At 38.5% G+C, this 144,179-nt stretch overlaps 5 protein-coding genes, 1 long non-coding RNA gene and 9 pseudogenes across 10 annotated transcripts; 2 read left to right on the forward strand and 13 right to left on the reverse strand.

The window, feature by feature from the left end:
* Positions 1-4,732: 4,732 nt before the first annotated feature.
* LOC147358689 (olfactory receptor 8U3-like) lies at positions 4,733-5,692 on the forward strand. Its single transcript, XM_086342113.1, has one exon. The coding sequence runs from the start codon at positions 4,733-4,735 to the stop codon at positions 5,690-5,692; it is 960 nt and encodes a 319-aa protein (XP_086198239.1).
* An 8,647-nt stretch (positions 5,693-14,339) lies between these two features.
* LOC147358690 (olfactory receptor 5AL1-like) lies at positions 14,340-15,327 on the reverse strand. The gene is given in 2 exon segments (XM_086338700.1): positions 14,340-15,101; positions 15,103-15,327. Coding segments are annotated over 2 exon segments (942 nt in total). The 5' UTR covers positions 15,283-15,327.
* Positions 15,328-22,573: 7,246 nt separating this feature from the next.
* On the reverse strand, positions 22,574-23,533 carry LOC147358691 (olfactory receptor 8K3-like; annotated as a pseudogene). Its single transcript, XR_015141700.1, has one exon. The product of XR_015141700.1 is annotated as an olfactory receptor 8K3-like (transcript).
* Positions 23,534-37,556: 14,023 nt separating this feature from the next.
* On the reverse strand, positions 37,557-38,531 carry LOC147358692 (olfactory receptor 8K3-like; annotated as a pseudogene).
* Positions 38,532-42,797: 4,266 nt separating this feature from the next.
* LOC147358693 (olfactory receptor 8K3-like) lies at positions 42,798-43,739 on the reverse strand (annotated as a pseudogene).
* Positions 43,740-51,752: 8,013 nt separating this feature from the next.
* On the reverse strand, positions 51,753-52,694 carry LOC147358694 (olfactory receptor 8K3-like). The gene has a single exon (XM_086338701.1). The coding sequence runs from the start codon at positions 52,692-52,694 to the stop codon at positions 51,753-51,755; it is 942 nt and encodes a 313-aa protein (XP_086194827.1).
* Positions 52,695-65,686: 12,992 nt separating this feature from the next.
* Positions 65,687-66,570, reverse strand: LOC147358695 (olfactory receptor 8K3-like; annotated as a pseudogene).
* A 3,550-nt stretch (positions 66,571-70,120) lies between these two features.
* Positions 70,121-71,344, reverse strand: LOC147358696 (olfactory receptor 8K3-like; annotated as a pseudogene). The gene has a single exon (XR_015141701.1). The product of XR_015141701.1 is annotated as an olfactory receptor 8K3-like (transcript).
* Positions 71,345-79,169: 7,825 nt separating this feature from the next.
* LOC147358697 (olfactory receptor 8K3-like) lies at positions 79,170-83,563 on the reverse strand (annotated as a pseudogene).
* A 4,684-nt stretch (positions 83,564-88,247) lies between these two features.
* On the reverse strand, positions 88,248-96,278 carry LOC147358698 (uncharacterized). 3 transcript variants are annotated; one of them, XR_015141703.1, is made up of 3 exons: positions 95,827-96,278; positions 88,941-89,391; positions 88,248-88,625 (listed from the first exon to the last, which is right to left on the reverse strand). It is a non-coding gene; the product is annotated as an uncharacterized LOC147358698 (long non-coding RNA). The 3 variants fall into 3 exon arrangements; XR_015141704.1 differs by adding an exon at positions 91,208-91,381 and having other exon boundaries at positions 88,248-89,391; XR_015141702.1 differs by adding an exon at positions 91,208-91,409 and having other exon boundaries at positions 88,248-89,391.
* A 58-nt stretch (positions 96,279-96,336) lies between these two features.
* On the reverse strand, positions 96,337-97,328 carry LOC147358699 (olfactory receptor 8K3-like). The gene has a single exon (XM_086342114.1). It carries the CDS (start codon positions 97,326-97,328, stop codon positions 96,378-96,380), a length of 951 nt encoding a protein of 316 aa, XP_086198240.1. The 3' UTR covers positions 96,337-96,377.
* Positions 97,329-110,864: 13,536 nt separating this feature from the next.
* LOC147358700 (olfactory receptor 8J2-like) lies at positions 110,865-111,812 on the reverse strand. Its single transcript, XM_086342115.1, has one exon. It carries the CDS (start codon positions 111,810-111,812, stop codon positions 110,865-110,867), a length of 948 nt encoding a protein of 315 aa, XP_086198241.1.
* Positions 111,813-127,505: 15,693 nt separating this feature from the next.
* Positions 127,506-128,458, reverse strand: LOC147358701 (olfactory receptor 8J2-like; annotated as a pseudogene).
* Positions 128,459-136,050: 7,592 nt separating this feature from the next.
* LOC147358702 (olfactory receptor 5T2-like) lies at positions 136,051-136,988 on the forward strand (annotated as a pseudogene).
* A 1,832-nt stretch (positions 136,989-138,820) lies between these two features.
* On the reverse strand, positions 138,821-142,306 carry LOC147358703 (olfactory receptor 8J2-like; annotated as a pseudogene).
* Positions 142,307-144,179: the final 1,873 nt, after the last annotated feature.

Raw genomic sequence — 144,179 nt, forward strand, 5'->3', positions numbered from 1 at the left:
TTCATTGAAACATAAAACATGTTTTACTTGACTTTACAATTGAGAAAGCTGAGAACTAAAAAAAATATGGACATTATCCACATTCCCATAATTTCCTTAGAATTTAAATGCTGGTCTTAACCTTTCACAAAACTTGAGTTCTTATTTAAATGAATGAAAGTGTATGGTCTTTTTACATTGTTGTCTTTAATACAGCCTTCTTTTGCTTCTGTGGAAATTGTCTGATAGGTATACTTGAAGTATATAGTTCCTTCAGGAATACAGATAATTATATTTCTTTCAAATCCCCAGTATAATTTGTTCAGCTCATCATACTTTGAGAGAAACAGAGAAGGAGATATTACATCTTTCAGATATCTCTAGAGGTTCAAATTTAGACTCAGAGGGATCTAGAAACTATTAAATGACCGGGAAAACTTCGGAATGAGTACATTCAGAGCCAGAATCATGGCTAAGCAGGTGAGTCACGTGAAGTTTGTAGAGTGAATAGTCAACCGTCCACCTGGAACTTAGCTTTCCACTAGAAACCTTTCTGCTTTATGAGCTGCTGTATTAAATGGAATTATAATACTTCTACCATCTTAACTGCATTTCTTACTTTCATATTCTGCATTTCAGTCCTTTCTACAGGATATCTATTTGTACTTCAAATACTTTTAGAAAAGTTTTTAGAAGTTTGATCTCCTGAAATTTGGCTCAACTACAGTTTTCATGTTTGACTTCTCTAAATATTAGGTTCATACCAGAGCAAAATGAACATATCTGCCAGTATTGTTACACAGTGAACAGCATGGCTTGATGGATTAGAAATATGGGCTCTGCAGTCAAACAAACCCAGTTACACCCATACTGTACCATCTACTCTCTGTGTTGCTATTGCTGTTTAGTTGCTAAGTGATTTCCAACCCTTTGCAACCCCATGGACTGTACCCTACCAAGCTCCTCTATGCATGGGATTTCCCAGGCAAGAATACAGGAGTGGGTTTCCATTTCCTTTTCTAGGGGATCTTCCCAACATAGGAATTGAACCTGCATCTCCTGCACTGGCAGGCATAGTCTTTACTTCTGAGCCACCAGGGAAGTCCCTACTCTGTAACCATAGCTCTAAGCCTGGGTTTTTTCCACTGCTACTCAGATATGATGGGATAGAAATTTCATCAGAGTGTGTTAGCAAGAAACTATGAAAAGTGAAAGTCGCTCAGTCATATCCAACTCTTTGGGACTCCATGGACTTCACAGTCCATGGAATTCTCCAGGCCAGAATCCTGGAGTGGGTAGCCCTTCCCCTCTTAACAGGATCGTTCCAAACCAGGGACTGAACCCAGGTCTCCCACATTGCTGGCAGATTCTTTACCAGTTGAGCCACAAAAAAGCCCAAGAATACTGGAGTGGGTAGCCTATCCCTTCTCTAGTGGATTATCTCAAGCCAGGGAATTGAACTGGGTTCTCCTGCATTGCAGGTAGACCAACTGAGCTGTGAGGGAAGCCCATACCACAGGTGAATTCATGTTTTGCACTATGCAGAGTATCTGTAAGGACAGTCATCAACTTCAACAGATAAATAATAATAGTATTAATAAATAAAATTTGAAATATGAAGAAGTTATACAGAGTAATGTCTTGAGGCTCCTTTTTTGTTAATATTTCATGGTTGCACTATGTGGGAAATAAAGACAGGATCAAAAATAAAATTCAAACAAGGCTAACATTGAATTTAGAGAAACTAGTCTTATTTTTCCAGAGCTGTTACAAATACAAGTAATTATTTTGAAGCATTCATCAAGAACTACTATACATGCTTCCACAAAACTTCGTTTACAACTGAAGGTAAGTACTTTGGATATTTTAAGCCCCTGAAATATACTGACACATGTTTATGGGAAAAGGTGTTTATCTACATATAGTATTGCCGGAGTCCAACTCCAGCAGCCAGGGATTCAACCTGAAAAGATGGATGGTGTTGGCAAATGAGACAGCCACTCAGTTTTCTTGGACTGCCTGTTTATTCCAAGTTTAAGATTCTCTTTTATACTTTTACAAAAACATTAGGCCAGAGGTTTGACATTTTCAGTTCCCCCTCTCCCAGATTTATTATCTCCATAAATCATTGTTGCTCTTCAGAGTTCCTGCTTCAGTGATTCTCTCGGAATCAGCGTTATCATCTATTATCTACCTCCTCTAACGTGTCCTATAGTTAACTTGTGACTACATTGTAACTCATGCTACATTCCTCAGTTTACTACTTATCTTCCTAAGTCCTGTTTGCCCCTAACATCCTGAGCTCACTATCTCTTAAAAAGGCTTCTAGCTATAGTGTCTCTAAAAATTCCTAACTTCTATAAGCTGTAGTTGGAGAAGGCAATGGCACCCCACTCCAGTACTCTTGCCTGGAAAATCCCATGGACAGAGGAACCTGGTAGGCTGCAGTCCATGGGGTCGCTAGGAGTTGGACACGACTGAGCAACTTCACTTTCACTTTTCACTTTCATGCATTGGACAAGGAAATGGCAACCCACTCCAATGTTCTTGTCTGGAAAATCCCAGAGACGGCAGAGCCTAGTGGGCTGCCACCTATGGGGTCGTGCAGAGTCGGACATGACTGAAGTGACTTAGCAGCAGCATAAGCTGTAGTAAAATATGCTAATTTTACAACATTCCTTAAATCTTAAGGCAATGGCACCCCACTCTAGTACTGTTGCCCAGAAAATCCCATGGATGAAGGAGCTTGGCAGGCTGCAGTCCATGGGGTCGCTAAGAGTCGGACACGACTGAGCAACTTCACTTTCACTTTCCACTTTCACGCATTGGAGAAGGAAATGGCAACCCACTCCAATGTTCTTGCCTGGAGAATCCCATGGACGGAGAAGCCTGGTGGGTTGCAGTCCATGGGGTCGCAGAGTTGGATACGACTGAAGCGACTTAGTAGTAGTAGTAGTAGTAGTAAGCCCTAAATTCAGTAAATTCCTTTGCCATAAACATTCTCCTCACAAATAGGCTTCAAATAGCAATCCCTCCCATGGCCTCAAGCTACAGCCTATGTGCTCATCCTGGAACACTCTTTTGTAAAAGTCCTTGAACAAATGTCAATGATTAACTTTATGAATTATTTTCTGAGCACAGCTGCAGAAGGCTTTGTGCCTTCTCATGCGCCTCTCAAGAACAATAAACACCTTAATATTCCTTTTCAGTCAACTCAGCTGAGGAGAGGAAAAGACAAGTCAGAATTACAAGGCCTAATTCCTTCCTCCTGGGGCCATGCCTGTGGAATGAGGAGAGGGGTCTGGGGCTGTGCCTCCATTTTGTCAGTAATGCCTAACGTGGCTCCTGATAGATAGAATAAACTATCTAACAGACTACTTAATATTATCTCTCAGAAACAAAGTACAAAATGTAGTAAATTTTTGAATTGGAAAATAATGGTAAGTCTCTTTAATTCCAATGCAAATAAAATGATATTTTCCCATAGATCTGATTAATTACCTTTTAACTTACATAGCTTCAAGTAATTATTTTATAAAAGTAATAAGACTCTGTGCGACCCCATAGATGGCAGCCCACCAGGGCCTGCCGTCCCTGGGATTCTCCAGGCAAGAACACTGGAATGGGTTGCCATTTCCTCCTCCAATGCATGAAAGTGAAAGTGAAGTCGCTCAGTCATGTCCGATTCTTAGCGACCCCATGGACTGCAGCCTACCAGGCTCCCCTGTCCACAGGATTTTCCAGGCAAGAGTACTGGAGTGGGTTGCCATTGCCTTCTCTGAAGTCATGCTAGATCATTTTTATATTTTAAAGCTTTGGGGACTTACACAAAATCGAAAAACAGGGAAATAAAAGTGTGCTTTCATGTATCTATTATGTATTTTTAACTCCACATGTATTACCTAATCCAAGCTCACTCTGCTTACTGCAAGGCAAGGCAAGCCAATTAACTGTGAGTTTAGCTGTTGAGGCAAGGAATATTGACTTTATGCAGAAAGCCAGCAGACAAAGAAGATAGCAGATTGATGTGTCAAAATAATCATCTAATCGGGGTCCAGATGACAGGTTCTTTTATAGAACAGAGATGAGGGGAGGGTGAAGAAGTAAATTAAAAAGGCCATTAGTTTTGCAGTTATCTCCTGGAATGGCAAGCCTTGGGCAGAGGATGTGATCATTTCTTCCCTCCTGTAGCCGTCCACAAGTGGACAGGGTCCTGAACAGATGCACTTTGATTTAACATTCAGGCAGAGGAGCAGGGTTTTCCGAAGTAGACCAATATGTATGAACAGTATTCTTTCAGTGAACAAATGCAACAGGAAACAAAGGTTAAAGGAAAGAAATATATCCAACACAGAGTAAGTTATTCCCTGTAACATATACATGGGCACCAAAACCTTGGTGGCACCAGAAACACTGGAATATTACTATTAATTGTCTCAAGTGCTTTCTTTCAGATACTGTTTAATTTTTCATCAGCATCTTCCCATATTTTCTACATCATAAAGCAAAGAAGCACCACTTCTTTGTAAAGCAAAGTAAGGCTTAAGAAGACTACTCTGAGAGTAGTAGATTCCTTTCCCTGGAGCAAGAACAGCATGTCATTGGAGAGCTGCAGCTACCTTTTGCCCACAAGGTGGAGTGACTCACGGATAGAAGATGCCAATGATCACCTCCCCAACACTGGCAGAGGCTGTAGAAGGTGTCGTTTTTATTCTTCAACTCACAACAAACTCTTCAAAATCCATCAGATTAAATGGCTAAAGTGAATCTTACTTTTGTCACTGAATTCATTCTCAAGGGAATTACAGAACGGCCAGAGCTTCAGGTCCCCTGCTTTGTGGTGTTCTTGGTCATTTATCTGGTCACGGTGCTGGGCAACCTGGGCTTGATTACCTTGATCAGAACTGATGCTCGACTGCACACGCCTATGTACTATTTCCTCAGTCACTTGGCCTTTGTTGATCTTTGCTACTCCTCTGCTATCACACCAAACATGATGGTGAACTTTGTCGTGGAGCACAATACTATTGCTTTCTATGCTTGTGTGATGCAACTGGGCTGTTTTCTCACCTTCATGATCACGGAGTGTTTCCTCTTAGCTTCCATGGCCTATGATCGCTATGTAGCCATCTGTAGTCCCCTGCATTATTCCACACTGATGTCAAAGAGAGTCTGCATTCGACTAGTGGCAGTTCCATATGTATACAGCTTTCTGGTTGCCCTGTTCCATACCATCATCACCTTCCGTCTAACCTACTGTGGCCCCAATGTCATTAACCATTTCTACTGTGATGACCTCCCTCTCTTGGCTCTGTCATGCTCAGACACACGCATGAAGGAAATTCTGATCTTTGCCTTTGCTGGTTTTGATATGATCTGTTCGTCTTCCACTGTCCTCACGTCCTACCTCTTCATCATCACCACCATCCTAAGGATCCGCTCTACCCAGGGGCAACTCAAGGCCATTTCTGCCTGTGGATCCCACATGGTGGCTGTTACTATTTTTTATGGCACGCTGATCTTTATGTACCTGCAACCCAAGTCAAACCACTCCCTGGACACAGACAAAATGGCATCTGTGTTTTACACTGTGGTGATCCCCATGTTGAACCCACTCATCTATAGTCTAAGAAATAAAGAGGTGAAGAATGCCTCCACGAAAGTCTTGGGAAAAGGTTGTGAAACTTTAAAGATATTAAAATTAAGAAAATAATAATAATAACATTACATTAAATACAAGAAGAAAAATAAGTCAGTCTTTCCCGTTTGACATTGCTTGTAATTTATTTACCAGTAAACTGAAAATGTGGTTATTACTTCAACAGACCCTGATAATTACTACAAGGACCCAGGTCAATTCTGGAAAGTCAATTTGATTCTGAGTCATGCTCAGACCCTAGTAGCATTTAAAGACCATGAAATCATCTTCAAAAACAAACACAAATACACTCCCAAACACATATATATGTATCCCAAACAAAGGTAGCAGCATCTTTTTCTTAGAACTCAGGACTCTAGAACCGAGACTGCATGAGTTTGAATTCTATCTTCTTCTTTTATTAGCTGTGAAACTCTGGACAATTGACCTGAAGTCTGCATGACTCTCTTCCAACTTTACAAAATAATGGGAGCCAGATGGTTGGTTTTGAAGATTAAACAGGTTAATGTTTATGAAAGGCTTAGAACTGTATCCTGTTATAGTAAGTGCTATGCCTGCTAAGTCACTTCAGTCACGTTCAACTCTCTGTGACTCCATGGACTACAGCCTGTCAGGCTCCTCTGTTCATGGGATTTATTGGGCAAGAATACTGGAGTGAATTGCCATGCCCTTCAGGGGATCTTCCTGACCCAGAAATCAAACCTGCATCTCATATGTCTCCTGGAGGCAGATTCTTTTCCACTAGGTCCACCTGGGAACCCCTAAGTTCTATGTGTTGTTATATAAATGCTTTTATGTGTAACTAAATATCAATCAGTTAAGTTCTCAAAAGTGTATCAGTCTTAAATAAGAAAGACAAAGCTTTTAGATTTCTACTACCTTCCAGGACTTTAATCACCTAGTTGCACTGAATCCTATATATCAAATCTACTGGAGTGTAAGGTTTCACTTCTAGGTCTCAATAATTTATAAATTGTCTAAGGTCACATAACTAATAATAGGAATATTCTAAGTTCAAACTCAAGTCTATTTGAAGTTTGTTTTCTTAACACTTTGTATGTTAAGAGTAAAGGGTATTATAGATTGCACTCTTAGTCTCCCAGTCATGTCCAGTTCTTTGCAACACTTCGGACTGTACCCTACCAGGCTTCTCAGTCCACTGGATTCTCCAGGGAAGAATTCTGGAGTGGGCTGCCATTTCCTACTCCAGGGGATCTTTCCAACTCAGGGCTTGAATTTGCCTCTCCTGTGTCTCCTGCACTGCAGGCAGAATCTTTACCACTAGAGTCACCTGGGAAGCCCTAATTATAGATCACTGTGTTATTGTTATTTAGTTTGCTAAGTTTTGTTAGATTCTTTGTGACCCCATGGACTGTAGCCTACCAGTTTCCTCTGTCCATGGGATTTCCCAGGCAAGAGTACTGGAGTGGGTTACCACTCCTTTCTCCCGGGGTTCTTCCTGACCCAGGGATCGAACTCAGGTCCCCAGCATTGGCAGGCAGATTCCCAGCTGGGAAACCTAATTATAGGTTATCTGTACTTAGAGGTGTCATTATCATATTTTTACATATAATTGGAAAACATGGTTTATAAGAAATTATATTTTAAAAATGAATAAATTCTCATATGTTCAAATAGAAATAATCTTAGCCTACAATGTCATTTATTCAATCACCCTTATAGGATCATGACATGAAATTTAAAAATTAGTTATTCTAAGTTCTTTTATTATTTTGACAGTTCATAAAAATTAATTAAATTACTGATTTAATATTATCATTTTACCATTTTGGAAGGTGACTTTGCTAGTTACAGTCATTATATAAAACACAGTTTGAAGTTTGTAATGTTGTTGTTGTTTAGTTGCTAAGTCATGTCTGACTTTTTGTGACCCTATGGATTCTAGCCCACCAGGCTCCTCTGTCCTTAGCATTTTCCAGGTTAGAATACTGGAGTGGGTTGCCCTCTCCTTCTCCAGGGGATCTTCCCAATCAGAGATCAAACCTGAGTCTCCTGCACTGGCAACTGAATTCTTCACCCCGAAGTGATAGGGAAGCCTTGAGGTATATTGTACAAGGGAATTATTTCCTCTTCTGCACGTAATTTGTAAGAAACCCATGTATGTTCCCATGAAATGTGTTTAGAATCTTGTGAGTTGAATGAATCCCCAGATTTTTAAATCAGGTTTGACAGAGAACATGGTGTTTCTAGTCACTGTACTACACCTTGTGAGTGCATATTTATCTGATGGATATTCACACATATTCTCACATATCACATACAAAACACAAAGAAGGAACACAGGAAGTTTCTCTTTCACAGGTAAAGAGGTTCAAACCTAAAGAATCTTAATGCTTCACTTGAAGAACTCTGCTCTTCTTATGTTTAACTTTACCTTTTTGCTCCCAATGATTATTTACAATAGCAATGTTGAAACACTAATTGGAGTTTCCATGTCCACACAATTTTAATCCCTTACTATTAGCAGTCATTTCTTAATGTAATCCTGACTTTTCTCAGGGAAATTCAAGAAGAAATTCACATGTAATCAATAGTTATGTTATTCAGCTTCTTCCTAAACAGACACATACAATTCTGTGTGGCCTTTAAAACTGTACTGTGAAACATCATTCCCTCAGCTAAAATATCAAAATCCACATTTTATGCAGTCTTAGGAGCAGCACTTCCCCAGGTTATTCCAGGCCTGCACTCACTCTAGCTGGAGTCAACCTGCCAAAATCACCAGCTGCAAGCAGTGGACACAAGAGATTCACCCACACAAAGATACTCCTTCAAGACAAGGAGAGGTAGATGTTTTGCCTAATTCATAGGAACAGAAATCAAAAGTCAAACATAATGAGGACACAAAGGAATGAGTTCCAGACAAAAGAGCAAAATAAAACCCCAGAACAAACCCTAATGAAATAGTCTTTAGATAAGTGTTTACCTGATACAGAGTTCAAAGAAAAGATCAAAGGAGGTTCACCAAACTCAGAAAATAAATGGAGAGATTCAGTGAGAAACATCAACAGAGACAGAAAATATAAGAAAGAACCAACACAACTGAATACAATAACTGAAATTTTTAAAGATACACACACACACACACACACACACACGAGAGGGAATCAATGTTAGAGAAAAATGATTTGGAAGATAGAATAGTGAAAATCACCCAATAAGAACAGCAACAAGAAGACAAAATTTATAAAAATGAAGAGAGTTTAAGGGACCTCTGTGTCTATATCAAGTATAATAATATTCACATTAAAGGGATCCCTGAGAGAGAAGATAGAGAGATAGGGGCAGGAAATGTATTTGAAGAAATAATGGTATAAAGGTATTTGTTTTCCATAGCTCCAGATATATTTCTAATGAGCAATCATGTTTAAAAACAACTGGACTATATGATGATCTCTTACTTTTACTTGGTTCGTTTCACTTTTTCTATTTCGTAACCAGTGCTCCCATTTCATTTAGTTTATGTTTTCCAATTTCTTCATCTCTTCTTTTTTTTTGGGGGGAGGATGTTCTTTCTTAAACCTTTATCAAAACTAATAGAAAATCTTTTGTATATACTTATATAAATAATATATGTATTTTAGAAAAATTATGAATTTTTGCCTAACTAAAAATTTATGACATTTGATTCTACTTATTTGATTTACTCTGAATAGAATCTTAAATTTCTAATTAAAAAATAAACATGTAATAAAGGTTTACTATGTAGCAGGGAACTATACTCAATATCTTGTAGTAACCTATAATGGAAATAATTTCAAAAATAATACATTAGTATATAAATTTTTTAAAAGGCAGAAAATTACTCTAACATGAGGAAGAAAACAGACCCTTTGGTGCAGAAAGTCAGCTCCTCTCAATTCTTTTCAGTTTCTTTTAATTTTTTTTATTTTAATATAAATTTATTTTAATTGGAGGTTAATTACTTTACAACATTGTATTGGTTTTGCCATACATCAACTTTTCAGTTTCTTGAGTGACAATTGAATTATTTTAAAAAGGACAGCACAGAGGATGGTATGGGGAGGGAGGTGGGAGGGGGGTTCAGGATGGGGAACACATGTATACCTGTGGCAGATTCATGTTGATGTATGGCAAAACCAATACAATGTTGTAAAGTAATTAACCTCCAATTAAAATAAATAAATTTATATTAAAAATAAGAAGGACAGCACACTTTATTTACAACTTATTTTTACGTGATATATTTAAACAAAGACCATCACTCACTTATACAATCTATTTACTAGCAACAAAGAAAAAGAAGAAAAATATCTGACATTTATTGAGTGCTTGCTATTGTTTAGCCTAATTTTGAATTTTATCAGCTCATTTAATCCTCTTACCAATGCTAAGAAATAAGTCATAGGCATTTAAGTTTAATGTGAAAATCAGGATTTACAAAATAAAGAAAGTGAGCTTTAACCCATTTTACATTTTTGAAAATGATAAATAGAAAATATATGAAGTTAAATTTTCTTGAATTATGATTTATTAATTTAACAAAAAATTGTTGTAGAAGTACTAGATTATCAAGAATATGTTTAGAATGTAAATATTCTGATGAGTTTAATTTTTGTTGCTTATGTATAAGTACTTCATATTCCCTCAATTATATTTTTTATTTACATACTAGTTCAGAGAAGCCCATGCTTTAATATAGTTTGCTTCATACTAACATTACAGTGTTATCTATGAAGAAAAACTATTAGTAATTATATATTTATAGACTGATATTTTTCCCTCAGACTTTCTTCTTGTCACTTAATTTGGTTTTTAGATAAATTAAGCATCAGTTCAGTTCAATTTAGTTCAGTCACCCAGTCATGTCCGACTCTTTGCAACCCCATGAATCGCAGCACACCAGGCCTCCCTGTCAATCACCAACTCCCAGAGTTCACTCAGACTCACGTCCATCAAGTCAGTGATGCCATTCAGTTATCTCATCCTCTGTCATCCCCTTCTCCTCCTGCCCCCAATCCCTCCCAGCATCAGAGTCTTTAAGCATAGGATGTTGATATTTTATTATATAAGTAATAATCCAGGCTGAGGACCATTAGAGTTCATTTCTCCTGAATATCTCAACTTACATGAAAAACTCCATGTAGTCCGAGGGACTCTTGAGAGTCTTCTCTGACGCCATAGTTAAAAATGTTTAAAATAGTCACTAAAAATCTGTTTTACCAAACTTAAACTCATTTTTTTCTAGTTGTTAGCTACATGCTTATTAAAGAACTACATAAACTGTTTTGGACTTTTTTTTATTTTTTAAATACCTGTCTCAGTAAAATGTTATAAAAATTAGCTGATACTATCCATTTAAAGAGTTTCATCCAGCACCAGACACACAGAAGATTTAACTGAGTTTATCTCTGTTTTTACTTTGAAAAGTGGAACTAAATAAATTAAATACAATCCTTACTAAACGCAAAAAATAGCTCAAATTTTGCTTCAAGAAAATATATGCTTATTTTAATAGCAGGAATGGAAGAACCAAAAAAAACTCCATAATCCCTCCCAGCATCAGGGTGTTTTCCAATGAGTCAGCTCTTTGCATAAGGTGGCCAAAGTGTTGGAGTTTCAGCTTCAGCATCAGTCCTTCCAATGAATACCCAGGACTGATCTCCTTTAGGATAGACTGGTTGGATCTCTTTGCAATCCAAGGGACTCTCAAGAGTCCTCTCCAACACCACAGTTCAAAAGCATCAATTCTTCAGTGTTCAGCTTTCTTCACAGTTCAACTCTCACATCCATACATGACCACTGGAAAAACCATAGTCTTGACTAGATGACCTTTGTTGGCAAAGCAATATCTCTGCTTTTTAATATATTATCTAGGTTGGTCATAACTTTCCTTCCAAGGAGTAAGCGTTTTCTAATTTCATAGCTTCAATCACCATCTGCAGTGATTTTGGAGCCACCAAAAATAAAGTCTGACTCTGTTTCCACTGTTTCCCCATCTATTTCCCATGAAGTGATGGGACCAGATGAACGGAATCCTCAGTTCAGTTCAGTCTCTCAGTCATGTCCAACTCTTTGTGACCCCATGAATCGCAGCATGCCAGGCCTCCCTGTCCATCACCATCTCCCGGAGTTCACTCAAACTCATGTCCATCTAGTCGATGATGCCATCCAGCCATCTCATCCTCTGTCATCCCCTTTTCCTCCTGCCCCAAATCCCTCCCAGCATCAGTCTTTTCCAATGAGTCATAAAAAGAATGAAACTATACTATTAACAGGAACAGGGATGGACCTAGAGACCATCCCTTCATTCACTCCAAAGTGAGTGAAGTAAGTCAGAAAGAGAAAGACAAATATATAATATCCCTTTATATGTGGAATCTACAAAAATGGTATAGATGAACTTCTTTGCAAAACAGAAATAGAATTACAGATATAGAAAAGAAACTTATGATTACCAAGGTAGGAAAGACAGATGAGTGAATTAGGAGATTGGGATTGACATATACACACTGTTCTGTATGAAATAGATAACTGAAGAGAACCCCCTGTATAGCACAGGGATCTCTACTCAGCGCTCTGTGGTGACCTAAATGGGAAGTGAATCTAAAAAAGAGTGGATACATGTATATTCGTAACTAATTCACTTTGCTGTATGGCAGGAAACTAATGCAGTATTGTAAAGCAATTATACCCCAACAAAATTAATAAAAGCAATTGTGATGAAATTTAGGGGCAGTGGGAGCTGGATGGGCTTCCCAGTTTGTGCTGGTGGTAAACAACCTGCTTGCCAAGGCAGGAGAAGCCAGGGCCCCTCTTCCATCCCTGGATCGGGAAGATCCCCTGGAGGAGAGCATGGCACCCCATTCCAGTGTTCTTGCCTGGAGAATCCCATGGGCAGAGGAATCTGGTGGGCTACAGTCCATGGGGTCACAAGGACATGACTGAAGGGACAGCATGCACACATGCGTGGGAGGTAGAATGGCCTTAGAATAGCTCAGTGGTGTGGGCGCTGCACGGCATCTCAGTGGTGTGGGCAGTGCACTTTCAGAGAATAATTAAGCCAAATGTTCAACATGAAACTCTTTGCACTTCTGAAATATAAAATTTCTCTGTCTTAAAGAGTTCATATTGCTGATTCCATTTATATAAAACTGTAGGAAATAAGCAGTCAGACGTGACCGAAGCAACTTAACATGCAGCATGCATGTGAGAATAGCAAAGCAATCAGTGACAGGAACCAGTTGGTGGTTGCCCAGGGTCAGTGGAGGAGGCACCTTGGGGTATGGGACAAACGTGTTCAGCATTTTCACTGTGATGATGTTTCAAAAATTATCAAATTGAACACTTTAAATATGTACACTTTAAAAAGTCATTTATATCAATTTGAAACAAAAATGAAAAGGAATGAAATTGTTTTAATAATGACAATACAATAACTTGTTAGGTTTTATATTTTCATTTTGTTGATTTTAAAATGAAGCATATCACTTTGTCAGCTCTTTTTAAAAAGGCTATATATTCAATAACACTGCTGAAAATAATGTTACTAATTAGATGTAATAGTTAATGCTTATGAAGTGCTTGGCATGTACTATGAACTATGTAAGCCTTTTATAGTCATAATCTTATTTAATCTTCACAATCAGTCCAGGACAAAGGAACTATTACTATTGTAGATGAAGAAACCAAGAAAAAGAGATGTGAAATATAATAATTTACCCAAGATAACAGCTATTACTTGGAAAACTAAAATTGTTGGCCAAACTGTGTGAAGGAAGAGTCCATGTTCCTAATCACAATTGATACAGAACAAGCAAGGAGGTATATGGCAGGAAAGAGCTCTAGTGAACTAAACTGACACAGTGTCAGGATCAGAGTCACCAAGGGCTCAATGTCAAGGTGGCTCTGTTGGTGCTACTCTTTGAGCTGAATGCAAGAGAAGTGTTAGGAAGGTTATTCAGCATGTTGGAAAAAAAAAAAATCTTGCTATTAATCTTTGCCTTATTTTCCAGATTATCTATGCAGCAAACTTGAAATATAAGTTATCAAATGTTGGTCTATCTTAGTATGACCCATATGACATAGAATTCAGATAAAGGCACTTTGCCCGATGTTCCATTTCTTTAATTATGAAGATGTCTTTTCAAACAGGTTGAGATATCTCTATCTCTGTTTCACTCTCTGTCTTTCCTTGTTTGTCTCTTTCTCCTTTTAAATTTAACACCTCAAAATTTACAAAATGCCTTTCACGTGTAAATCACCAAGAATGACAGAGTGGGTAAGACATATTGAGTAAATGTGAACACTGGAAGTGAGGAATTTGACCCTATCATTTATCAGCATTTTGACTCTACTTAAGCCACAAGGAGATCAGCCCTGGGATTTCTTTGGAAGGAATGACGCTGAAGCTGAAACTCCAGTACTTTGGCCACCTCATGCGAAGAGTTGACTCATTGGAAAAGACCTGATGCTGGGAGGGGTTGGGGGCAGGAGGAGAAGGGGACAACAGAGGATAAGACGGCTGGATGGCATCACCAACTCGATGGGCATGAGTTTGAGTAAACTCTGGGAGTTGGTGATGGACAGGGAGGCCTGGCGTGCTGCGATTCTTGGGGTCGCAAAGAGTCAGACACGACTGAGCAACTGAACTGAGCTGAACTGAACTGAAACCACAACTCAGAGTCCTCTGATTCCTCCCTGTCCTTGATTTTTTCAGTTATTTGATAGCCAAATGCAACTTTTCTATAATGCTCTTCAGTGCATTCTTCAGTTCCTGATTCCTCAAGCTGTAGATCAATGGGTTTAACATGGGAATCACTACCATATAGAATGCCAAAGCAAATTAATCTGTGTTCAGAGAATGGCTTGAATTGGGCAGGAGGTACATAAAAATGATTGTTGCATAAAATATGGTGATGGAGGTGAGATGGGAAACACAGGTAGAAAAGGCTTTTTGCCTTCCTTCAGCAGAACGGATCCTCAGAATGGCAAAGAGGATGAAGATATAAGAAATCATCACGATCAGTAGAGAGCAAAGGGTGTTAAACCCAGCAATGATTAACAGCATCAGCTCTTTGACATGAGTGTCAGAGCAAGCCAGAGCGACCAAGGGAACGTCCTCACAGTAGAAGTGGTTGACCCTATTGGAACCACAGAAAGACAAGAGGAATGTTGCGACTGTCTGCACAAGACCCACAACGAATCCATAAATATATGTGCTAGCAATGATCCGATTACAGAGTTTTTTAGGCATGAGGATGGCATAGAGTAAAGGGTTGCAAATGGCAACATACCTGTCATAGGCCATGACTGAGAGCAAATACTGTTCACAAACTACAAATGTGATGAAGCAGCACACCTGGATGACACATGCATAAAATGTTATACTTTTAACTTCACACAGGAAATTCACCAAGGTGTTTGGGGTGACAGACGAAGTAAAAGAAAAATCAATGAAAGCCAGGTGGCTGAGAAAAAAAATACATGGATGTGTGAAGCTGCGGGCTGATTTGTATTAGCACAATCAAACCAAGATTACCCAGGACACTAGCAAAATAGATTACTAGGAACACACCAAAGGGAGTGGCTTGAAGTTCCGGATTATCTGTGAGTCCCAAGAGGATAAACTCAGACACTGCAGAATAATTGCCTTTTGCCATGGTAGAGATTTAACTTTTGCTTTTAACAATAAAACCCCCTAGAGCACACAGTCTGAGTATTCTTGTCTCCCTTAGAGATAATCAAGCAGATGTTGGGAACTGATTCTGATCCACCCTGATCTTATGTTGGACTCATTCAAAGGAGACTCTCCATGCAAATTCTGGTTTCAGAATGAAGTGATTTGTTCTCTGTAGAAGCTCCAAAGTATGAAATTCTGTGGGGTTTGGAAAGATAGAAACATGGCATTTTATTTAAAATCTAACATAATTGAATACTCTATTTTTAATAAAAGAAAATAAAGACAGAGTTATTTGAGCACAAATAATTTTTTTAATTTTTTAAATACTTTAAACAAACATACTAATTCTTTGGAAATTGTTAATTAACAGAAAACAGTAAATTAAAAAAATAATTTCAGAAGGGGTAGTATGAAAGGCAATTTTACTGTGTATGATTATTTTTATTTTATTTTGTTCTCTTACTATGATTTCTAGTTTTCTTTCAATTACTATGTAATTTTTGGGAATTAAAGGGAGAAAAGCCCTTAGAAACATAGATAGTTTGCTTTTTCTGAAATATGCATGGGATGAATAAAAATACATTAAAATAATTCAGAAAACCTATTTATCAAGTGGCTCCTAACATTTAAATGCAAAATAGGAGAAGAAAAAATCAAGATAATTTTGTAGAACTAAAAACTGATTTCTGGTTTATTAAAAGAAACAGCTTTTAATGATATTCATTTGAGCAGATATGTTTGATTTTTAAAATTTTTCTACTACTTCATCTCAGATCATCTTTCCATCAACCCTATCAACTGGTGATAAGCTATCATCTTCATTTTCAGATATGGAAGCTGAGAGTGAGAGCTTAAACCCTCTTGCTGTTTAATTATTAGTGTGGGGTGAAGCAAAATATGGTTTCAGTGTGTTTGCCCTCTGATGCCCTCTTGCAACACACTAAGCCATGCCCGTGGGGCAACCCAAGACGGGCGGGTCATGGTGGAGAGATTTGACAGAATGTGGTCCACTGGAGAAGGGAATGGCAAACCACTTCAGTATTCTTACCTTGAGAACCCCATTAACAGTATGAAAAGGCAAAATTACAGGATACTGAAAGAGAAACTCCCCAGGTCAGTAGGTGCCCAATATGCTACTGGAGATCTGTGGAGAAATAACTCCAGAAAGAATGAAAGGATGGAACCAAAGCAAAAATAATATGCAGCTGTGGATGTGACTGGTGATAGAAGCAAGGTCCGATGCTGTAAAGAGCAATATTGCATAGGAACCTGGAATGTCAGGTCCATGAATCAAGGCAAATTAGAAGTGGTCAAACAAAAGATGCAAAGAGTGAATATCAACATTCTAGGAATCAGTGAACTGAAATGGACTGGAATGGGTGAATTTAACTCAGATGACCATTATATCTACTATTGCAGGCAGGAATCCTTCAGATAAATGGAGTAGCCATCATGGTCAACCAAAGAGTCCGAAATGCAGTACTTGGATGCAATCTCAAAAACGACAGAATGATCTCTGTTCGTTTCCAAGGCAAACCATTCAATATCACAGTAATCCAAGTCTATGCCCCAACCAGTAATGCTGAAGAAGCTGAACTTGAAAGGTTCTATGAAGATGTACAAGACCTTTGAGAACTAACACCCAAAAAAGATGTCCTCTTCATTATAGACGACTGGAATGCAAAAGTAGGAAGTCAAGAAACACCTGGAGTAACAGGCAAATTTGGCCTTGGAATACGGAATGAAGCAGGGCAAAGACTAAGAGAACTTTGCCAAGAAAATGCACTGGTCATAACAAACACCTTCTTCCAACAACACAAGAGAAGACTCTATACATGGACATCAGATGGTCAACACTGAAATCAGATTGATTATATTCTTTGCAGCCAAAGATCAAGAAGCTCTATACAGTCAGCAAAAACAAGACCAGGAGCTGACTGTGGCTCAGACCATGAACTCCTTATAGCCAAATTCAGACTGAAATTGAAGAAAGTAGGGAAAACCACTATATCATTCAGGTATGACCTAAATCAAATCCCTTATGATTATACAGTGGAAGTGAGAAATAGATTTAAGGGCCTAGATCTGATAGATAGAGTGCCTGATGAACTATGGAATGAGGTTCGTGACATTGTACAGGAGACAGGGATCAAGACCATCCCCATGGAAAAAAAAATGCAAAGAAGCAAAATGGCTGTCTGGGGAGGCCTTACAAATAGCTGTGAAAAGAAGAGAAGCAAAAAGCAAATGAGAAAAGGAAAGATATAAACATCTGAATGCAGAGTTCCAAAGAATAGCAAGAAGAGATAAGAAAGCCTTCCTCAGCAATCAGTGCAAAGAAATAGAGTAAAACAGCAGAATGGGGAAGACTAGAGATATCTTCAAGAAAATTAGAAATACCAAGGGAACATTTGATTCACAAATGGGCTCGATAAAGGACAGAAATGGTATGGACCTAACAGAAGCAGAAGATATTAAGAAGAGATGGCAAGAATACACAGAAGAACTGTACAAAAAAGATCTTCATGACCCAGATAATCACGATGGTTTGATCACTGACCTAGAGCCAGATATCCTGGAATGTGAAGTCAAGTGGACCTTAGAAACCATCACTATGAACAAAGCTAGTGGAGGTGATGGAATTCCAGTTGAGCTCTTTCAAATCCTGAAAGATGATGCTGTGAAAGTGCTGCACTCAATATGCCAGCAAATTTGGAAAACTCAGCAGTGGCCACAGGACTGGAAAATATCAGTTTTCATTCCAATCCCAAAGAAAGGCAATGCCAAAGAATGCTCAAACTACCGCACAATTGCACTCATCTCACACGCTAGTAAAGTAATGCTCAAAATTCTCCAAGCCATGCTTCAGCAATATGTGAACCGTGAACTTCCTGATGTTCAAGCTGGTTTTAGAAAAGACAGAGCAACCAGAGATCAAATTGCCAACATCCGTTGGGTCGTCAAAAAATTAAGAGAGTTCCAGAAAAATATCTATTTCTGCTTTATTGACGATGCCAAAGCCTTTGACTGTGTGGATCACAATAAACTGTGGAAAATTCTGAAAGAGATTGCAATACCAGACCACCTGACCTGCCTCTTGAGAAATTTGTATGCACGTTAGGAAGCCACAGTTAGAACTGGACATGGAACAACAGACTGGTTCCAAATAGGAAAAGGAGTCCGTCAAGGCTGCATATTCTCACCCTGCTTATTTAACTTCTATGCAGAACACATCATGAGAAACGCTGGGCTGGAAGAAGCACAAGCTGGAATCAAGATTGACAAGAGAAATACCAATAACCTCAGATATGCAGATGACAGCACTCTTACGGCAGAAAGTGAAGAGGAACTAAAAAGCCCCTGGATGAAAGTGAAAGTGGAGAGTGAAAAAGTTGGCTCAAAGCTCAACATTCAGCAAAGGAAGATCACGGCATCTGGTCCCATCACTCCATGGGAAATAGATGGGGAAACAGTGGAAACAGTGTCAGACTTTTGGGGGGTGGCTCCAAAATTATTGCAGATCATGACTGCAGCCGTGAAATTAAAAGATGTTTACTCTTTGGATGAAAAGTTATGACCAACCTAGATAGCATATTCAAAATCAGAAACGTTACTTTGCCAAACAAAGGTCCGTCTAGTCAAGGCTATGGTTTTCCAGTGGTCATGTATGGATGTGAGAGTTGGAATGTGAAGAAGGCTGAGAGCCAAAGAATTGATGCTTTTGAACTGTGGTGTTGGAGAAGACTCTTGAGAGTCCTTTGGACTGCAAGGAGATCCAACCAGTCCATTCTGAAGGAGATCAGCCCTGGGATTTCTTTGGAAGGAATGATGCTGAAACTGAAACTCCAGTACTTTGGCACCTCATGTGAAGAGTTGTCTCTTTGGAAAAGACTCTGATGCTGGGAGGGATTGGGGCAGGAGGAGAAGGGGACGACAGAGGATGAGATGGCTGGATGGCATCACTGACTCTATGGACATGAGTCTGAGTGAACTCCGGGGGTTGGTGATGGACAGGGAGGCCTGGTGTGCTGCAATTCATGGGGTTGCAAAGAGTCGGACACGACTGAGAGACTGAACTGAACTGACTGACCTAATATTGAATAAATCAATCAATAAATATGGTAAGATCTCATTTTTTTTATGCCGCCATTAATATCTTTCAGGAATATTTTCTAATTTTTACCATACAGGCTTTCATATTTTTTATATATCTTTAAGGATTTCATAGTTATGATGAATTTATAACAGGTGTTTAACAATTTAACAAGGCTATGATCTTTTCAGTAGTCATGTATGGATGTGAGAGTTGGACCATAAAGAAGGCAGAAAGCCTAAGAATCGATCCTTTTGCATTGTGGTGTTAGAGAATCCCTTGGACTGCAAGAAGATCAAATCAAGCAATCCTAAAGAAAATCAACCCTGAATATTCATTGAGAGGACTGATGCTGAATATGAAGCTCCAAAACTCTGGCCAGCTGATGTGAAGAGTCGATTCATTGGAAAAGACCCTGATGCTGGGAAAAATTGAAAGCAGGAGAATAGGGTGACAGAGAATAAGATAATTGGATGGAATCATCAATACAATGGACATGAACTTGGCAAACTCTAGGAGTTGATGAGGGATAGAACGGCCTGGCGTCCTGCAGTCCATAGAGTAACAAAGAGTCAGACGTGATTTGTCAACTGAACAATAACTACAACATTTAACAATTTCATTTCTAATATTTCATTTGTAGTATATAGAAATAAAAATTATTGTCTGTACTGATCTCTCCTTGACCATCCTAAATTCACCTTTTAATGCAATGCTTTTTTTATATAGCTTATATTTCTACCTGAACAATCTCATCATATACTAATAAATACAATTTAAATTCCTTCTTTCCAATCTGGACTGTTTGGGTTTTTTTCTTTGCCATATTGAATGCCACCTCCATTAAAATGTCAATATCATGGGAAGGAAGAGTCCTACTTGCCTTTTTCTTGAATTAGTAAAAGTGTTTTTGAGTTTTTAAGGATGGTGAACAAAGAACAGTGCAGTCTCTCTATGATGTAAATAAAATTTCATAAATGTTAAAAATACAAAATTAAACAAAAAAGTGATAATTTTGAAGAGGATGAAAGTGAAAGTGAAGTAGCTCAGTTGTGTCCAACTCTTTGCGACCCCATGGACTGTAACCCACCAGACTCTTCAGTCCATGGAATTTTCCAGGCAAGGGTACTGGAGTGGGTTGCTATTTCCTTCTCCAGGAGATCTTCCCGACCCAGGGATTGAACCCGGGTATCCCATGTTGCAGGCAGACGCTTTACTGTCTGAGTCACCAGGGAAGATATTTGTATGCATATCATATATAAACAAACTGTTACATATCTTATTACATTTTTCCTAGAAATATTGACCAAATCATGGAATTTTGTCTTTTGTTTGCTACAAAGAAATGATCAAACCATAGCAATCAAAAAATAGAATAAAAATTATAGAATATAATAAAATATTTTACAATAAAATATGCAATATGGTACACATATATTCATGCATACGTAGTAAAAGATTTTTTACACACTCTTATGAACCAATACTGAAGAAGATTATCCCATAACAAAGGCACAAAGCTAGTTCAGTATAGACTAGACCTCTTATGCAAAAGTACAAAAATAATTAAAACACAAATTTTAAATAAGAAATATTTTTGTTTTTCAGACAGATAAGCAAATGTAACTATTTTGTTTGATCAAAAAGAAGTTAGGAATCAAGATCCCAATAAAATATAAAAATATAACTCAAAGCTTCCATGGGAGAATCTCAAGAAATTTAAATTTTTTCCCTCTGGCTTTATTGTGACATAATTTACAGTTAATATGGTGTAAATTTAAAGTCAACAACATGTTTATTTGATGCATTTATATAGTTCAATATGGCTACAATTTAGCACTAGCTAACAGGGAGGCCTGGTGTGCTACAATTCATGGGGTTGCAAAGAGTCGGACATGACTGAGCGACTGAACTGAACTGAACATTTTCATGTTACATAATTATCATTCCCTTTTCTGAGGTGAGAATATTTAAGGCCCACTCTCTTAGCAACTTTCAAGTACAGAATATTATTAAAGACTATTAAGAAAACGTATCTGGTTCAGAGAATACTTTGGCCCCCTGATGTGAAGAACTGACTCATTGGAAAAGACCCTCCTGCTTAGAAAGATTGAACGCAGGAGGAGAAGGAAATGTCAGAGCATGAGGTTGGTGTATGGTATCACTGACGTGATGGACATGAGTTTGAGCAATCTCCTGGAGTTGATGAGGGACAGGGAAGCCTGGTGTGCTGCAGCCTATGGGGTAGCAAAGAGTTGGACATGACTGAGCGACTGAACTTGAATTTACAGACAAATAGTCTGATTTAGATAAATAAGATGCTGTGAGTTACTGAATTGCTAAGTGTGCTGAGTCTAAAGACTTCTAGGGCTCATATATAAAAGCAACTTGCCAGTCCAGGTTCGATGCACGATACTGGATGCTTGGGGCTAGTGCACTGGGACGACCCAGAGGGATGGTATGGGGAGGGAGGAGGGAGGAGGGTTCAGGATCGGGAACACATGTATACCTGTGGCGGATTCATTTTGATATTTGGCAAAACTAATACAATTTGTAAAGTTTAAAAATAAAATAAAATTTAAAATAAAAAAAAAGCAACTTAACTGATGAGAACAGAGCAGGATCCTAAACTCTTCCACGTGATAAGGGAGCCTCTGAATTAATTCAGATGAATGATGAATTCAAATCATTTTATTACACTGAGCCTCCTGGAAACCACCATAAGTTTAATTTTAATACATGCCTTAGACAAGTATAGTGAATAAAAGCATAAGTACATGCTTACATAAAACCACATGTATATGCACAAACACATGTAGACACTAGGAAATTTATTCTAATAGTTGGGAATAATGATAATCATTTGAATCATTTTATATATGCTATTCTTTCTCACTTGACTCTCTTTACTTGTCCTTAGGGTGTCCTAACTCATTCTAAGGTATGGTGCTATTTACTTAATTATATTTGTAATTCATCTCTTCCCCTCAAGAAAGGCAGATATTTTCCCCCTTTGGGTGCTAAAGTATATATAACACATAGAAGTATGACCAGCCCTTGGAAGGCAATTTCTAAATATGTGCTAAACATTTCCATACTTTTTATTCTTTTTAGAGACACACAGAGAACAGTTTGAAGCCCATCACCTAAATTATATGATTCATATTGTACACAAGACTTAAGAGAAAGAATTGCATATTCTTTTCCATGTACTTTGTAGGGCATGTTTTACATCTTTGTTCCTCAAACTGTAGATCAAGGGATTTTAGCATAGGGATAATGAGAGTGTAAAATATAGATGCCATTTTATCTGTGTCAAATGAATGGTGGGACTCTGGTTGCACATACATGAATATTAAAGCCCCATAGAACACTGTGACCACTGTCAGGTGAGACCCACAGGTAGAAAAAGCCTTTTGCCTGCCTTCAGCAGAGCTCATCCTGAGAATGGATGCAAGAATAAGAAGGTAAGACACGAGAACTATCAGAAGAGAGAAAATCAAATTAAAACCTGCTGAGATAAGAATAATCAGTCCAATTTCTCTTGCATTTGAGCAGAGCAAAGATAACAAGGGAAGACTGTCACAGTAGAAATGTCTGATGACATTATAGCCACAGAATGATGAGTCAAATATCTTTACAGTGATAAGAAGAGACTCAAATATGCTATAGAAATATGGCATTGCCACCAGCACTTGACATACCCTTTGCGACATGACCACTGGGTAGAGCAGAGGGTTACAGATGGCCACATAGCGGTCATAGGACATTGCTGCCAGAATAAAAAGCTCACTAATAATGAACACGAGAAAGAAAGTGAGCTGTGTGGCACAAAAGTAATAGGAGATTTTATTTTGATCTGCCACAAAATTTACTAACATTTTGGGGCCCACGGTTGTTGAATAACCAAGATCAGTGAAAGCCAGGTGCCTGAGAAAGAAGTACATGGGTGTCTGCAGCCTGGAGTCCACCTTAGTGAGGATGACCATGCCAAAGTTGCCCACCACAGAGATCACGTAGATGATGAGGAAGAGCCCAAACAGTGGAGCCTGCAGCTCAGGGCAGTCTATGATTCCCATAAGGATGAATTCACTCAGCACTGTTCCATTGTGTGGTTCCATCCAGGTTTATGAGGAAACCTATTCTGGGTAGACACAGCAGCAGAGTCAATAGATTTTGTGTAAAATATCTTCTTAGATGTGTTAGTATGCAGAACTGGTAAGTAATATAAATTTAAATGTCCAGTTTAGCATATTTAAATGTAAGTCCATCTGTCACACATTAAAGTATACATAAATAGAGACAGAAGGAGATATGAAGGTAGATCAGCTATTCTCAGTTAGAGTGATTTTACTCCCCCAAAGAATATTTTTCCACTGTCTGGAGACATTTTGGCTGTCATAACTGACAGTTGAAATGCTATTGGCTTGTAATATTTATAGGCCAATTAAAGCGTTCAATATCTTAACATATCATATACGCAACCTGTAACAATATTGAGCCAGTAGTCACAATAATATCCGAGTTGACAAGCACTATAGTATAGGTATAGAAACAAAGACAATTAGAGATACATAAATATATATAACAAAGCAAAACCGAGAAGCTAAACAATCATAAAATTAGGTATTATAATAATTATCATACTATTCCTTAAAGTTCTATCTTTATTCTTTATAAGATATAATCACAGAATGACATTTTAAAAATGCATCTATCCTAGGATATAGTTCAGTTCAGTTCAGTTGCTCAGTTGTGTCCGACTCTTTGAGACCTCATGGACTGCAGCATACCAGGCTTTCCTGTCCATCACCAACTCCTGGAGTTTACTCAAATTCATGCCCATTGAGTTGGTGATGCCATCCAGCCATCTCATCCTCTGTTGTCCCCTTCTCCTTCCACCTTCAGTCTTTCCCAGCATCAAGGTCTTTTCAAATGAGGCAGTTCTTTGCATCGGCTGGCCAAAGTATTGGAGTTTCAACTTCAAGATCAATCCTTTCAATGAATATTTGGGAGTGATTTCCTTTAGGATGGACTGGTTGGATCTCCTTGCAGTGCAAGGGACCCTCAAGGGTCTTCCCCAACACCACAGCTCAAAAGCACCAATTCTTTGGCACGCAGCTTTCTTTATGGTCCAACTCTCATATCCATACATGACTACTAGAAAAACCATAGCCTTGACTAGATGGGCCTTTGTTGGCAAAGTAATGTCTCGTCTTTTTAATATGCTGTCTAAGATATAATGCCTATGCTAATTATACAATAAATTCCCAAACCAAAAGTTCCCAAAATTCATATAACCCACTACTCAAACATAGTCTGTGAATGATATTTTTCCTTCAGGTGGTACTGACTCAAATTTAGCACACCTGACAGGTATGAATAAGTGTATGAATAAGAAATGCATAATGGACCACAGTGGGAATTAAATTTGTTCACATGGTGAGTCATACCAGAACATGCCTGACTATGTATAGGACATGTATGTCCATGTATGGAACATATATGTCTATAAATACAGTTTCTGCAGTGCCTTCATTTATGGTGAGAAGAGGGCAGCAGAGGATGGTGTGGCTAGATAGCATCACCAACTCAGTGAACATGAATTTGAGCAAACTCCAAGAGATAGTGAAGGAAAGGGAAGCATAGCATGCTTCAGTCCATGGGGTCACAAAGAGTCAGACAGGATTTAGTGACTGAACAACAACAAAGGGTTAATCTGGGTCAATAGTGTAAATTATCTAAAACTCTTTGTTACCATATATAATGGGAAACAGTGTGCACAGTTTTGAGGAAAGATACATGAAGAGTCAATAATTCAGTGAGTCTATCTTACCTGGAAATAGTTCTCAAATGTCAAATACATAGCTTTTTTTTTTTTTTTTTTTTTTTAATGTTTATTTGTTTCTAATAGTGATAGCAACTTACCTGAAAGAGATTTTCTTCACCATATAAACATATTCTCTGGACTGTTGTTTTATGTCTCTGTCACGGCTATAGTGATGGGTAAGTGAGGAATTGGTCAAGTAGGATGTAATACATAAAATTTATTTCAGTCCCCACCCCACCCCCTATCCTATAACTAAATGTAGAATCTATGTCATAGAATTAAAGTGGAACTTGGCAAATGTCACTGAAATATTGTGGATATTGGTAGCATATTGTACAACATGCAATATTATTTTTACCTGTAATGAAGTTTCTGTGTTGACTTCTTGTATTTCTTACATGGCTTTGAGAACAATATATGGATTCCCTTAGCTTTGAGACTCTCCCTGAGGAGATGACAAGCACTTTGTTGATTAGCCCTAATGCCTAGGAGAATGCAACAAAATGTCTGGAGGTCTTTCAATAATTGTCAAGGACAATTTGTATTCACCAGTGAGTAAATTTAATACTTATTTAACTCTTATTTTTCACTCTTAGTTAACTTCCCACTTTTAGCATGTGGGGCTTTTGATTCAAATGATGTATTAATACATTTAGGAAAGGCCCATTTCTACAATGGTCTGCTCAAAGGGGTTAATTGTCAAATTCAAGGGTAGAGAAATGTCAAAATTCATTTTTAATATATCATTTTTTAATTAAAAGGATTTAAAATTACACATTAGGTAAATGTGACATGTTATTTCCTTGATTTAGTTGGTTTTGCTGTTTTTCTTCACTTCTGAGGCAGACATTAGTTGCTCATTTTTCTCATTTCATAGTTAGTTGCCATCTTCATTTATTTCATTCCATCCAACTCAAATTCCTACTCCAATTTTCTTTCCCATCTATGAATATTTTATACTATGAGCTCAGTATGTCTTATAATGTGTTCAGATCTTTGATTTCTTTAACCAGCATACTTTTCAACATATATATCCTGCACATTTTCTGAGTTTATTATTTCATTACCCTTTGTATTGTAAATGGCACATGTATATATATATATATATATATACATGTGTGTTTACATAATCAGTTGTATCTGACAACTTTTGACCATATGGATTGTAGCCCACCTCTGTCCTGGCGAGAATACTGGAGTGGGTTGCCATTTCCTCCTCCAGGGGATCTTCCCAACCCAGTGATCAAACCTATGTTTCCTGTGTCTCCTGTATTGCAGGCAGATTCTTTACCACTGTGCCACCTGGAAAGTCAAAAATATGCATATTTTGGTTCCTGCATGTCATGTATTACATCAATATATTCATATATATATATATATATATATATATGCATTGACAAGATATTTGCTTGTTGAGTTTGTATCCTTTTATCTTGCTGAATTCACAATTGTGAGGGGATTCCTGAGCTCACATTTATGACAGAGTTCCTTGAGGTTTTCTGTTAGAAAACAGGTCCTTTGCAGTTATGAGAGAATCTAATTTCTTTCTTTTTCCACATTGTATGCCTTGTATGACATTTTTTATTAAATTCTGACATTTCTTGTTTGATCTGCTTTGTGCAACCATAAATGAATCTTCATTTTAGAATGTTTTTGCAACTAAAATTTAGATTATCTTATCTTTTAAGTCTGGCGTCCTTTACTCTGCCTAATAACTTTGAGAGTTGTCATATTTTTGTGGGTACCAACAATTTATTACTCTTTACAGCAGCATGGAATTCACTTGTCACGATTTACTTATTCATCCTCAGTGGAGGAACATTTAGATTGTTTCCAAGGTCAGACTAATATAAATAAAGCTTCTATTAACATTTGCATAGAAAAAAATCTGCTGCTCTTTCTCTTGGGTAAGTACAAGGCAGTGAAATAGATAAATATTATGTTAGAGTTTAGATGTATTTAAAATTTTAAGACAATTTTTTTTTTTTTTATTTTTATTGAAGCATAATTTACTTACAATGCTATGTTAGTTTTGGGTGTATAGCAAAGTGATTCAATCATATGTAAACATTTTTTTTTTCATCTTTTTTTCCCTTAAAGGCTATTACAAAACATTGAATATAGTTTTCTGTACTATAAAATAGGTACTTATGGCTATCTATTTTATATATAGTGTGTGTTTATGTCAATCCCAGACTCCTAAACTGCTCCCTTTTCCCTCACTCAGGTAGCCATTAGTTTCACTTCTATGTCTGAGGGTCTATCTGCATTATATATAGAGTTTCAATTGCAACACTTTCTTTCATGTTCCACATATAAGTGATATCAAACAACATTTGTCTTTCTCAGCCTGGCTTATTTCACTGAATATGATTGTCTCTAGATCCATCTATGTTGCTGCAAATGCCATTATTTCATCCACTGTTACTCATTTTTATGGCTGAGCATTATTACATTCTATAAATATACCACATTTTTTATCTGTTAGAGGACAAATAGGTTGCCTTCATGTTTTCACTATTGTAGATAGAGCTGAAATGAACACTGGGGTGTATCTTTTTAAATTATTGTTTTCTGTGGTTATATGACCAGGAATGGGATAACAGGATCATGTGAAAATTTTCACAGAACTAGAACAAGAAAATTTTAACTTTGTATAATAAAAAAGACTCTGAGGTGGTCTTAAGATGGTGGAGGAATAGGACGGGGAGTCTATTTTCTCCCCCACAAATTCATCAAAAGAACATTTGAGCGCTGGCAAATTCCACAAAACAACTTCTGAATGCTGGCAGAGGACATCAGGCACCCAGAAAAGCAACCCATTGTCTTCAAAAGGAGGTAGGACAAAATATAAAAGATAAAAAGAGAGACAAAAGAGGTAGGGATGGAGATCCATCCCAGGAAAGGAGTCTTAAAAAAGAGAGAAGTCATCCCAGTGCACCAGCCCCGAGCATCCTGTATCATGCATCGAACCTAAACTGATGATTCTTTTCACATATGATATTATACATGTTTCATTGGTATGGAGAGGGAGGTGGAAGGGGGGTTCAGGAGGGGGAACACGTGTACACCCATGGCGGATTCATGTTGATGTATGGCAAAAGCAATACAATATTGTAAAATAATTAGCCTCCAATTAAAATAAATAAATGTATATTTAAAAAAAAAAGAGAGAGAGAGAGAGAAGTTTCCAAACACCAGGAAACACTCTCTCCACCAGGTCTGTGGTGAACATTAGGATCTCAGAGGGCAAAATAACTGGGAGGAAAAATAAATAATTAAAACCCACAGATTACGTGCCCAACAGCAATTCCCAGCGGCGCAACATCCCTGATGCTTGCATCCCCCACTAGCAAGCGGGGGAGGGATAGCGAGGAGCCAGAGGCAGTGCTTAGGATAAGGACCAAGCCTGAATGTCCTGAGGACAATCTGAGGGAACCAGTTTGAGATAGCAAACCAGACTGTGGGATAACTATCCCGTGCTCCAGCAAAAAGCCCTAACCACCACCAGTCAGGCTCACAGAACAAAGGACTGAGCAGAGCTAGCCAGCTGCAGACTGGCCTATCCCCCACTAGAGACAGGCAGGCAAGGGCAGCCAGAGCCAGAAGGGGACAATCGTGGCTCCAGAAAGTCATCCTATACCAAACTGCAAGAAGACCTTGTTGCTAACCAAGGCTTCTTGGGATGTTGGATGGTCAACATCTGACAGGAGGGTTGTAGCCAGAGATCAACTTCCCAGAAGAGAGAAGTTGTGCCCACTGTACACCCAGAAAACCGAGCAGCTGGAACCAGGGAGGGGATAAGTCACAACCTTCAACGGGGGGAGACTATGTGTGCCAAGGACCTGGTCACCTGAGCTGCTAGGACCTGGGATGGGCACAAAACGCAGGCCCAGCCAAGTCTGCACCTTTGTGGAGTAACCGAGAACCTGAACCTGAGTAGCTTACACCTGGGAAGTGCATGCAAACCAGGACCTGCATCAGACAGTTCCCGGCAGAGCAACCTAGAGTCTCAGCAGTGTAGACTGGGAAAGCACACACGCCATGAGTGGGGGCAAACCCAGTGTGGCTGAATCACTGTGAACACACACCAGTGATATTTAGTTGCAGTGTTCCTCCCTCCACAAAGCATGACTGAACAAGCGAGCCTAAAAAAGAGTGACCACCACCGTGCCCCTTGTGTCAGGGCAGAAATTAGGCATTGAAGAGACCAGCAGACTGAAGAAACTAACATAAATAGAGGGAACCGCTTTGGAAGTGACAGGTGAAATAGATTAAAACCCTGTAGTTAGCACCGACTACATAGGAAGGGGCCAAAGACCATGAGAAGTACAAGCCAGACCAAGGAACTATCTGCAAATGAACTGACCCCACACTGTCCGCAACAGCTCCAAAGAAAGTCTTAGATATAGTTTTACTATTATCATTTTCTTAATTAAAATTTATTTTATTTTATTTGTTATTTTTAAGTCCCCATTACTCCTTTAATTTTCATTTTTATAACCTTCTATTACTTTGCAAAAATAAAAAAAGAAAAGAAAGACCCTATTTTTAAAACAAACTCCATATATATACATATATATATTTATAATTTCTGTCACTTTTTGGGGTTTTTTGTTTGTTTTTGGGGGGTTGTTTTGTTTTTGTTTCTGTTTTTAATATTGTATTTTTGAGAATCTAACCTCTACTCAAGATTTTTAATCTTTGCTTTTTGGTATTTGTTATCAACTTTGTACCTTTAAGGGTACAAATCTTCAGTACTGATTTTTACTTGGGAGCGAGATCACTGGCCTGATTGCTCTCTCCCCCTTTTGACTCTCCTTTTTCTCCACCAGGTAGCCTCTATCTCCCCCCTCCCCCTTTTCTTCTCTACCCAACTCTGTGAATCTCTTTGTGTGTTCTGGGCTGTGGAGAACACTTAGGGAACTGATGACTGGCTGGATCTGTCTCTCTCCTTTTGATTCCCCCCTTTATCCTCCTGGCCACCTCTGTCTCCTTCCTCCCTCTTTTCTTCTCTGTGTAACTCCGTGGACAACTCTGAGGGATCCAGACTGTGAGAGCACATAAGGAAGTGATTACTGGCTAGCTTGCTCTCTCCCATTTTGATTCCCCCTCTTCTCCTCCTGGTCACCTCTATTTTCATCCACCCTCTTCTCTTCTCCATGTAACTCTGTGTACCTCTCCGGGTGTCCCTCACTGTGGAGAAACTTTTCATCATTAACCTAGATGTTTGATCATCGGTGCTGTATAGATGGAGAAGTCTTGAGGATACTGTAAGAATAAGACTGTAACCAGAGGCAGGAGTCTTAAGTCCAAATCCTGAGAATATCAGAGAACTCCTGAATCTAGGGAACGTTAATCAATAGGAGCTCATAAAATGCCTCCATACCTACACTGAAACCAAGTACTACCCAAGGGCCAAAAAGCTCCAGAGCAAGACATACCAAGCAAATTCTCCAGAAACCTAGGAACATAACCCTGAGCCTCAATATGCAGGCTGCCCAAAGTCACACCAAACCCACTGACATCTCAAAACTTATTACTGAACACTTCCTTGCTCTCCAGAAAGAAGAAATCCAGCACCACCCACCAGAACACCGACACAAGCTTCCCTAACCAGAAAACCTTGACACGCCACCCATCCAACCCCACCCACAGCCAGAAACCTCCATAATAAAGGGAACCACTAGCTGCCAGAATACAGAAAGGCCACCCCAAACACAGCAATATAAACAAGATGAAAAGGCAGAGAAATACCCAGCAGGTAAAGGAACAGGATAAATGCCCAACAAACCAAACAAAAGAGGTAGAGATAGGAAATCTACCTGATAAAGAATTCCAAATAATGATAGTGAAAATGATCCAAAATCTTGAAAACAAAATGGAATCACAGATAAATAGCCTGGAGAAAAGGATCAAGAAGATGCAATAAAGGTTTAACAAGGACCTAGAAGAAACAAAAGAGTCAATATATAATGAATAATGCAACAAATTAGATCAAAAACACTCTGGAGGGAAACAACAGTAGAATAACAGAGGCAGAAGATAGGATAAGTGAGGTAGAAGATAGAATGGTAGAAATAAATGAATCAGAGAGGAAAAAAGAATTAGAAGAAACAAGGACAACCCAGAGACCTCTGGGACAATGTTAAATGCCCCAACATTTGAATCATAGGAGTCCCAAAAGAAGAAGACAAAAAGAAAGACCATGAGAAAATACTTGAGGAGATAATAGTTGAAAACTTCCATAAAATGGGGAAGGAAATAACCACCCAAGTCCAAGAAATCCAGAGAGTCCCAAACAGGATAAACCCAAGACAAAACACCCCAAGACATGTATTAATCAAATAAACAAAGATCAAACACAAAGAACAAATATTAAAAGCAGCAAGGGATAGACAACAAATAGCACACAAGGGGATTCCAAAAGGTTAACAGCTGGTCTTTCAAAAGAAACTCTTCAGGCCAGAAGGGAATGGCAGAACATACTTAAAGTGATGAAAGAAATAACCTACCGCCCAGATTACTGTACCCAGCAAGGATCTCATTCAAATATGAAGGAGAAATCAAAAGCTTTACAGACAAGCAAAAGATCAGAAAATTCAGCACCACCAAACCAGCTCTCCAACAAATGCTAAGGGATTGTCTCTAGACAGGAAACTCAGAAAGAATATATAAAATCAAACCCAAAACAATAAAGTAAATGGCAACGAGATCATACTTATCAATAATTACCATAAACGTAAATGGGTTGAATGCCCCAAAGTGAAAGTGAAGTCGCTCAGTCGTGTCCAACTCTTTGCTACCCCATGGACTGTGGCCTTCCATGGGATTTTCCAGGCAATAGTACTGGAGTGGATTGCCATTTCCTTCTCCAGGGGATCTTCCCAACTCAGGGACTGAACCTGGGTCTCCTGCATTGTAGACAGATGCTTGAATGCCCCAACCAAAAGACAAAGACTGGCTGAATGGATACAAAAACAAAACCCCTATATATGTTGTCTACAAGAGACCCATCTTGAAATGAGGAACACATACAGACTGAAAGTGAAGGACTGGAAAAAGATATTCCATGCAAACAGAGACCAAAAGAAAGCAGGAGCAGCAATTCTTATATCAGATAAAATAGACTTTAAAACAAAGGCTGTGAAAAGAGACAAAGATGGACACTATATAATGATCAAAGGATCAATCCAAGAAGAAGATACAACAATTATAAATATTTATGCACCGAACATAGTGAGTGAGTGAAGTCGCTCAGTCGTGTCCAACATTTGTGACCCCATGGACTGTAGCCCACCAGGCTCCTCCGCCCATGGGATTCCCCAGAAAAGAATACTGGAGTGGGTTGCCATTTCCTTCTCCAGGGGATCTTCCCGACTCAGGGATAAAAGCCAGGTCTCCCACATTACAGGCAGACTCTTTAACCTCTGAGCCACCAGGGAAGCACTGCAGGAAGCTAACACCTAAGACAAATGCTAGGGAGTATGAAAGGGGAAATTAACAGTAACACAATAACAGTGGGAGACTTTAATATCCCACTCACATCTACAGATAGATCAACTAAACAGAAAATTAACAAGGAAACACAAACTTTAAATGATACAATAGACCAGTTAGACCTAATTGATATCTATAGGACATTTCACCCCAAAACAATGAATTTCACCTTTTTCTCAAGCACACATGGAACCTTCTCCAGGATAGACCACCTCCTGGGCCATAAATCTAGCATTGGTAAATTAAAAAAAAAAATTTTGAAATCATTCCAAGCATCTTTTCTGACTACAATGCAGTAAGATTAGATCTCAATTACAGGAGAAAAACTATTAAAAATCCCAACATATGGAGGCTGAACAACATGCTGCTGAATAACCAACAAATCACAGAAGAAATAAAAAAAAAAATTAAAATATGCATAGAAATGAATGAAAATGAAAACACAACAACCCAAAACCTATGGGACACTGTAAAAGCAGTACTAAGGGGAAAGTTCATAGCAATACAGGCATACCTCAAGAAACAATTTCAGAAAAATAAAAGACCAATCAAAAAGTGCCTTCTGCTCCAGCAATCCCACTGCTGGGCATACACACTGAGGAAACCGGAAGGGAAAGAGACACGTGTACCCCAATGTTCATCTCAGCACTGTTTATAATAGCCAGGACATGGAAGCAACCTAGATGCCCATCAGCAGATGAATGGATAAGAAAGCTGTGGTACATATAAACAATGGAGTATTACTCAGCCATGAAAAAGAATGCATTTGAATCAGTTCTAATGAGATGGATGAAACTGGAACCTATTATACAGAGTGAAGTAAGCCAGAAAGAAAAACACCAATACAGTATACTAACACATATATATGGAATTTAGAAAGATGGTAACAATAACCCTGTATACAAGACAGCAAAAGAGACACTGATGTATAGATCAGTCTTATGGACTCTGTGGGAGAGGGAGAGGGTGGGGAGATTTGGGAGAATAGCAGTGAAACATGTATAATATCATGTATGAAACGAGTCGCCAGTCCAGGTTCAATGCACGATACTGGATGCTTGGGGCTGGTGCACTTGGATGACCCAGAGGGAGGGTATGGGGAGGGAGGAGGGAGGAGGGTTCAGGATGGGGAACAGAGGTATACATGTGGCGGATTCATTTCGATATTTGGCAAAACTAATACAATATTATAAAGTTTAAAAATAAAATAAAATTTAAAAAAAATTTAAAAAAAAGTGGGCCAAAGAACTAATGAGACATTTCTCCAAAGAAGACATACAGATGGATAACAAACACATGAAAAGATGCTCAACATCACTCATTATCAGAGAAATGCAAATCAAAACCACAGTGAGGTACCATTTCACACCAGTCAGAATGGCTGCTATCCAAAAGTCTGCAAGCAATAAATGCTGGAGAGGGTGTGCAGAAAAGGGAACCCTTTTACACTGTTGGTGGGAATGCAAACTAGTACAGCCACTATGGAGAACACTGTGGAGATTCCTTTAACAATTGGAAATAGAACTGCCATATGACCCAGAAATCCCATTGCTGGGCATACACACTGAGGAAACCAGAATCGAAAGAGACATGTGTACCCCAATGTTCATCTCAGCACTGTTTATAATAGCCAGGACATGGAAGCAACCTAGATGTCCATCAGCACAGGAATGGATAAGAAACTTGTGGTACATATACACAATGGAATATTACTTAGCCATTAAAAAGAATACATTTGAATCAGTTCTAATGAGGTGGATGAAACTGGAGCCTATTATACAGGGCCAGAAATAAAAACACCAATGCAGTATACTAATGCATATATATGGAATTTAGAAAGAAGGTAATGATAACCCTGTATGTGAGACAGCAAAAGAGACACAAATGTATTGAACAGTCTTTTGGACTCTGCGGGAGAGGGCGAAGGTGGGATGATTTGGGGGAATGGCATTGAAACATGTAAAATATCATGTGTGAAACGAATCACCAGTCCTGGTTTATTGCATGATACAGGGTTCTTGGGGCTGGTGCACTGGGATGACCCAGAGGGATGGGATGGGGATGGAGGTGGGAGGGGTGTTCAGGATGGGGAGCACATGTACACTCATGGCAGATTCAAGTCAATGTATGGCAAAGCCAATACAATATTGTAAAGTCAAATAAATAAATTAATTAATTTAAGAAAAGAAATTAAGGGGGAAAAAAAGACTCTGGATAAACATAGTAACCCTGAGAAAGAAAAAAGGAAACTGAAGGAATCATAGTATCAGTCTTCAGAACATACTACAAAAACTACAGTAATAAAACAGTATGGTACAGACACAAAACCAGAAATATAGATCAAAGGAAAAGGATAGAAAACACAGAAGTAAACCTACATAGAATAGGGAGAAAACAGTTTCTTCATTAAATGCTGCTGTGAAAATTCGACAGGTGCATGTAAAAAAATTAAAATAAAATTAGAGCATTCTTTAACACAATACACAAAAATAAACTCAAATAGTCTTAAACACCTAAATGTAAGGCTGGATACTATACGACCATTAATGGAAAACATAGGCAGAACACTCATTGACAAATAAGTACAGCGATATCTTTTTGGATTCATCTAGATAACAGAAATAAAAATAATGAAAATAAAATGAACATTAACAAATGGGACCTAAAACTTTCAAAAACTTTTGCCCAAAAAATGAAACCATAGCCAAACAGAAAGACAACATACAGAATGTGGAGAAAATATTTGCAAACAACACAACCAACAAAGGATTAATCTCCAAACCACACAAACAGCTTATAAGTTGTGTGTGTGTGTGTGTGTGTGTGTGAAGTTGCTTTAGCTGTGTCCAACTCTCTGCAACTCTATGGACTATAGTCCACCAGGTTCCTCTGTCCATAAGATCTCCAGGTAAGAATCCTGGAGTCAGTTCATTCACTCAGTCATGTCCGACTGTTTGTGACCCATGGACTACAGCATGCCAGGCTTCCCTGTCCATCACCAACTCCCAGAGCTTGCTCAAACTCATGTTCATTGAGTAGGTGATGCCATCCAACCATCTCATCCTCTGTCATCCCCTTCTCCTCCCACGTTCAATCTTTCCCAGCATCAGGGTCTTTTCCAAAGAGTCAATTCTTTGCATCAGATGGCCAAAGTATTGGAGCTTCAGTTTCAGCATCAGTCCTTCCAATGAATATTCAGGACTGATTTTCTAGGGCTTCCCAAGGAAACCAGCTTGGGCTTCCCTGTGGCTCACCTGATAAAGAATCTGCCTGCATTTCAAGAGACCTATGCTTGATCCCTGTATTGGGAAGTCCAGTATTCTGCCCTAGAGAATTCCATGGACTCTCTCTGTATATATATACCAATATAAATGGGAAGAAGATCTAAATAGACATTTCTCAAAAAAGATATACACATGGCCAGTGGGCACATAAAATCATGCTCAACTTTGCTAATTATTAGAAAAAAGCAAATCAAAACTAGAATGAGATACCATCTCACACACAGTCATCATTAAATACCTACAAACAATAAATGCTGAAGAGGGTGTGGAGAAAAGAGAACCCTTCCACATTGTTGATAGAAATGAATTTGGTATGGTCAATACAAATAACAGTATGGCGGTTCCTCAAAAAACTGAAAATAGAGCTACTATATGCTGCTGCAGAAAAAAAAAATGAATCTTAAATGTATTTAAAATATTTATACCATTTTAGTTTCTACTAACAATGTATAAGTTTAGGTTCCTCCAAATACTCACAAACTACTAGATATTCTAGCTGATATATAGTGTTATCTACTTAAAATCTAAATTGAAAGTATTCAATATGTAATGACACTGAGCTACTTTTTATGGTATGTAGCATTTCCGGATTTTTACATTTTTATGTTCTATGGAAAATAGGATATTTTCTGATACATTATGTATCAACTTAATAATGTGATTAAGTTTTAAATGAATGTAAAATATCCAAATCTGTAACTCAGTATTTTTGTTTTGTTTTGTTTTATAATCTGAGGGATAATCAAATGTATTCTAACATGTATTCTAGGAGTGGGATATTAGGTTATGTTTATTCAGTTTACCTTCTCAAATCCATGTGCTGTTAGCATTCCTGTGTATTTCTGCTCATTACACATAATCTCAGATGCACACATTTTTATGTTTATATATGAGTAGATGAGACATATAAATACACATTTATTAATAATTTAAAATGACATATGAAGTATAAGTAATAATTATCCTCACTTGACTATTCTTATAAATTATTTTTATGCAAATTAGATTTGTTCATTGATTATTTTATTTCCTGATGATGTACATAGAAGACAATCCAGTATCTCTATGATGCAAATAAATCTATTGAATGTTAAAAAGTAATTGAAGCAAGCAAAAAAGAAATTAGGAAAGTTAAAGAGAGTTATGTAAGAAGTATATTCAAAGGACATGACAGACTTATAGATTACAGAATATTGCACTACACTTTCACCATTCAAATCATAGAATCATCTCATGCTGCTTTTTCAAAGTAAGATCATCAAATGCATATAGTCATACAATATCTCTTAATCAAAACATGATACACATTTTAACCAATTTGTGGAAAGTGAGCCAAATGAAAGAGAGGCAAGACCCTTATTTGTCATAGAGTAGACTTCATATGTAAGGAGACAAAAACAACTAGAATATGTTTATTTATTAATGTGTTCAGAGCACTCAGTTTTACTGGTGCCCAGAAGTCAATCTCTAAATATATGATGAAATCATTTATCCTTGCATTTCCCTCTGAGAAAACTCATAACAAATTTCAATGTTCATAGCCTCATTCAAGGAACCACATAGCAAAATGAACTTAAGATATTATATAGTTTTTTCCATAGTCTATGAACAGCATATTTTACATCTTTGTTCCTCAAGCTGTAGATCAAGGGATTTAACATGGGGGTAATTAGTTTGTAAAATATAGATGCCACTTTATCAGCATCAAAGGAATGGCTGGACTCTGGTTGAACATACATAAATATCAAAGTCCCATAGAACACTGTAGCCATGGTCAAGTGGGATCCACATGTAGAGAAAGCCCTGTGCCTTCCTTCATCAGAGTTCATCCTGAGAATAGCTGTAAGAATAAGCAGGTAAGACACGAGAACTAGTAGCAGATATGAAATTAAATTAAAAACTGCAAAGATCAGAATAATCAGTTCAATTTCATGTGTATTTGAACAAACCAAAGATATCAAAGGGAGACAGTCACAGTAGAAATGTCTGATGACATTGTAGCCACAGAAGGATAAATTAAACATTTTTATAGTGATTAGAAGAGACACAAATGTGCTATAGACATAGGAGATTGCCACCAGCATCCAGCACGCCCTTTTTGACATGATGACTGTGTAGAGAAGATGGTTACAGATGTCCACACAGCAGTCATAGGACATTGCTGCCAGAATAAAAAGCTCACTAATAATGAATATAATGTAGAAAGCTCCCTGAATGGCATAAAAATTGTAGAAGATTTTATTTTGATCCACAAGAAAATTTACCAACATTTTGGGTCCCACAGTTGTTGAATAACCAAGATCAGTAAAAGCCAGGTGCCTGAGAAAGAAGTACATAGATGTCTGTAGCCTGGAGTCCACCTTAGTAAGGATGACCATGCCCAAGTTGTCCACTACTTAGGTCACGTAGATGATGAGGAAGAGTCCAAACAATGGAGCCTGCAGCTCAGGGCAGCCTGTGATTCCCATGAGGATGAATTCACTCAGCAATGTTCAATTGAGCTTTTCCATCAAGGTTTCCATCAAGATGGGGATACCAGGCCACTTGATCTGCCTTTTGAGAAATCTATATGCAGGTCAGGAAGCAACAGTTAGAATTGGACATGGAACAACAGACTGGTTCCAAATTGCAAAAGGAGTACATCAAGGCTGTATATGGTCACCCTGATTATTTAACTTATATGCAGAGTACATCATGAGAAACGCTGGACTGGAAGAAACACAAGCTGGAATCAAGATTGCCAGGAGAAATATCAATAATCTCACCACCCTTATGGCAGAAAGTGAAGAGGAACTCAAAAGCCTCTTGATGAAAGTGAAAGTGGAGAGTGAAAAAGTTGGCTTAAAGCTCAACATTCAGAAAACGAAGATCATGGCATCTGGTCCCACCACTTCATTGGAAATAGAGGCAGAAACAGTGGAAACAGTGGCAGACTTTATTTTTCTGGGCTCCAAAGTCATTGCAGACGGTGACTGCAGCCATGAAATTAAAAGATGCTTACGCCTTGGAAGGAAAGTTATGACCAACCTAGGTAGCATATTCAAAAGCAGAGACATTAATTTGCCAACAAAGTTTCGTCTAGTCAAGGCTGTGGTTTTCCCTGTGGTAACATATGGGTATAAGAGTTGGACTGTGAAAAAGGATGATCAGATCAGATCAGTCGCTCAGTCGTGTCCGACTCTTTGCGATCCCATGAAACGCAGCACACCAGGCCTCCCTGTCAAACACCAACTCCCGGAGTTCACTCAGACTCACGTCCATCGAGTCAGTAATGCCATCCAGCCATGTGATCCTTAGTCGTCCCCTTCTACTCTTGCCCCCAATCCCTCCCAGCATCAGAGTCTTTTCCAATGAGTCAACTCTTTGCATGAGGTGGCCAAAGTACTGGAGTTTCAGTTTTAGCATCATTACTTTCAAAGAAATCCCAGGGCTCCTTCAGAATGGACTGGTTGGATTTCCTTGCAGTCCAAGGGACTATCAAGAGTCTTCTCCAACACCACAGTTCAAAAGCATCAATTCTTTGGTGCACAGCCTTTTTCACAGTCCAACTCTCACATCCATACATGACCACAGGATAAACCATACCCTTGATTAGACGGACCTTTGTTGGCAAAATAATGTCTCTGCTTTTCAATATGCTATCTAGGTTGGTCATAACTTTTGTTCCAAGGAGTAAGCGTCTTTTAATTTCATGGCTGCAGTCACCATCTGCAATGACTTTGGAGCCCAGAAAAATAAAGTCTGACACTGTTTCCACTGTTTCCGCCTCTATTTCCCATGAAGTGATGGAACCAGATGCCATGATCTTCGTTTTCTGAATGTTGAGCTTTAAGCCAACTTTTTCACTCTCCGCTTTTACTTTCATTAAGAGGCTTTTGAGTTCCTCTTCACTTTCTGCCATAAGGGTTGTGTCATCTGCATATCTGAGGTTATTGATATTTCTCCCGGCAATTTTGATTCCAGCTTGTGTTTCTTCCAGTCCAGTGTTTCTCATGATTTACTCTGCATATAAGTTAAATAAACAGGGTGACAATATACAGCCTTGACCTACTCCTTTTCCTATTTGGAACCAGTCTGTTGTTCCATGTCCAGTTCTAACTGTTGCATCCTGACCTGCATACAAATTTCTCAAGAGGCAGATCAGGTGGTCTTGTACTGCAATCTCTTTCAGAATTTTACACAGTTTATTGTGATCCACACACTCAAAGGCTTTGGCATCGTCAATAAAGCAGAAATAGATGTTTTTCTGGAACTCTCTTAATTTTTTGACGATCCAACGGATGTTGGCAATTTGATCTCTGGTTCCTCTGCCTTTTCTAAAACCAGCTTGAATATCAGGAAGTTCACAGTTCACATATTGCTGAAGCCTGGCTTGGAGAATTTTGAGCATTACTTTACTAGTGTGAGATGAGTGCAATTGTGCGGTAGTTTGAGCATTCTTTGGCATTGCCTTTCTTTGGGATTGGAATGAAAACTGATATTTTCCAGTCCTGTGGCCACTGCTGAGTTTTCCAAATTTGCTGGCATATTGAGTGCAGCACTTTCACAGCATCATCTTTCAGGATTTGAAAGAGCTCAACTGGAATTACATCACCTCCACTAGCTTTGTTCATAGTGATGCTTTCTAAGGCCCACTTGACTTTACATTCCAGGATGTCTGGCTCTAGGTCAGTGATCACACCATCATGATTATTGGGTCATGAAAATCTTTTTTGTACAGTTTTTCTGTGTATTCTTGCCATCTCTTCTTAGTATCTTCTGCTTCTGTTAGGTTCATATTATTTCTGTCCTTTATCGAGCTCATCTTTGCATGAAATGTTACTTTGGTATCTCTGATTTTCTTGAAGAGATCTCTAGTCTTTCCCATTCTGTTGTTTTCCTCTATTTCTTTGCATTGATCGCTGAAGAAGACTTTCTTATCTCTTCTTGCTATTCTTTGGAACTCTGCATTCAGATGTTTATATCTTTCTTTTTCTTGTTTGCTTTTTGCTTCTCTTCTTTCCTCAGCTATTTGTAAGGCCTCCTCAGACAGCCATTTTGCTTTTTTGCATTTATTTTCCATGGGGATGGTCTTGATCCCTGTCTCCTGTATAATGTCACGAATCTTATTCCATAGTTCATCAGGCACTCTATCTATCAGATCTAAGCCCTTAAATCTACTTCTCACTTCCACTGTATAATCATAATGGATTTGATTTAGGTCATACCTGAATGGTCTAGTGGTTTTCCCTACTGTCTTCAATTTAAATCTGAATTTGGCAATAAGGAATTCATGGTCTGAGCCACAGTCAGCTCCCGGTCTTGTTTTTGCTGACTGTATAGAGCTTCTCCATCTTTGGCTACAAAGAATATAATCAATCTGATTTCGGTGTTGACCATCTAGTGATGTCCATGTATAGCGTCTTCTCTTATGTTGTTGGAAGAGGGTGTTTGTTATGACCAGTGCATTTTCTTGGCAAAACTCTATTAGTCTTTGCCCTGCTTCATTCTGTATTCCAAGGCCAAATTTGCCTGTTACTCCAAGTGTTTCTTGACTTCCTACTTTTGCATTCCAGTCCCCTATAATGAAAAGGACATCTTTTTTGGGTGTTAGTTCTAAAAGGTCTTGTACATCTTCATAGAACTGTTTAACTTCAGCTTCTTCAGTGTTACTGGTTGGGGCATAGACTTGGATTACTCTGATATTGAATAGTTTGCGTTGGAAACAAACAGAGATCAATCTGTCATTTTTGAGATTGCATCCAAGTACTGTATTTCGGACTCTTTTGTTGACCATGATGGCTACTCCATTTCTCCTGAGGGATTCCTGCCCGCAGTAGTAGATATAATGGTCATCTGAGTTAAATTCACCTATTCCAGTCCATTTCAGTTCACTGATTCCTAGAATGTTGACATTCACTCTTTGCATCTTTTGTTTGACCACTTCTAATTTGCCTTGATTCATGGACCTGACATTCCAGTTTCCTATGCAATATTTACAGCATCAGACCTTGCTTCTATCTCCAGTCACATCCACAGCTGGGTATTGTTTTTGCTTTGCCTCCATCCCTTCATTCTTTCTGGAGTTATTTCTCCACTGATCTCCAGTAGCATATTGGGCACCTACTGACCTGGGGAGTTCCTCTTTCAGTATCCTATCATTTTGCCTTTTCATACTGTTCATGGGGTTCTTAAGGCAAGAATACTGAAGAAGGCTGAGTGCCAAAGAATTGATGCTTTTGAGTTGTGGTGTTGGAGAAGACTCTTTTGCGTCCCTTGGACTGCAAGGAGATTCAACCAGTCCATTATGAAGAAGATCAGCCCTGGGATTTCTTTGGAAGGAATGATGCTGAAGCTGAAACTCCAGTACTTTGGCCCCCTCATGCGAAGAGTTGACTCGTTGGAAAAGACTCTTATGCTGGCAGGGATTTGGGACAGGAGGAGAAGGGGACGACAGAGGATGACATGGCTGGATGGCATCACTACTCATTGGATGTGAGTCTGATTGAACTCTGGGAGTTGGTGATGGACAGGGAGGCCTGGCCTGTTACGATTCATGGGATCGCAAAGAGTCAGACATGACTGAGCAACTGAACTGAACTGAACTGAGATTTCATATGTAAACAGAAAAAAACAACTAGAATATGTTCATTTATTAATGTGTTCAGAGCACTCAGTTTAACTGGTGCACAGAAGTCAATCTCTAAATATATGTTGAAATCATTTATCCTTGCATTTCCCTCTGAGAAAACTCATAACAAATTTCAGTGTTCATAGCCTCATTCAAGGAACCACATAGCAAAATGAACTTAAGAGAAGATGTTATATAGTTTTTTCCATAGTCTATTACCAGAATATTTTACATCTATTTTCCTCAAGCTGTAGATCAAGGGATTTAACCTGGGGGTAATTAGTATGTAAAATATGGATGTCACTTTATTACCATCAAAGCAATGGCTGGACTCTGGTTGAACATACATAAATATCAAAGTCCCATAGAACACTGTAACCACGGTCAAGTGGGATCCACATGTAGAGAAAGCCCTGTGCCTTCCTTCATCAGAGTTCATCCTGAGAATAGCTGTAAGAATAAGCAGGTAAGACACAAGAACTATTAGCAGAGATGAAATTAAATTAAAAACTGCAAAGATCAGAAAAATCAGTTCAATTTCATGTATATTTGAACAAACCAAAGTTATCAAAGGGAGAAAGTCACAGTAGAAATGTCTGATGACATTGTAGCCACAGAAGAATAAATTAAACATTTTTTATAGTGATTAGAAGAGACACAAATGTGCTATAGACATAGGAGATTGCCACCAACATCGAGTATGCCCTTTTTGACATGATGACTGTGTAGAGAAGAGGGTTACAGATGGCCACATAGTGCTCATAGGACATTGCTGCCAGAATAAAAAGCTCACTAATAATGAACATAATGTAGAAAGCTCCCTGAATGGCACAAAAATTGTAGAAGATTTTATTTTGATCCACAAGAAAATTTACCAACATTTTGGGTCCCACAGTTGTTGAATAACCGAGATCATAAGAGCCAAGTGCCTGAGAAAGAAGTACATAGATGTCTGTAGCCTGGAGTCCACCTTAGTGAGGATGACCATGCCCAAGTTGCCCACCACTGAGGTCACATAGATGATGAAGAAGAGCCCAAAAAGTGGATCCTGCAGCTCAGGGTGGTCTGTGATTCCCATGAGGATGAATTCACTCAGTACTGTTCTATTGAGCTTTTCCATCAAGGTTTATCAGAAAACCTATTCCCTATAAAGATATCAGCATAGTCAGTAGTTATCATATAGTATCATCTGGTAGGGTTTAGTACCCAAAGCTAGTACAAATATGACAAATTTGAATTTCTAATTCATGGTATTTTAAAATAATCCTAACTGTCACACTAAATACACATAACAATGATAGATAGATTATAGATAATCAGTGATGATAGAGATAGGGATGGCAATAGAAATAAATCAGTGGTTTTTCAACTGGTGAAAAGCTGTCCTCCAAATAACCTTGATAATCTTTTGAGAGATTTGGATGCAGGAATTGCAGATATTGGAGGGAGGCTACTGCTGGCATGTAATGGTTAGAGTCTAGTGATGCTGCTGGAATGAACCACCCCCCCATCAGCATAAAAAACAAAAATTTACCAAACCCAAAATATCAATAAGGCCAAGATTCACAAAGACTTTTAAAGACAGATATAAATAGATACAAAGATATAGGAGGTAAAAATGAAAAAAAAAATTGTTAATACTTTATATATTAATTTTACAGATGATTATTAAACTTTTAGTATGTCATTTATATAATGATAACATAATTGGGGCATTCCAGGTGGCTCAGTTGTAAAGAATCTTTCTGCTAATGCAAGAGACATAGTTCGATCCTTGGGTTTAGAAGAACCCCTGGAGAAGAAAATGGCAACCCCCTCTAGTATTTTTGCCTGGTAAATTCTGAGGACAGAGGAGCCTTGTTGGGCTACAGTCCATGGGATTACAAAAGATTCAGACATGACAGTGACTAAAAATCAATAATAACATAATTACATTATCACATAACAGTCCCTGATGGTGCAGATGGTAAAGAATCTGCCTGCAATGTGGAAGACCTGGGTTCAATCCCTGGGTCAGGAAGATTCCATGGAGAAGGGAATGGTTACTCACTCTAGTGTTCTTGCCTGGAGAATTCCATGGACAGACCCTACAGTCTATGTGGCCACAGAGTCAGACACAACTGAACGACTAACACTAACTAATATATGTTAGTTACATAATAAAAACTGAGCCCAAATTTTAATACTCTATGGAAACATTAAATCAGTTTATAGTAAAAGTCATGTGAGACCCTTTGTGAATGCAGATGGTGCAGGATGAAGCAATTAACACTGTTGATACAGGACATAAGCTTTCAAAAGGAAACTCTAACAGATTGTAGTAGAAACTACTTGTATATATCCTGGTAAATACTCCAGGAAATAGACATGGGTAGATAGAGTCAGCTATACATACAACTGTGGTATATGTAAAGGAATACTTTGAAAAAAATGATATAACTAATCTTACTCTATTTTTCCATGTTGGAAAAATCAACTCTTCCTTTTTTGCAGTTTCTGGGAAGACAGATGAGAATTAAATGTTTCAGTGTGTCAGTAGTATTTGGAAATATGCCTCAAATATCATGTATTTAATGTGTTCTTAGTGTGTTTGAGGGTTGATTATCTGATTATTATTTTTAAAACTATCCATTTTGAGAAAAATATATGTATTTGTTTCATATTCTCCTGGAAACTTAACATGTTATATATCATAATACCACCATAAACCTGATTACTTAAGAGATTCCTAACTACCAAAAATGTTTTTTCATGTCAATGTAAAGTAGAAATGCCCATCTTTGCTTATTAAAATACCAGAAAAAAAATTTTACAGATTTTTAAAAATTTGTATTAATTCCCTGGTAGCTCAGCTGGTAAATAATCTGCCTGCAATGTAGGAGTCCCTGGTTTGAATCCTGGGTCAGGAAGATCTGCTGGAGAAGGAGTAGGCTACCCACTCCTGTATTCTTGGGCTTCCTTTGTGGCTCAGCTGGTAAAGAATCCACCTGCAATGCAGGAGACTTGGGTTCAATCCCTGGGTTGGGAAAAATCCCCTGGAGAAGGGAAAGGCTACCCACTCCAGTACTCTGGTCTGGGAAATTTCATGGACTGTATAGTCCATGATGTCCCAAAGAGTCAGACATGACTGAGTGACTTTCACTATTAATATTTCTGAGAAGAAAATAAGAAGAGCACAGAGACAATGACTGAATAAAATCTAGCTAGAAACTAACCACTTGCAGCTTCATGATTCTGCCATGATTTTCATTTTTATTCTTAACCCTTTAGTTAGGCTTCTTGTGTTATACTTTTCCTTTCTTATTTGTATAATTAGGCATTTATAAAAATATTACATAACATGGCACTGATGTTTCAAAGATGCTCATTAGTGTTTGTGAAAATACTTGTATAATTAGTCTGAAGAAAAAGTACTGACGTCCTATTCTGCTTATATATTAACAATAGCAAAGTGTACATAGAATTAAAACAGAAATCCCCTTATTTTGCTGTGGTTTATCATAGAATAAAAATATTACCTTGTTAGTATCTTCAGAACTATCTGGATATTGATAAAATATGACACTACATGAGCTATACTGCTTACCTGTCATGAAACCTCTGTCTTGGCTTCCTCGTGTGCTTCATGACATGCATAGTAAGAACAACTTATGGATTCTTTTCCATCCTCTGGGACTCTCCCTGAAGAGATGACAAGCAATTTCTTGCTTGACCCTGAAGCATTTGAAAGCTTAACAGAAACAAGGGAGGGGGTATTTTTGTTAGTGGTCCAGGATTATTTATACACACCAATGAGTTAGAATATTTACAGGTATTTTTTTGTGTCATTTCACCTTTTACTCTTGAATAATTTTCTTCTTCACATGACCCTAAAGTTTATTCTCTGTGTTTGTGTGGCTAGACTATGCTACCCAGATGTTTAATAAAAAAACAGTCAAGGTGTCTCTGCAGAGATACTTTTTTAGATGTGATAAACTTTCAAAGCAGTAGATTTTGAGTACAGCATATTTCCCTCCAGAATATGGTGAGACTCTTTCAATTAAGAGTGAGAAACCCCAAAGAAAAAGGAATCATTTTTCCAGATTGCCACAAAAAAAGTCTGCCTAGGTTTCCTGCATTTGTGCTCAGCATCATCTAGTGCTGTCTGCCACCCACCCTGGCCCACAGATTTCTGCCTTACCATCCCCCATTATAACATTGTACACTTTCTTAAATAAATCTATTTATCTATCTGTCTATCATATATCTATATTATATTCCCTGTAATACCCTAATACGACCATATAGGAATCTGAATTAATATATCTCATCTGTAAGACAAGCCTGTCAGCATTCCTTCAGCTCTCCAAAAGTCTCTCTAGTGGATTTCAAAATGCTGTGCTAAATTACTGTTCTATGGCATATTTAAAATGTTTAAATGAAATACAAATAAATTTTGTGTGTGTATATATATATATATGCAGAATTTTGTATATATATTCTTTGCTTTTTTTAACTCTATGGAGCAGTCATGTCTGACTCTTTGTGACCCTATGGACCTTAGCCAGCTCTCCTCTGTCCATGGGATTCTCCAGGCAAGGATACTGGAGTGGATTTACCTTTAACACATTTCAATATTTCTTGCTTTTCCATCATGTCCAAAATCCTCTCCAGTTCTGCTTGTCTACCTTGACATATGTTTTCATGTGTCTCATGTAATCCACATATTCTACAACAATATAACTTGTTATTGAGCTGTAAATGTGCATTGTTGAATATAATTCAGTAGCTATTTGTGGTTTATCTATGCTGTAGCTTTTCACTATTCATTAAACTAAAAATTCATGGATTTTTTCTTTATTGATTCTTTTTTATGGCCAATTAATCTACGACCAAGTAGAAAATAACACTGCAATGAAGAAAAGATGGTTTCTTCAACAAATGGTGGTGGGGAAAATGGACAACTATGTGTAAAAGAATGAAATTAAAACATTCTCTATCACTATACATAGTAGATTAAAGGTCAAAATGTAAGACCGGATACTATAAAACCTTTAGAAGAAAATATAGGCAGAGCACTCTTTGATATAAACCATCTCCCAGAGTTATGGAAATATAGACTACTCTTTCTTATCCCATATTGTTCCAAGCAGCCTTAAACTTGATTAAAAAAAAAAAATTATGTTGAAGTAATTATAGGATCACAAGAAGGTTTCAAAAAGAAAACATGGAGACTTCTGTCCATTTTAGTTCTCTTAGTGGTAACAACTTGCATAAAACAGTACAATATCATAACCATGAAATTATCTTTGGTAAAATTGACTAAATTTGTTCAGACTTCACCAGACTTGCACGCACTGATTTGTGTATCTTCATTTATATAATCACATACCCTCCTCAATGTTATCATATGTGCACAGTTGTATAACCACACTATTGTCAGCACACAGACTTACTTCATCACCATGGATATCGCTCATGTCGTTCCTTCATCGTCACGTCCATTCTCTCCTCTAATTCTTATCTTTAACCTAAAGATAAAATAAAATACTTACCTTAAAATACTAAAATAAAAATTTTACCTTAAAATACTAAGCAGCTTTCATCACTATAATTTTAACAATTGAATATTTTATAAAGAAAATACCACGTGTAATCTTTCCCAATAGGTTGTGTTCATTCAGCATAATTTTCTTGAAGTGCATTTAGACTTTTTGTATATCAATGCCTGTTCTTTACCAGGGCTGAATATTATTACATGGTGATACACCTTATTCACTCATTGAAAGACGTGTGGATTGTTTTCAGTATTAAACTATGTGAAGTGAGTAAGTTTACCAACTCATTCAATTTATCTTTGGTTTTGTTACTCAGCACTTTGTACTTTTCAGTATACTGATCTTGTTTATGTATTTATTTATTTGTTTGTTTCACCAAAACATTTCATTTTGCTCTGGTAATTTACATGCCTTCTTAGTTTCTACTCAATTATTTTATTATATTAATATTGGCGAGATTTAAATGGTATGTGTGTAAATTACTTTTAATGTGAAATATATTATTTTCTCATTATGCATTATTGTTTCCATATTTTGCTAATTCAATTTGATACAATTTTGTTTAGAATTTTTGAATATATATATTAAGACTGATACTGTTATTTTTTTCTTAAAATAACTTCTCTTGCACTTTTATAACAGGAAAGTTTTCCAAGTAGTGTTAGGAAATGTACCTTCTCTTTAGTTTTCTGAAGGAATTAGAAGTTATTTGTTTACCTCTTTAGCCCTAAACATTATGTAGAGTTTTGCAATCAAAGCACCTGAATCAGAATTTTGAGTGGAGTTATTTTAACACAAATTTATGCTTGAGATTATCTTAATTCTTAATTTTTTAATAGTGTGTCTTAGTGTCCAAACACATCAATATATATATATTTAAATTATATCCTTTCATATGGTTCTGGCCTTAAGCATAAATTGCTATTTCAAAGAAATATTGGGGTTGGTAAATTTTCCTTTTCATCTAATTTTATTTATTTAAAAAATATTATTATATTATGCATTAAATTATATTTACATCAAAAATGTCCATTCAAATTATTCATTTGTGTATAAACTGGTATTTTTCAATGTTTGCATTCTATGAAAAATTAGCCAACTTCCTTAAATAACAGATATATGGAATATTATATATACTTAGTCACAGTTAATTTTTAAAATTCAGATATTAGAGACTATATCTTTCCTCATTATGAAAGTTATAGTGTTAAGTGCTCGGTTCTGTCTGATTCTTTATGACCCCATGAACCGAACCCATCAGGCTCCTCTATCCATGGGATTCTCCAGGCAAGAATACTGGAGTGGATTGCCATTCCCTTCTCCAGAGGATATTCCTGACCCAGGGATTTAACCCAGGTCTCCTGTACTGCAGGCAGATTCTTTACCATCTGAGCTAGGGGACAGATCATGAGAGTTATAACCATTCATTTAAGATGTTTGGGGAAGAATATATAAAGAAAAATATAAAATTAAGCATTTTAATAATCTCAATAGCCACTACTATCTAATGTTATTTTACTGTATTTCTGTCAACATAATTTCCTAGAAACAAATGTTTTTATTTTACTCATATGTGTATTGTTCATACTTTTTTCCTAATTAAAAATCAACTGTAAAAACTTTTAGTAATATTTATTTTATATGTGTGTGTGTGTTAGTTGCTTAGTCATGTCCGACTCTTTGCAACCTCATAGACTATAGGCCACCAGACCCCTCCATCCATGGGATTCTCCAGGCAAGAACACTGGAGTGGGTTGCCATTTCCTTCTCCAAAAGGAACTATAGAAAGAAAGAAAATGAAGTCACTCAGTCATGTCTGACTCTTTGTGACTCCCATGAACTGTAGCCTACCAGGCTCCTCCATCTGTAAAATTTTCCAGGCAAGAGTACTGGAGCAGGTTGCCACTTCCTTCTCCATATTTTTATATGACATTATACATATCTGGTATCTGGTCCCATCACTTCATGGCAAATAGATGGGAAACAGTGGAAACAGTGTCAGACTTTTTTTGGGGAGGCTCCAAAATCACTGCAGATGGTGACTGCAGCCATGAAATTAAAAGACGCTTACTCCTTGGAAGGAAAGTTATGATCAACCTAGATAGCATATTCCAAAGCAGAGACATTACTTTTCCAACAAAGGTCCGTCTAGCCAAGGCTATGGTTTTTCCTGTGGTCATGTATGGATGTGAGATTTGGACTGTGAAGAAGTCTGAGTGCCAAAGAATTGATGCCTTTGAGCTGTGGTGTTGGAGAAGACTCTTGAGAGTCCCTTGGACTGCAAGGAGATCCAACCAGTCCATTCTGAAGGAGATCAGCCCTGGGATTTCCTTGGAAGGAATGATGCTAAAGCTGAAACTCCAGTACTTTGGCCACCTCATGTGAAGAGTTGACTCCTTGGAAGACTCTGATGCTAGGAGGGATTGGGGGCAGGAGGAGAAGGGGACGACAGAGGATGAGATGGCTGGATGGCATCACTGACTCAATGGACATGAGTCTGGGTGAACTCCAGGAGTTGGTGATGGACAGGGAGGCCTGGTGTGCTGCAATTCATGGGGTCGCAAAGAGTCGGGTACGACGGGGTGACTGAACTGAACTGATACATATTTCCTTGATGCTGGGTACGATTGAAGGAAAAAGGAAAAGAGGATGAAAAAGTAGTAGATGAGAGGATTAGGTAGCATCTCTGACTCAATGGACATGAATTCAAGCAAAATCTGGGAGATAGCAGAGGACATAGGAGCCTGGTATGCTGCAGTGCATGGGGTTGCAAAGAGTTGGACATGACTTAGCAACTGAACAGCAAAAACAACATACACATAATTATTTTATTTCAATGAATGTTATTCATTGAAATTTAATTGACTACATAGAAAATTCTACTTCTTTGTTGGCAGACAAAGAAGTGAGTCTAGTTCTTCAATGATGTAAAGAAAATGTCTTGAATGTTAAAAATACTAAAAGTAAGCAAAAAAATGGGGGACTTTAGTGACGGTTTGGAGGAAGTTGGTCCAGATATCATATGATATATATCAATTGTTACATTTCACATTACACATTCGCTATAAATACAGCATAGACAAAATCATGAGACTGCCTCCTTTTTACTTCTTAAAAGAGAAATTGAGTTTGCTTTTAACACACTTTATGGAAGAACATGAAGACTAAAATGGAGTGAATGTGCTAACACAAAACACACACATGTACACAAACACAAATAGATACTTTAAAGTTTATTCCAAAGACTGACTGTCCTAAAAGTCATTTCATTCTCCTTCTGTACTTACTGTTTTTCATCATTCCTACATAGCTTACTCTCCTTGACTGCTTTTATGGTCTATTGTGTCCTAATTCATCCCACTGTACTCCAAAATTGATTTCATATTTTGCTTATATTTTGACTCTTGTCAAAGATGGCAAATATTTTCCTGTTTTTTCTTACACTAATAAATTTATATCACATAGAAGTGTGAATGGGATGTAGAAGTTATTCTCTAAATATCTAAACTGTTGTGTCCATTTTCCCCTCTGAAAACACAAAAAGTGAGATATGAAGTCCTTAACCTAATTTGTAGAAATCACATTGACACTGATCATTAGGAAAAGATACTACATAGTTTTCTCCACATCTTCTGTAGTGCATATTTTACATCTTTGTTTCTTAAGCTATAAATCAAAGGATTCAACATGGGAATAACAAGAGTGTAAAATATAGATGCCACTTTATCAGTGTCAAAGGAATGACTGGACTTGGGTTTCACATACATAAATGTCAAAGTGCCGTAGAACACTGTGACCACTGTCAGGTGGGATCCACAGGTAGAAAAAGCCTTCTGCCTACCTTCAGCAGATTTCATCCTGAGAATAGCTGCAAGGATGAGCAGGTAAGACACAAGAACTATCGCAAGGGTGAAAGTCAAATTAAAAGCTGAGAAAATCATTATCATAAGTTCAATTTCATGTGTGTTTGAGCAAAGCAAAGATAACAAAGGGAAATTGTCACAGTAGAAATGACTGATAACATTATAGCCACAGAAGAATGAATTAAAAAGCTTTATGGTGATCAACAGAGACACGAATGTGCTATAGACATAGGGGATTGCCACCAGCACTTTACACACCCTTTGTGACATGATGACTGTGTAGAGTAGAGGGTTACAAATGGCCACATAACGATCATAAGACATTGTCGCCAGAATAAAAAGTTCATTAATAATGAACATGATGAAAAAACCCATCTGTGTAGCACACAAATAATAAGAGATTTTATTCTGATCCACAACAAAATTTACCAACATTTTGGGGCCCACAGCTGTTGAGTAACCCAGATCAGTAAGAGCCAGGTGCCTGAGAAAGAAGTACATGGGTGTCTGTAGCCTGGAGTCCACCTTAGTGAGGATGACCATGCCCAAGTTGCCCACCACTGAGATCACGTAGATGATGAGGAAGAGCACAAACAATGGAGCCTGCAGTTCAGGGCGGTCCGTGATTCCCATGAGGATGAATTGACTCAGCACTGTTCTGTTGTGTTCTTCCATTTTATCAGAAAACATAGGCTGGATAGAGACCTCAGAGTAGTAAATAGTGTTATGATTTAAATCCTGGTGATTTTTTAGCATTCAAAGTTAATGTAAATATAATAAATTTAATTTTAAAGTTTAGATTCTATTAAAATGACTGCCTCCTGGAAGTAAAGCATACATTTAAAGACATAGAAATGGTTACAGAGATAGCAATACAGTTGGAGAGAGGGCTAGGTTTGTCATTTTCCAGCGAGAAAAATTAGTTCCCCAAAGAGCATTCAATAATATCTTGAGGTGGTTTGATTGTCACCAGTGGAGGAAGTGTGCTGCTGGCTTCAAATGGTTATAGCCCAGTGACACTTCTAAATATGATACTGTATTATGGTATCCCCCCAACCAGAAAGAATTATTATGCTTCCCTTGTGGCTCAGATGGTAAAGAATCTGCCAGCAATGCAGCAGACCTGGGTTAGATCCCTAGGTCAGGAAGATCTCCTGGAGAAGGGAATGGCTATCCACTCCAGTATTCTTGCCTGGAGAATTCCATAAATGGAGGTGCCTGGTGGTTAGAGTCCACTTTTACAGGCTTTCCTGGTAGCTCAGATGATAAACAATCTGCCTGCAATGCAGGAGACGCTTGTTCAATTCCTGGATGGGAAAGATCCCTGGAGAAGGTGTAAGTGAACCACTCCACTTTTCTTGGGCTTCCCTGGTGCCTCAAATGGTAACGAATCTGCTTGCAATTCAGGAGACCTGGGTTTGATCCCTGGGTTGGGAAGATTCCTTGGAGAAGGGAACAGCTACCCATTCCAGTATTTTGGCCTAGAGAATTCCATGAACAGAGGAAGCTGGCAAGCTACAGTCCATGGGGTTGCAAAGAGCTGGACACAACTTAGCAACTTTCCCTTTACTCAAATGCCAAATGGCTATTTTTGGCAAACACTGACACATGTGTAGATATATAGATTGATATAAAAATAGATAAAGGAAACAGAAAGGTAAAGTATTGACATAACCTTTATTACTTGACAACTTTTTAGTTATATATTATATGCTATCAATTCTGTAACTACAAATCTTTAATTTGTAAGCTGTCTAAGATGCAAGTGTGTTTTCATGTGTACAATTATGTAAGTTAGTTCAGGTGTCTGCCATACATTATAATGCACCTGCATCCATGTAGCTGTGATTTTTTGTACTTACTGTACAGTAGTTTGTACTGTAATATACCATCTTTATTTCTATCCCAGGATATCTGGAAGCAAGTGTACAAACAATGGTGATGGGTGCTATAAACCTATTAAAGTTCAATACTAAATAGTCAATTGCATTAGTTGGGGACCTAGGGTAACTTTGCTGATGAAAAAAGAAAGTGTTAGCTCCTCAGTCTTGTCTCTTTGTGACCCCATGGACTGTGGCCCACAGTCTCCTCTGTTCATGGGATTCTCCAGGCAATAATACTGGAATGAATGGCCATTCCCTTCTCCAGGGGATCTTCCAGACCCAGGGATCGAACTGCCATCTCCTGAATTACTGGCAGGTTCTTTACCATCTGAGACACAAGGAATCCTACAGACAAATCAAACTTGCAAACATGCTCTCGGAAGGAAACCCGTTATTATGTAGAGGACTTACTGTAATTATAATTTATAATTATACTTACATAATTACAATTATATAGTATAACATAGTCATGTTCTAATTGCATAAATTTTTAAAATCCTATTTGCAATTGTGTGTAGACACATTTAGTAGTCCCTGTATTCAAATATATTTATGTGAAAGACCTTCTGTCTACTGATAGTAAAAGATGAACTAATTAATACTCTTGACTAATACTGGACAGAGGTGTAAAAGTAAGGAAATTCTATCAGAACATATTAGACATTTGTCTTCATACAAGGAAATTTTAAGAAATATACATAGGTTGATATAATCTTTATTCCTATATTTTGGCATATACAAAGGAAAAATTTGGCAAGTGTAAATTTTGTGAATATCTTTACATACATTGGCAAAATCAACTGTTTATTGCAGGGTTGCTGTGAAAATAATCAAAAATAAAATATTTCAAATTATTCATGGTACCTTAAAAACCCTCAAAATCAATTACATAGGAATTTTTTGTTGTTTGTTTTCCACTTCTTAGTAGAGACAGCAGGTTACCTAAAATAGATTATGCTTACACAGGTACATATAAATTCATTTTTTGTGACTTAATTTTTTGTCAGGATTATCATGATGATTAATAGGTTGATACCTGTGTTCAGGTAACAGATCCCAATTTCGTGACTACAAGGGGACTGTCACTTCTTTTGAATAATTTATGGACTATCTTACCTCATATATGTAATGTATATTAACCTAAAATTTTGCACATTTCTTCCCCCAAGATTATTTTCAGTATAACTGACATATTCCGAGTTGTTGGTAATGTGTAATGTATATTTTGTCAAGGAGGAACCAAAGATATTGTAAGGAAACTGAGCAAATCGAGAGAAAGTGATGTCACTGGAATTTGTTTTATATAATGAAATTTTATAAACATTACTTTTGGATAAAGACATTGTCCACCTTATATAAAAAATAAGTTTTAAATCACTATATTACACAATAGGATACTGGCAAAATAAAATATATGTATGTGTTAGTTGCTCAGCCATGTCTGACTCTGTGACCCCATGGACTGTAGCCCACCAGGCTCTTCTGTCCATGGGATTCTCAAGGCAAGAAGACTGGAGTGGTTTACCATGCCCTTCTGCAGAGGATCTTCCAGACCCAGGGATCAAACCCAGGCCTCCCACATTGTTGGTAGATTCTTTACCATCTAAGCAACCAGGGTCTACCCTTATATATATATATATATATATATATATACACATATATACTCTTTGCTGCCCCATGAACTGTAGCCCACCAGGTTCCTTTGTCATGTAATTTCCTAATTACAAACAAAATAATAGTGTCAGGAGCTTCTTAAGTTTAATAATTCAAAAAATATTTTATTAAAAAATAAAAATATTTTAAATGTTAAATTATAAATATGTTTGTAGGAAATAAACACACCTCAAATAAATCTTGTGTACAAGGCTGTGAGCTTCTGATATCATGTCCTTGCATACATTAATTTCTTATGTCAGAAATACTGAGCTACAATTAATTTTCTTAAATTAATGAAAGGAGGCATAGAAGTCTTGTTTAGGTGCAATTTTTGAAAGGCTAAGAATAAATAATTACACTGGCAAGAGCTGATTTTCCTGTAAGATAATTAAGGACTGAAAAGATTATTTCTAACAACATCAGAATTGTATGGAAAGCATCAAATTACTTTTTCCTATTTGCTATCTGTGTTGATTATCTGATATTTCATTTTAAAATCATAGTCTTTGAGAAAATTACATGTGTTTTCTGTCTGATTCCATTGGAAACATGCTGTACATTATATCATCACCATAACACTCAGCAAAGTCCCCTAGGCCCCAAAAATTACTTTTCACATCTCAATGCAAAGGGGAAATCCCCATTTTTCTCATCAAAAGATCAGGAAAAAAATTAAGCATTAATTTAAATGTTCATTAAATATACAATTTTTGAGAGGAGACTAAGAAAAGCTCAGAATCAATAACTAAAGATTTGGAAAGACAATAACCTGGAAGTTGACTACTTGCCACTTCATAATTTTTCCATAAGTTATATATATAATTTCTTACTCTTTCAGTTCAGTCACTCAGTCATGTCCGACTCTTTGCAACCCCATGAACTGCAGCACACCAGGCCTCCCTGTCCATCACCAACACTCCCGGAGTTCACTCAAACCCATGTCCATTGAGTCAGTGATGGCATCCAGCCATCTCATCCTCTGTCATCCCCTTCTCCTCCTGTCCCCAATCCCTCCCAGCATCAGAGTCTTTTCCAGTAAGTCAACTCTTTGCATGAGGTGGCCAAAGTACTGGAGTTTCAGCTTTAGCATCATTCCTTCCAAAAAAAAAATAAAAAACAAAACAACCCAGGGCTGATCTCCTTTAGAATGGACTGGTTGGATCTCCTTGCACAAGAGACTCTCAAGAGTCTTCTCCAACACCACAGTTCAAAAGCATCAATTCTTTGGTGCTCAGCTTTCTTCACAGTCCAACTCTCACTTCCATACATGACTACTGGAAAAACCATAGCCTTGACTAGACGGACCTTTGTTGGCAAAGTAATGTCTCTGCTTTTGAATATGCTATCTAGGTTGGTCATAACTTTCCTTCCAAGGAGTAAGCATCTTTTAATTTCATGGCTGTAATCACCATCTGCAGTGATGATGCATCTTACTCTTTAGGCTGTCTTATCTCTCAGTTTTGTCCTTTCTTATATGAATTGTCATGCGGGAAAGACTCTTAAGAGTCCCTTGGACTGCATGGAAATCAAACTAATCAATCCTAAAGGAAACCAACTCTGAATATTCAATGGAAGGACTAATGCTAAATCTGAAACTTCAACCCCTTGGACACATGACGCGAAGAGCTGACTCATTGTAAAAGATGTTAATGCTGGGAAAGCTTGAAGGCAAAAAAAAGAAGAGGGTGGCAGAGTATGAGAAAGTTGAATAGCTTCACTATCTCAATGAACATGAATTTGAGCAAACTCCAGGAGAGAGTTAAGGACAGGGAAGTCTGGCAGGCTGTAGTCCATGGGATAGCAAAGAGTTGGATACAACTTAGCAACTGAACAACAAATTCACATATTGAAGTCTTGATATAGAACATAAATATTACATAAGCATTGTGGCACTGATGTTTCAAAGGTGGTCATCAGCAGTGGTGAAAATATTTGTATATTAATCTAAAGAAAAAGGGGAGCCGTCCTATTCTGATTGTGCATTAGATAACAACCTGTTATCAATAACAGGATGCATACAGAGGTCAATCAGAAATCTTGATATTTTGATATGCTTGGTTATAGAATAAGTGCTCTATTGCAAATTACCAAACTACTTGTATATTGGTAAAATATGATACCACATGAAATATACTACCTGCTTACCTGTCACAAAAGGTGTGTCTTGATCTGTCCATGTGTTTCAGAATATGCCTAGTGAGAGCAATTTATGGAAACTTTTTCAGTCTCTGTGTCTCTCCCTGAGGACATGATAAGCAATTTTGTGATTGTCCCTGAGGCATTGGAAACCTTAATGGAACCTAGGGAGCAGATGTGTTTATTACTAGTCCAGTGATTTGTATTCCCCCAAAGTGAGTAACGGAGAAGGCAATGGCACCCCATTCCAGTAGTCTTGCCTGGAAAATCCCATGGAGGAGCCTGGTGGGCTGCAGTCCATGGGGTCGCGAAGAGTCGGACACGACTGAGCAACTTTACTTTCACTTTTCACTTTCATGCATTGGAGAAGGAAATGGCAACCCACTCCAGTGTTCTTGCCTGGAGAATCCCAAGGACAGGAGAGCCTGGTGGGCTGCCATCTATGGGGTCACACAGAGTCGGACACGACTGAAGTGACTTAGCAGCAGCAGCAGCAAAGTGAATAAGATTTATTTGTGTGTTTTTCCTCTTAGTTAGCTTCCTGTTGATTCTGTTGCTCTGGTGTACTCTGATCCCACCAGATAGGGATCTGGAATAATGTAATTTACCTATACAACAAGCCTGTCAGTATTCCTATCATTCTGTAATGGTCTCCTCAAGTGGGTGATGCAAAGGGGATCTGTTGAATCAGTCTTATTGTGTTACATAAAACATGTAAATGAACTAAAAATAATAGTACATTGTGCATATACAAACTGTTTTCTTTCATATTTCTTTCTTCTTATTTTTTTTTTAATATAGGGGATTACTGTTTTAATTGCTGTGCTGTGCTCGGTCACTTAAGTTGTTTCTGACTCTATCTGAATTTTCATAAAGTTGATTGCCAAAGAATAAGTTTTCATTTCCTCAGCTGAGTGCTCAAGAGTGATTCGTCTTAAATATACCCATTGAACTCTGATGCAGCTCAGTTTATAAAGTTTACTATGATAGCTACTAATTTTGATATCATGATCTATAAACTCTTCACTAGTTCTATAACAGAGAACAAACCTGCCTCCATATCACATATTCCTTTAGCTCTGAATTATATGCTCCGTTGCCTGTGCTTAGTCATGTTGGACCTGTCCCTTTTTGAAAATGAATTTGCATATAGTCTGAAATATACCTAATAGCACCTTTTTAAAACTCTGATGTTTAAAGGTACAAAGAGTGTAACAATTGTCTTGCTGGAGGTTGGCATGAACATTATGACCAGATCTGTGTGGACTTCTGCAAGAACACAGCATTCCTGCACTGAAAAGTTTGCAACAATCAGCCACAACCCTTTCCCTTTTATTATTAAAGAAGCCTGAAGTCTACCTCTGTTAAGATGATTCTTTGGAACATTAGTCTACCATCTTCTCTGCTTGCTGGCTTTCCTAATAAACTCACTATTCATTGTACCAGGAACTCCTCTCTTGATGTATTGTCCTATTCTGCAGCACAAGCTTAGGCTGGGTAACAATTCTGGGTCCCAGACAGAGACTTTGCCCTATATTGTTCTCTAAAGATTTTCTGTCTTACATTTTGCATTTTTCTACTTTTAATTTGATTTTTAAATGGTTTAGATAAACATTATTTGTAGTTTGTTTCCCTTCAGTTCAGTTCAGTTGCTCAGTCGTGTCTGACTCTTTGCAACCCCATGGACTGCAGCACGCCAGGCCTCCCTGTCCATCACAAACTCCTGGAGTCCACCCAAACCCATGTCCATCGAGTCGATGATGCCATCCAACCATCTCCTCCTCTGTTGTCCCCTTCTCTTCCTGCCCTCAGTCTTTCCCAGCATCAGGGTCTTTTCAACTGAGTCAGCTCTTCACATCAGGTTGTTTCCCTTTTGAATGTCTAATTCATCTAGCCCCATTTTAAAATAGACTTTTATTGAATTACCTTTGCACATTCATAAAGAATTAATCAGATTTCAAGGGCAACTTGTGAGTTTTTATTCTGTTCTGTTGATTTATATGGCCATCTCTCCACCAGTACTAGCAGTTTTTATTACTGTAGCTACATAGTAAGATAGTAAATCTTAGCACAATGAGGAGTGATCATTCTTTATTATTCTACATTTTAACATATGTTGGGTGGGCTTCCCTGGCAGCTCAGATGGTAAAGAATCTGCCTGCAATGCAGGACACCAGGGTTCAATCCCTAGGTCAGGAAGATCCCCTGGAGAAGGGAATGACAACCCACTCCCGTATTCTTGCCTGGAAAATTCCATGGACAGAGGAGCCTGGTGGGCTACAGTCCATGAAGTCACAAGGTCACTCTTCAGATTTAGTTATTCTAGGTCTTTGGCTTGTCATACATATTGTAGTATAAACTCATCTGTGTCTATAGAATATCTGCTGAAACTTCACGGACTTTGAATTAAATCTATAGATCACTTTAGAGAGAACTAGGATCTTTACCACATTTAGTCTTTCAACTGTAAACTGAGTATGTTTAACATCTCATTCCGAACATCTTTGATTTTGTTAATTAGTATTTTTTACTTTTCAGTGTACAGATCTTCTTAATTTTTTTCTTTGTTCCACAAAAGTGTTTCACTACACTTGATGATGTCCAAGTTTGCTTAGTTTTCGCCTAAGTATTTCATTTTACTTGAGGTGAATTAAATGGTACGTATGTAAATTTATTTTTTAGTATTAAACTTATGATACCTTTCAAAATTAGCTAATATTTATGCATTATTATTTATACATATTGTTAGATTAAATCTGTTCAATTTTTGTTTAGAATTTTTGAATATCTATTAAGACTTGTATTTTTTTCTTAATATCTTTTCTTGTTTTTTATACTACTGGAAAGCATTGATTTAAAAGTTGGAAAATGCAATAGATTTTTTTGTTGTTTGGCTCCAAAATCTCTGCAAATGGTGATTGCAGCCATGAAATTAAAGGACGCTTACTCCTTGAAAGGAAAGTTATGATCAACCTAGACAGCATATTAAAAAGCAGAGACATTACTTTGTCAACAAAAGTCCATCTAGTTAAGGCTATGATTTTTCCAGTAGTCATGTATGGATGTGAGAGTTGGACTGTGAAGAAAGCTGAGCACCAAAGAATTGATGCTTTTGAACTGTGGTGTTGGAGAAGACTCTTGAGTGTCTTGGACTGCAAGGAGATCCAACCAGTCCATCCTAAAGGAGATCAGTCCTGGGTGTTCATTGAAAGGACTGATGTTGAAGCTGAAATTCCAATACTTTGGCCACCTCATGGGAAGACTTGACTCATTGGAAAAGACCCTGATGCTGGGAGGGATTGGGGGCAGGAGGAGAAGGGGATGACAGAGGATGAGATGGCTGGATGGCATCACCGAGTCAATGGACATGGGTTTGTGTGGACTCTGGGAGCTGGTGATGGCCAGGTAGGCCTGGGGTGCTGCTGTTCATGGGGTCACAAACTGAACTGAATTGAAAGAAAAGAAGAAAATCAGTTACTTCTTATTCCTCAATATCAAGTAGTCAGTGCACAAGAACCTGATTTGAGGGAGTTATTTTTAATATACATTTCTATTGAGATAATCCTTATTCTACAATTTGTTGTAAAGTGTTTCTTAGTGTACATACATGAATTCATACACACATTTATATATATGTTTAAATTACACCTCATGTTTCTGACTTAAAACTCAGATTACTGTTTCAAACACAATAGGGTTGTTAAAGTTTCTTTGTATTTGTCTTTTTCTAGTATTCTAGTGATCTTTTAACATCGTTTCTGTATTATGTATTAAATATAATCGATATTCAAAATACTCTATCAAATTACTCATTTATGCTGGTAAATCATTCATTTACCAACTCCTATTTTTTCAAGTATTCATATTCTATTAAAAATTGGAAAACTTCCTTAAATAAAGTTTGTGTGTGTGCTAAGTTTCTTTAGTCATTTCAGACTCTGTGTGACCTATGGACTGCAGCGTGCCAGGCTCCTCTGTCCATGGGGTTTTCCAGGCAAGAATACTAGAGTGGGTTGCTGTGCCCTCCACCAGGGGATCTTCCTGATTCAGGCATTGAACCTGTGTCTCTTATGTCTACCTGCTTTAACAGGTGGGTTCTTTACCACTAACGCTATTTGGGAAGCCCAAATAAAGTATGGATTCAGATAATATTGAAATAGAGAGTAACATAGAATGAATGAAATGTATTGGAAACTTATGTGAATCTGAATTTTTCCGCTTTTGTACATCATTTTAAGGGGACTTTCATATGAAGCACACTGACTGATTTTAGAAAAAGTATATTGCATTATGCTTACTCAAGATTTTTTTCAATTCCAAATATTAGACACTTTCTTTATCATAAAAGTTGCAATTATTTACTAAAGATGTTTTGGGAAGAACATATAAGCAAATTTATTAAATTAAGCATACTAATAATCTCAGCAGCCATCAATAACTAAAATTAACATTTCACAGTATCACTGTCCAATATAATGTTCTAAGAAGATAGTTTACGTTTATAAGTAAATATTTCTTAGCTATATTAATTTTCATAATTTAAAATCAACTATAAAAAACTTATTAGTAATATTTATTTTTACAAATGAATTTTGTTTATTCAAATTTATTTGACTGCATGAAAAATGTTAATATTTTTTATTAAAAATGTTTATTTATTTTTAGCTGTTCTTGGTATTCATTGCTGTATGCAGGCTTTCTGTAGTTGCAGCAGGTGGGAGCTTCTGTTTTTGTGAAGCACAGGCTCTAGGTATTCTGGCTTCAAAGATTGTGGCCCAAGGGCTTATCTTATCCAGAGTATGAGGGATCTTCCATGACCAGGGATGAAACCTGTATCCCTGGCAATGGCAGGCAAATTCTTAAGCACTGGACCATCAGAGAAGTACTGATCACGTGCAAAATTTTAGTCCCTGACAGTGGCTGAAAGAAAGAATCCAGCCCTCTATGAAATAAATAAAAACCATGAATGTTAAAAAATATGAAAAGTAAACAGAAATGTGGAGAGATTTAAGAGTCTCTTGATGAAAGAGAGATGGCTAAAACTGGAGTTTCAGCTTTAGCATCATTCCTTCCAAAGAAATCCCAGGGCTGATCTCCTTCAGAATGGACTGGTTGGATTTCCTTGCAGTCCAAGGGACACTCAAGAGTCTTCTCCAACACCACAGTTCAAAAGTATTAATTCTTTCATGCTCAGCTTTCTTCACAGTCCAACTCTCACATCCATACATGACCACTGGCAAAACCAGAGCCTTGACTAGTGGACCTTTGTTGGCAAAGTAATGTCTCTGTTTTTCAATATGCTATCTAGGTTGGTCATAACTTTCCTTCCAAGGAGTAAGCGTCTTTTAATTTCATGGCCGCAGTCACCATCTGCAGTGATTTTGGAGCCCCCCAAAATAAAGTCTGACACTGTTTCCACTGTTTCCCCATCCATTTTCCATGAAGTGATGGGACCAGATGCCATGATCTTCATTTTCTGAATGTTGAGCTTTAAGCCAACGTTTTCACTTTCCACTTTCACTTTCATCAAGAGGCTTTTTAGTTCTTCTTCACTTTCTGCCATAAGGTTGGTATCATCTGCATATCTGAGGTTATTGATATTTCTCCCAGCAATCTTGATTCCAGATTGTGCTTCTTCCAGCCCAGCATTTCTCATGATGTACTCTGCATATAAGTTAAATAAGCAGGGATACAATATACAGCCTTGACGTACTCCTTTTCCTATTTGGAACCAGTCTGTTGTTCCATGTCCAGTTCTAACTGTTGCTTCCTGACCTGCATATAGGTTTCTCAAGAGGCAGGTCAGGTGGTCTGGTATTCGCATCTCTTTCAGAATTTTCCACAGTTTATTGTGATTCACACAGTCAAAGGCTTTGTCATAGTCAATAAAGCAGAAATAGATTTTTTTTCTGGAACTCTTTTGCTTTTGGAAAAGACTCTGATGCTGGGAGGGATTGGGGGCAGGAGGAGAAAGGATGACAGAGGATGAGATGGCTGGATGGCATCACTCACTCGATGGACGTGAGTCTGAGTGAACTCCGGGAGTTGGTGATGGACAGGGAGGCCTGGCGTGCTACAATTCATGGGGTCGCAAAGAGTTAGACACGACTGATCGACTGAACTGAACTGAACTGATGAAAGAGAGAGAGAACAGTAAAAAAGTTGGCTTAAAACTCAACATTCAGAAAACTAAGATCATGGTATCTGGTCCCATCACTTCATGGCAAATAGATGGGGAAACAGTATTTTGGAGGTGGCACCAAAATCACTGCAGATGGTGATTGCAGCCATGAAATTAAAAGATGCTTGTTCCTTGGAGGAAAAGCTATGACCTATCTAGACAGCATATTAAAAAGCAGAGACATTACTTTTCCAACAAAGGTCCATTTAGTCAAAGCTATGTTTTTCCCAGTAGTCATGTATGGATGTGAGATTTGGACTGTGAAGAAAGCTGAGCACCAAAGAATTGATGCTTTTGAACTGTGTTGTTGGAGAAGACTCTTCAGAATCTCCTGGACTGCAAGGAGATCCAACCAGTCCATCCTAAAGGAAATCAGTCCTGAATATTCAATGGAAGGACTGATGCTGAGGCTAAAACTCCAATACCTTGGCCACCTGATGCGAACTGCCAACTCATTTGAAAAGACCCTGATGCTGCGAAAGATTGAAGGCAGGAGAAGGGGATGACAGAGGATGAGATGGTTGGATGGCATCACTATCTCCATGGACATGAGTTTGAGTAAACTCCTAGAGTTGGTGATGGACAGGGAAGCCTGGCATGGTACAGTTCATGGGATCACAAAGAGTTGGACACGACTGAGCAACTGAACTGAACCTGAATGGCACTTTGGAGTAAGGTAGTATGAACATCAAAACATGTACATCAATTGTTTCATGTCACACTATACTTTCACTCAAAATACAGCATAGACCAAGTCATGGAACTGACACATTATATTTCTTAGAAGAGGAACTATGAAATCAATGCAGTGAGATAATGTATCCTTATCAACATATAATGCACACTCAATCAGTCAAATTTGAGGGAAAACAGCAACATGAAAGAGAAGTAACAAATATAATTTATAATATAGTGAACCTCTTATGTAAATATAGTTTGCATATGACCCTTATATGGTCAATTTGCAAAATGACACTTAGACAAGAATTATTTAAAGTAATTTTTGTCTCTAAGAAATTTGTCGTAGTTGATATATTCACAAGTGTAGACAAAAAGACTGAATAAAACAAAAACAGATGCTGTGCTGACCTGAGTTGCTGAAACGCCATGATGTTGAGTGAATAGGTTCTGTAGAACTCATATGTCATAATAATAAAACTGAGGAGAAAAAACAGGAACCCAAGTTCCCCATGTGGAAGGAGGGTGTTTGAACAAACTCATATGACTGTTGAGTTTAAGTCATCCCACTCCAAGGAGCTTGATTGAAATCACAAATAAGTTTGCTGTTAACATAGACCATGAAAGAGTATGAATGATAAATCAAAATAAATGTTAATAAACAAAAACCCACACCTGTACACAAGCACACAAAGAAAACTTCAATGTTTATTCTAAAAATTTGAGAATAAAATGAATCATTTAAATTCCCCTTTTGTACCTACCATTCTTTCTCTCTCTTTTCTCCATAGCATGCCCAATCTTCTTGACTATTCCCTGGTCTACAGCTCCTAATTCATTCTAATACACTCTAAAAATTAATTTAACTACTTTGCTCATGTTTCATTTCTTTTTCTCAGAAATGGCAAAGTTTTTTTCTTCTGTTTTTCTTACATGAATGGATTTATATCCCTTGGAAGTGTGAGTGACATGCAAAAGCCATTCTCTAAAATATGTGAAGAACTTATTTATATTTGCTTTTTCTTCTGAAAGCACAGATAGAAAAGTATAAAGTCCTGAAACTAATTTACAGGAATCACATTGATAGTGATCTTTAAGGAAAAAAAAATATTTCATAATTTCATCCAAATCCTTTATAGGGCATATTTTACATCTTTGTTCCTCAAACTGTAGATCAGGGATTTAACTTGGGGATAACAAGGGTGTAAAATATAGATGCCACTTTATCAGTGTCAAAGGAGTGTCTGGACTCTGGTTGCACATACATAAGTAGTAATGTTCCATAAAACACGGTGACTGCTGTCAGGTGGGACCCACAGGTAGCAAAAGCCTTGTGCCTGCCTTCAGCAGAGTTTATCCTGAGAATGGATTCAAGAATAAGAAGGTAAGACACAAGAACTATCAAAAGGAAGACTATCAAATTAAAACTTGCTAAGAATAATATATTGAATTTCATGTGTAGTTGAACAGAGCAAAGATATCAAGGGGAGACAGTAACAGTAGAAATGTTTGATGATGTGGTAGCTACAGAGGATAAATTAAAAATCTTTACAGTGACTAGAAGAGACACAAATGTGCAATAGAAATAAGGAGTTGCTACCAACACCCAGCACAACCTTTGTGACATGGTGACTGGGTGGAGCAGAGGGTGACAGTCATAGGGCATTGCTTTCAGAATAACAAGTTCATGAATAATCAACAGAAGAAAGAAAGCTAGTTGTACTGTGCAAAAATAATACAAGATTTTATTTTGATCCACCACAAAATTTGCTAACATTTTGGGTACCTTGGTTGTTGAATAACCAAGATCAGTAAAAGCCGGGTATCTGAGAAAGAAGTACATGGGTGTCTGTAGCCTGGAGTCCCTCTTGGTGAGGATGACCATGCCCAAGTTGCCCACCACTGAGATCACGTAGATGATGAGGAAGAGCACAAACAGTGGAGCCTACAGCTCAGGGCGGTCTGTGATTCCCATGAGGATGAATTCACTCAGCAGTGTTTTGTTGTGTTTTCCCATCTGGGCTTATTGGAAAATCTATTCTTGACAGAGATAGCACAGTCATGTAGTACATTTAGGTAAATTTTTGGTATTTTATATATCTATATTTACATTTTAAGCTTTATTAATACTCTATGCTCTCTGCCTGGAAATAAAGCCTAGATGTATAGAAATATTAACAGAAATGAAGATAGAAATACATGTGGAGATAGGGAGAGATGTGTAGCTTCCCAAAGGGGAAAATTTGTCCTCCAAAGAATATTTGATAATGCTTTGAACAATCTTGGTTTTCATCACTGCAGGACAGATACTACTGGCTTCTAATAGTTAAGATTTAGTGAGGCTTCTGAACATCCTACTAGATTAGGGTAGACCCAATAAATAAGGATTGCTGCTGCTGCTAAGTCGCTTCAGTCGTGTCCAACTCTGTGCAACCCCATAGATGGGCCCACCAGGCTCCGCTGTCTCTGGGATTCTCCAGGCAAGAACACTGGAGTGGGTTGCCATTTTTTTCTCTGATGCATGACAGAGAAAAGTGAAAGTGAAGTCTCTCAGTCGTGTCCAACTCTTAGCGACCCCATGGACTGCAGCCTACCAGGTTCTTCCATCCACGGGATTTTCCAGGCAAGAGTACTGGAGTGGGGTGCCATTGCCTTCTCCAAATAAGGATTATACAGCCCAAAATGTCAGAGAACTAAGATTGGCGAACCCTGATCATGTGTGTGCATATAGCTACAGTCCATAGGGTAGCCAAGAGTCAGACACAACTGAAGTGACTTAGCACACACACACATAGATCCATACAAAGGTAAATAAAAAACAGAAAGGAAAAGAAGTGATATACACTTTAGCTTCTTTATGGGTGGGAATGTTTAGAAGCCCTCACTTTAAAACATATTTATGTGAAAGACTTTATGTCTACTGAATGCACAGGATGAAATGATGAACACACTTGCCTAATATTGGAAAGAGATCTGAAGTTAAAGAAATTCTATCAGATCATGTTAAACATAATCAGCTTTCGTATCAGGAAACATTTTGAGAAGTGTGCATAGACGATATAATCCATTATATGTACATTTTTGGTACATACAAAGTAGTACTTTGGCAAATACAAGCTATCTTAATCTCTTTATGCATGCATGCCTGCTCAGTCACTTGAGTTGTGTCTGACTCTTCCCAACCCCATGCACCTTAGCCCACCTGCCTTCTCTATCCACAGGGTTATCCAAGTAAGAATCCTGGAGTGGCTTTCTGTGCCTTCCTCCAGGGGACTGAACCCTTGTCTCCTGCAGTGCGGGTGGATTTTTTTCCACTGAGCCATAGTGGAAGCCCCTAATATCTTTATATCCATCAGCAAAATCAACTATTTCTTGCAAGGTTGTTGGGAAGATAACTAAGAATGAACTCTTTCTGTATGTTCATGGAACCTGGAAATATCTTCGTATGTCAGCTAAATAGGATTTTCCTGATATTTATTTTTCATTTCTTAATGGAGACAGCAAGTTACCTAAAACAGGTTTTTTTTATACATGTACATACAAATTCTGTTTGTGTGACTGAACTTTTTTTCAGAGGTATGATGATGAATAGATATTGTGTTTCCATGTAAGAGTCCTCAGTGCCCCCACCATGACCAACTTGATGCCTACAAGGGGCGTAGAATCAGTGCTATATTGCAAATCATCAGACAATCTAGATATTGGTAAAATATGGCACCACACAAAATATACTATCTGTTTACCTGTAATGAAAACTCTGTCATGGCTTTCTCGTGTGCTTCATAAAATACATATTGTGAACAATTTATGAATTCGTTTCTGCCCTTTGAGACTCTCCCTAAGGAGATGCCAAGCAATTTCTTGATTATCCCTGAAGCATTTGAAATCTTAACAGCAACAAGGGAGGAGATGTGGCTATTAGTAGTCTTGAGCAATTTGTGTTTCCCAATAGCCTAGTCAGGATTATTTCTGTGCATTTCATTTTCCTTTTCCTCATACTTGCTGCTGCTGCTGCTAAGTCGCTTCAGTCAAGTCCAGCTCTGTACGACCCCATAGGCAGCAGCCCATACTTTAGTTCATATTAATTCTGTTCCTATGGTTCACCCTAATACAACCTCATAAAGATTTGGATTAAGATATATTTTATCCATAGTACAAGCCCTTCAGCATTCCTGTAGCTCCTCAGTGATCTCCTTAAGTGGATAGCATAATGGAGATGTATTAAGTCATTGTCTTATTTAAAATGTTTAAATGCATTAAATATAATAATATGATGTGTCTAGATAAGATCATGTTTCCCTTTTCTTTTTTTTCTTTTTAAAACTCTAAGGAGAGGAATTAGCTACTTCTATTTTACATTCTCATTCCATACAGCATCAGTGTCATTTTTATTACAGAATTCTCTTTCACTTGCTTTGTTTTCATTACATTTCAATGTACTGAAATGTTGAATTCAACATTTTCACTACCACATGCAATACCCATTCTCATTTTTCTGTCTCAATTCACAGATTCTACTGTGCTTCATGTAAGCCTTGCATGATCAATATATTTTGCAGTATTGTCATATTTTGTGCACATATGTTTTATACTGTCTACCTATTATTATTGAACAGCAAATTGCATTGTTTAATGTAATTTGCTGATTATTTGTCATATACCATGATGTGGTTTTTTTCTTCTTTATTCATTACAGTAAAAAATACATAAAGAAAGTTGTGGATCTTTTCTTTATAAATGTATATGTTGTTGTTTTTTCATCCTCAGCTATCATGAACACTACTACAACATATAGGCCAATAAAAAGCCTTAAGTTTGACATGTTAATATGTTGTGAACAAATTCTACATGATACACACATCACATATCTGCCTCTGTGAGTGTTCCTGTGTAGACAGAGATAGAGACAGGACTTTTGAGTTTTTATGCCAGTCTGATTTGAGAGTCCATACCACAGATCATGGGAGAAGTGCTTGCTTTTTTCAAATGCCAAATTTTTAACAAAATATCACAGGGCATCACAAAGAAACACACAGAAATATCACAAGGAAACAAGGAAAATAGATCAATTCAAATAAACATAACTCTCCCATATATAAACAAACTGAGGACACAAACAGAGGTAGAAAGTAATTTAAAGAGAACCAAATCAAAAACTCAAAAGCCAAAAACATAACAATTGAATTAAAATTTTACTACCTGGTTTTACCAACAGATTAGAACAATCCAGTTAATAATCAAGGAATTAAACTCAAGTCATTTTAAAGTATTGAGTATGAGGAGTGAATAATAATAATACTAATAGTAATAATAATAAGTGAAGAGATACTAAGGGACTTAGACAACACCACTAAAATAGTTTATTTAAGGAATTAATAGGCAAGAATTCCCCACATTTGAAGAAAGACAGATAACAAAGTACAAATGTAAGAAACTAACACATATAAGTGGGGGGAAAACTTCCATAACTCACACAGAAACATATTATGATCAAGTTGTGGCAATTAAGTCATTTAAATTTCCCTTCTGTACCTACTATTCTTCCTTACCCTCACATAGCATACACACAGTCCTTGATTGCTCTGATGGTCTATTCTACTGTCCTCTAAAATATACTTAATTGTTATGCCTATATTTCATCACTTCTCAGAGATGGCAAAGGTTTTGCCTTTTTCTTTTTGCCAATGTGTTTATATCACTTAGGAGTGTGACTATCAAGTAGAATACTCCAAATTCATGATCATCTTATATGTATTTGCTTTTCCCTCTGGAAGCACCCACCACAAGGTGGAAAGTAGCCAACCTAGTTTGTAGGAATGACATTGACAGTGGCTTTTAAGGAAAGATATTGCAAAGTTTTTTCCATGTCCTTTGTAGTGCGTATTTTACATCTTTGTTTCTTAAGCTATAGATCAAGGGGTTCAACATGGGAATAACAAGGGTGTAAAATATAGATGCCATTTTATCAGTGTCAAAGGAATGACTGGACTCTGGTTGCACATACATAAATATCAAAGTCCCATAGAATACAGTGACCACTGTCAGGTGGGATCCACAGGTAGAAAAAGCCTTCCACCTACCTTCAGTCTACTGAAGTTCATCCTGACAATAACTGTGAGGATGAGCAGGTAAGACACAAGGACTATTAGAAGAGAGAAAATCAAATTAAATCATGTTAAGGCCAGGATAATTAATTCAATTTCATGTGTGTTTGAACAGAGCAGTGATAATATGGGGAGACTGTCACAGTAGAAATGACTGATGATGTTATAGCCGCAGAAGGATGAATTAAAAATGTTTACAGTGACTAGAAGAGAAACTAATGTGCTATAGAGGTAGGGGATTGCCACCAGTGCCCGGAACACCCTTTGTGACATGATGACTGTGTAAAGCAGGGGGTGACAGATGGCCACGTAGCGGTCACAGGACATTGTGGCCAGAATAAAAATCTCACTAATAATGAACATGATGAAGAAAGCCAGCTGTGTGGCACACAAATGATAGGAAATTTTATTCTGATCCACAACAAAATTTACCAACATTTGGGGTCCTACAGATGTTGAATAACCCAGATCAGTAAGAGCCAGGTGCCTGAGGAAGAAGTACATGGGTGTCTGTAGCCTGGCATCCACCTTAGTGAGGATGACCATGCCCAAGTTGCCCACCACTGAGATCATGTAGATGATGAGGAAGAGCCCAAACAATGGAGCCTGCAGCTCAGGGCGGTCTGTGATTCCCATGAGGATGAATTCGCTCAGCACTGTTCCATTGTGTGTTTCCATTTAACCAGAGAACCTATTTTAATAGAGACATCATATAGTCAATGATGTCATTAATGAACTTTAGTGATTTCTTTTAGTTTACATACATATAAATAAAATAAATTTAAATTATATTTTAAACACAAAGAAAAAATTCTGCATCCTATAAATAAAACATACAAATATAAATAGAAATAAAAAAGAGAGGTAAATATACATCTGGAGAAAGAGAGAGACCTATAGTTTTTCAGTGATGAAGATTAACCCCCCAAAGAACATGTAACAGTATTTTGCGGCATTTTGGTTGTCAGCACTGGAGGTAGTTAGAAACCAGTGAGACTGGTATTTATCCTAGTATATTAGGGCTGCCCCCAAAACAACAAAGGAGCTTCTCCAATGGCTTAGTGAGTAAAGAATCTGCTTGCAATGCAGGAGACTCAGAAGACATGCGTTCAATACCTGGGTTGGAAGATACCCTGGAGGAGGAAATGGCAACCCACTCCAGTATCCTTGTCAAGAAAATTCAGTGGATACAATCTGTGGGATAACAAAGTGTTTGATGTAGCAACAAGGAATTATACAGAATTGAACAGAGGTTTAAAAATAAGGGAGTTCTAACATCATACCACACTGTGTTTTTATTTTTATTTTTACTTAACAGGGAAACATTCCATATAACATACATGGGTTGATATAATCTCTGTTACAGCTATACTTTTTGTATATGCAAACGAGTACCCTGGCAAATATGGTAGGTTATTTCAATCTCTTTCCTGCCAGGTTGTTGGGAAGATATATGAGATTTAAACATTTAATTCCATTTATGTTATCTGAAAATACCCTTCAATGTCTAATACATAGAATTTTTGTGTGCATTTGCTTTTAATTTCTTAGTGGAGAAAGCACGCTACCTGATTTGGATTCTCCTTACATATGCATATATAAATTATTTTTGTGTGACTTCCTTCTTGGGTGTATGATGGTGAATAGACTGAGGGCTGTGTTACCCAGGAAACAGCCCTCAGTGTCCCCACTCCCCCCATGACCCCTCCGCATGACTGCAACTGGGACCATCAGTGAGCTCTTGCTCTAGGTATTTTAATCTTCTATATAACTTAAAATATGTAATATATATTTACTTAAAATGTAACATTTTTCTTCCTCCCCAACTGCATTTTCATTAAAACTGACATATACTGAATTATTTGTAACACGGACAGTATATTTAGCCAAGGAGAAACCGAGGTCACAATGAGGAAACTGAGTAACTCGAGAGACTGTGATGTAACTAAAATTGGTTTTAGATAATGAAGTTTCATAAATACTTCCTTTGGATAAAAGGGTTATCTATAGAAAAAGAAAAGTTTTAAATTGTTATATATTACACAATCAGTCAGTCAGTCAGTTCAGTTGTTCAGTCGTATCCGACTCTTTGCGACCCCATGAACCACAGCATGCCAGGCCTCCCTGTCCATCACCAACTCCCAGAGTTCACTCAGACTCATGTCCATGTCACATACTGAAAAAAGTTAAAAAAGGATATACAAGCATACATCTGTATCTATCTATCTATGTTTATATGTATCATACATTTCCAGAATGTTTTTTGTCTGCTTTCACATTAAGGCTGCAAATAGCATCCATACAACATTAAACGCAGAGGTATAAGTACAGTGAATTAAAGATACATATGAATAGTCCTCAGAAGACATCATTCTTATCATGAATATTACTCAGAAAACAGAATGATACCAGACTAGAATGTAGATTTTTTAACGTAAAAGAATTGACCAAGGTTTGCAACACTGCACAGTATGTGGTGATCAAAACCATCCCCAAGAAAAAGAAATGCAAAAAGGCAAAATGGTTGTCTGAAGAGGCCTTACAAATAGCTGACAATAGACGAGAAGCTAAAGACAGAGGAGAAAAGGAAAGATATAGCATCTGAATGCAGAGTTCCAGAGAATAGTAAGGACAGATAAGAGCCTTCCTAAGTGATCAATGCAAAGAAATAGAGGGAAAAAAAAAATAGAGGAAAACAATAGAATGGGAAATACTAGAGATCTCTTCAAGAAAATTACAGATATCAAGGGAATATTTCATGCATATATGGGCACAATAAAGGACAGAAATGTTTGGACCAAACAGAAGCAGAAAATATTAAGAAGAACTAGTAAAATTCACAGAAGAACCAAAAAAAATTAAAAATTAAAAAAAAACAACTTAATGACCCAGATAACCAAAATGGTGTGATCACTCAATATGGCAGCAAATTTGCAAAACTCAGCAGTGGCCGCAGGACTGGAAAAGGTCAGTTTTGATTCTAATACCAAAGAAAGGCAGTGCCTAAGAATGTTCAAACTACCACACAATTGCACTCATCTCACATGCAAGCAAAGAAATGCTCAAAATTCTCCAAGCTAGGATTCAACATTACATGAATCGAGAACTTCCAGATGTTCAAACTAAATTTAGAAAAGGCAGAGGAACCAGAGATCAAATTGCCAGTATCTGTTGGATAATAGAAAAAGCAAGAGAATTACAGAAGAATATCTACTTCTGCTTCATTGACTGTGCCAAAGCCTTTGACTGTGGATCACAACAAATGGGAAAATTCTTAAAGAGATGGTAATAATAGACCACCTAATCTGCCTCCTGAGAAACCCATATGCAAGAAGCAACAGATGGAACCAGACATGGAACAAGGTGTCCTTTGCCAACAAAGGACTGTATAGTCAAAGCTATGGTTTTCCAGTAGTGATGCATATATGTGAGAGTTGAACCATAAAAAAGGCTGAGCACTGAAGAATTGACGCTTTTAAACTGTGGTGTTGGAGAAGACTCTTGAGCGTCCCTTGGACTGCAAGAAGATCCAGCCAGTCAGTTTTAAAGGAAATAAATCCTGAATATTCATTGGAAGGACTAATGCTGAAGCTGAAGGTCCAATACTTTGGCCATCGTATGTGAAGAGCTGACTCATTAGAAAAGACCCTGATGCTCGGAAAGATTGAAGGCTGGAGGAGAAGAGGACGACAGAGGATGAGATGGTTGGATGGCATCATCAACTCAATGGACTTAAGTTTGAGCAGGATCCAGTAGATGGTGAAGAACAGGGAGACCTGGCATGCTGCAGTCCATGGGGTTACAATGAGTCAGACACGATGGAGTGTCAACAACTAAAAGAAAAGCAATCAGTTCAGTTTAGTCACTCAGTCGTGTCCGACTCTTTGTGACCCCATGAATCACAGCATGCCAGGCCTCCCTGTCCATCACCAACTCCCGGAGTTCACTCAGATTCACATCCATCGAGTCAGTGATGCCATCCAGCCATCTCATCCTCCATCGTCCCCTTCTCCTCCTGCACCCAATCCCTCCCAGCATCAGAGTCTTTTCCAATGAGTCAACTCTTCGCATGAGGTGGCCAAAGTACTGGAGTTTCAGCTTTAGCATCATTCCTTCCAAAGAAATCCCAGGAATGATCTCCTTCAGAAAGGACTGGTTGGATCTCCTTGCAGTCTAAGGGACTCTCGAGAGTCTTCTCAAACACCACAGTTCAAAAACATCAATTCTTCAGTGCTCAGGCTTCTTCACAGTCCAACTCTCACATCCATATATGACCACGGGAAAAACCATAGCCTTGACTAGACGGACCTTTGTTGGCAAAGTAATGTCTTTGCTTTTGAATATGCTGTCTAGGTTGGTCATAACTTTCCTTCCAAGGAGTAAGCGTCTTTTAATTTCATGGCTGCAGTCACCATCTGCAGTGATTTTGGAGCCCCCCTCCCCCCCAAAAAAAAAGGAAAAAAGAAAAGCAATAGCAAGGGAAAAAAAAGTCATTTTTTAAAATGTACTAATGCTTTACTAAAAAAAAAAAAAAAAAAGAATAAGAAATAGAATTGATACTATTACAAGAAAAACAAGTATCAGGATTCTCTGTGAACTCTAGAAAAGTAAATAAAAATATAATATTCATAAAATTAGATTATGTATGTGTTGATTGGAAATCCACATTTATCTCATCAAATACATTGCTTATAAGGTTTTGAACCTCTGATGTCCTAACCTATCCCCATATACATGATTTCTTATATCAGAAATATGGCACTACAAATAGGAAAACATGAAGTTACATAAATCTTTGTTTATTTGCTTATGAAAGGCTACAGCCAAAAAAAAAAAAAAAAAACTACACTGGTAAATGCTGATTTTCCTGTAAGATAAGGCGGGGGGAGAGGGGGCATTGAAGATAATTTTTTTGTTTGTTTCACCAGCTTTAGAATTGTATGAAATGTATGAAACTACTTTTCCGTAGTTTACTGCTACTGCTGCTAAGTCACTTAATAGTTTACTACCTGTGCTGACCTCCTGATTATTATTTTTAGAACTATACTCTAAAAAATTATGTGTTTTTTGTCCAATTCCACTGGAACTGAACTTGCTGGATTGTAGATTCACCGTAAAACTGGGTACTCGAAATCCCTAGCCTCCAAAAATTTCTTTTCACATCACAATGCAAGATGGAAAACCCTGCTTTTGCTCATTAAAACATCAGAAACACTCCCATGAATATATTGATTTAATTATTCATTAAAAACACAATATTTTGAGAAGGCAATAATACCCCAGAGTCACTAACTGACTAAGGACTTGGAAGAACACCAAACGAGAAATTGACCACCAGCAGCTTTGTAATTCTAATTTTTTTTTTTTTAATTACTGAATCTTCAGGTTTTCTTGTCCCACAGTTGTGTCCTTTCTTATTCATACAATGAATTTATAGAAAACATTTGTTGCTATTGTTCAGTCCCTAAGTCATGTCAGTCTCTGTGATCCAATGGACTGCAGCACACCAGGCCTCCAAATATTAAATAATATGACACTGACATTTCAAAGATGCTCCTTAGTATTTGTGAAAATATTTGAACAGTTATAGGCAGGAAAAGGGTTGCAGTTCTATTCTGCTCATACATTATCAGTAGAAAGTTGTACATGGAAAAGAGCCAAATATCCTCATGTTTTGCTGTGATTTGTCATAGAGTAAAACTGCTATCTTGCAAATGCCACCAAAGCTATCCATCTACTGTTAAAATAAGGCACCACATGAAATATGCTATTTACCTGTAATGAAACCTCTGTTTGACTTTCTCATGTGCTTTGCAACACAAACAGTGAGAACAATTTATGCATTTTTCTCTCCCTCTCTGACTCTCCCTGAGGAGTTGCCAAGCAATTTCTTGACTGTCCCTGAAGCATTAAAATATCACAGAATGCAAGTAATGAAGTGTATTTATTAATAATCCAGAGCAGTTTGTATGTACCTGTAAATAAGTTACATACATTGGTTTCCTATTTTTTACTCTTTATTAATATTCCCTTTTTTCCTGCTTTCATGGTTAATTTCTGTACCCATTTGGATAGCTGTGGTGCCCATTTGTTTAGTTAAATATCAGTCCAGTGTCACTGTGAAAATTATTATTTTTTAAATTTTTATTAACTTTTAAATGAATAGATTTCAGTACAGCCAAATGCTCCTCAAAATATAAGTGGGCTTCATCTAATCATTTGAAGGTCTTCAAAAGCAAACACTGAAGTCCTTTAAAGGAAAAAGTGTCTCTCTAGACATTATGTAAGTAATTAAATAAACTGAAAGTAACAATACATCAGGTAGATTTTATATATATATATATATATATATATATATATATATGTATGTATATGCTGCTGTTGCTGCTGCTAAGTCACTTCAGTCGTGTCCAACTCTGTGCGACGCCATAGATGGCAGCTCACCAGGCTCCCCCATCCCTCGGATTCTCCAGGCAAGAACACTGGAGTGGGTTGCCATTTCCTTCTCCAACGCATGAAAGTGAAAAGTGAAACTGAAGTCCTCAGTCGTGTCTGACTCTTAGCGACCCCATGGACTGCAGCCTACCAGGCTCCTCCGTCCATGGGATTTTCCAGGAAAGAGTACTGGAGTGGGGTGGTATTGCCTTCTCTGATATATATATAGGACAGGGAACTATATTTAATATCCTGTAATAAACCATAATGGAGATATATATATATATATATATACTGCTAAGTCGCTTCAGTTGTGTCTGACTCTGTGCAACTCCATAGACAGCAGCCCACCAGGCTCCCCCGTCCCTGGGATTCTCCAGGCAAGAACACTGGAGTAGGTTGCCATTTCCTTCTCCAATTCGTGAAAGTGAAGTTGCTCAGTCGTGTCTGACTCCCAGCGACCCCATGGACTGCAGCCCACCAGGCTCCTCCATCCATGGGATTCTCCAGGCAAGAGTGCTGGAGTGGGGTGCCATTGCCTTCTAGTCTTTATCTATTTCCAAGTTCCACATTGATCCCTCCCCCCACTTTCCGCTTTGGTAACCATAAGCTTTTTTTCCATGCGTCTAGGAGTTTATTTCTGTTCTGTTGCTAAGCTAGTTTGTAGCATTGCTTTTAGATTCCACATGTAAGTGATATCATGCGGTATTTGTCTTCCTCTTCCTGACATCACTTAGTATGATACACTCTAAATTTATCAATATTGATATAAGTGGCATTATTTCACTCTATTTTTATGACAACAGTATTTCATCATGTACACACACCACATCTTTATCTGTCCATCCCTCAGCGGGCAGGTGTCTTCCATGTCTTGGCTACTGTTAATAGTGCTTCTATTGTTAATAGTGCTTCTATTGTTAACAGTGCTTCTATTGTTAATAGCACTTCTATGAACCTTTAGGTTCATGTATTTTTTTGAATTGCTGTTCTCCATATGTGTGCTCAGAAGTGGGATTGCTGGATCATATGGAAACTTTAGCTTGTACAGGAACCTCCATACTGTTTTCCATAGCGGTGATGGCGATTCAGTCGCTAAGTCGTGCCCGACTCTTGCGACCCCATAGTGGCAGCACCAAATTATATTTCCACCAACAGTGGAGGGGGATTTCCTCTTCTTCATACCCTCTCTGGCATATACTATTTGTAGACTTTTAAAATGATAGTCATTCTGAACAGTGGGAAGTGATATCTTACTGTAGTTTTGATTTGCATTTCTCTAATAATTATCAAAGTTGTGCATCTTTTTATATGCTTATTGGCCATTTGTATGTCTTTTTGAAGAAATGTCTATTTAGATCTTCTGCTCATTTTTTGACTGGGAGCAGACTTCCCCTAAATATACACATATTCCATTCACTCAACTTCTCAAGTGTTTATTTAAGCATCATTCTTACACAAGGCCACCTGACAACTTTAATCAAAATTTAGGCTCCATCCTGGCTATGTCCTCTTTTTCATTTTAATATTGCTCAACAACATCAATAATACTATACAGCTCACTTTTCATTCTGCAAATTTTCTGTATTTTCTCTAAGCCTCATGAAGAATGAGTCTTGGTTGTTAAAAAGCCAATGCATGTTTAATTTCTTCAATGAATCACTTATGTAATATTTATCAGCCATTCTTTTTTGTAACTTTTACTCTGCTAGCACTACAGAAAAACTGTGAATGTACTATACATTATCTGGTTTATAAAAATAAGTGTTTTAAGGAAGAGACACATAATAGGCCACACATAAGAACACGCGGGAACAGCAGATGAGGGCCTGAAACAAGGCATGGGTGAATATCTGAGCAGGGATTAGTCATCTGTTAATGATATATTTTGTTTCAGAGTAATGAATAGTTTTCTTTATTTCTATGCTTCTCATACATCAATTCTTGTTCATCCAATAGAGGTAAATTTACAAGGCTTAAACAACACCAATAATGGTATGCATTCACTAATAGATTGCCCATTGTTAACATATCCTAGAGTAAATTTTAAATAGTATATTTGCACATATTTTCCAATTTATAGACAGGGCATTTTCACCTCTTTGTTCCTCAAACTGTAGATCATTGGATTCAGCATGGGTATTGCTGCTAACCACTTCAATATTCTTGCCTTGAGAACCCCATGAACAGTATGAAAAGGCAAAAAGATAGGATACTGAAAGAGAAACTCCCCAGGTCAATAGGTGCCCAATATGCTACTGGAGATCAGTGGAGAAATAACTCCAGAAAGAATGAAGGGATGGAGCCAAAGCAAAAAGAATACCCAGCTTTGGATGTGACTGGTGATAGAAGCAAGGTCTGATGCTGTAAAGAGCAATATTGCATAGGAACCTGGAATGCCAGGTCCATGAATCAAGGCAAATTGGAAGTGGTCAAACAAGAGATGGCAAGAGTAAATGTTGACATTCTAGGAATCAGAGAACTGAAATGGACTGGAATGGGTGAATTTAACTCAAATGACCATTATGTCTACTACTGTGGGCAGGAATCCCTCAGAAGAAATGGAGTAGCCATCATGGTCAACCAAAGAGTCTGAAATGCAGTACTTGGATGCAATCTCAAAAATGACAGAATGATCTCTGTTCATTTCCAAGGCAAACCATTCAATATCACAGTAATCCAAGTCTATGCCCCACCCAGTAATGCTGAAGAAGCTGAAGTCGAACGGTTCTATGAAGACCTACAAGACCTTTTAGAACTAACACCCAAAAAAGATGTCCTTTTCATTATAGGGAACTGAAATGCAAAAGTAGGAAGTCAAGAAACACTTGGAGTAACAGGCAAATTTGGCCTTGGAATACGGAATGAAGAAGGGCAAAGACTAATAGAGTTTTGCCAAGAAAATGCACTGGTCATAGCAAACACTCTTTTCCAACAACAGAAGAGAAGACTCTATACATGGACATCATCTGATGGTCAACACCGAAATCAGATTGATTATATTCTCTGCAGCCAAAGATGGAGAAGCTCTATACAGTCAGCAAAAACCAGACCAGGAGCTGACTGTGGCTCAGACCATGAGCTCCTTATTGCCAAATTCAGACTTAAATTGAAGAAAGTAGGGAAAAACCACTAGACCATTCAGATATGACCTAAATCAAATCACTTATGATTATACAAAGGAAGTGAGAAATAGATTTAAGGGCCTAGATCTGATAGATAGAGTGCCTGATGAACTAGGGAATGAGGTTTGTGACATTGTACAGGAGACAGGGATCAAGACCATCCCCATGGAAAAGAAATGCAAAAAAGTAAAATGGCTGTCTGGGGAGGCCTTACAAATAACTGTGAAAAGAAGAGAAGTGAAAAGCAAAGTAGAAAAGGAAAGATATAAGCATCTGAATGCAGAGTTCCAAAGAATAGCAAGAAAAGATAAGAAAGCCTTCTTCAGTAATCAATGCAAAGAAATGGAGGAAAACAACAGAATGGGAAAGACTAGAGATTTCTTCAAGAAATTTCTTCAAGAAAATCAGAGATATCAAAGGAACATTTCATGCAAAGATGGACTCAGTAAAGGACAGAAATGGTATGGACCTCACAGAAACAGAAGACATTAAGAATAGATGGCAAGAATACACAGAAGAACTGTACAAAAAAGATCTTCATGACCCAGATAATCACGATGGTGTGATCACTCACCTAGAGCCAGACATCCTGGAATGTGAAGTCAAGTGGGCCTTAGAAAGCATCACTACGAACAAAGCTAGTGGAGGTGATAGAATTCCAGTTAAGTTATTCCAAATCCTGAAAGATGATGCTGTGAAAGTGCTGCACTCAATATGCCAGCAAATTTGGAAAACTCAGCAGTGGCCACAGGACTGGAAAAGGTCAGTTTTCATTCCAATCCCAAAGACAGGCAATGCCAAAGAATGCTCAAACTACCGCACAATTGCACTCATCTCACACACTAATAAAGTAATGCTCAAAATTGTCCAAGCCAGGCTTCAGCAATACATGAACCGTGAACTTCCTGATGTTTAAGCTCGTTTTAGAAAAAGCAGAGGAACCAGAGATCAAATTGCCAACATCCACTGGATCATGGAAAAAGCAAGAGAGTTCCAGAAAAACATTTATTTCTGCTTTATTGACTATGCCAAAGCCTTTGACTGTGTGGATCACAATACACTGTGGAAAATTCTGAAAGAGATGAGAACACCAGACCACCTGATCTGCCCTTTGAGAAATTTGTATGCAGGTCAGGAAGCAACAGTTAGAACTGGACATGGAACAACAGACTGTTTCCAAATAGGAAAAGGAGTTCGTCAAAGCTGTATATTGTCACCCAGCTTATTTAACTTATATGCAGAGTACATCATGAGAAACACTGGACTGTAAGAAACACAAGCTGGAATCAAGATTGCTGGGAGAAATATCAATAACCTCAGATATGCAAATGACACCACCCTTCTGGCAGAAAGTGAAGAGGAACTCAAAAGCTTCTTGATGAAAGTGAAAGTGGAGAGTGAAAAAGTTGGCTTAAAGCTCAACATTCAGAAAATGAAGACCATGGCATCTGGTCCCATCACTTCATGGGAAATAGATGGGGAAACAGTGGAAACAGTGTCAGACTTTATTTTTCTGGGCTCCAGAATCACTACAGATGGTGACTGCAGCCATGAAATTAAAAGACGCTTACTCCTTGGAAGGAAAGTTATGACCAACCTAGATTCATATTGAAAAGCAAAGACATTACTTTGCCAACAAAGGTTTGTCTAGTCAAGGCTATGGTTTTTCCTGTGGTCATGTATGAATGTGAGAGTTGGACTGTGAAGAAGGCTGAGCGCTGAAGAATTGATGCTTTTGAACTGTGGTGTTGGAGAAGACTCTTGAGAGTCCCTTGGACTGCAAGGAGATCCAACCAGCCCATCCTGAAGGAGCCCTGGGATTTCTTTGGAAGGAATGATGCTAAAGCTGAAACTCCAGTACTTTGGCCACCTCATGCGAAGAGTTGACTCATTGGAAAAGACTCTGATGCTGGGAGAGACTGGGGGCAAGAGGAGAAGGGGACGACAGAGGAAGAGATGGCTGTTTGGCATTACTGACTCGATGGACATGAGTCTCAGTGAACTCTGGGAGTTGGTGATGGACAGGGAGGCCTGGCGTGCTGCAATTCATGGGGTCACAAGAAGTCGGACACGACTGAGCCACTAATGTAATCTGATCTGATCTGATTGCTGCTAATTCACTTCAGTCGTGTCCAACTCTCTGTGACCCCATAGACGGCAGCCCACCAGGCTCCCCTATCCCTGGGATTTTCCAGGGAAGAACACTGGAGTGGGTTGCCATTTCCTTCTCCAATTCATGAAAGTGGAAAGTGAAAAGTGAAAGTGAAGTCGCTCCATCGCGTCCGACCCTCAGCGACCCCTTGGATTGCAGCCTACCAGGCTCCTCCGTCCATAGGATTTTCCAGGTAGGAGTACTGGAGTGGGGGTGCATTTGCCTTCTCTCAGCATGGGTATTAATAAAGTATAAAATAAAGATGTCATTTTATCAGTATCAAAGGAATCACTGGATTTGGGCTGCATGTACATAAAGAAGAGAATACCATATAATATGACTGTCACTGTCATATGAGATCCACAGGTGGAGAAAGCCTTGTGTCTGCTTTCCGCTGAGTTCATCCTAAAGATGGCGACAAGGATCAAGATATAGGACATGAGAACTATCAGAAGAGATGAAACCAAATTAAAAATTGAAAAAATCAGAATTATCCATTTAATTTCACGTTTGTCTGAACAAAGCAAAGATATCAAGGGCAGACTATCACAATAGAAATGCTTAATGACATCATGACCACAAAACGATGAAATAAAAATTTTTATGATGGTTAGCAGAGACAAAAAGAGGCTGTCTAGATACGAATGGCCACTAGTGTGTGACATAACCTTTGTGACATGATGCTTGTATAGAGCAGAGGGTTACAGATGGCCATGTAGCAGTCATAGGCCATAGCAGAAAGAATGAAAATTTCACTGGTGATAAACCTACTGAAGAAAGAGAGCTGAGTATCACATCAATCATAAGAGATTGTACGCTGATCTATGACAAAATTTACTAGCATTTTGGGTCCTACGCTGTTGAGTAACCAAGATCAGTAAAAGCCAGGTGTATGAGGAAAAAGTACAGGGGTGTGTGTAGCCTGGAGTCTATCATGGTGAGAATGATCAAGCCCAGGTTATACCCCACTGAGACCATGTAAACAATGAGGAAGAGTCCAAACAAAGGCGCCTGTAGCTCAGGGAGATCGGTGATTCCAACGAGGATGAATTCATTCAGCATCATCAGATTGTGTTTGTCCAGCCAGGCCATTCGGGAAATATAAACTGAGAATAAATATAAAAATAATGATTAACCTTCATGAGCTATGATGAGATTATCATTGTAATAAGTGGTTACAATCTTAAATCTTATGTTTATGGTTTGTTAATTTAATTGGCAGCTCAGTTTTCTCTCTCCCAAGTCACTTTAGCTCCTGACAGGTGTCTTAGACATGACACATAAACAGTACAAAAAACAAAAATAAATAATTTGACTTTATATAAATGAAAATTAAAACAAAGTTTTGTCTGTCAAAGGACATTCTCAAAGTATTAAATAACGTGACCCTTTTCTCCACACCCTCTCCAGCACTTATTATTTGTAGACTTTTGGATCGCAGCCATTCTGACTGGTGTGAAATGGTACCTCATAGTGGTTTTGATTTGCATTTCTCTGATAATGAGTGATGTTGAGCATCTTTTCATGTGTTTGTTAGCCATCTGTATGTCTTCTTTGGAGAAATGTCTATTTAGTTCTTTGGCCCATTTTTTGATTGGGTCATTTATTTTTCTGGAGTTGAGCTGTAGGAGTTGCTTGTATATTTTTGAGATTAGTTGTTTGTCAGTTGCTTCATTTGCTATTATTTTCTCCCATTCTGAAGGCTGTCTTTTCACCTTGCTAATAGTTTCCTTTGATGTGCAGAAGCTTTTAAGGTTAATTAGGTCCCATTTGTTTATTTTTGCTTTTATTTCCAATATTATGGGAGGTGGGTCATAGAGGATCCTGCTGTGATGTATGTCAGAGAGTGTTTTGCCTATGTTCTCCTCTAGGAGCTTTATAGTTTCTGGTCTTACGTTTAGATCTTTAATCCATTTTGAGTTTATTTTTGTGTATGGTGTTAGAAAGTGTTCTAGTTTCATTCTTTTACACGTGGTTGACCAGATTTCCCAGCACCACTTGTTAAAGAGATTGTCTTTAATCCATTGTATGTGGGAATGCAAACTAGTACAGCCACTATGGAGAACAGTGTGGAGATTCCTTACAAAACTGGAAATAGAACTGCCTTATGATCCAGCAATCCCACTGCTGGGCATACACACTGAGGAAACCAGAAGGGAAAGAGACATGTGTACCCCAATGTTCATCGCAGCACTGTTTATAATAGCCAGGACATGGAAGCAACCTAGATGTCCATCAGCAGATGAATGGATAAGAAAGCAGTGGTACATATACACAATGGAGTATTACTCAGCCATTAAAAAGAATACATTTGAATCAGTTCTAATGAGGTGGATGAAACTGGAGCCTATTATACAGAGTGAAGTAAGCCAGAAGGAAAAACAGAAATACAGTATACTAACGCATATATATGGAATTTAGAAAGATGGTAACAATAACCTGGTGTACGAGACAGCAAAAGAGACACTGATGTATAGAACAGTCTTATGGACTCTGTGGGAGAGGGAGAGGGTGGGAAGATTTGGGAGAGTGACATTGAAACATGTAGAATATCATGTAAGAAACGAGTTGCCAGTCCAGGTTCGATGCGCGATACTGGATGCTTGGGGCTGGTGCACTGGGATGACCCAGGGGGATGGTGTGGGGAGGGAGGAGGGAGGAGGGTTCAGGATGGGGAACACATGTATGCCTGTGGCGGATTCATTTTGATATTTGGCAAAACTAATACAATTATGTAAAGTTTAAAAATAAAAAAAAAAAAAAAAAAATAACGTGACCCTCACAATGGAAAAAGTTGGGAATCATATGTCTGATGTGTCTAATACATTGAATATACAAAACACTTTTATAATTCAACAATAGAAAAAACACCCAAATTAAAAGCAGACAAAGGATGTGAACAGAAATGTCTCGCAGGAGATATACAAATGGCCAATAATCACCTGAAAATATGTACAAAACATCATGGACAAGGGTGAACATCGGACCTTCACTGTGCACACTAAGAACGGAGGTTAGAGAAGCTGAATCATTTCTAATCCTTCCCCCCCACCCCCTCCGCTGGTGCCACCAACTATACCTTTCAACAATAAATGCATGACAGTAAATGTAATCTACAAAGAGAGATCAAAAATATACGTTTAAATGCATATAGTTAAACATCAAAGTAATTTTTTGAGAGAGAATAAAGTGAGTTTTGGAAAGAGCTACTAAATAAATTAAGAGTGGAAAATAACCTTAATTTTAAGCAAAATATACATTCCCGCTTCATAATTTTGAAAGGACTGTCTTGTGCATAAATCTGTATCTGTACAGATTTTCTTTTTCATTCCAATCTCCATTAGATGTGCAGTTAGTCATTTAAGGGATGATTTGACAGCCTCAAAGATTTGTAGGTGGGAGGGAGTGAGAGTCACAATGGGGTGATGAAGTCACAATGTAGTGAAATGGATGCTTTAATATTTTATTTTGACCTCACCTCTAGCAAAAAATAAAAAATGATGACTTTCAAATGGCATTGATCCTTGCAATATATGGATAAATCTGGGAAACTCATATATTAGAAGCAGATAAATTACAAGGACTATAAACACATTGATATAATGCCTTTAATTGAGATATAGTTGGAAAACACTGTGAGAATCTGTCATTATTTGGTGTTAAAATTTTGAAATAAATTCCATTTATATCAAATATATATCATATTTATATACCATTTTATATCATATGATATCAAATATCATATTTCGTATCTTCATTAAGGGTCCAAGTATAATCATGAAAATCTTAAAAGGTGGAGTTTCTTAATAATATTAACTCCCTTTCCAAGGGTTACATTTTTTTTTCCCACTATTCAAAGAGGACAAGCCTGTAGCATCAAACTAAATGTGTAGCTTTCATCAAAAAACATAATAAAAATGTTTGCTGTTGTTCAGTCACCCATTGTGACAGACTCTTTGCAATCCCATGGACTGTAGCATGCCAGGCCTCCCTGTCCTTCACCATCTCCCAAAGTTTACTCAAGATTATGTACATTGCCTCAGTGATGCCATCCAGCTATCTCTCATCTTCCAATGCCCTCTTCTTCTGCCCTCAGTCTTTTCCAGCATCAGGGACTTTTCCATTGAGTCATCTGTATGCATCAGATGACTGAAATACTGGAGCTTCAGCTTCAGCATCAGTCCTTACAATGAGTATTCAGTTGATTTCCCTTAAGATTGAGTGGCTTGATCTCCTTGCTGTCCAAGGGACTCTCAGGAGTCTTCTCCAGCACCACAGTTCTAAGGCCTCAATTCTTTGGCGTTTTTTCTTCTTTTATGATTCAACTCTTACAACCATACATGAACACTGGGAAGACCATAGCCTTGACTATACGGACCTTTGTTGGCAGAGTTATGTCTGCTTTTCAACACACTATCTCAGTTTCTCATAGCTTTCTTGCCAAGAAGCAATCATCTTCTGATTTCATGGTTGCAGTCACCATCCACAGTGATCTTAGAGCCCAAGAAGAGGAAATCTTTCACTACATCCACCTTTTCCCCTTCTGTTTGCCATGTACAATATTATGGACCTCCGCCCATAGTTCTTCAGGCATATTGTTTACTAGATCTAATGCCTTGAATCTATTAGTTATCTCCCCTGCATATTTACAGAGGATTTGATTTAAGTCATACCTTAAAAACGAACATTCAGAAAACTAAGATCATGGCATCTGGTCCCATCACTTCATGGCAAATAGATAGGGAAACAATGGAAACAGTGAGAGACTTATTATTTTTTTTTTTTTGGGGGGGGGGCTCCAAAATCACTGCAGATGGTGACAGTGGCCATGAAATTAAAAGACACTTGCTCCTTGGAAGAAAAGTTATGACCAACCTAGACAGCATGTTAAAAAGCAGAGACATCACTTTGTCAACAAAGGTCCATCTAGTCAAAGCTATGGTTTTTCCAGTAGTCATGTATGGATATGAGAGTTGGACTATAACGAAAGCTGAGCACCAAAGAATTGATGCTTTTGAACTGTGGTGTTGGAGAAGACACTTGAGAGTCTCTTGGACGGCAAGGAGATCCAACCAGTCCATCCTAAAGGAAATCAGTCCTGAATATTCGTTGAAAGGACTGATGCTGAAGCTGAAACTCCAATACTTTGGCCACCTGATGCAAAGAACTGACTGATTGAAGAAGACCCTGATTCTGGGAAAGATTGAAGGCAGGAGGAGAAGGGGATGACAGAGGATGAGATGGTTGGATGGCATCACCGACTTGATGAACATAAGCTTGAGCAAGCTCCGGAAGTTGGTGATGGACAAGGAGCCCTGGCGTGCTGCAATCCATGGGGTTGCAGAGAGTCAGACATGACTTAGGGACTGAACTGAACTGACACCTTGCTGGCCTAGTGGTTTTCCCCACTTTCTTTAGTTTAAGCCTGAATTTTGCTATGAGAGCTGATGATCTGAGTCAGAGTCGGTTCCAGGTCTTGTTTTTGCTAACTGTAAACAGCTTCTCCATCTTTGGCTCCAAAGAATGTAATCGATTCTAACACCAAAAGAAAAAAAAAAAAAAGAGGTTTTACTCATCATTGGGGATTAAATGCAAAAACAGTAAGTCAAAAGAACCTGGAGTAACAGGCAAATTTGGCTTCGAAGAATAAAATGAAGCAGGCTACTCTACAAAAATAGTCTACAAAATGATAACTATTTTTGTATGCTGACATTATAGCCATCAACCTGGTAAAATTCACTTCTTATTTCTAATATTTTAGCTTGAAATTTATTTTTTTGGACTTTTAATTAACACATATCCATTTGAGAATAACTGCCATTTTATTTTTGTTTCCCCAAGCTTAAAAATGTTTGTTTCATAATTTGACAGAAATTTGAGATGGCAGCTATAAAGGGGGTTATGGCTAATGTTTCATTAAGACAAATATTTTTGATGTATTGCTCATTGCTGTACTCGCCAGCAAAAGAACACTAACTGCCATCTTCTACTTAGCCAGTATGATAGGCACTAGTATTTAAATGTTATGTAATACACACACACACACACACAAACATTTTATTAAAATACACAAGAATGTCTTTAAAAAATATTTAATGATGGATGTAAAAAAAAACAAAAACAAAAAAAGGCTTCCCTTCAGTTGAAACATAAACACTTGGCAAAGTGAGAACAATGATCTGGACTTGAGTCTCTTGCACTGAAACTTGAGGTTAAACCAAAGTTGACACCAGAAGAATGATCACAACTTGAACATCTATAGTTGACGCAAGAAAAACCATTTCTAGTTTGCATGATTTTCACACATTACTGCTTTTGAGTAATTTGTAACAGAAAATAAACAGTTGTCCATAATCTAATTTATCATGCATGCCTTTTATATTTACTTTTTTTTTTTCAGTGTTACAGCTCTATTTTATTTATAAGACAGCAGGAGAATCCAAGACTGGAAGAGAAGAGAGTGGAGGAGTGTGTGGGGAGGGAGAAAGAGAGAGAGCGAGAAAGAGAGAGAGAGCACACACGGGAGGGAGGGAGGGAGGGAGAGAGAGAGAGAGAGAGCGCGCGCACGCACACGTGCGCACGCGGGAGAGAGAGTCCAAGAGAAAGCGCTTTGGCTCCTCCTTTTATATGTTTTTTTCCTCCACCAGGGCCTGCCCTATGCAAATTGGGCTTAGCCAGGAGTGCTGTTTGTTCTGTTTGTCGTGCCTGAAGTCTTCACTCTGGCCCTCAGACCTTCCTTGTCTTTTAGCCACTGCCATTTTGGACTACTTTTCCCTATTCTACCTACCTAACATTCCCCCCTCAAGAGATGGGAGGCCCAATTCTTCGGGAATAGGGGCATCGAGGTCTTTCTGGCTACTTCCTGCTGAACTGGGGTGGCGAGGGGTATTGGGCCTCCCCCTCTTGCTAGTCTCAAGCCTCAGAGTCCTTATAGAGGTGTCCAAGGGTGTGTGATATTTTCCGTGGTCAGCTGTAGTTTTATATCTTTGTTGAACTGGCACTGCATGTTGTAGCTGGTTGACCTAGGCAGAGACAAAACAGGTTAGACAATTGACAGTACTTGGAATAATCACAAGCATCATCAATATAGCATAACAAGGACTAGTAGGGACATTGGTCAATTTTAAATGCACATCGCCAGGATAGCTCAAGTCCCGCCTTGTTCAGGGATCAGAAGATCTATCTCCTGTCTGTTTTGGAGTACAGTCTCTGTCAAGCTGTGTTGTCTCCTTAGAGTTATCCTGAGAAATCTTATCCCCAGAAACCAGATTTTGGGGGTGTTCATTAGAATGACACTCATTGGTAGTTCTGAATAGGTATCTGAGATCTCCCAGGGGCTCACAGGTGTATTGAGTGTCCTCTTTTGTTTTCTTCCATGGCTTGACTCGTGAGTAGTGAATCCAGGAGTCATGTCCTGGTACCTTGACTGCTGTGGGGGTAGAAAGTATTACAGAGTAGGGGCCCTTCCATGTGGGCTGGAGTTGAGCCTTTGGGGACCCATCTTTCCAGACTTTAATTAGGACTTGAGTTCCTGGAGCATATAGTGGTGACTCTTTAGATAATATTTTGGGTCCTGGTTCATACCCCACAAGCATATATCCTGTTGGAATTGTCCAATGGCCATGGTATAAGACTGGAGGGTCTGAACCTCTGGATCTAGGAAGAGGTCATTGACATAAACAAAAGGTCTCCCATATAGCATCTCATAAGGACTAAGACCAACCTGTTCCTTAGGGGCAATGTGGGTGTGGAGGAGAGCTATTGGTAAAGCCTCCTTCCATCCCAGGGAGGTCTCCTGGGTTATCTTTTTTATTGCTGATTTTAATAATTGATTGGCTCTTTCTACTTTTCCTGAAGATTGAGGCCTCCAGGCACAATGGAGATAGTAAGTAATGCCCAATGCTTTCAAGACTCCTTGGGTGACGTTAGAAGTAAATGATGTCCCATTGTCATTTTGTAATGACCTGGGCAGACCAAATCTTGGAATGATTTCATGGAGCAGTTTTTTTACCACCTCCTCAGCCTTCTCAGTCTGGGTGGGAAAGACTTCAATCCATCCTGTGAATGTATCTATCATGACTAATAGGTATTATACCTTGAGAAACTGGCATCTGGGTGAAGTCCATCTGCCAGTCCTCTCCTGGGTAGGCCCCACATCGTTGGATGGGCTGGGCCAGCTGGGGTCTTTGAGCTCCTTGAGGGTTGTTTAATTGGCAAATGGGACAAGAGGAGACCACCTGTCTTATAGTTGTTTGGAGGCCTGTTCCTCTGAAGGACCTTTCTAGTAATCTTTGGAGGGCCTTTTCTCCTAAATGAGTAGTGGCATGTAGGGAGTTAATCAACTTCCACTGGAGGTTTCCAGGCAGAAAAAAGAGTCCCTCCTTTTGGAACCACCCCATATGATCTTCTTGAAAGCCCTCGCTCTTAGCTTTAAGAGTCTCACCTTCAGTATATGAAGGAGTTTCTGGCAAATTAGTCTGTGGAACTAAGGTGGCAATCCCTATTAGGTCATGGTTCTGTAATGCTGCTCTCCTAGCTGCCTGATCAGCTCTTGGTTCCCTCGTGCCACTTCCGTGTTCCCTTTTTGGTGTCCTTTACAGTGGGAGACTGAAACCTCAGTGGGCAGATGGACTGCCTCCAAGAGTCAAAGAATCTGATCACCATATTTGATTGGGGACCCTCGGGTGGTCAAGTGGCCCCTTTCTTTCCAAACAGCCGCATGTGCATGTAGCACCAGAAAGGCATATTTGGATTCAGTGTAAATGGCTATTCTTTTTCCTTTTCCCAGCTCTAAAGCTTGAGTCAGGGCTATGAGCTCAGCTAATTGGGCTGAAGTACCTATTGGCAGAGGCTTAGCCTCTATGGTCTCAAAATTGGAGACTACTGCATACCCGGCTCTTCTTTTTCCATCCAAGACAAAGCTGCTTCCATCAGTGTACCAGATTTCCTCCGGATTGGTCAGAGGATCTTCTGACAATCCCTCTCGGGGTTTTGTCCAGTGGTCCAAGGTTTCTAGACAAGAGTGAAAGGGGAGAGAGCCCTCGGGGGTAGGGAGGAGGGTGGCTGGGTTAAGAACCTCACAAGGGGATATAGTGAGGCCTGGATTTTCCATCAGCATTACTTGATATCTGAGGATTCTTTGATTAGACATCCATAAATGGCCTCTCCCATTTAGGAGTTGTTTTACTTGGTGGCTGGTAAAAATAGTTAGTTTGCCCCCAAAGGAGAGTTTTAAAGCATCTTCTATCATGATTGCAATAGCTGCAAGATTTCGAAGGCGAGGGGGCCAACCTAGGGAAGTTGGATCGAGCCTCTTGGATAAGTAAGCTACAGGCTGGGGCTCAGATCCCAACCTTTGAGTTAACACTCCCAAGGCTATTCCCTCTCTTTCATGGACATAAAGTTGGAATGCTTTTTCTGGGTTTGGCAACCTCAAGGCAGCTGCCTGAATTAAGGCCTATTTTAGTGTAGCTTCTGCCTCCTTTTGAGGAGTTCCCCACATCAGTGGGATTGAATCATCTCATCCCTTTAAGCTTTCATATAAGGTCTGGGCAATTAGACCATAACTGAGTATCCAGATTCTACAATAACCAGTTAGCCCCAGGAAAGCTTGCAATTGTTTTCGAGTTGTGGGGGAGGGCAACTGGAGAATTTCTTGTACCCGATCAGAGGACAGCCTCCTGGACCCGTGTGTAATCTGAACTCCCAGGTAAGTGACCTTTGTCTCGACCATCTGTGCCTTAGCACAGGAGACATTATATCCCCTTTCTGCCAAGAAGTTTAGAACCTGAATTGCATGTTGTTGGGCACTTTTATCATCTGGAGAGCAGATTAGTAGGTCATCTATGTATTGTAATATTTTCCCATTAGGTCCCAGGTCCAGATCTAGGAGATCCCAGCTAAGGGCCTGTCCAAACAGGTGGGGGCTATCTCTGAACCCCTGAGGTAATACTGTCCAAGTCATCTGTTGGTGTTTTTCTCCTGGGGCCTCCCACTCAAAGGCAAAAAGGTATTGGGATTCTTTAGCCAGTGGTATGCAAAAAAATGCATCTTTGAGATCCAAGACTGTAAACCATTTGGCACTGGGTGGGATTTCTCCCAAGATTACATAGGGATTGGGTACTGTGGGATGGAGGGGGACTACAGCTTCATTTATATTCTGGAGATCTTGAACCATTCACTAGGTTCTGTCTTTTTTCTTTACTGAGAGGATTGGGGTGTTACATGGCGAAGTGGTAGGGACCAGTAGCCCACAAGCAAGGAATTTATTTATTAAAGGCTGTAGTCCCTCCTGAGCCTCTTTTGAGAGGATATTGTTTCCAGTTAGGAAACCGAGTGGGATCTCAGAGGACAATGATGACCGGTTCAGCTTGGTGGGCTTGCCCAAGAATCCAATGGTCCCACACCTGGGGGTTAATTTTGTCTTCCCATAGTTTTTGTCCCTCTCTATTGAAGGTGTAATGGGTTCTTCAGTAGTAACCAGGAGCTGTAGAGCTCTAGGGGCTGAAAAACTTCCCATCACAAGGGTGGTCCCCAGTTTAGTGAGTATATCTCTTCCCAATAAGGGAGTAGGACACTCAGGGACCACCAGAAACTGGTGGGAAAATGTTTGTCCATCCCAGCAACAAAGAAGTGCTCGGGTGAATCTTTTAGTAGTTGCTTTTCCTGTAGCACCCAAAATGGTACAGGTTTGGGAGGAGAAGGCTCCGGAGTAGATCAAGACAGAGTAGGTAGCCCCTGTGTCAACCAAGAAATTCTCGGACCTACTTGCCACATCCAGTTGCACCCTTGGCTCCAGCCCCGTGATGGTTATCTGTGACAGGTGGGCTGGCTGGAGCAGGCTGCTTCAATCCTCTTGAACCATCGTGAGGGTAGGCTTGGCACTTGACCTTGAGGCTCTTGGGTCCCGAGGGCAGAGTGCCGCCCAATGTCCCAGTTGATGGCATTTGTGGCAAGCCATTCTAGGAGACTTGTCATGGTTTGGACACTCTTTGGCCTAATGCCCCGCCTGTCTACAGATCAGGCATATGTCTTGTGCCTTGTCCTTCAAGGACTCGGGGTTTGCCATAGGGTTTCTCTGGAGGGCAGCCAGCATCTAGGCACGCCTTGTCTCTTTCTTTCTCTCCTTCTCCTGGGCCTTGGCCTCCTTCTCCTGTTCTCTGTTATAAAAGGTATTGGTGGCTGTCTGGACCATCTCATCTAAAGAGGCAGCAGGATCCTGCTGTTGTAGCTGCTATAACTTAATTCTGATATCTGATGCACATTGGGACAGGAATTTGTCCTTTAAAATCACCCGTCCCTCATAAGAGTCTTAAGTCCAGGTTGGTAAACTTTTGGAGTGCCTTTTTTAGCCTCTCCAGAAAGGCAATGGGGTTCTCATTGGGCTCCCAAGTTATTGCTGAGACCCGGGCACAGTCCCACAAGTAATAGGCTTCTTTCTGTTTCCATAGGTAGACTTCCTTAGGGGTGAGTCTTTCTGAAGCTTATCCCACCCAGAACAGTTGCAACCTGAGAGCCAGGTGTCCCCAGGTCAGGGTGCACATCCCCAGGCAGGATGAGGCGTGACAGCCTCCTAGAGATCAAATCCCCAAGCAGGTCGAGGTGTGAAGGCCTCCCGAGGATTGGGTCCCTGGGCAGGTCGAGGCGTGACGACCTCCTGGGACCCCTGGGACTAGAGGATCCCCGAACAGGTTGAGGCGTGACAATCTTTTGAAGACCGATCCCTAGGCAGGTCAAGGCATGATGACCTCCTGGGACCCCCCAGACTGGAGTTTGGGCGTCCCCAAGATCTCCAGTGTGACCAGTGCTGGGTAGAATTAAGAGATTTGTAACTCATTGCTAGTTTGCCCACCATGGACGGGAATAGATAAGTTCATCTTACCCAGAACTGTTGCAACATGAGAGCCAGGCGTCCCCGGGTCAGGGTGCAGATCCCCAGGCAGGCTGAGGCGTGACAGCCTCCTAGAGATCGAATCCCCGGGCAGGTCGAGGCGTGATGGCCTCCCGAGGATTGGGGCCCTGGGCAGGTTGAGGCGTGACAACCTCCTGGGACCCCTGGGACTAGAGGATCCCCAAACAGGTTGAGGCGTGACAACCTTTCGAAGACCGATCCCTAGGCAGGTCAAGGTGTGATGACCTCCTGGGACCCCCCCGGACTGGAGTTTGGGTGTCCCCAAGATCTCCAGTGTTACCAATGCTGGGTAGAATTAAGAGGTTTGTTTTGCCCACTGTGGGCGGGAATAGATATGATGTAAGTTCATCCTACCCAGAACTGTTGCAACCTGAGAACCAGGCGTCCCTGGGTCAGGGTGCAGATCCCCAGGCAGGCTGAGGCATGACAGCCTCCTAGAGATCGAATCCCTGGGCAGGTCGAGGAGTGATGGCCTCCTGAGGATTGGGTCCCTGGGCAGGTCGAGGCGTGACGACCTTCTGGGACCCCTGGGACTAGAGGATCCCCGAACAGGTTGAGGCGTGACAACCTTTTGAAGACCGATCCCTAGACAGGTCAAGGCGTGATGACCTCCTGGGACCCCTCAGACTGGAGTTTGGGCGTCCCCAAGATCTCCAGTGTGACCAGTATTGGGTAGGATTAGGGGTTGGATATTATAGAGTATTTCCCTCCCAAGGCCAGCTATTTTCTGGTTGTCTCTCCAGAAGATTGTAGAAGTGGGTCTGGATGGGGCTCAGGAAAAGAGCATGAAACAGGAGGGAAGGGGGCAGAGCACAAGGGTATAATGTAAACCAATTAAAATCAATTGGGTCCAAGATGACAAGTCAAATTCAAGTAAACCTTAATCCCCAGTCTATAAGCCAACAGACACACCCAGAGGTGGCAGGACAGCTCCAAGGCACAAGGTCAGAAGAGGGAGAAGTGGGTGGTTCCCCAATGGTTGGGATGTTCCTCTCACTCATTAGCATATGAATTCCATCCCTCACAAAACCTAGCCAGGCCTAATTCCATGGCTGCAGCCCTTGCCCTCGGCAATGGTTCACACCCTGAAGGGTGGCTTCTCTCTGGATCCTAACAAATCTACCTCTTATCGCCTTGTCTCTCAATGAATTTTTGCAATGAGACATCAGAGCCTGAGTTTCATTAGTTTTGGTCGGGCTTGAGTCCCGGGAGAGAGCTGAAGGACAGGAGAAAAAAGCAGTGGGAAAAACATGCCAAAGAATCCCCTTCATAGCTCGCCGAAAAATTCGCTAAATATCTGACCGGTGCTCACAGTTTAATTGGTCTAATCTTTGGCACAGAGAAGAGAAAGGACAGAAGAGCCCCCACCGACTTGTGTAACAGCTATTGGGGCTCAGCAGATAGCGCCTTTGGGACATGCTGAGGAGTAGCCTCTCCAGAGTCCCTCAATTGTGCCCCTGCCACCCGCCTCTTAGTGGGAGGTTTGAGGAAACAAGAAACGAGAGATTGTAAAGGTCCTCCAGCCATAGGAGCGAGGATCTCTTACCTTAACCGGAGGTCTTCTGGAATCTGAGACTGGGCCGCATGAGCTTTCTGCTGAGTTCGTTTTTCGCTGTCCCAGTTTCCAGCACGATGGGCCTTCCCCTGCACTGGGTTTCTTCGCTTTCTGCTTCTAGCACGGGAGCTTCGCTGAGTTGGGCTCCTGTTGTGCTTGGCCTCTTCCACTTAGAGATTGTTTCAGCCAGGTTAAACCCAAGTCATGGCACCATAGATGTCACGCGAGTGTATGTTCCTCGGTTCTTTGTCTCGTCACAACAAAGATTTGGAGCGACGGACATTAAAGCCCTCAGCCTGTCACAGCTCTTGGGTCTTGGACAAACTGTGCTACAGCTCTTAGGCAAATCAGTATTACAGCTCTATTTTATTTATAAGATAGCAGGAGAATCCAAGACTCGAAGAGAAGAGAGTGGAGGAGTGCTTGGGGAGGGAGAAAGAGAGAGAAAGAGAGAGAGAGAGAGTGCGCACGCACGGGAGGGAGGGGGGGGGGAGAGAGAGAGAGAGAGATCGCATGTGGGAGAGAGAGTCCTATATTTACTTTTATATAGGAATTTTGCAGAGGTTTTTCCACATTCTATGCAGAGCACCTTTTACTTCTTTGTTCCTCAAGCTGTAGATCATAGGGTTCAGCATGGGTATGACCAAAGTGAAAAATACAGAGGCCATTTTGTCAGTATCAAAAGAGTGGCTGGACTTGGGCTGCATATACATAAAGGCTAGAGTGGCATATAGTACAGCCACCACTGTCAGATGAGACCCACAGGTGGAGAAAGCCTTCTGCCTGCCCTGTGCAGTGTTCATTTTTAGGATGGCCTTAAGGATCAGTATGTAAGATACAAGCACTATCAGAAAAGATGGAACCAAATTAAACACGGAACAGATCAGTATGAACAGCTCGATTTCCCACGTGCTTGAGCACAGCAAAGTTAGCAAGGGGAGACTGTCACAGTAGAAATGACTGATGATGTTATAGCCACAGAAGGATGAAATAAATATCTGGATGGTAGTTACTAGAGAAACGGAGGCACTGTAAACATAGGGGACTGCGACCAGCAGCCAGCATACTCTCGGTGACATAACTACTGTGTAGAGCAGAGGGTTGCAGATGGCCACGTAACGGTCATAGGCCATTGCCGACAGGATGAAAAGTTCGCTGATGATGAACAAGATGAAGAAAGTCAGCTGCATAGCACACCAATGATAGGAGATTGTGTTTTGGTCAGTTACAAAAGCTACCAGCATTTTGGGTCCCACAGATGTGGAATAGCCAAGATCAATGAAAGCCAGGTTTCTGAGAAAGAAGTACATGGGTGTCTGTAGCTTGGAGTCCACCTTGGTGAGAACAACCATGCCCAAGTTTCCCACTGCCGACACTGCATAGATGGTGAGGAACAGCACAAAGAAGGGAGCCTGCAGCTCAGGCCGGTCTGTGATTCTCATGAGGATGAATTCACCAGGCACTGTTTGATTTTGTTTGTCCATCCAGGCCATCAAGGGAAATAACTGTGGGAAGAGCCATAAGAATAGATGTTGGGGTTCAGAAGATACCATCTGATAAAAGTTTAGTATGCAAAGCCGTTATGTGTAAGACGAATCTAATTATTTTTGATGGAGTGATTTAAAACAAGACTCACCTCCATCACTGAACCTGGAACCAAATTTAGAAACCATTATAAGGTAAGATGGACTTTGCTGGTGGATCAGTGATACAGAATCTGCCTGCAATGCAAGAGAGGTGGTTTGATCCTAGAAGATCCCCTGGAGAAGGAAATAGCAACCCACTCCACTCTCCTTGCCTAGGAAATCCCATGGACAGAGGAGCCTGGCAGACTATAGTCTATGTAGTTGCAAAGAGTCAAACACAACTAAACCACCACCACCACCATCATAACGTAACATATAAAATAGCCATTTTACTTTTTGTGTCAATGATTCTCATTACAAAATACACACAGTTCCTTTATGGCTCTGTTAACAAACTATCATTTTAAACATTTGGCCACAGTGGGAAACCTGATTTTTTTTAAATGTAAATTTATTTATTTTAATTGGAGATTAATTGCTTTACAATATTGTATTGATTTTGCCATACATCAACTTGAATCTGCCACGGGTGTACATGTGTTCCCTATTCTGAACCCCCCTCCCTCCTCCCTCCCCATACCATCCCTCTGGGTCATCATTTTTCAGTTGAAATACATATAATTGGTTTTAAAAAAAGTATCAAATTTTAGAAACAATCATAATACAAAGTAACAGTACTTACTTTCTTTCCCTTGGAACTTCAGTCCCAGTCTCTGAAGAAAACTATTACTAACTTATTTAATAGACTTTGATTTACTTCTCTTTATGGCACCCTACTCCAGTACTTTCACCTGGAGAATCCCATGGACAGAAGAGCCTGGTAGGCTGCAGTCCATGGGGTCGCAAAGAGTCAGATACAACTGAGCGACTTCACTTTCACTTTTCACTTTCATGCACTGGATAAGGAAATGGCAACCCACTCCAGTGTTCTTGCCTGGAGAATCCCAGGGATGGCGGAATCTGGTGGGCTGCCGTCTGTGGGGTCGCACAGAGTCAGACACGACTGATGTGACATAGCAGCAGCAGCGGTGTAACTCTATATAGTCAAACATTATTTTCATCCCAATATCCATTTTGCAAAAAATTGTACTAAATTGAATTATCTCCATAGAAAATGGTGAAACTGAATCTTTAGCTCATCCATATAAAAATCAGTCACAGACTGGTCAAGAACTTGATATTAAAAGAAAAATTTTAAACTCATGGTGCTGAAACTGAAGCTCCAATATTTTGGCCACCTGATGCAAAGAGCCAACTCATCAGGAAAGACCCTGATGCTGGGAAGGATTGAAGGCCAAAAGAGAAGGGGGAGCAAAAGATAAGATGGTTAGATGGCATCACCTACTCAATGTAGGTGAATCTGAGCAAACTATGGGAGACAGTGAAGGACAGAGGAGCCCTGCTACAGTCCTTGGGGTTGCAAAGACTAGAACGTGACTTAGGGATTGAGCAACAGCAAGTTAAAAGCTAGAACTTCTGGATGTCACTAAGCAAATATAAATTTCAAGAAAATCAGAATATAAATTTGCTTGATTTGGAAGATTAAATCTGCTTCATACAATTCATTCTTTCTAAAAATCTATTCACAATATTAACAAATTATTTACAAAAAAGGTAAAAAACAAACATTCATTAGCAGGAACCAAACAAGAAAGAGGGCAAAATCTAGGGCCTTTAGCTACAAGAGTTATACTCAAGGAAAAGAATTTTTCACAGAAGCTTGTGTATTGTGGCAAACCTTTTCATCCAAATTATCTTGTACTTTACAAATCCTTGGAGTTCTGAAACTCAACTGAGTTGATTTTTTTTTTTTAATTACCTTATTAAAGCAGTTTGAGATAAAGTCCTATGGTATTGAGAACAAGACAGGCTTTCAATTCATGGGCATATGTATGGCTTGGAAGAGTTTGGCTTCCTGACTGTGAAACTGACACTCAACCTTATGTATCTGGGTCTTCATGGGATGGATTAAAGAGCAGGATGGTTTATTTGTGGTTAGAGGGCTCCTCGGGTATAATCAGAGGAATATTCACTTCTCTATGTAACAACAAGCTCTCATCTTATTATTATCATTATATACTTTCATCTGATTCTCCCCACATCAGCCCTACCCAAGCATCAAAGCACCAACTGTAAAAAAAAAAAAAAAAAAAAAAAAGGCAGGAAAATTGAGCAATAAGACTGACTTTTCTCTGATAGAAGCACAAACTTCAGAGTTTCACCAGGACTTGGGGAATGAATGTACATAAAACCCATTAATTATTATCTTATGCAAACTCAACCACCCAGTCTTAGCTATGTATTCTAAAACTTTGCAAACAGTCTCAACTGAGATACATGGGTTGGTCAGATTGAGAATATTCTCTTTCAAAGCGCAGACAAAAAACTAAGAAGGATAAAAAAAGAAGAATCTTGAATGGGTCTTAAAGTAGGTCAGGGTCAGCAGTCTTTAAGTGAGTTAACGTTGGCAGAAATATTTACACACATTAATTTAAAAGTATAAAAGGACAACAATACTTTCTCATTCAATACAGCTAATAAGGCCAAAAGTCCTTATCTTCCCTTTCCTTATTTTGTAAAATACACTATATTTTCTCAATCAGGGAGCACTAACTCTGCAATTATGTAGCATTAGTGAAGGGCATAAAATCAGTCTAAATCTTTCCCAATTACATTTTGGAATTTGATAAATAGTGCTCTTGGCAAATCCTCCTTAGCAAACACCAAAATTTTCTAACTTAAGATGCCCAGTATTATCCTCACCAAATGTGGGATTCTGTGCAGATTGCTAGACTGCTATTATGTGGCTTTTTATAATCCATGAAGATTATTTAAAACTGCACCACTTCGTTATAATGATATCCCATGATGCTAGATTCTCAAACATGCAGAAATTCTATGAGCTGACTAACACAGTTTTTGTTTTACTTGTGCTATATATCTGGGAGCTGTGGAGAGATGTAGGGAGGCCTTCTGCCCTCTCCTTCCCATCCTTCAAAAAATATTTCCTCCTATTCAATTCTGAGGAGAAGGCAATGACAACCCACTCCAGTACTCTTGCCTGGAAAATGCCATGGACGGAGGAGCCGGGTAGGCTGCAGTCCATGGGGTCGCTAACAGTCGGGCATGACAGAGAGACTTCACTTTCACTTTTCACTTTCATACATTGGAGAAAGAAATGGCAACCCACTCCAGTGTTCTTGCCTGGAGAATCCCAGGGACGGGGGAGCCTGGTGGGCTGCCGTCTATGGGGTCGCACAGAGTCAGACACGACTGAAGTGACTTAGCAGCAGCAGCAGCATTCAATTCTGATGTGTGCAGTTTGTAACACAAAACACAAGAGATCAAGAAGAAAGCTGCTCTTAAGGCATTTAGATTAATGAGAGTGAAAAGGCAATACCCTAGGCTAGATTATGAAGTGTTTAAGGTGTGGCAAATTCACAAACACTGAAACTATAATGCATGCACTAGATTAAGAAAGCTTCCAAGGATTGATATTTCTTGACTCTTATTGGTATTGATTTTAGACTCAGTTTTGCTCCACTATATGTGTAATGCTTCCAAGCCTTCAGCCTCATTATCTATACAAAATTAAATTTGATACAAAGGTGATAGGGTCAAAGACATCCAATCATTTTGGTGTGGAGGACATAGTACCCAGAGTCAAAAAGTCTATTTTGGAAACCAGAGAAGAGCAAAAGTCTCCTTCCTGTTGCATGGGTTTGAAAGGGCCTAGTCAGTGTAGCCCACACACTCATGTTAACAGAATTTACTGACATCTGTGTGAGGAGAGAATACCTGCAAACAGGAAAGAATAAATTAACAGCTTCATCTCTGTATAGGAGCTGGTTTTTCCTGAATGCCTCTAGAGACAAAGGGCAGAAGAGGTTGGCCTTTTTGGGATCCCAAGGTCCTTCTGCCTATGGGTGTGTTGGGGGCCAGTGAAGGAACTGTGACTTTGAAGGCAAATTCTAAAGATGTCGATGTGATTCCTCAGCATAATATTAATGAAGAATGACCCAGAGAAGGAGTAAAAGAAGAACCAATGGCAGCTTCTCAGAAAATGTTTTTAAAAGTTTATTCCGTATTATTTTGCCTTTTCCATCAACTTACTACTGCAAATATCACTGTAGCAGACACAGCTGTCTTCCATGCTTTGTGTTTGAGGTCACCTCTGAATTGACCTGGGCTTCTCTGTTGGCTCAGACCGTAAAGAATCTGCCTGCAATGCGGGAGACCCTGGGTCGATCCTGGATGGGGAGATGCCCTGGAGAAGGGAATGGCAGTGCACTCCAGTATTCATACCTGGAGAATTCCATGGAGAGAGGAGCCCGGTGAGTTATAATCCATGGGGTCGCAAAGGTCAGACATGATTGCTTGACTGACACTGTCTTTTTCTTTCTGACTTGACCTACAAGCCAAGATAGATTGTTTTCTGACTTGCTGGTTGCTTTCCATCTCTAGTGTTTGACTTCATTTCCTGAGGGCAAAAGGATCTTGCTTGGACCCCACCCACAGCAGTTTGTAAGGGCCTGAGATCTAATGTGTTAAGAGAAATATTAAACTAATAAGTGACAGGACTCAATGGATAAAAACTCAAGCTTTTCTAGCCCTCTTTTATGCAGGAAGCTAAACTATCTTAAGTAATTGAAATTTAGTTGCATGCAGCAGTAATTTTTCTTTATTGCATACTTTGTTAGCTGTCTCCCTAATCAGGGGAGTCTCACGTTCCTTATCTGTCAAGGAAAGTTTAATTTTAAGGAATCCTATATGTTGTTTTCTGTTTCTCAAGGGCCTTCTGTTCCTTATCATTTCCTGGAAAACAGGAATGAGCAGAGCTGCACGCATCTCTCAGGACTGAGGCCACGAGACGGAACACATACGTGGATTCCTTTCAGTAACCTTTTACTTTTCTGTAAAACTACTTAGTCATGTTCCTATTTCCAATACATGGGTTGTTGTCTGGCCCTGAGACGATTGTTATTCCCCTAGTTACTGTGGTTATGCATTTGGTTTCGGTGTTTTTGCTCAACTTTATTTTTCTGCCTAAAGCTTCCTTGTATAGCAGTATATAAACTCACGCCGCCGTGATTAAAGCACCCTTGTTCCACTAGAGACTTGGGTCCCCTGCGTCCTTCTTTTCTTCGCCTTCTTTTCATCGACTCCTGTCCCCTTCTGTCAAGAAGACCATAACACTTATCCCTCATTTTTGCTTCCTAAAATCCTCTACCAAGTAAACATTAAAAGTCCAGCTCCTTACCTCAGAGCCTTCTTTTGAAATTTACACTCGGACCAACACCATCTCTTATATGATACTAACAGAAAGAGACAACAAATATATGTATAGCACAAATAAAACTCTATGGAGCCATGATAATGATAATAATATCGTGTTATTGTATAACTGAAAGTTCTGTCAGAAACTGTTACCACCTGAGGCATAGACGGTCCTTTAGTATCAAAAACTCTGGCCTGCAATCAGTATCTTTGCATTAACAGCATTTTACGTGGAGGTTTCAACAAATACCTACACTCCCTTCAGAATGTTTATGGTTTTAGAATCCCAGTATAGAGTTAATAACAAATAGAAGAAAAGGTTGTTTACTCTTTGCAAAGAATACAATAACAGAGTAGTAAAATATATCATTTCTCCATAAATCGGTTATGGCAAGAGAGTATTAATATTCATGGACTAATGTATTGCAACTGGCATCAGTGACTAAATTAATCCATAATTTTAAACTGAAGACAGAAATCAAGAATTGTCACTGGAGCTAATCTGGTAATCAGCCATACACTCACCAAAAACAAGGAATGCCTTCTTGTTCTGCCGTGTGGTTAGTAGTCTGACTGAAGTCAGAAGAATTTATGAATGTTCCTCCCCTTTGAGACAGTCCCCTAGAAATCTGAGTGCAATTTCTTGATTATTCCCAAAGCATCTAAGAACATGAAATGAAGCCACTATAGTCTTGGTTAATTATTTTTGATTTCCCTATTGAGAAAACACTCTTTTAGATGCAATTCAAATCCTTTTTATTATTAATTTTATTGCACTCACTCAAATATCTGGATTTCAGTGTATCATTTGTTGGATAAATCCTTTGATCACCCATAAATTACTTCAATATTCAGTATTTTCCACCACGGCTTCTGCTCAAGTTTTATGTCTGAGGATAAAGACAAAACTCTTTAAACATGTCCTCAGTTCAGTTCAGTTCACTCGCTCAGTCATGTTCGACTCTGTGACCCCATGAATCATAGCACGCCAGGCCTCCCTGTCCATCACCATCTCCCAGAGTTCACTCAAACTCACATCAATAGAGTCGGTGATGCCATCCAACCTTTGTCGTCCCCTTTTCCTCCTGCCTCCAATCCCTCCCAGCATCAGAGTCTTTTCCCATGAGTCAACTCTTCACGTGAAGTGGCCAAAATACTGGAGTTTCAGCTTTAGGATCATTCCTTCCAAAGAACACCGAGGGCTGATCTGCTTTAGAATGGACTGGTTGGATCTCCTTGCAGTCCACGGGACTCTCAAGAGTCTTCTCCAACATCACACTTCAAAAGCATCAATTCTTCGGCGCTCAGCTTTCTTCATAGTCCAACTCTCACATCCATACGTGACCACTGGAAAAACCATAGCCTTGACTAGATGGATCTTTGTTGGCAAAGTAATGTCTCTGCTTTTCAATATGCTATCTAGGTTGGTCATAACTTTTCTTCCAAGGAGTGTCTTTTAATTTCATGGCTGCAGTCACCATCTGCAGTGATTTTGGAGCCCCAAAAAATAAAGCCTGACACTATTTCCCCATCTATTTCCCATGAAGTGTTGGGACCAGATGCCATGATCTTAGTTTTCTGAATGTTGAGCTTTAAGCCAACTTTTTCACTCTCCTCTTTCACTTTCATCAAGAGGCTATTTAGCTCCTCTTCACTTTCTGCCATAAGGGTGGTGTCATCTGCATATCTGCGGTTATTGATATTTCTCCCGGCAATCTTGATTCCAGCTTGTGCTTCTTCCAGCCCAGCATTTCTCATGATGTACTCTGCATATAAGTTAAATAAGCTGGGTGACAATATACAGCCTTGACGTACTCCTTTTCTTATTTGGAACCAGTCTGTTGTTCCATGTCCAGTTCTAACTGTTGCTTCCTGACCTGCATATAGGTTTCTCAAGAGGCAGGTCAAGTGGTCTGGTATCCCCATCTCTTTCAGAATTTTCCACAATTTATTGTGATCCACACAGTCAAAGGTTTTGGCATAGTCAATAAAGCAGAAATAGATGTTTTTCTGGAACTCTCTTGTTTTTTCCATGATCCAGTGTATGTTGGCAATTTGATCTCTGGTTCCTCTGCCTTTTCTAAAACCAGCTTGAACATCTGGAAGTTCATGGTTCATGTATTACTGAAGCCTGGCTTGGAGAACTTTAAGCATTACTTTACTAGCATGTGAGATGAGTGCAATTGTGCAGTAGTTTGAGCATCTTTGGCATTGCCTTTCTTTTGGATTAGAATGAAAACTGACCTTTTCCAGTCCTGTGGCCACTGCTGAGTTTTCCAAATTTGCTGGCATATTGAGTGCAGCACTTTCACAGCATCATCTTTCAGGATTTGGAATAGCTCAACCGGAATTCCATCACTTCCACTAGCTTTGTTCGTAGTGATGCTTTCTAAGGCCCACTTGACTTCACATTCCAGGATGTCTGGCTCTAGGTGAGTGATCATACCACCATGATTATCTTGGCTATGAAGATCTTTTTTGTACAGTTCTTCTGTGTATTCTTGCCACCTCTTCTTTGGTTCTAAAGACTCAGAAGAAATACAAATTATGAATATGTATGTAACTCATTTTTCATTCTCAGGGGACTAAATTGAGTTACTCACAGCCTAATTCTATATCTTATAATCCTCTTCAATCCTCATTTCCATCCCCACCCCAGTTCTTCCTCATACAGGCACCTTCTCTATGAGAGCTGCTGTATGCTCTTAAAAAGAAATACAGCCATATAATGTAAATATAGTATACATTTTAATGTGCACTCATGTTATCATTCAGAGAAGGCAATGGCACCCCACTACAGTACTCCTGCCTGGAAAATTGCATGGACTTGTGGGCTGCAGTCCATGGGGTCGCGAAGAGTCGGACCTGACTGATTGACTTCACTTTGACTTTTCACTTTCATAAACTGGAGAAGGAAATGGCACTCCACTCCAGTGTTCTTTCCTGGAGAGTCCCAGGGATGGGGGAGCCTGGTGGGCTGCCATCTATGGGGTCGCACAGAGTCGGACATAACTGAAGCGACTTAGCAGCAGCAGCAGCAGCGTGTTAACGTTTAACTTGCTTTGATGCTTAAAGAGTCTCATTCAACTCTACATTTTTGAAGCACATTCATTTTACTGTTTGTGTGTGTGTGGAGGGGGTGGTGTGAGTGTGTGTTAGTTGCTCAGTCGTGTCCAACTCTTTGCAACTTCACAGACTGTAGCCCACCAGGCTCCTCTGTCTGTGGAATTTTCTAGGCAAGATTACTAGAGTGGGCATCCATTCCCTTCTCCAGGAGATTTTCATAACCCAGGGACCGAACCCGGGTCTCCTGCATTGCAGGCAGATTCTTTACCATCTGAGCCACCAGAGAAGCCTCGTTTTAGTGAATGAGTGAGTGAGTGAGTAAAGTCACTCAGTCATGTCCAATTCTTTGCGACCGCATGGACTGTAGTCTACCAGACTCCTCCATCCATGGGATTTTCCAGGCAATAGTACTGGAGTGGGTTGCCATTTCCTTCTCCAGGGACCGTTTTAGTACAAACACCATTATTTCTCTCTATTCTGTTTTGTAAAATTACTATAATCTGGGTCTCCTTTAATTTGAAATGTTTGCTTCCATAGTACTGGGATTCAGCTAGTTACCAACTCTGGAATTTTATCTGTGTCACCACAGTTAATGACTTTATGTGTGTGGTCCCCACAGATCCATGAATGAACTTTTCTGTGATATATTGTGTTAGTCAAAAAGTTTGTTTGCTTTTTTCCCATAAAATGACTCTAATAGCATTTATTTATCTTTAATTTCATTTGATAGATTGTATCAAAACAGCTGTCATATCAACATGCATTTAAAAATTATCAAAACTGGTGAATGTTTGTGTAGCCATTTTAATATTGAAGATGAAAGCAAAAAGCAATGTTTTAGCATATTATGCTTTATTATTTCAAGAAAGATAAAAGCACAACTGAAACCCCCAAAAAAGATTTGTGCAGTGTATGGAGAAGGTGCTATGACTGATCAAATGTGTCAAAAATGATTTGCCAAGTTTTGTGCTAGAGATTTCTTGCTGGACAATGCTCCACCATTGGGTGGACCAGTTGAAGTTGATAGTGATCAACTCGAGACATTGAGAACAATCAACATTATACCACGTGGGAGATAGCTGACATACTCAAAATATCCAGATCAAGCACTGAACATCTTTTGCACCAGCCCGGTTATATTAATCACTTTGATGTTTGGGTTCCACATAAGTTAAGTGAAAAAAACCTTCATGATCATATTTCCACAAGCTATTCTCTACTTAAACATAATAAAAACATTTTGTTTTTTAAAAAAAATTTGTGGTGGGTGATGAAAAATGTATACTGTACACTATTGAGGAATGGAAGAAATCACAGTGCAAGTGAAATGAACCACCATCAACCATACCAAAGGCTGTTCTTCATTCAAAGATGTTGTGTATATGGTGGGATTAGCAGGGAGTCCTCTATTATGAGTTCTTTCTGGAAAACTAGATGATTAATTCCAACAAGTACTGCTCTCAATTATATTATCTAAAAGCAACACCCGATAAGAACCATCCAGAATTAGTTACAGAAAACATTTAATCTTCCATCAGGATAACGTAAAGCCCCATATTTCTTTGATGACCAGGCAAAAACTGTTACAGCTTGGCTGGGAAATTCTGATTCAACCACTGTATTCACCAGATATTGTACCTTCAGGTTTCCATTTATTCTGCCCTTTATAAGATTCTCATAATGGAAAACATTTTCAATTCCCTGAAAGACTATAAAAGGCACCTGGAACAGGTCTTTGCTCAAAAAAAAAGACAAAAGTTGTTGGGAAGATGGAAATATGAAGCTACCTAAAAAGTGGCAGAAGGTAGTAGAATGAAATGGTGAATACATTGTTCAATGATGTTCTTGGACAAAATTAAAAATATTTATTGCATTTGCACTTAAAAACTGAGGAAACTTTTTGACCAACTCAATATTTCCTGGAGTGAGTCCCTGATAAGAGAAATACAAGCAAAATTAATTTATTTAAATTAATATGAATCTATGCCAAGATTTATCAATATACATTATATCATCACTACACAAAATTTTGTACTTTGAGCATCCAACATATGAATATGTACAATTTGTTCACATGATAAGGGACTGTAAAAAATAATTAAACCAGATTCAAATTCTTAGAGCCAAAATTGCTTTCTTAATACATTATTTTTTTTAAATAATCATCCAAATGATTTGGAATAGAATGATATACTAAGCATTATCCATTCCAACTGATACAGATAACACATATTTTAAAATAGTTTTAATATTCAAATGTCCGTGATAGTGATAAGACTGACAATTTTGAATAATGCTGAAGAAATAATCATTGAAGTGACACAAAATCTGCCACATACATCCTGTAGCAGAAATTGACTGATCATCAAATCGTTTTTGTTTTCATTTTGACCACTTCTACCTATATATCCAATCTTCAGTTCAGCGTACTTATATTTTGAATGATATCTTTGAATGGACTTTTTCATTTCCATAGAAGTGGCTTGTGGAAACAGCCCTTTGGAAAGTAGAGATGCAGGTATGACAATGTAGACAAATGGAGTCAATGTTTGTGGACTTCCAGGGTGGGAACAATAGCTGCTCAGACTAAACTTACCCATAATAGCTCATAAAGTATTCTTTTTTCAATTATTAATAACCTCTTCTGACCAAGAGACAAGCAAATCTTCACTGAAAACCTTAAAACTCAAGTTTGCTTTTAAATTAAAAAGAAAAGAAAAGAAAAAACATAAGTGGGACCAGTTTCTATTATCTTTTTGGTTATTGAACTAGAAACATCTTTTAAACCTGAGTGTTTTGAGACATATATAAAATAATGGAGATACCTGATCACAGTCCTTCAAAACAAAAGACATTACTGAGAAAATGGCAGGGCCTTTTAGTAGGTTTTTGGATTTAAATTTGTAAAATGGCATTTGCTATTCTGAATTTGGGACATTTGAATGGCTTTTCTTATTTTCATGATCTTGAAAGGATTTATTTATGACCTCCACCTCCAAGATTAACACACTTGCAGTGCTTTTGGCCTAGGGCATCCTTATATTACAGAGCTGGGCTCAAGTTTTTATACTTACTGTCTCTATTGCAGCTACAGGATGAGAGGTCCTTCTGGTTGCTGTTTCAAGTCTTTCCTAACTTCCAAAGGTATTCTCAAACCTTGGGAGATGGAAGGAAGGTTCAGGAGTGAGGGGCCATATGTTTACCTGTGGTCGATTCTGTAACATATGGCAGGAACCAACACAGTATTGTAAAGCAATTATCCTCCAATGGAAATGTTAAAGCAAAAAAGAGATTTGCCAATGTGATTAAGTAAAGGGCCTCATGTGAGTGAGTCAAAAGTAGTCACAGGGAGAGAAAGATGCAAAAGTAGGAAACAGAGGAGATGTGTCAGTGAAAGCAGAGGTTAGAATGATGGCTTTGTTGGATGGAAGGTGAACGCCAGGCAAGGTATATGGAACCTGCAGGAGCTGGGAGAGGCAAGGAGACAGATTGAACCCTATTTGGGTCCTGAAAGGAATACAATCTTCTGATACCTTGATTTTAAGTCTGGATGACTCATTGTGAACTTCTGATCTCCAAAATTGTGGGACAAGAAGTTCACATTGTTTCAAGCTTCCAAATTGGTGATGATTTGTTATAGCACTGTTCGGAAGCTAATACAAGTGACAACATAATTATTTTAGAAAATACATATATGTCAACCAAATTAAGAAGTAGGAAACACTGCAGTTTTAATTCTTAACTTCATTTCAGTTCAGTTGCTCAGTCATGTCCAACACCCTGTTACCCCATGCACTGTAGCACGCCAGGCCTGTCTGTCACCAGCTCCTGGACCTTGCTCAAACTCATGTCCATTGAATCAGTGATGTCATCCAACCATCTCATCCTCTGCTGTCCCCTTCTCTTCCTGCCTTCAATCTTTCCCAACATCCCTTTTCAATGAGTCAGCTCTGCATTAGGTGGCCAAAGTATTGGAGCTTCAGCTTCAGCATCAGTTCTTCCAATGAATACTCAGGACTGATTTCCTTAACTTAAATTCCTAACTTAAGTTAATTAAATGGGTTGCAGATAATTGGTAGAAATACAAGTGTGAGTTTAGTCCTGTTGCTCTATTTCTGTTGACCTAACCAGACTCAGAGAGAATTGTTTTCTGCTATAAAGTAAACTTCTCTGATTGCAAGTACCTAGGTTGATGAAGTTAAATAAAACTGTAATAAAAGAAAACAAACATTCCCTATGGACTTTTATATAATTATAAATAATAAAATATAAAATTCTAAAGGATAATGGTACCAAGTTATTACTGGCTTTGTCCCTGATGACCAGATATATACATTATATACAACTTTTCTGTCTTCAAATAATCTACTTATTTGTGAGTAAAGTTGAAAATTAACTCATGAACTTGACTCTCACTAAAAGAAGTATTTGCTGTTATGATTTTATAACAAAAACTTTTTAATATGAGTCTATGTTAGGAAAAAAATTATATACTTCATATTTGAATGAACATTGATATTTTGCTTTATGTATGAAACATAAAGGATGAAAAAATAGAATAAAGTTTCCTATGTATTTTTAGTCAGTTTTGCCAAATGTCCTATTTTCATGTATATCTAAGCATTCTGTATTCAACATTAATTTTCCTGTACAAACATTTTTTTCAAATTTATTTTAAATGCAAATTAATAATTGGTTGAAAAGCTGATGGATAAATACTACAAAAAATAATGAAACTTTTAGTAGTTGAAGAAAAGATATTTGTGATAAAGAAGATAATCTAAGTCATAGTAAACATTCAAAAAAAATTCCTACAGTCATTCATTTTTATCTTCCATATTTAGAAATTCTGAAAACCTTGTATATACTTATATTGTATTTTTAAAGTATTTATTTTTAAATAATTTTGTATTATTTATATTAATATATTTTTTCAGTCACTTAATACATTTTGTATGGAAAATTTAGTACTTAAAGATGAGATTAAAAGGATTAAGATTTTTCCTTAAAATTAGTGGAATTTTATTTATTGCTTAATCACTTAGCAAAATTTTCAGAAACAAATAAAACCTTTAACTGGAGATAGTTGCAGTTTTAAATTTACACTGATTTGAATGACTGACATGGGTTATCCAGGAATCTCTTCAGTGCATCCTTCACGTCCTTGTTCCTTAGGCTGTAAATGAAGGGGTTCAGCATTGGAATCACCAGGGTATAGAAGACCGAGGCCATCTTATCAGTATCTAATGAGTGGTTGGTCCTTGGCTGCAAATACATGAAGAGAAGAGTCCCATAGAACACAGTGACAGCCATCATGTGAGAAGCACAGGTGGAAAACGCTTTTTGTCGCCCTTCTGAAGAACGTATCCTCAAAATGGCAAGGATGATGTTGAAGTATGATGTTAGAACAATAATCATAGAGAAAAACAAATTGGTCCCTGAAAAGGTAAACACTGCTGTTTCTGGAATGTAGGTATCAGAACAGGACAATGCTAACAAAGGGACATTATCACAGTAAAAATGGTTGATCGCATTGGACGAACAGTATGACATGGAAAACACACAGGAAGAGACCGTCAGTGCTGTGGTCAGACTGTAGATGTAAATAAGGGCCGCCAGGAGAAGGCAGATCTGTGGAGAAACCACCACCCGGTAGAGCAGGGGGCTGCAAATAGCCACATAGCGGTCATAGGCCATGGCAGCCAGCACGAAAATCTCAGCCACAATAAAAACTAAGAATCCACCTAGTTGAATTGCACATCCATAATAAGATATGGTTTTCTTTGTAACCAAGAAGTTAACCAACATTTTGGGGGCAATGACAGAAGAATTGCCCAAATTGATGATAGCCAAGTGCTTGAGGAAAAAGTACATGGGGGTTTGAAGCTGAGAGTCCACGCTGGTGAGGATGACAATTCCCAGGTTCCCTGCCAGGGTCAGTCCATAGATGATCAGGAATACACAAAAAAAGGGAATCTGGAGTTCTGGATGATCTGAGACTCCCATTAGAATGAATTCAGTCACATGAGTGTGATTCCCTGGAGCCATATATTTTGCTGATTTCCTCTTTTAATGGGGAAAATGGAAAGAGAATAACAGAGGATAAAATCATGTTTTTTCCTGTTAGATGTCAGATTGTTAAAGGTTTCATTTAAAATCAGTTTACTTCTGTTCAAAAACAGTCAAAAGTCTCAGATCTTCCTTGTTTTCCTCTCTATCTTTTCACAAAATTCAGGTATACTAACTCTGCAGAGACCCATTTCAGGATCTTATAACTATTTGACCAAAATATGAACGTATTATTCACTGCAGGATATGGTTTATATTGAATAAATGCACGTTATTGTATTATGTCATTACATGTATTCATATTAATATTAATATATTAATCATATTACACATATTTAATGAATACTTAATTAATACATACTTAATACACATACACTTGCCTCTGTGTAGGTATTTCCAGTGATTAACAAAAGGTACCTATAAGATGTTGATGAGCTAGAGAAATATCAAGTTATTTTACCTTAGCGGCTACAGGTCATCACCTCAGACCAGGCTTTGCCATCATTTCTGGGAATTTCCATTTTTCTATGGGGAACACTTTCAGTAATGCAGTTTTATCTTTAATAATCATTACCATTTCTGCTTCAGCTGCCCACAGGCAGTCTTATATTTCAATATTGTTCCTTAGCATCAGAGAGAAATTCCTCTGAATCTTCTTTCCTTTATGTCATTTCCTTTCTTCTGCCAAATAAAACAAACCAGTCCTTTCTTATGATTCTGACTTCTAATTGCTCACTCTTCCTTATTGTTTTATTCTGACAGCCTTTTTTTTTTTTCCTTTCCAACATATACCCCTTTTCCTTAAATGGTTTAAAGTCCATTTTTATTTTTAAAAAAAATTCGATTCGTTTATTTATACAGATTAATGAGTAGAAAGCTTAACATTACTTAGTATGTAGTATACACTTCCCTGGTCTCTCAAACAGTAAAGAGTCTGCCTGCACTGCAGGAGACCCATGTTCAATTCCCTCTGGAGAAGGAAATGGCAATCTACTCCAGTATCCTTGCCTGGAAAATCCCATGGATAGAGAAGCCTGGCAGAATATGGCCCATGGGATTGCAAAGAGTTGGATATGACTGAGTGACTTCACTCTGTTTTCTTTCTTTCTTCCTATATGCTGTGCCCAGAAGTATGTGAAGTATTTTGAAATAATCATTTAATTATTCTGCATGAGCATCCTGGAAGATGGGTAAAAAAAAATTTTTTTTTTGATCTGATGAGACAATTTAGGCTCAGTGAAATTAAGTTACTCAGTGTCTGTATAGGATATCAGTTAATAACATGGTTTTATAATTTTTTATGTATTTTTGTTTGCTTATTTGGTCTATTAATCTTTTGGTTATTTGTTAGTCCACCAATTATTAGTTGCGTGATTTTTACCAGGTAATTGTGTCTTCGTGTTTTATAAATTAAATGAGGTATTGTACATGTAAACTTAGTTCTCACAAAGTGGAAATAATGAACCTAATATAACTAGTCATGTGGCCTCAGTACTTGCAGCATAAGGGCTCAATGGTTGGAGCTTGCAGGCTCTAAGCACACAGGCTAAGTAGTTGTGGTTCAAGGGCTTAGTTGCAGCACGGCATCTGGGATCTTCCCAGACCAGGAACTGAACCCATGTTCCCAGCATTGACAAGCAGATTTTTAACCACTGAAACCACCAGGAAAGTCCCTTGAATAACTTTTTAAAATGTGATTAATTATTTCAGTCCCAGTAACTCATTTTCCCTTACTGGAAATTTTATAGTTGAGATGAAAATATTAAGTGAATTATAATTTTGTATATTCAAAACACAGGGACAGATGGTATCTAGCTGTACAGTTCAACAAATCCAGATATGCTCTCCTACAACCTGACTCTCTTACATCTGCCTTTTTCGTTTCTATTAAGTAAAGATACTCTGTTCCATACATCAAATATGGGTCTAATGAGTTGATCTGATGTTGTTGCACCATCTATGCCTTATTTCTTGCCTTCTACCACTGCATTTAAAATAAATGCATAAGTAAGCTTTTGATGAGAAACATAGTGGCAACACTCAAAGCAAAATATTCGTTTGCTATACATAAAGCAAGTCAGTGCAAGCTTCACTATGAGATAATATATTCAATAAACTCATTCTTAATTTAAGAAGGATAAAAAGAGTGTCAATAACAGGAAATATTGTCTAGTCTCAATTTGTGCAGTTAGCTTTTAAAATGGAGGCCATGATATGCATCATGGTCTATTACTGGTTACCACTTATCATAAGATATAAAGAATGCAAAGCTTTTTCATTAGGTAAGTAGTCGTCACTGAAATAAAGTTTCTATAAAAGAGCCCCAGTTTTCACCTATGTATTTATAATCTTGTTTGACTTAGAATTTGCTACTGATGGTAACTATTTTAATTCTTGGAAAATAGTTTTCTCAAATTTATTTTCAAAATAAACTATTTTGTAGATTTTCTAAAAACACAGATTCTCAGTGAACAAAATTTAAAAATATACAAATGTTAATCATTTATCTCAAAATGTGAATGAAAAATAATATTGCAAGTTATTTTTTAAATAGATACTGATGTGATTTCAAGAGTATGTTCCATTGGTCTCTGACTATGGAATTTATCCTAAATGGGTTGTGTTAGAGACAAACACTGCATCTTAACATGCGCTCTCAGTGTCCACCAGCAATAGAGAATGACTGCTGACACCAAAAGTCTTTCCATCTGAAGGTTTATCGCACTGGGCAACACAAAAAACAGGAAGGGAAGAAAAACTTGTTTTTATTGGCATTAAGTAAGAATAGATCTTACTTGGAGATGTAGAATCTTGAATAGACACAGAGTTTCCTATGTAGTGTAGTGTGTCCTCTAAAACATCCATCAGTTCTGCAGAAAACATTTCTTTATAAATTAAGGTAAAATAGAATTCCTTAGTCACACTTTGTTATTCTGTGCAAAAGGTCAGTCTATTGGTGGAAATGCTAGAAAATACTGTTTATGCTGTATCACCAGCACTTCCACTTTGCAATCAATCAGCAGGTAGAAAAGTGAATGACTTGAAAAGAGAACAAAGTGGATATAACTTCAATTATGATTGCAGTTCACTACTTTTTGTCTTTTTTTTTCCCCCTTGGCCATGCTCTGAAAGGCATGCAGGATAGATATTACTCCCCCAGTCAGTAATTGAACCCATGTCTTCAGCATTAGGGTGCAGAATCTTAACCACTGGACAAGTGCCAGTTCTAATTTGAATTGATTAAGTTTTCAATATCCTTGCTTGTCTCTTTCAGAATTTGTAATAAACAAGATTTTTAAATTTACCTACCTGAAAAGAGAGATCTGCTGAGACCTGCTCCTGAGGCCTTGGTATGAAGTGTACTAACTGGTTTATGTGCTGTGCTCAGTAGCTTCAGTCATGTCTCATTCTTTGTGACTCTTTGGAGACTGTATCTGCCAGGCTGCTCTGTCAGTGGCATTTTCCAGGCAAGAAAAATCGAGTGGGTTGCAATGCCTTCCTCCGGGGGATCTTCCCAACCCAGGGAACCTGCATCTTCTGTGTCTCCTCCCTGGCAGGAGAATTTTTTTACTGTTGAGCCACAGGTGACTGAATTATACAAGATTCTGAAGTCCCTGAAGACCTTCACAATGAAATCTCTGTTCACGGCCCAGTTCCTGAACAGGAGAACCAGAATCCCCTGGCTCAGGCCAGATTCCACAGGGAAAGAATGACAAACTGAATATTCATTAGTCAAGTCTCTATGCAAAACTTCCCCCCAGAGTGAAAATGTGGAGACAGCTTGGGGGCATGCTTGGATAATCACATTCAATAACTATTGCATATGGTGATTTCATCTTGTACCTCTACGTCTTCTGACATTTTCTGAGAGTGTTGCCTCTGGCCCTGGGTTGGAGAAAATCCAGTGGCTAGAAAGCACAGAATTCTGATCCCAATGTTCAACTTAATGTGAATGTTGGAAGTAGAACCAACTGCAAAGCCTCCAATTTTGTGTGAAGAATAAACCTTGCTGTATTTGCTGCATATTAAAATAAAATCACAGGGGCGGTCCTAAGATGGTAGAGGACTAGGACAGGGAGACCACTTTCTCCCCCACAAATTCATCAAAAGAACATTTGAATGCTGAGTAAATTCCACAAAACAACTTCTGAATGCCAGCAGAGAACATCAGGCACCCAGAAAAGCAGCCCATTGTCTTTGAAAAGAGGTAGGAAAAAATATAAAAGATAAAAAGAGAGGCAAAAGAGGTAGGGATGGAGATCCATCCAGGGAAGGGAGTCTTAAAAAAGAGAGAAGTTTCCAAACACCAGGAAACACTCTCACTGCCAAGTCTGTGGCGAGTCTGTGGCAACATAACAGGGAGGAAAAATAAATAAATAATTAAAACCCACAGATTACCCACAGATTGGGCACAGAGTGCCCAACGGTAACTCCCCCAGCGGAGAAGCAGCGCAGACGCCTGCATCCACCGCTAGCAAGTGGGGGCTGGGCAGGGAGGCGCGGGCTGCATTGCTTAGAGTAAGGACCGGGCCTGAATGCCCCAAGGGCAACCTGAGGGAACTAACTTGGGCTAGCAAACCAGACTGTGGGACAGCTACCACGTGAAAAGCCCTAACCTAAGACACCGCCAGGCCCACGCACAGAACAAAGGTCTGATTAGAGCTATGCAAAAAGCCCTAACCTAAAACACCCTCAGGCCCGTTCACACAACAAAGGACTGAACAGAACTAGCAGGCGGCAGACCATCCCCGTCCGGTGACAGGCAGCCAGAGCCAGAAGTGGGCAATTGCGGCTCCAGAGAGGCATTATCTACCAAACTGCAAGAAGGCTTCATAGCTAACCAAGACTTCTTGGCATTCTGGATGGCCAACCTTTGCCTGAGAAGGTGCGCCGGTTGTACACCCAGAAAACCAAGCAGCAGGGATGGGGGAGGCAATAAGTCACAGCGACAGAACTCGCCAACACCTGGTCACGTGAGCTTTTCAGACCTGGGAAGGGCACAAAACGCAGGCCTAACCAAGTCTGCGCCTCTGAGGACTACCCGAGTACCTGAACCTGAACAGCTTAGACCTCGGAGGTGCATGCAGCCCAGGGCCAGCTCGGACGGTTCCCCACGGAGGAACCTAGAACCTGAGCTGTGTGGGCAGGGAGGGCACACGCATCTTGAGTGGGGGCAGGCGCAGTGTGGCTGAGACACTGCGAGCACATGCCAGTGTTATTTGTTTTCAGTGTCCCTCCCTCCCCACAGCACGATTGAACAAGTGAGCCTAAAAATGTGTCCACCAGCACTCCTTGTGTCAGGGCGGAAATCAGACACTGAAAAGACCAGCAAACAGAAGAAGCTAAAACCAAGGCAACCGCCTTGGAAGTGACAGGTGCAATAGATTAAAACCCTGTGGTTAGTACCGACTACATAGGAAGGGGCCTATAGATCTTGAGAAATATAAGCCGGACCAAGGAACTATCAAAAAATCAACTGACCCCACACTGCCCACAAGAACACCAGAGAAAGTCCTAGATATATTTTTACTATTTTTATGATCATTCTTTTCTTTTTTTTTTTTTTAATTTTTAAGTCCTCTATTACTCCTTTAATTTTCATTTTTATAGCCTACTATTACTTTGTAAAAAAAAAAAAAAAAAAAGAGAGAGAGACCCTATTTTTAAAGCAAACTTCATACATAATATATTTTATAATTTTTGTGACTTTTTTTCTTTAATATTGCATTTTTGAAAATCCAACCTCTACTCTAGATTTTTAATCTTTGCTTTTTGCTATTTGGTATCAATTTTGTACCTTTAAGAACCCAATCTTCAGTACCCATTTTTACTTGGGAGTGAGATTACTGGCTTGATTGCTCTCTCCCTCTTTGGACTCTACTTTTTCTCCACCAAGTCTCCTCTATCTCCTCCCTCCCCCTTTTCTACTCTACCCAACTCTGTGAATCTCTTTGTGTGTTCCAGACAGTGGAGAACACTTAGGGAACTGATTACTGACTGGAGCTCTCTCCTTTTGATTCCCCCATTTATCCTCCTGGCCACCTCTGTCTCCTTCCTGCCTTTTCTCTTCTCTGTATAATTCCATGAACATCTCTGAAGGGTCCAGACTTTGGAGCACACATAAGGAAGTGATTACTGGGTAGCTTGCTCTCTTCTCTTTTGATTCCACCTCATCTCATCCTGGTCACCCCTATCTCCCTCCTCCCTCTTCTCATCTCCATGTAACTCTGTGAACCTCTCTGAGTGTCCTTAACTGTGGAGAAACTTTTCATCTTTAACCCAGATGTTTTATCAATGGTGCTCTATAGATGGAGAAGTCTTGAGGCTACTATAATAATAAGACTGAAAACCAGAAGCAGGAGGCTTAAGTCCAAATCCTGAGAACACCAGAGAACTCTGGACTCCAGGGAACATTAATTGATAGGAGCTCATCAAATGCCTCCATATATACACTGAAACCAAGCACCACCCAAAGGCCAACAAGTTCCAGAGCAAGACATATCACACAAATTCTCCAGCAACACAGGAACATAGCCCTGAGCTTCAATATACAGGCTTCCCAAAGTCACTCCAAGCCCACTGACATCTCATAACCCATTACTGGACACTTCATTGCACTCAAGAGAGAAGAAATCCAGCCCCACCCATCAGAACACCGACACAAGCTTCCCTTACGAGGAAACCTTGACAAGCCACCCATACAACCCACAGCGAGGAAACTTTACAATAAAGAGAACTCCACAAACTGCCAGAATACAGAAAGACCACCCCAAACACAGCAATATAAACAAGATGAAGAGACAGAGGATTACCAAGCAGGTAAATGAACAGGATAAATGCCCACCAAACCAAACAAAAGAGGAAGAGATAGGGAAACTATCTGATAAAGAATTCCAAATAATAATAGTGAAAATGATCCAAAATCTTGAAAACAAAATGGAATCATAGATAAATAGCCTGGAGACAAGGATTGAGAAGATGCAAGAAAGATTTAATAAAGACCTATAAGAAATAAAAAAGAGTCAATATATAATTAATAATGCAATAAATGAGATCAAAAACACTCTGGAAGGAACAAATAGTAGAATAATGGAGGCAGAAGATAGGATAAGTGAGGTAGAAGATAGAATGGTAGAAATAAATGAAACAGAGATGAAAAATGAAAAACGAATTAAAAGAAATGAGGACCATCTCAGAGACCTCTGGGACAATGTTAAATGCCCCAAATTCGAATCATAGGAGTCCCAGAAGAAGAAGACAAAAAGAAAGACCATGAGAAAATACTTGAAGAGATAATAGTTGAAAACTTCCCTAAAATGGGGAAGGAAATAATCACCCAAGTCCAAGAAACCCAGAGAGTCCCAAACAAGATAAACCCAAGGCGAAACACCCCAAGACACATATTAATCAAATTAACAAAGATCAAACACAAAGAGCAAATATTAAAATTAGCAAGGGGAAAACAACAAATAAAACGCAAGGAGATTCCCATAAGGATAACAGCTGATTTTTCAATAGAAACTCTTCAGGCCAGGAAGGAATGGCAGGACATACTTAAAGTGATGAAAGAAAATAATCTACAGCCCAGATTACTGTACACAGCAAGGATATTATTCAAATGTGAAGGAGAAATCAACAACTTTACAAACAAGCAAAAGCCGAGAGAATTCAGCACCACCAAACCAGCTCTTCAACAAATGCTAAAGGATATTCTCTAGACAGGAGACACAAAAAGGGAGTATAAATTCGAACCCAAAACAATCAAGTAAATGGAAACATTATCATACTTATCAATAATTACCTTAAATGTAAATGGGTTGAATGCCCCAACCAAAAGACAAAGACTGGCTGAATGGATACAAAAACAAGACCCGAATATATGTAGTCTACAAGAGACCCATCTCAAAACATGGGACACATATAGACTGAAAGTGTGGGCTGGAAAAAGATATTCCACACAAGTAGATACCAAAAGAAAGCAGGAGTAGCAATACTAATATCAGATAAAATAGAGAGTAAAACAAAGCTTAGAAAGGAGACAAAGAAGGACACTATATAATGATCAAAGAATCAATCCAAGAAGAAGAGATAACAATTATAAATATATATGTACCCAACATAGGAGCACCACAATATGTAAGACAAATGCTAACAAGTATGAAAGGGGAAATTAACAATAACACAATAGTGGGAGACTTTAATACCCCACTCACACCTATGGATAGATCAACTAAACAGAAAATTAACAAGGAAACACAAACTTTAAATGATACAATAGACCATTTGGACCTAATTGATATCTATAGTACATTTCATCCCAAAACAATGAATTTCAACTTTTTCTCAAGTTCACACGGAACCTTACCCAGGATAGATCACATCCTGGGCCATGAATCTAGCTTTGGTAAATTCAGAAAAATTGAATCATTCCAAGCATCTTTTCTGACCACAATGTAGTAAGATTAGATCTCAATTACGGGAGAAAAACTATTAAAAATTCCAACATGTGGAGGCTGAACAACACGCTGCTGAATAACCAACAAATCACACAAGAAATCAAAAAAGAAATTAAATATGCATAGAAATGAATGAAAATGAAAACACAACAATCCAAAACCTGTGGGACACTGTAAAAGCAGTGCTAAGGGGAAGGTTCATAGCAATACAGGAATACCTCAAGAAGCAAGAAAAAAGACAAATAAATAACCTAACTCTACACCTAAAGCAACTAGAAAAGGAAGAAATGAAGAACCCCAGGGTTAGTAGAAAGAAAGAAATCTTAAAATTTAGGGCAGAAATAAGTGCAAAAGAAACACAAGAGACCATAGCAAAAATCAACAAAGCCAAAAGCTGATTCTTTGACAGGATAAATAAAATTGACAAACCATTAGCCAGACTAATCAAGAAACAAAGGAAGAAAAATCAAATCAATAAAATTAGAAATGAAAATGGAGAGATCACAACAGACAACACGGAAATACAAAGGATCATAAGAGACTACTATCAACAATTATATGCCAATAAAATGGACAACATGGAAGAAATGGACAAATTCTTAGAAAAGTACAACTTTCCAAAACTGAACCAGGAAGAAATAGAAAATCTTAACAGACGCATCACAAGCACGGAAATTGAAACTATAATCAGAAATCTTCCAGCAAACAAAAGCCCAGATCCAGATGGCTTCACAGCTGAATTCTACCAAAAATTTAGAGAAGAGCTAACACCTATCCTACTCAAACTCTTCCAGAAAATTGCAGAGGAAGGTAAACTTCCAAACTCATTCTATGAGGCTACCATCACCCTAATACCAAAACCTGACAAAGATCCCACAAAAAAAGAAAACTACAGGCCAATATCACTGATGAACATAGATATAAAAATCCTTAACAAAATTCTAGCAATCAGAATCTAACAACACATTGAAAAGATCATACACCATGACCAAGTGGGCTTTATCCCAGGGATGCAAGGACTCTTCAATACCTACAAATCAATCAATATACTACACCACATTAACAAATTGAAAAGTAAAAGCCATATGATTATCTCAGTAGATGCATAGAAAACCTTTGACAAAATTCAACATCCATTTATGATAAAAAAAAAAAAAAAAAAAACTCTCCAGAAAGCAGGAATAGAAGTAACATACCTCAACATAATAAAAACTGCCACTGCTGCTAAGTTGCTTCAGTCGTGTCCCACTCTGTGTAACCCCATAGACGGCAGCACACCAGGCTCCCCCATCCCTGGGATTTTCTAGGCAAGAATACTAGAGGGAGTTGCCAGTTCCTTCTCCAATGCATGAAAGTGAAAAGTCAAAGTGAAGTCGCTCAGTCGTGTCCGACTCAGTGACCCCATGGACTGCAGCCTACCAGGCTCCTCCATCCATGGGATTTTCCAGGCAAGAGTACTGGAGTGGGGTGCCATTACATTCTCCAATAATAAAAACTATATATGACAAACCCTCAGCAAACATTATCCTCAATGGTGAAAAATTGAAAGCATTTCCCCTAAAGTCAGGAACAAGACAAGGGTGCCCACTTTCACCACTAGTATTCAACATAGTTTTGAAAGTTTTGGCCACGGCAATCAGAGCAGAAAAATAAATAAAAGTAATCCAGATTGGAAAAGAAGAAGTAAAACTCTCACTGTTTGCAGATGACATGATCCTCTACATAGAAAACCCTAAAGACACCACCAGAAAATTACTATAGCTAATCAATGAATATAGTAAAGTTGCAGGATATAAAATCAATACACAGAAACCCCTTGCATTCCCATACATTAATAATGAGAAAATATAAAGAGAAATTAAGGAAACAATTCCATTCACCATTGCAACAACAAGAATAAAATACTTAGGAATATATCTACCTAAAAAACAAAAGACCTATATATAGAAAACTATAAAACACTGGTGAAAGAAATCAAACAGGACATTAATAAATGGAGAAATATACCGTATTCATGGATTGGAAGAATCAATATAGTGAAAATGAGTATACTACCCAAAGCAATTTATAGATTCAATGCAATCCTTATCAAGCTAATAATGGTATTTTTCACAGAACTAGAACGAATAATTTCACAATTTGTATGGAAATACAAAAAACCTCGAATAGCCAAAGCAATCTTGAGAAAGAAGAATGGAACTGGAGGAATCAACCTGCCTGACTTCAGGCTCTACTACAAAGCCACAGTTATCAAGACAGTATGGCACTGGCACAAAGACAGAAATATAGATCAATGGAACAAAATAGAAAGCCCAGAGATAAACCCACGCACCTATGGACACCTTATCTTTGACAAAGGAGGCAAGAATATACAATGGAGAAAAGACCATCTCTTTAACAAGTGGTGCTGGGAAAAGTGGTCATCCACTTGTAAAAGAATGAAACTAGAACACTTTCTAACACTGTACACAAAAATAAACTCAAAATGGATTAAAGATCTAAATGTAGGATCAGAAACTATAAAACTCCTAGAGGAGAACGTAGGCAAAACACTCTCTGACATAAATCACAGCAGGATCCTCTATGACCCACCTCCCACAATATTGGAAATAAATTTAAAATAAACAAATGGGACCTAATTAAAATTAAAAGCTTCTGCACAACAAAGGAACCTATAAGCAAGGTGAAAAGACAGCCTTCAGAATGGGAGAAACTAATAGCAAATGAAGCAACTGACAAAGAATTGATCTCAAAAATATACAAGCAACTCCTGCAGCTCAATTCCATAAAAGTAAACGACCCATTCAAAAACTGGGCCAAAGAACTGGGCCAATGGAGACATTTCTCCACAGAAGACATACAGATGGCTAGCAAAGACATGAAAAGATGCTCAACATCACTCATTATCAGAGAAATGCAAATCAAAACCACTATAAGGTACCATTTCATGCCAGTCAGAATGGCTGCTACCCAAAAGTCTACAAGCAATAAATGCTGAAGAGGATGTGGAGAAAAGGGAACCCTCTTACATTGTTGGTGGGAATGCAAACTAGTACAGCCACTATGGAGAACAGTGTGGAGATTCCTTTAACAATTGCAAATAGAACTACCTTATGACCCAGCAATTCCACTGCTGGGCACACACTGAAGAAACCAGAATTGAAAGAGACACGTGTACCCCAATGTTCATCACAGCACTGTTTATAATAGCCAGAACATGGAAGCAACCTAGATGTCCATCAGCAGATGAATGGATAAGAAAGCTGTGGTACATATGCACAATGAAGTATTACTCAGCTATTAAAAAGAATACATTTGAATCAGTTCTTATGAGGTGGATGAAACTGGAGCCTATTATACAAAGTGAAGTAAGCCAGAAAGAAAAACACCAATACAGTATACTAACACATATACATGGAATTTGGAAAGATAGTAATGATAACCCTGTATGCAAGAGAGCAAAAGAGACACAGATGCATAGAACAGTCTTTTGGACTCTGTGGGAGAGGGCGAGGGTGGGATGATTTGGGAGAATGGCATTGAAACATGTATAATATCATATGTGAAACGAATCACCAGTCCAGGTTCGATGCATGATACAGGAAGCTTGGGGCTGGTGCACTGGGATGACCCAGAGGGATCATATGGGGAGGGAGGTAGGACGGGGTCAGGATGGGGAACACGTGTACACCCATGGCAGATTCATGTTGATGTATGGCAAAACCAATACAATATTGTAAAGTAATTAGCCTCCAATTATATAAACTTACATTAAAAATAATAATATCACTCTGGGTCAATTAAAAAAATAATAAAAAAATCAGAGAATTTCAACATAAAGTCAAAATGGGAATGGTTTTGAAGACAATGAATATCAATTTTTTAATTGAAGTTCTTAGAGTAGATCTCATACATGTTATTGCTCTTGTTTAGTGAACTCCTTGTTTTAGAACTTTTCACTTTCATTGATGCTTTATTTGACAACTTGATCTCTCATTTTAGCCTACTATTTATTGATATGAGGTATTTTCTATCACAGAATCACAAAATTTCACTTTCAAACTATTTATAAGAAGCACACACATATAAATAAGCAGAATAATGACTTTATGGACACTATAATTTGATCACTCACATTAAACCATAGTTTTGTCTTACTGGGTTCATTATTTTAAAGTAACACATACTTACATGTAAGCCTAATTTCCATCGGTCCAACCTCTCTCAATCCCATTCAGCCACCTCATCTAGAGAAAATTAGAATTGACTAATACAACATGTCCAACTCTTTTGCAACCCCATGGACTATAGCCTACCAGGCTCCTCTGTCCATGGGATTTCCCAGTCAGTAATACTGGCGTGGGTTGCCATTTCCATCTCCAGTAGATCCTCCTAATTCAGGGATCAAACCCATTGTATTGAGGAGGATTCTTTACCACTAAGCCACCAGGGAAGCACTGTATACATACGTGAAAAGTGAAGTTGCTCAGTCGGGTCTGACTCTTTGCAACACCATGGACTGTAACCTACCAGGCTCCTCCATCCATGGGATTTTCCAGGCAAATATACTGGAGTGGGCTGCCATTCCCTTCTGCAGGGGATTTTTCTGACCCAGGGATTGAACCCAGGTCTCCCGCATTGCAGGAAGAGGCTTTACTGTCTGAGTCAACAGGGAAGCCCCATACACATATTACATATGTACATATGTATAATTGTTAGTTATGTGGTTTTAAAATTGATATGAGTGAATTTAAGATATTTATATATTTTTGTGATTGGTTATATACATGTGTAATTGTATATGTCTATAGATATGTAATTTGTGATCGGTGTTACATATATGTATGTATATGTAAGCTTTTTTCTTGCTCAACCTTAAAAGTTTGAGATTAACTATCTTGATTGTTATGGATTTGATTCACATATTTGATCTACATAGACATTGTAGTTACTTTTGAGTATTCTTTATTATGGATAATGATGCAGGTCATATTTTTATTCCTCATGTTACCCATACGCAATAATGTTTCTAGTCTATGTACTTGGATAATACTTGAAAATTATTAGGTCATAGTGTATAAAGCCTTTTACATCTAATAGATACATCATAGATGTTTCATAGTGATTCTATCAGTTTACATATTGATAAAATTTGGGGATTACTTATTTGCTAACACCTGTAGCCCTGGTAATGGTAAACTCTGAGAGTTGGTGATGGACAGGGAGGCCTGGTGTGCTGCAGTCCATGGGGTCACAAAGAGCTGGACAAGACTGAGTGACTGAACTGAACTGAACTGAACTGAACTGTGTCCCTGTGGCTCAGAGGTAAAGAATCCACCAACCAATGCAGGAGACTTGGGTTCAGTCCCTGGATTGGAAATATCCCCTGGAGAAGGAAAATGGCAATGCACTCCAGTATTTTTGCCTGGAAAAATCCCATGGGCAAAAGAGACTGGGAGACTACAGTCTGTGGGATCACAATAAAGTCAGATATGACTTTACTACTAAACAACAACACCTCTAACAGCTTTTCATGATGTCATGTCAGTTAAACTTTGCTAGCTGAAAGGAGGCAATGATATATGATTGTAGTTTTATTATGAACAGTAAAAATGAATTTACAGTACCGAGATACTGGATATCTGCATGCAAATTTATGAAGCTCTTAACAATTAGTTTTGTTGCAGCTACACAATGAGAGACCCTGTAGTTGCTCTTTCCTCATTCCTAACTTTTCACATTCAGAAAACTAAGATTATGGCATCTGGTCCCATCACTTCATGGGAAATAGATGGGGAAACAGTGGAAACAGCGTCAGACTTTACTTTTTTGGGCTCCAAAATCACTGCAGATGATGACTGCGGCCATGAAATTAAAAGACGCTTACTCCTTGGAAGGAAATTTATGACCAACCTAGATAGCATATTCAAAAGCAGAGACATTACTTTGCCAACAAAGGTCCGTCTAGTCAAGGCTATGGTTTTCCAGTGGTCATGTATGGATGTGAGATTTGTACTGTGAAGAAAGCTGAGAGCCAAAGAATTGATGCTTTTGAACTGTGGTGCTGGAGAAGACTCTTGAGAGTCCCTTGGACTGCAAGGAGATCCAACAAGTCCATTCTAAAGGAGATCAGCCCTGGGATTTCTTTGGAAGGACTGATGCTAAAGCTGAAACTCCAGTACTTTGGCCACCTCATGCGAAGAGTTGACTCATTGGAAAAACCCTGATGCTGGGAGGGACTGGGGGCAGGAGGAGAAGGGGACGACAGAGGATGAGATGGCTGGATGGCATCACTGACTCGACGGACATGAGTTTGAGTAAACTCCAGAAGTTAGTGATGGACAGGGAGGCCTGGCACACTGCGATTCATGGGGTCACAAAGAGTCGGACACAACTGAGTGACTGAACTGACTGAACTGAACTTTCACAGGCATTCTCAGACCTTGCTTCGTGACTATGTCCTGTGTTTCCTGTCTCCCCTAACCACCAACAAGGTTTTGCTCTAATAGTTTGGACATGAATGTTTTGGAACCACTTGAGCACTCAAGTAAGCATAATTTGAAATTACAGGTGACAATGTCCCACTGAGTAAGCTTTGACTAATAAAAATGAGAGCTGGCAGACAAATTCCTTTTTCTATCTTACTTCCTTGAAAACTAGTGCTTTGTTGATGTGCTTGCCTATGTGTTTCAACACATTTTTTTTTAAGTATACTTTTTATTAGGTTTCATTATTCCTGAAAGCTTTATTTCTTGTGATATAAATTTGGTTAGATGCAAGATATCAATGAGCTCAGAAAGGTTGATAACTTAATAGGTAAAATGCTGCAAAAAATAATAAAACTTTCAGTAATCAAACAAAATGTCAACATGTCTGTGGCAAGGAAGATGATCTGACTCTTAACAACTATCCAAGAATCGATTCCAACATAAATCCACCTTAACTATCAGGATTTTTCTTTCTTGTTAAAAAATTATAAAAATATTTTTCTAACATATATTTTATTTTAGATTGTATTTATTTTAAAATTATTGTGTGTTCCTTATATTAGTATGTTTTCTTTGAACAATTAATGGCTTTTAAAATAGGGAAAATTGGGTACTTGAAGTTGGAATGAAAAGGATTAAGCTTTCTCTATTGATATTAATGGAATTTTAACAATTTACTACCTATTCACTTAGCAGGATTTAATTCTAAAATGAAGATAGCTGTAGTTTTAAATTTGCATTAATCTGAATGACTGACATGGGCTATCCAGGAATCTCTTCAATGCATCCTTCACGTCCTTGTTCCTCAGGCTGTAAATGAGGGGGGTTCAGCATTGGGATCACCAGGGTATAGAAGACCGAGGCCATCTTATCAGTATCTAATGAGTGGTTGGTCCTTGGCTGCAAATACATGAAGAGAAGAGTCCCTAAACACAGTGACAGCCATCATGCAAGAAGCACAGGTGGAAAATGCTTTTTGTCGCCCTTCTGAAGAACGTATCCTCAAAATGGCAAGGATGATGTTGAAGTATGATGTTAGAACAATAATCATAGAGAAAAACAAATTGGTCCCTGAAAAGGTAAACACTGCTGTTTCTGGAATGTAGGTATCAGAACAGGACAATGCTAACAAAGGGACATTATCACAGTAAAAATGGTTGATCGCATTGGATGAACAGTATGACATGGAAAACACACAGGAAGAGACCGTCAGTGCTGTGGTCAGACTGTAGATGTAAATAAGGGCCGCCAGGAGAAGGCAGATCTGTGGAGAAACCACCACCCGGTAGAGCAGAGGGCTGCAAATAGCCACATAGTGGTCATAGGCCATGGCAGCCAGCACGAAAATCTCAGCCACAACAAAAGCTATGAATCCACCTAGTTGGGCTGCACATGCATAGTAAGATATGGTTTTCTTTGTAACCAGGAAGTTAACCAACATTTTGGGAGCAATGACAGAAGAATTGCCCAAACTGATGATAGCCAAGTGCTTGAGGAAAAAGTACATGGGGGTTTGAAGCTGAGAGTCCACGCTGGTGAGGATGACGATTCCCAGGTTCCCTGTTATGACCTGTCCATAGATGACCAGGAACACACAGAAAAGAGGAATCTGGAGTTCTGCAAGATCTGAGATTCCCATTAGAATGAATTTAGTCACTTGAGTGTGATTCCCTGGAGCCATATATTTTGCTGATTTCACCTTAGTGGGGAAAATGGAAGTGATTAATAGACTGTAAAGTGGTCTCTATTTTTGTTACATGCCATATTGTTAAGTATTTCACTTAAAATCAGTTCACTTCTGTTGACAAACACTTAAAAGTTTCAGAACTTTCTTAATGGTCTTTTCTCTTCATCTTTTCATCAAATTCAGCAATACAAACTCTCCAGAGTTCTATTTCAGGATCTTAGAACTGTTTGACCAAGCAACTTATGTACTTATGTACTATAGGATATGGTGTTTATTGGATAAACATACATAAATTGCATGATGAGATGTATTTATATTTGCATGCATATGTAAATTATATTAATGTCTCATGAAATTATGCTGCATGTATATGTATGTTGGAGAAAGAAATGGCACTCCAGTAACCTCGCCTGGAGAATCCATGGACAGAGGAGCCTGGCAGTTTACAGTCCATAGTGTCACAAAAAGTTGGACATGACTGAAGTGACTTAGCACATGTAAAAATATATGGCATCTATATATGTGTAGGTGTTTATTTATACACACATACATGCCTCTCTATGTGCTTGTGTTTCTTGAGATAAAAGAGAGGTACCTATAAGAAGTTGATGAGCTCGAGTGACATCTACTTGTTTTTCTCTTCGCTGCTACAGGTCTTCTTGCCCTCTCGTACATTGTCATCATACTGGTTATTTTAGTATTTCTGTGGAAAACTTATTCATTAGCCTGTTTTTTCCTTAACAATCATTACAATACTCCTCGGATTCAGCTGCCCACAAGCAAATTTACACTTTGCTACTGTTCATTCTTAGTATCATTCAGACATTCTGAATCTGCTTTTTGAAAATCACCTTTCCTTTCTTTTGTAAAATAAATTACTCTCATCTAATCTCTGTCTTTTAGCAGCTCAAACATTTTATTTTGTTCTGGCAACCCTTTCTTTCTTTTCCTGTTTAAAGAAAAGCTGTATGTTTTTCCTTTAAATAAATTAAAGCCAAATTTAATTTTTTTAAATACATAATATATAGTTTTGATTTGTTAGAGGTTGATCAGTTTGTTTGCTTCTATACGGAAATCATAGAGTCTAACATTATTTAATAGTACTGTAGTCCACGCCCAGCAGATACAGAGGCACTTTGAATAATGATTTCTTTGTTCTGCAGGAGTGTCCCAGAATGTGCGTATAATTAATTATTTATATGTCTGATGAGATAATTTAGGCTCAGTGAGATTCAGTTACTCAAACAGCCTCTTGTGTGTGTATGTGTGTGTGTGCATGCGTGCATGTGTGTTCAGTTGCTCAGACGTGTCCAGATCTTTGTGACTCTATGGACTGCAACCCACCACGCTTCTCTGTCAATAGGACTTCCCTGGTGTGAATACTGGAGTAGGTTGCCAATTCCTCCTCCAGGGGATCTTCCCAACCCAGGGAACAGAACCTGTATATCCTGAGTCTCCTGCACTGCAGGCAGACTCTTTACCAGTGAGCCACCAGGGAAGACCAAGAGCCTTTATAGGATATTTATCAGTACTATGTTTCTATGATGCTTTGGGTGTGCTTTTTTGTTTGTTTAGTTGGTGGTTAGTAGTTAGTACACTTACTAATGAAAAAGTAAAAGTCACTCAGTCATAACCAACTCTTTGAGACCCCATAGACTGTAGCCTGCCAGGATCATCTCTCCAAGTAATTCTCCAGGCATGAATACTGGAGTGAGTAGCCTTTCCCTTCTCCACTGTGTTGGCAGGCAGATTCATTACCACTGTGCCACTTGGGAAGTGCCTAAGGATATCTATTCCATACATCAACCTGAACCCAGGTCTCCCACATTGCAGGTGGATTCTTTACCATCTGAGCTACCAGGGAAGCACTTTACTAATAGCCATATGATTTTTCCAAATACTTATAGTCTTGTGTGGTATGGATTAAATGAGATAGTGTACATATGTATGTTATTTAGCACAGAGCCTTGTGACAATGAAAGCAAAATAATTTGTACCAGAAGTTACTGATATTAACATGTTTTGAATGATTTTTTAAATGTGGTTTCTTATTTCAGTTCCAGTAACTCATTCTATCTTACTGAGAGTTTTCATATTTGAGATAGAAATAGCAAGTGAATTATAATTTTGCATATACAAAACACTGGGACACATGGTATCTAACTATATATTTAGCAACAACAAAAACCCAGTGTACTCTCCCTCAACCTGATTCTCTCTTAAATCTGTGGTGTTTTTATTGTTGTTGATTGTTTCTCTTATTAATATCTGTCCTGCATCTGCTGTGTTGGCAGGCAGATTCATTACCACTGCACCACTTGGGAAGTGCCTAAGGATATCTATCCCATACATATACTCTATGTTCGATGAGCTGATCCAATGGCATTGCAACAACTGTGCTTATTTCTTGCCTTCTAACACTGTATCTAAAATAGATGCATAAGTAAGCTTTTGATGGAAAACATAGTGGCAACCTTCACTCTAATTAAAGTGTGGCAAAACCAATACAATATTGTAAAGTAATTAACCTCCAATTAAATAAATTTCTATTTTTTTAAAAAAAGTATTTGTTTGCTACACACTCAGAGGGAACATATATGATAAGTCGAGTCTGAGTGAACTCCGGGAGTTGGTGATGGACAGGGAGGCCTGGTGTGCTGCGATTCATGGGGTTGCAAAGAGTCGGACATGACTGAGCGACTGATCTGATCTGATCTGATCTGATTCTTAATTTAACAAGAAAAAAAGCATTAACAACAATTATTGTTGTTAATAATTGTTTGTAATTCAGGTTACACACAATCTGAATGTGTGTAATCAGCTTTTTAAAAGGAGAGCATTTTTATGTAGGAGAGAACTGTATAAGGAGAGAATCTTATATTTCAAAGACACTTAAGTTTCTTATCTAGTGTAATGTGTCCTCTAAAATATCCACCAATTTCACCAGTTCCATGGCAGAAAACATTCCCTTATAGTTCAAACTAAAATATACTTCAAGGACTATTCATTATTCTATACAAAAGCTCAGAGTTTAATATATCAATAGGAGTTAGCTGTTCAGTCATGTCCAACTCTCTGATCCCAGGGACTGTAGATTGCAAGGCTTCTCTGTCCATGGGGTTCTCCAGACAAGAATATTGGAGGAGGCTGCCATTTCCTTCTCCATAATCTATCAATAGGGTTTTAAAAATCATTGTATTTGTATGTATCATCAGCACTTCTACTTAGCAATCAGTGGGCAGAGACATGAGTGACATGGCAAGAGAATGGACCAGATATCGTCAGTTCTGAGTTTAATTTGAACTGATGAAGTTTCCAGTATCCTTGCTCTCCTCTTCTGAAATTTGAAATAAATAAGGTATTTGATTTTACTTACCTAAGCAGAGTGATCTGCCCAGACCTGCTCTGGAGGCCTTTGCGTGAAGTGTGCTAACTGGTTTATACGAGTGCTTGAAATCTCGGAAGACCTTCACACTGAAATCTGTGTCATGGCCCTAGTCCCTAAACAGGAGAATCAAAATTCTCAGTACAGGTCAGGTACCCCAGGGAAGTAAAGAAAAACTGAATGTTTATTAGTCAAGCTTGTATGCAAAAATATCACACAAGGTGCAAATCTGTAGATAGCCAGGGAGTATTCTTGAAAACCATTGATTAACTATTGCACCCATTGATTCCACCCTTTTTTTATTTGAATTTTACCCCTACATTGTTCGGAGGTGTTGCCTCTGGCTCTTGAATGGAGAAAAGCACAGGATTCTGGCTCCCATGTTGAATTTTAATGTATATATTGGAAATAGAACCAAATGTAAAGCCTCCATTCTTGTGTCAAGATAAACCCTGGTGTATTTACCACAAGAACCAGACGATGTACAACATAAAAGCAAAAATCTTGCTATGTGTGCTTACTTACTTCCATTTTTACAATTATGAATGTAAAAAGGCACTTCAAGCACCTTGTAGAAAAGCTAGTATGTAGTTGTATACTTTCCACAATAACATTTCAATATTGAAAGAACTACATTTTTTCATATCTGTGGATTTTAAAATATGAAAACATGATAAAGAATGTAACAAAAAATAAACTAAAATAAACCACAATAACTTGTAATGTAATCCCATTTTAGGGAAAAATTTTTAGCTTACACTCTGTATTTAAGGAGGTAGCCCTATTAAAACTAAATCAGGTGGCCAAAGTATTGGAGCTTCAGCTTCAGAATCAGTCCTTCCAATGAATATTCAGGGATGCTTTCCCTTAGAATTGACTGGTTTAATCTCCTTACTGTTTAAGGGACTCTCAAGAGTCTTCTACAACTTATTAAAATACGTATAAACATTTAATTCTCACAAAGTAAACTGCTAGGTTTCAGTGTCACAGCTCATGTTAATACCTTCCTTTTCATGTCACTCTTGTGCTTGGAGAAAAAGTGTTGATTCCAATAATAGGCCAATGCTTTAAAGTGTCCTAACATTTCAGAGATACTTATTGTGGGGTTAATACAGGAATTTTGTAATATTATTTTGTCAAATTATCATCTATTTGTCTTTCACTGCTTTCTTTATTTTAGCTTGTTTATTGCTGTTTCTATGCTTTATTTCAGAAAATATTTTGGAGGATATTCTGGCTTATTAATGAGAATTTTCTTCTGCCTGATGTATAATTTCCATTCAATTTTTTAATTACTTTATAAAGAGAAGTAATAGGTTCACAGCAAAATTAATAGGGAGGTACAGATATTTTACATGCATGCCCCTTATTAATATTCTTCATCAAAGTGGTATATTTTTTACATTTGATAAGCCCACATTGACATATCATAATCAAAGTACATTATTTACATTAGACTTCACTACTGGGGCTCTTTGTCCTATGAGTTTCAAAAATACATACAATGACATGAATCCATCATCATATTCTTATATAGAATTGTTTTCAATGCCCTAAAAGTCCTCTGTGCTCTGTCTCTTTATCCTCCTGCTCCTAAACCTCTGGCAACCACTGATCATTTTATTCCTTGTGTTCTGTGATTGTCATGTTTGTAGATTTTTTCTTCTTTAATAATAACCTAACAGGTATGAGGTGATAAGCAATTTCACTTTTGATTTGCATTTGATAAAATTTCTGTACTACCCAAGGCAATAAAAAATATAATGCAATGCTTATCAAATAACATTGTTTTTTTAAATAGGAAAAAAATTATAAATTTATGTGATGCCAAAGAAGATTTCAAATATCCAAAGATATCTTGTGCAAAAGTACAAAGCTGGTGTCATCACGCATCTTGGTTTCAAGAATGTATTACAAAGCTACAGTACTTGAACCATACAGTATTGGTATAAAAACAGACATATAGACCAATGGAGCAGAATAAAGAGCCCACAAATCAATTCACATATATTTAGTCAATTGATCTTCAACAAGGGTGTCGACAAAAGACAGTGGGAAAAGGATAATCACTTCAACAAGCTGTGTTGGCAAAACTGGATATCCACATGCAAAATAACAAAACTCAACCCTCCTCTTAAACCATGAACAAAAGTAAACTTAAAGACTTAAACATAATACATGACACTATAAAATTCTCAGAAGAAATATAAAGGAAAAGCCTCATGACATTAGATTAGTGATAATTTAATAGATAATACATCACAAGCACAGGCACAAAAGAAAAATTAGATAAGTGTGAATACATCACACTAAAAGTATATACAGCAAAGAACACAATCCACAGAGTAAGGAGGCCTCCTGCAGAGTGGGAGAAAACGTTCAAACCACTTGAACAGAATCTTCTCCAAGGAAGACACACAAATGGACAACAGGTTAGTATGAAAAAGTACATAAAACCACTAGTTATCAGGGAAATACAAATATTATAATTATTATAAATCAGAGGCTGAATGACTATTTATTCAACAAATATTACTAGGTCATGAATTACTCCAAGACTACTTTTTTTTTTTTTAATTGAGTGAATCATCATGTTGCTATTTTGAACCAGATCATAATTGGAGTGTATTCCCCTTGAGGACTCTCCTGTGCTTTGATCAGCAGTTGAGTAAGTAGATATAAGCAGTTTGAGTTAATTACATTCAGAGTATATCAAAACCTGCTTTTGCCAATCCACAGGTTAAGAGAAAGTTTCAGGCATTTGCTGAGTACTTTAGGAGTTTGGACCTAACAATATCAAGATATGTTGTGTAATCCTTTCATTAATAGTTGTTGTCTCTCATATAGATGAATAAATACATCAAAGAAAATAAAGTTTAAATTTGTGTTAATTAATTACTGTTGTCATAGATTAGTTACAATTTTTTACAAGTGAATTTAACTGTGACTCAGCTTGTCTAGTTGATAATTCACTAGATCCACAGTAAACAATATCTAAACAAGTATAATAATTTGGAAAAAAAGTTTTGTTTTGTTTTTTTCAGAAAAATTCTTTACATTTTCACCACAGGTCTTGAGACAGTTGAAAAGCAAAGACTTTAGATATCTAAAAGTAATAAATATGAGTGACTATTTAGTAAAATAAAAAAAAACAATACAATGCAAAATAATGGAGAAATACATTTGAATGAAATATGTTATCATATAATAATTTAATTATGGCCCAACATCTTAAAAAAAATCTTCATTATTCTTTTGGATACACTTAAGAAGGGCTTGCCTGGAAAATCCCATGGATGGAGGAGCCTGGTGGGCTGCAGTCCATGGGGTCGCTAAGAGTCGGCTACGACTGAGCGACTTCACTTTCACTTTTCATTTTCATGCATTGGAGAAGGAAATGGCAACCCACTCCAGTGTTCTTGCCTGGAGAATCCCAGGGACAGCGGAGCCTGGTGGGCTGCCGTCTATGGGGTCGCACAGAGTCGGACACAACTGAAGTGACTTAGCATTGCATAAGAAGGGCTAAAATTGTTAGAAAGAATTTATGAGCTAAGGAATAGCTTATAAAATATTACAGCCTGAGAGGCTGCTACTCTGTAGGCCCAGACTAATTTAGCATTATCTAATTAACATCATTTTGAATATTCGGTTTTATTAGTGTATTTTATGTTACAATATTTGTAAATCAAGTTTGATTTACTCCACTTTGTTAAATCAATATTAATGATTTCATTCTATAGATAAACAAATTATAACAATTTTACACAGTTATTGAAAGTAATTAGAATGCTGATATCCTATGCTAGGTATCTACACACTGATACACTAGGTCATGTTATTGCATGAGAGAAGGAAATTGATTTTAACCAATGATTTGGTGTTTTAAGCTAATTTAATATGGAAACAACTAATAGAATTCAGTGGTAAATTAACTGGTTTATCTAATGGATTTAGATGGCATGAATTCAGCCCATGAGTGAATGAATACACATATTTTCCCATTTGAGTCTTCAGTGAGTGGCATGTACGCTTGACCCACAGTCTTGTCACCATGTTCTGAACAACTGGGAAATTATACTCTGGCAAAAAACAAATATGAGGACACAAATCACATTCCATTGAATCACAATGTTATTCATTCTTTTGGTAGGAAATGAATTGCAATTTTTTGAAAATCTTCTTCAAGTTTGTTCCATGAGGTATGAAGATGAAGAATGTCACCAATGTAACATCCTTTTTACTGAAAGGCTTCACAGACAATCTTGAACTGCAAATCATCTTATTCTTCTTGCTTCTAACAGTTTACCTCTTCATGCTGATTGGAAATTTAGGACTGGTTGTGTTGGTCACTGGGGATTGCCGGCTCCACAGCCCCATGTACTATTTTCTGAGTGTGCTTTCATCTGTGGATGCCTGCTATTCCTCAGTAATTACCCCCAAAATGTTAGCAGACTTTATGTTAAAGAACAAAGCCATTTCCTTCCTTGAATGTCCAACACAGATGTTCCTTGCTGTTACTTTTGGGACCACAGAATGCTCTTTCTTCTCGCTGCAATGGCATATGATCGCTACGTGGCCATCTATGACCCCCTCTTGTATTTAGTCAGCATGGCTCCCAGAGTCTATGTGCCACTCATCATTGTTTCCTGTGTTGGTGGCGTCTTGCATGCTTCTGTACACACAGTGGCTACTTTCAGGTTATCCTTCTATGGATCCAATGAAATCAGGCATGTCTTCTGTGACATCCCTCCCCTCCTCGATATTTCTTGCTCTGACACTCACACAAACCAGCTTCTGCTCTTCTACTTTGCAGGCTCTATTGAAATAGTCACTGTCTTGATTGTCCTTATCTCCTGTGGTTTCATTCTGCTGACTGTTCTGAGGATGCCATCTGCTGTAGGGAGAAGGAAAGTGTTTTCTACATGTGGTTCTCACTTAACTGGAGTATCCATTTGTCACGGTACTGTTCTCTTCATGTATGTGAGACCAAGTTCCAGCTATGCCACAGATCATGATATGATTGTGTCTATAATTTATAGCATTGTGATTCCAATGCTGAATCCCATCATCTATAGTTTAAGGAACAAAGATGTAAAAGAGGCAATGAAGAGTGTTTGCAAAAAAATACTTTACCAATAAAGTCTATTATCACAGTAAAAATTAATCTAAAAATATCAAGAGTGATGTTATGTACCATAATACCAAGAAGATATGATGAAATTGTTTTGTTTTATCTTATTAATATATTTCTCTTCTTCCTGGGTATTTTAATATAAACATCATAGCTAACCTTCTACCTATGTTATTTTTATATGCAGAAAAATTGTAACATCCATTTGTGCCTTAATATTATCCCATTGATAGAGGTGTCCACACACACACTCAAACACACGTGCACACACACCTATACACGTTTGTATGTAAAAGCATGCTAATTGATATAACACAAACACACACAGACATATGTGTATGTAACTTTTCTTTAGCATATTATATATTCTTTTCTTCTTTCATCTTGATATAACTTGAAAGTATAGTCCCCAATATTCACAACTGTAATTAACATTATATCTGACTAGCTTGATGAAATGCCAACTAATCAATAGCAAACCCGCAGTTCATATGATCCCATATCATGGAGTCATTGGTATCTGAATTCATTTCAAAGCATTCTGATCTATCCTTAGATTTATTCACTGGCAGCTATCTAATCCCAGTCTGTGGTTTGGGGACCACGGATAACATGTTCAAATTCCTGGTGTTAACTACCGTGCTGATTTGTAAGGATGTATTTCTTCCATCTTTGTTATTTCATTCAGAGCTTGAGTGCTAAACAAATCTTTTAATTTCTCACAGAAAATAAAGTCCAGGCACTGACATTTATCACAATCACACATTAAAAAAAGACAAACACAATTCAGAGAGTACTGTATAACTGGCCTGTGTATTCAGTTCTTTCCACAGCTGAGCCCCAATCCACCTTTATGGATTTGAGTACAGGTCTGGTGCTGACTTAGATTTTAACTCTCTGTTCCTTGGACCCTTTCAACTCTGATATGCCCCTGCAGAAACCCCAACTCCTCATGCTCAGGCCCAAGAACCTCATTACAGAAGGGTCCCTCCTACATGCATGTTTAAGCCTTGTTTCCAATAGACCTCATTTTCATTGCGAGGACATGTGTCCTTCAGAGATAACTTTAAGATGTAGTGTTTTCCTTTCTTGCTTTCACTCATTTGTATTTATTAATTTTAATCACAATTTTGCAAAAACTCTTTCTCTTCTTAAAGGAGCATCCTTATTTTTAAATCAAAGACAATCTTCTGAGATTTAGAGTCCAACCTAATGATACTTTTCTGAATTGGGATTAAGTTTAAATTATAATTCAACAGTTCTTGTGCAGAATTCCCTTACCTATATTACCTGTATTTGAAAGTGCTAGTAGCTCAGTCATCTCCATCTCTTTGCAACCCCATGGACTATAGCCTGCCAGGCTCCTCTGTCCATGGAACTCTCTAGGCAAGAATACTGAAATGAGTTGCCATTTCCTACTTCAGGGGGTCTTCCTGACCCAGGAATTGAACCTGGGTCTCCTGCATTGCAGGCAGGTTCTTATTCACTGCTTGAGCCATCAGAGAAGCTGTTATTATATTTATTCCTATGCAATATATCTGCTCTTATTTCTCCTGTTTGGGATACTCTCTTTGCTGCTATTCATACAGTTTCTTCTACTAAATATCAAAACTAAACCATGTTCGCTGATATTAGTTATAGTTGCATATCCAAACTATGCAAACGTGTTGTTGAATAGTGTGTGTGTATGCGTGTGTGTGTATCACTCGGCATTGAAGAGATTCTTAAACATAATTCAATATCACAAAAATAAATTTTATGCTTTAAAATTTTAGTTTTAAAGAAAAATAAACACTAATATAGGAAAAAAACTATCCATAAACAGAGAAAATAGATACAGTTATGCATCTGTTAAATTTATAAATAATAGATTAGAAGTACATAGAATTATGGTTTCCCACATGGTGCCATGGTAAAGAATTAGCCTGCCAATGCAGGAGACACTAGAAATGTGGGTTCGATCTCTGGGTCAGGAAGATTCCCTAGAGAAGGCAATGGCAACCCACTCCAGTACTCTTGCCTGGAAACTCCCATGAACGAAGGAGCCTGGTAGGCTGCAGTCCGTGGGGTCGCGAAGAGTCGGACACGACTGAGCAACTGCACTTTCCTGTTTCACTTTCACGCATTGGAGAAGGAAATGTCAACCCACTCCAGCATTCTTGCCTGGAGAATCCCAGGGACAGGGGAACCTGGTGGGCTGCCACCTATGGGGTGGTACAGAGTTGGACATGACTGAAGTGACAGCAGCAGCAGTAGCAACAAAGGGACATAATCACAATAAAAACGGTTGATCACGTTGGATGAACAATATGACACGGTAAACACACAGGAAAAATCGTCAGTGCTGTTGTCAGACTGCAGACATGTATAAGGGCTACCAGGAGAAGGCAGATCCGTGGAGAAACCACCACCTGGTAGAGCAGGGGGCTGCAAATAGCCACACAGTGGTCATAGGCCATGGCAGCCAGCACGAAAATCTCAGCCACAACAAAAGCTATGAATCCACACAGCTGGGCTGCACATGCATAGTAAGATATGGTTTTCTTTGTAACCAAGAAGTTAACCGACATTTTAGGGGCAATGACAGAAGAATTGCCCAAATTGATGATAGCCAAGTGCCAGAGGAAAAAGTACACAGGAATTTGAAGCTGAGAGTCCAAGCTGGTGAGGATGATGATTCCCAGATTCCCTGTCATGTTCATTCCATAGATGACCAGAAACACCCAGAATAGAGGAATCTGGAGTTCTGGATGGTCTGAGATCCTCATTAGAACGAATTTAATCACTTGAGTTCAGTTTCCTGGAGCTATCTATATTGCTGATTTCTTCTTAGTGAGGAAAAAAAGCAAGAGATCTCCAGAAAAAATATCTACTTCTGCTTTATTGAACATGCCAAAGTCTTCGACTGTGTGGATAACATCAAACTGTGGAAATATCATAATGAGATGGGAATACCAGATCACCTGACCTGCCTCCTGAGAAATCTGTATGCAGGTCATGAAGCAACAGTTAGAATAGGACATGGAAAAACAAACTGGCTCCAAATCAAGAAAGGAATACTCCAAGTCTGTATATTGTCACCCTGCTTATTTAACTTATATGCAGAGTACATCATGAGAAAGGCTGGACTGGATGAAGCACAAGCTGGAATCAAGATTGCCAAGAGAAATATCAATAACCGCAGATATGCAGATGACACCACCCTTATGGCAGAAAGTGAAGAAGAACTAAAAAGCCTCTTGATGAAAGTGAAAGAGGAGTGAAAAAGTTGGCTTAAAACTCAGTATTCAGAAAACTAAGATCATGGCATCTGGTCCCATCACTTCATGGCAAATAGATGGGGAAACAGTGGAAACAGTGGCTGACTTTTTTTTTTATGGGCTCCAAAATCACTGCAGATGGTGACTGCAGCCATGAAATTAAAAGACACTTACTCCTTGGAAGGAAAGTTATGACCAACCTAGACAGCATATTAAAAAGAAGAGACATTACTTTGTCAACAAAGGTCCGTCTAGTCAAGGCTATGGTTTTTCCAGTGGTCATGTATGGATGTGAAAGTTGGATTATAAAGAAAGCTGAGAGCCAAAGAATTGATGATTTTGAACTGTGGTGTTGAAGACTCTTGAGAGTCCCTCGGACTGCAAGGAGATCCAGCCAGTCCATCCTAGAGGAAGTCAGTCCAGAATATTCATTGGAAGGACTGATGCTGAAGCTGAAACCCCAATACTTTGGCCACCTGATGCTAAGAACTGACTCATTTGAAAAGACCCTGATTCTGGGAAAGATTGAAGGTTGGAGGAGAAGGGGTCAACAGAGGACAAGATGGTTGAATGGCATCACTGATTCAGTGGATATGAGTTTGTGTAAACTCCCAGAGTTTATGATGGACAGGGAGGCCTAGTGTTCTGCAGTCCATGGTGTCACAGAGTCAGACATGACTGAGCCACTGAACTGACGGGACCAGATGCCATCAACTTAGTTTTTTGAATGTTGCATTTTAAGCCTGCTTTCTCACTCTCTTCTTTCAACTCTTAGTTCCTGCTGGTTTGTTTCATCAGAATGGTATCATCTGCATATCTGAGGTTGTTGATATTACTCCCTGCCATCTTGACTCCAGCTTGTGAATTATCCAGCCCTGTATTTAGCATGATGTACTCTACATATAAGTTAAATATGCAGGGTGACAATATACAACCTTAATATTCCTTTCTCATATTTGAACCAGTCCAGTGTTCCATGTCCATTTCTAAACATTTCTTGGCTGCAGATTTCTCATGCGGCAGGTAAGACGATATGGTATTCCCATCTCTTTAAGAAGTTTCCTGATGGCTCAGATGGTAAAGAGTCTGCTTGCAGTGTAGGAGACCTGGGTTTGATCCCTTGGTCAGGAAGATCCCTTGGAGAAGGAAATAGCAACCCTTTCCAGTATTCTGACCTAGAAAATTCCATGGACAGAGGAGTCTTGCAGGGTACAGTCCATAGGATATAAAGAGTCAGACACAACTGAGCAACTTCACTTTTTTTTGAGAACTTTCCACAGTTTGTTGCAATCCTAACAGTCAAAGACTTAAGGAAAGTAAATGAAGCAAAAGTAGATTTTTTTTTTAATCTCTTCGTTTTCTATAATCCAACAGATGTTTGATAAGTTGACCTCTGGTTCCTCTGCCTTTTCTATATCCAGCTTGTACATCTGGAAGTTTTCGGTTCATGAACTGCTGAAGCCTAACTTGAAGGACTTTGAGCATTACCTTGGCAGCATGTGAAATGAAAGCAATTGTTTGGTAGCTTGAACATTTTTGGCATTGCCTTTCTTTGGTATTGGAATGAAAACTGACCTTTTCTGGCCTTGTGGCCACTGCCAAGTTTTCCAAATTTGCAGGCATATTGAGTGCAGCACTTTAACAGCATCAGTTTTTAGGGTTTAAGTTAGCTCAACTGGAATTCCATCACCTCCACTAGCTTTGTTTGTAATAATGCTACCTAAGCCCCACTTGACCTCATCCTCCAGGATGTTTAGCTCTAGGTGAATGAGCACACTGTTGTGGTTATCTGGCTCATTAAGAACTTTTTTGTATAATGTTCTGTGTATTCTTGCCACCTCTTCTTGATCTCTTCTGCTGCTGTTAGGTCCTTGACGTTTCTGTTCTTTACTGAGTCCATCTTGCATGAAATATTCCATTAGTATCTCCAATTTTCTTGAAGAGATCTGAAGTCTTTCCCATTCTATTATTTTCCTCTATTTCTGTATATTGCTCTCTTAAGAAGGCTTTCTTACCTTGTTATTCTCTGGAAATCTACAGTCAGTTGGGTATATTTTTCCCTTCATTGTTTTCCCTTTCTCCTTTTGCAAGTTCCTGGTCTATAAGTATTGTGGGATATAGAGTATGTCTAAATAAATTACCTTTGTATTAATAGCTTCTAAAATAAGCCCAAAATCTACTTTTGAACAGTAGATGTTCAAAAGTTACTTGCTAACTGACTGACTGAAAGAGACGAATGGTGAATAAGTGAAGGAATGAATGTATACAGTATAAATCCTGAAATTCTGAAATAAAGTATGAGATTTTTGTTCCAAGGCCCATAGTTTTATGGTAATATGATTATTAAAATCATTTTGACTTTGATAAAGAAACAGAGACAACCTACATATCATTTTCTAGAATACTCACTACTTTAGTGCAGGGCACAGCTGTTCTTTCTTCATCGACTTAGTCCTAAAATTAATAAAGTTATGGTATATTCTTGGCTCTAAAATTAACAAAATAACAGATAAATTGTGGACCATAGAAAGGAAGTTCCAAAGATTTTTTACCATGAAGTCACTTTTTACAATTATATGAATTCTTGAATGTTGCATTGTTGCTTCCTCTGGTGTCCTTTGTATCTTGTCTGTCATGTAACCAATGGCACTGTTTGCACCATGAAGAGTTAACAATATCTTCATTTGTTCATAGCTCTGCCAACCTCTCCACTGATTCCGTATTCCTATAACAATGTTGGGCTTTCAGGTGGTTCAGTGGTAAAGAATATGTCTGCCAGTGCAGGGAATACAGGAAATGTGGGTCTAATCCCTGGGTCTGGAAGAAGCCCAAGAGTAGGCAATGGCAATCCACTCCAGAATTCTTGCTGGGAAATCCCATGGACAGAGGAGCCTATTGGCTAGAGTCCTTGTTGTCACACAGAGTCAGAAACAACTGACCACACACACACATAACATTGTTAAGATTCTTTTTTCACAATTTCCATTCTTATTGATGTGTTATTTTGCAACTTGATCTCTCATTTGAAGCTTATTATTTATTGTACAAGAGGGTTTTTTTTTTAATTTCCTAAATCTTCTGTATGTTATATAACAAACATATCTTGGTTAGACAAAACTGTAAGACAGTGCCATCACTGGATCACAAAATCTCACCTTTCAAAAATATTTGTAAGAAACAGGCACACAGATACAAATGTACAGAAAAATGGCATGAAAGACACTACATATCCATTATCCATGTTAAACAGTGGATTTGTCTTGTCAGTTCAGTTCAGTCGCTCAGTCGTGTCCGACTCTTTGCGACCCCATGAATCGCAGCATGCCAGGCCTCCCTGTACATCACCAACTCCCGGAGTTCACCCAGACTCACATCCATCGAGTCAGTGATGCCATCCAGACATCTCATCCTCTGTCGTCCCCTTCTCCTTCTGCCCCCAATCCCTCCCAGCATCAGAGTCTTTTCCAATGAGTCAACTCTTCGCATGAGGTGGCCAAAGTACTGGAGTTTCAGCTTTAGCATCAATCCTTCCAAAGAAATCCCAGGGCTGATCTCCTTCAGAATGGACTCGTTGGATCTCCTTGCAGTCCAAGGGACTCTCAAGAGTCTTCTCCAACACCACAGTTCAAAAGCATCAATTCTTCGACACTCAGCCTTCTTCACCGTCCAACTCTCACATCCATACATGGAAAAAGCAAGAGAGTTCCAGAAAAACATCTATTTCTACTTTGTTGACTATGCCAAAGCCTTTGACTGTGTGGATCACAATGAACTGTAGAAAATTCTTAAAGAGATGGCAATACCAGACCACCTGATCTGCCTATTGAGAAATTTTTATGCAGGTCAGGAAGCAACAGTTAGAACTGGACATGGAACAACAGACTGGTTCCAAATAGGAAAAGGAGTACGTCAAGGCTACATATTGTCACCCTGCTTATT

The sequence above is a fragment of the Bos grunniens genome, chromosome 15 (genome assembly GCF_055505025.1).
Source record: "Bos grunniens cultivar Pamir isolate PY7600 chromosome 15, Bosgru_T2T1.0, whole genome shotgun sequence".
In the NCBI taxonomy this organism is placed as follows: Eukaryota; Metazoa; Chordata; class Mammalia; order Artiodactyla; family Bovidae; genus Bos; species Bos grunniens.

What these genes read in the sequence shown, in the direction of transcription:
- LOC147358689 (XM_086342113.1), top strand. Translation starts at nt 4,733, where the DNA reads ATGGCTAAAGTGAATCTTACTTTTGTCACTGAATTCATTCTCAAGGGA.
- LOC147358694 (XM_086338701.1), bottom strand. Translation starts at nt 52,694, where the DNA reads ATGGAAGAACACAACAGAACAGTGCTGAGTCAATTCATCCTCATGGGA.
- LOC147358699 (XM_086342114.1), bottom strand. Translation starts at nt 97,328, where the DNA reads ATGGCCTGGATGGACAAACAAAATCAAACAGTGCCTGGTGAATTCATC.
- LOC147358700 (XM_086342115.1), bottom strand. Translation starts at nt 111,812, where the DNA reads ATGGCTCCAGGGAATCACACTCATGTGACTGAATTCATTCTAATGGGA.